At 43.2% G+C, this 123,232-nt stretch overlaps 5 protein-coding genes across 15 annotated transcripts; 4 read left to right on the top strand and 1 right to left on the bottom strand.

The window, feature by feature from the left end:
• The first annotated feature begins 1,634 nt into the window (after positions 1-1,634).
• LOC109902422 (calcium homeostasis endoplasmic reticulum protein) lies at positions 1,635-15,361 on the top strand. 4 transcript variants are annotated; one of them, XM_020498757.2, is made up of 18 exons: positions 1,635-1,815; positions 5,071-5,244; positions 5,513-5,551; positions 6,253-6,416; positions 6,673-6,810; positions 7,050-7,201; positions 7,394-7,505; positions 9,386-9,475; positions 9,705-9,900; positions 10,174-10,334; positions 12,110-12,566; positions 12,776-13,032; positions 13,155-13,288; positions 13,376-13,462; positions 13,679-13,816; positions 14,020-14,175; positions 14,402-14,682; positions 14,816-15,361. In XM_020498757.2, the coding sequence occupies exons 1-18, from the start codon at positions 1,791-1,793 to the stop codon at positions 14,851-14,853; spliced, it is 2,799 nt and encodes a 932-aa protein (XP_020354346.1). In that variant the 5' UTR covers positions 1,635-1,790; the 3' UTR covers positions 14,854-15,361. The 4 variants fall into 4 exon arrangements, with proteins under 4 accessions (XP_020354346.1, XP_020354348.1, XP_020354347.1 ...); XM_020498758.2 differs by having other exon boundaries at positions 1,662-1,815; positions 12,782-13,032; XM_020498759.2 differs by lacking the exon at positions 5,513-5,551 and having other exon boundaries at positions 1,636-1,815.
• An 8,592-nt stretch (positions 15,362-23,953) lies between these two features.
• LOC109902425 (calreticulin) lies at positions 23,954-28,499 on the top strand. The gene is made up of 9 exons (XM_020498765.2): positions 23,954-24,194; positions 24,953-25,054; positions 25,348-25,551; positions 25,782-25,876; positions 25,978-26,187; positions 26,702-26,815; positions 27,053-27,196; positions 27,278-27,370; positions 27,516-28,499. The coding sequence occupies exons 1-9, from the start codon at positions 23,969-23,971 to the stop codon at positions 27,711-27,713; spliced, it is 1,386 nt and encodes a 461-aa protein (XP_020354354.2). The 5' UTR covers positions 23,954-23,968; the 3' UTR covers positions 27,714-28,499.
• Positions 28,500-29,065: 566 nt separating this feature from the next.
• Positions 29,066-38,373, top strand: LOC109902423 (UV excision repair protein RAD23 homolog B-like). The gene is made up of 10 exons (XM_020498760.2): positions 29,066-29,361; positions 30,907-30,988; positions 31,113-31,192; positions 31,447-31,838; positions 31,929-31,975; positions 32,079-32,206; positions 32,525-32,702; positions 35,258-35,487; positions 35,699-35,845; positions 35,974-38,373. The coding sequence occupies exons 1-10, from the start codon at positions 29,293-29,295 to the stop codon at positions 36,085-36,087; spliced, it is 1,467 nt and encodes a 488-aa protein (XP_020354349.1). The 5' UTR covers positions 29,066-29,292; the 3' UTR covers positions 36,088-38,373.
• Positions 38,374-38,552: 179 nt separating this feature from the next.
• LOC109902421 (epidermal growth factor receptor substrate 15-like 1) lies at positions 38,553-74,052 on the top strand. Of its 8 annotated transcripts, XM_031786204.1 has the most exons (26): positions 38,553-38,600; positions 39,707-39,748; positions 39,930-40,019; positions 40,547-40,594; positions 40,712-40,807; positions 41,024-41,089; positions 41,275-41,460; positions 41,623-41,868; positions 41,983-42,140; positions 42,222-42,399; positions 42,943-43,005; positions 44,024-44,112; positions 46,334-46,406; positions 46,596-46,757; positions 48,393-48,590; positions 50,022-50,186; positions 52,300-52,405; positions 52,983-53,039; positions 53,663-53,820; positions 53,932-54,004; positions 55,455-55,591; positions 55,806-55,899; positions 61,270-61,290; positions 67,737-67,898; positions 69,907-69,923; positions 70,357-74,052. In XM_031786204.1, the coding sequence occupies exons 1-26, from the start codon at positions 38,574-38,576 to the stop codon at positions 70,501-70,503; spliced, it is 2,859 nt and encodes a 952-aa protein (XP_031642064.1). In that variant the 5' UTR covers positions 38,553-38,573; the 3' UTR covers positions 70,504-74,052. The 8 variants fall into 8 exon arrangements, with proteins under 8 accessions (XP_031642064.1, XP_031642063.1, XP_031642066.1 ...); XM_031786203.1 differs by lacking the exon at positions 69,907-69,923 and having other exon boundaries at positions 42,222-42,378; positions 67,737-67,945; XM_031786206.1 differs by lacking the exon at positions 61,270-61,290.
• Positions 74,053-82,311: 8,259 nt separating this feature from the next.
• klf2a (Kruppel-like factor 2a) lies at positions 82,312-84,896 on the bottom strand. Its single transcript, XM_020498767.2, has 3 exons — positions 84,527-84,896; positions 83,387-84,311; positions 82,312-83,260 (listed from the first exon to the last, which is right to left on the bottom strand). Exons 1-3 carry the CDS (start codon positions 84,602-84,604, stop codon positions 83,085-83,087), a joined length of 1,179 nt encoding a protein of 392 aa, XP_020354356.1. The 5' UTR covers positions 84,605-84,896; the 3' UTR covers positions 82,312-83,084.
• Positions 84,897-123,232: the final 38,336 nt, after the last annotated feature.

Genomic DNA, 123,232 nt, shown 5'->3' with positions numbered 1-123,232 from the left:
GGTAAAAACATATTGATGCAACGGCAGCTAAGATTGGGAGAAGTCTGTCCATAATAAGTGCTGCTCTGCCTTCTTAACAACACTATCAACAAGGCTCTACGGGCCCTAGTTTGTTGCAACTGGACTACTGTTCAGGCGTGTGGTCAGGTGCCACAAAGAGGGACTTAGGAAAATTACAATTGGCTCACAACAGGGCAGCATGGCTGGCCCTTAAATGTACACAGGGAGCTAACATATTACAAAAAATATATATATTTAACCTTTATTTAATTAGGCAAGTCAGTTAAGAACAAATTCTTATTTACAATGACAGCCTACACCGGCCAAACCCGGCCGAAGCAAGGCCAAGAAGTATTGACATGCTGAATGCACAGAACTGTCTGTTTAAACTACTATCCCACAGCTTGGACACCCATACATACCCCACAAGACATGACACCAGAGGTCTCATCACAATCCCCAAGACCAAAACAGACTATGGGAGGCGCACAGTACTACATAGAGCTATGACCACATGGAACTTTATTTCACATCAGGTAACTGAAGCAAGCATTAGAATCAGATTTTAAAAAACAGATTAAAACTAATATAACCGTGGGTACTGTAAAGAGACACACACACACACACAGGTACAGACACACTGGCAGCAGCTAATCGGGATCCTTAATAAATACAAATACAAATCCACAGGATAGTGTGGTAGACTAGTTCCAATCAAATCAAATTGTATTCGTCACATGCGCCGAATACAACACACGTAGACTTTACCGTGAAACGCTTGCTTATCAGCCCTTTCCCAATAATGCCGTTAAAAAGTAAAAAAATTTGAGGCTATACACAAGACTTACCGGTACCGAGTCAATGCACGAGATAGTTATATAATATGTACATGTAGGTAATATCTACAGTTTATGACTTGGGTGGCTGGAGTCTTTGACAATTTTATTGCCTTCCTCTGACACCGCCCGATATAGAGGTCCTGGATGGTAGGGAGCTCAGTCCCAGTGATGTATTGGGCCATACACACTACCCTCTGTAGTGCTTTATGGTCAGATGCCAAGCAGTTGCCATACCAAGTGGTGATGCAGTAGTTAAGGTGCTCTCAATGGTGCAGCTGTAGAACTTTTTGAGGATCTGAGGGCCCATGTCAAATATTTTAAGCCTCCTGAGGGGGAAGAGGTGTTGTCGCACTCTCTTCATGACTGTGTTGGTGTGTTTGGACAATGATAGGTCCTTAGTGATGTGGACACCGAGGAACTTGAAGCTCTTGACCCACTCCACTTCAGTCCCGTCAATGTGAAATGGTGGCGTGCTCGACCCTCTGTTTCCTGTAGTCCACAATAAGCTACTTTGTCTTGCTAACGTTGAGGGAGGGGTTGTTGTCCTGGCACCACACTGCTAGGTCTCTGACCTCCTCCCGATAGGCAATCTCATTATCATTAGGCTATGCAAGAAATGGTTCAATGTAAATAGGAGTCATCATATTTTGGGAGGGTGAAAAGTAGTGAATCATCATACCTAGTTTTAATGACGCTGAGGTTGGACCTGTGTACTCTTTCAGTCCTCCCAGTGCTTGTTAAGACACTGGGGGACGCTGTAGCATGGTAGCTGCTTTACTCTGGACAGTGGCGCCCTAAAGTCATCGAAGTACTTCCGGTACCAGAGTATCTAACATTTTGTAATGCTGCTGTATTTTTTAACCACACAGCTAGGTAGAATTTTCACAAATTAATTCCCTCCGTGGGTCTTTGAGGTTTTTCGGTCTCGCTGTTACTTGATTGAAGACAAACATGGATATTCCTACAGCTCCTGAGGGTTTGTATCTTTCATTTTGATGAGCTATTAATGCTAATGTTACCTTGCTAAATGAGTTAGCATGCAAAAGCCAGCTAGGCATATGATTGCCGTGACTGATTTAGAATGGTTTTTTTTAGTAGCTAGTTTATTTTATTAACTAATGAATGATTTTAAAATTAGCTCCCTAACCTTCATGGACAGTGTTTTTTTTTTAACTACATAGCTAGCTGGCGTTTATAGTATAGTCGCGCATGCGTCGATTTAGCCTGGAGAATCCGACATTGAATTGCATATAATACAGCGTTCAAACCAACTGGGAACTCGGAAACATGCGAGGTCAAATCAGGACGTCAGTGATTTTCAGGTCGGAGTTTCCAGTTGTTTTGAATGCGGCATTATTGCATTGGATTCAACGTTGTGCATGAATTAGCGTTTGTATCAGGAAATGTTCCTCTTACGAGATCTACAAGCCAGAATGTTGAATATAATAAAACATGTGGGCTCCCGAGTGGCGCAGCAGTCTAAGGCACTGCGTCTCAGTGCTAGAGGCGTCACTAGTTCGATTCCCGACTGTATCACAACCGGCCGTGGTTGGGAGTCCCATAGGGCAGAGCACAATTGGCCCAGCGTCATCCGGGTTTGGCCAGGTGTGCCTTTATTGTAAATAATAATCGTTCTTAACCGACTTGTTAAATAAAAAAATACACACTTTATTATTTTTTATTAACTTATTCAGGGCAGCCAAATTGAGACCAGGTTCTCATTCCCAATGGTGCCTTGTGGTACAAACGTTTTCTCAAACTGGGAGAAAAATGTACATTACAAATAAAATAAGAAAATGATTTAACACAACAGTTTCAACAAATAAACCACTACAATCAATCGAAGCAACTGCAATCCTCAATTAATTAATTCAACACCAGAGTCCTAAACTGTCCTAGCGGCACCAGGGAATCAAGATGCAAGGAATTTTGTAGGTTATTACAACAATTGGTGGCACTAAAAATGAAAGGAGGATTTACCTAAATTAGTCGAGACCAGAGTGACCAATCCTGTGAGTAGGTTTGGTAGCTCATTCTGTTCTACGTTAGCAACGAAGTTTGATAAGTTGGTAGCTTGTGTAGTAGAGCTTTGTAAACAAAACGGGAATAATGAAGTGATCTACTGGACTTTAATGGGGACCAGCCAACCTTGTGATACATGATGCAGTGATGAGTATTAAAACTTTCACCTGTGATAAAGCGTAGTGCGGCTTCCAAAGGTTTAAGAGTACTTGCTGCTGCAATCTGGTCAAAAGTGTCACCATATTCAAGAACTGGCAGGAAAGTTGGCTGTACAATCTGCTTCCTGCTATTTAGGGAGAGGCAAGATCTATTTCTAAAAAAGAATCCCACTTTATATCTTAGCTTTTTAACAAGCTTATCTATACAAGCTCACACATACATACATGCATGCATACATGCATACAGAAGAGTCAACAGATCATTCTCAAACCACTTGCGAGATGCAGGTTTATTTCAGTCAACCTTTACTGATTGTCTGGGTGGCTGGTCCTTTTGCATGTAGTAATCTGAGACGATATATCCACAGGAAAGTATAAATACATCAACTTTTCAAAGCGCTGGTAGTGCGTTCAGATTCCCATCACCTGAAACGTGTGCAGAACCATGTAAACTCGAGCTCGGCAAGTATGCGTGCGTCTCGTGCATGTATTTTCATCTTGTGCACATGCCTCAGGTGATCTACCAGAACGGTCTACCCGTGCTTTGAAAAGTTGATGTAATTATACTTTACTCTAGATGTACTGATGGGAGTCTATTAAGCTGGCCCTGTTATGCATAGTTTGCACCGAATTAAGCCATTTGTATTTAACTAGGCAAGTCAGTTAAGAACAAATTCTTATTTACGATGACGGCCTACCCCGGCCAAACCCTAACCCGGAGGACGCTGGGCCAATTGTGCGACACCCTATGGGACCCCCAATCATGGACGGTTGTGATACAGCCTGTAATCGAACCAGGGTCTGTAGTGACGCCTCTAGCACTGAGATGCAGTGCCTTAAGACCGACGGGCGCCACTCAGGAGCCCTGAAATTCATTACTAATTATTGACCTTAATTCATCCACCAAGTACAAGGGTGGAGCGGAAACTCGGCCATTTGTGGAATGAGTTCGACATGTGGGGTAGAGGAGTTTAATATATAAACAAATCACAACGCAATGGTGAGGTGAACAGTGTGATGGAATATTTTAAATAAAGGGTTCATTAATCATCGGCTTCCAAATAAACAAAGGGAGGGGGGGGTCCTGCGGGTGATTCAATTCATTTCCTGAACCGGGCTGCCTCCCGTGCATGAGTCGTCTGGCCCACTAAAGTGATTTGGGTTGGCACGTGGAGTAGGATTCAGTGTTTTCACATGCAAAAGTGATTGCTTTTGATAAAAACACTTTATATGCCTTGCCAATGCAAACCAGTTATATTTTTTGTTGACGTCAACAACCGAGCAGTGCAGATTTTTGTTTGATTTGAGCAAGGCGCTCCTCCCTCACCGGCTTCGCCCGGTCATGTGACTGGCCATAGGCTTATAGTGTCCCATAGGAAACAATGACCAACACTTTGGTTCCTACCCTGTCACAATAACTCCACCCTGACATTTTCATTCATTGTCATGTCAAACATTTTATTCAAAGTACCCAATATTATATTCCAATTATTTAATTAGACTAGTTTACCCAAGTGTTTTGATCTAAATCGCAAGTCAAAATGACCTTTTATTGTCCCCACCACATTACCTGTGTAATGGTCATGCTGTTTAATCATCATCTTGATATGCCACACCTGTCGGATGGATTATCTTGGCAAAAGAGAAATGCTCACTAACAGGAATGTAAACACATTTGTGCACAACATTTTTGAGAAATAAGCTTTTTGTGCATATGGAACAATTCTGTGATATTTTATTTCAGCTCAAGAAACATGGGACCAGCGTTTTTATATTTTCGTTCAGTGTAGTAAAATACAGCATACCGCCCAGCCCTAGCGTTGATGTTGTCCCTCATGTACGATTACTTTTCTGCCCACCTTTACACAGTTACCTTGCACAGTATGTAAAGAGGGGTGCCCCAGGTTTCAGGGTCTCATAATAACCTGATCAAGATTGCTTTGCTTTAAATTATGTGCCGAGTTAGCTAACTTAACAATAATATAACCCCTAAATGGATGTCAAGCTGTCAGAAATCATGTGACTCACCAAAAAAGTTTCTCTCTCCACAGATCAAGAGCTGAAAAATGTCATTGACAAACTGGCCCAGTTTGTGGCTCGAAATGGCCCCGAGTTTGAGAAGATGACAATGGAGAAACAGAAGGACAATCCCAAATTCTCTTTTCTGTTTGGTGGGGACTTCTTCACCTATTACCGGTGCAAGCTTGCTATGGAACACCACCAGCGTATGTAGTTCATATAGCTATCAATTCAACTTGTCTTGTCTTAGATCCCAATGCCAACAGTCTTTTTTTTTTTTATCCCATTTTGCAGCAGGTTTGGAACACAACCACCACGTGTAGATATTGTAGCCTAACTTGTGACATCTGCTCACAATTTTTTAGTCATTGCAGGAAGAAGACCAGACCTGAATTTATTTCTATATAATAGATAGGCTATACCTGTGGCTGTTTGTATGCCACTGTATTGTAATGTGTGCTTCTCCCCACGTAGATCCTACTACCCACGAGTGTGAGGAGTATAAATTGGAAGGTATTTACTGGGATGATAGAAGTCCCAACTTGCACATTTTACTCGACATTCATCTGGTGTTTTTGCATCACCGGTGCTTGAAGGCTTTGTTTTTGTATTGTTTATCATGTTTGTATTTTTCAATCATGATCATTTTAAAATGGAGGATACCCCGACTACTGGTGTAGATCGTATTCCTTCTATTTTCGTTATTGTCTAAAACATTCTCGTTTTAGATTTTTTTCAGCCACAGTTCAAGTTTGGACTTTGCAAGGCCTACGTATGTCAGTTTGCTAAGAGTTTTTGATTTTCTTGATGCTTGTTGATATCAGATGCAGATTTATGTTTTTGTTCGTTTGCGTGTGATTCTATGCTGCTGCAAAGTTTGACTTAAAAATCCACATGCTCTCCTATTACAAAATTAGGGTTTCAGAGATACTGCAAAATGCTTCATGGTTTTTCAATCTCAATTCCTTTGAAGTATAAAGCAATTGAGTACAAATGAAGATGAGGACATTCCTTTCATGAAGCTAGTTGCATGTAAAATGCCCTTGTTTTAGTACTAGCTTTTCTTTTGAGGAATTTTATTTCATTGTTTTTTTTTTAGGCCACCTTGTCAAGTACCTGTGCAAATGACAAAAAGCATCGAGGGTACAATGAAAATGTTTTCTTTATCATGCTTTTTATCCTTTAATCACTGACATTTTGGCCTTATTTTGCAGATCTTTATAATCCACCCGGTAAGGAAGTCCCAGATGTCCCTCCGCCAATCACGATCCTGGCTCCGCCCCCCATTGCCCCTGCCACGCCCTCTCTGGATGAACTCATCCAGCAGAGCCAATGGAATCTGCAGCAGCAAGAACAGCACCTGCTCACTCTCAGACAGGTACGGGTCACCGTACCCCAGGGTCGGTCAGTCTTGATTAGTTGAGTCAGATATGTTAGTGCTGGGCTGGTGCAAAAAACCTGCACACACTGGCCCTCCAATGTCACAGACTGACCATCGCTACCATATCCTATATTCTCTGGTCATAAAATGTGCGAGACAGAATACACAAAGTTTCAAAGCAAATACATTTTACAGCTGCTGTTTATTTCTCTAGATGTCCAGACTGAAATGGTTGTCATTTGTTTGATTCCAGGAGCAAGTGACGGCAGCCATAGCTCTGGCCATGGAGCAGCAGACCCAGAAACTGCTAGCGGAGACTCAGCAGGACATCTCTGAATTTGACAACCTGCTGCAGCCCATCATTGACACCTGCACTAAAGACGCCATCTCGGTACGTTCATGAATTTGTCATGACGTTCATGATGACATGAACAATAGATGAACAGGAGAATGCTCTGGTATATTTAGTCAGTTGTATGTTTCTCTCCGGTTCCTTCTGTAGAAAGGTTTGTGGTCATACACACACACACATCTTCATGAACAGGGCTAATAAAGAACACTAGTATAGAACAACAAGGCCCGCACAGTGTTAAAGTTCCCAATCCGAAACAGATCTTTATTTCCTCCCAGGCTGGTAAGAACTGGATGTTCAACAACGCCAAGGGCCCGCTGCACTGCGAGCTGATGTGCTCACACCTCCGGAACCGCATCACAGCCGACGCAGCCCACTTCGAACTCCGCCTTCACCTCATCTATCTCACCAATGATGTCCTCCATCACTGGTAGAAGCATGATGAAAATTAGGCTTTGTTTTTACTCTCAGAATGCCACACATACACAGACTGCGCTTCTTTCATATTGTATTTTAAACTCCTCAAACAAAACTAACTTGCTTGCTCTCGATAATGGAAGTAATTATGTCATGCATTGTATTCGTGGTTAGTTAAGTGAACCTTGTCTTGTTGTCCTACCAGTCAGAGGAAGCAGCAGAGGGACCTGCTGGCAGCGCTGCAGAAGGTGGTGGTGCCCATCTACTGCACCAGCTTCCTGGCTGTAGAGGAGGACAAGCAGCAGAAGGTTACGCGGGTAAGTGGACTGCCTGTTCAATGGAGACATTGTTCCATATAAACTCAGCAAAAGAAAGAAACGTCCCTTTTTCAGGACCCTGTCTTTCAAAGATAATTTGTAAAAATCCAAATAACTTCACAAATCTTCATTGTAAAGGGTTTAAACACTGTTTCCCATGCTTGTTCAATGAACCATAAACAATTAATGAACATGCACCTGTGGAACAGTCGTTAAGACACTAACAGCTTACAGACGGTAGGCAATTAAGGTCACAGTTATGAAAACTTAGGACACTAAAGAGGCCTTTCTACTGACTGAAAAACACAGAAAGAAAGATGCTCAGGGTCCCTGCTCATCTGCGTGAACGTGCTTTAGGCATGCTGCAAGGAGGCATGAGGACTGCAGATATGGCCAGGGCAATAAATTGCAATGTCCGTACTGTGAGATTCCTAAGACAGCGCTACAGGGAGACAGGACGGACAGCTGATTCTCCTTGCAGTGGCAGACCACATGTAACATCACCTGCACAGGATCGGTACATCCGAACATCACACCTGCGGGACAGGTACAGGATGGCAACAATTGCCCGAGTTACACCAGCAACGCACCAGGAACTCCATCAGAGCTCAGACTGTCCGCAATAAGCTGAGAGAGGCTGGACTGTTGTTGGCCTGTTGTAAGGCAGGTCCGCACCAGACATCACTGGCAACAACATCGCCTATGGGCACAAACCTACCGTCGCTGGACCAGACAGGACTGGCAAAAAGTGCTCTTCACTGACGAGTTGCGGTTTTGTCTCACCAGGGGTGACGGTCGGATTCGCGTTTATCGTCGAAGGAATGAGCGTTACACCGAGGCCTGTTCTCTGGAGTGGGATCGATTTGGAGGTGGAGAGTCCGTCATGGTCTGGGGCGGTGTGTCACAGCATCATCGGACTGAGCTTGTTGTCATTGCAGGCAATCTCAACGCTGTGCGTTACAGGGAAGAAATCCTCCTCCCTCATGTGGTACCTGACATGTCAGGATGAGGGCCGTTCCCCCCCGGAAATGTCCGGGAACTTGTAGGTGCCTTGGTGGAAGAGTGGGGTAACTTATTTTATTTATTTTATCCCCTTTTTCTCCCCAATTTCGTGGTATCCAATTGTTAGTAGTTACTGTCTTGTTTCATCGCTACAACTCCCATACGGGCTCGGGAGAGACGTAGGTCGATAGTCCGAAACACAACCCAACCAAGCCGCACTGCTTCTTAACACAGCGTGCATCCAACCCGGAAGCCAGCCGCACCAATGTGTCGGAGGAAACACCGTACACCTAGCGACCTGCTCAGCGTGCACTGCGCCTGGCCGCCACAGGAGTCGCTAGTGTGCGATGAGACAAGGATATCCCTACCGGCCAAACCCTCCTTAACCCGGATGACGCTGGGCCAATTGTGTGTCGCCCCATGCACCTCCCAGTCGCGGCCGGCCAAGACAGAGCCTGGGCTCGAACCGAGGGTCTCTGGTGGCACAGCTAGCACTGCGATGCAGTGCCTTAGACTACTGCTCCACCCGGGAGGCCTGTGGGGTAACTTCTTACAGCAAGAAATGGCAAATCTTGTGCAGTCCACGAGGAGGAGATGCACTGCAGTACTTAATGCAGCTGGTGGCCACACCAGATACTGACTTTTGATTTTGACCTCCCCTTTGTTCACGGACACATTCGATTTCTGTTAGTCAAATGTCTGTGGAACTTGTTCAGTTTGTCTCAGTTGTTGAATCCTGTGTTCATACAAATATTTACACATTTTAAAAGTTTGCTGAAAATTAACACAGTTGACAGTGAGAGACCGTTTCTTTTTTTTTGCTGAGTTTAGTTGTCTGTGGTCTGAATGACACCCTCTGTTTCTTGTTTCTCTCACAGCTCCTGCAGCTCTGGGAAAAGAATGGCTACTTCGACGAGGTGACGATCCAGCAATTACAGAGTCCAGCTGTGGGCCTGGGCCAGTATCAGGTGAGGACTGAGGCTAGTGGCATAGTAAAGTGAAATTCTGTCGGCTGACCATTAAAAGGATTGGACTTTGAGGTCAACCACATATACACGTCCTACCCCATACCCCTAGTTCCATCAAAATAGAATAACGTTTATTTTTTCGAAATTGAATTGATTTACCACGACTAGGCCAGTCATTACTCGAGTGTTCTCTGTATAACACTAGCGGTGGCCCTCCCCTCTCTCCCAGGCCTCTCTGATCACAGAGTACGCTGCGGTGGTGCAGCCCGTTCAGCTGGCCTTCCAGCAGCAGATCCAGACCCTGAAGACGCAGCACGAGGAGTTTGTGGCCAACCTGACGGTGCAGCAGACTGCAGCAGCCGCAGCAGCAGTGAGCCAGCTAGCTGCAGCAGAGCCCGATGTTAAGGCAGTCACCACTCAGCCTGGTGAGGGGAGAGAGAAACATACTCGCGCACACACCCGCATAAACACTTTCGTTTGCATGTTGACGAGGCTGTTGGTCTGTCAGCAAAACATCACTGTAGAGATGCAGGTGACTGGTTTGATTGGACTTTTTAGTCTGTCTCTCTTGCATACATACAAACACACACACACACACTAAGCAATTCATGTTATTTCGTTTACATGTTGATTATATATCTTTAGCCATATTTACCCTTTAACCAAATATCCTTCTCTCTGTCTTGTGGCGTCGACAGGAGAGGTGAAGGCATCCATGTCTGGCCCTCCTGGTGATTATGACGGAGCCCCGCCCAGAACAGACCCTGGTGCTAACAACACTGGCCACTCTGATAACTCCTCCTCCAAACCCTGGTTTGACCCACAACACATGCCTGGAGGCTGGAACCCCAATCAGCCTGTAAGCTGGTCCTACTGTGTTGTTTATATGCACTGTGTCACTCTTCCCTTTTTATAATGTACAACTCTCAAACTGATATAAGGAATAGTCAGATATACAGTGCCAGTCTAAAGTTTGGACACCTACTCATTCCAGGGTTTTTCTTTATTTTTACTATTTCCTACATTGTAGAATAATTGTAAAGACATAAAATCTATGAAATAACACATGGAATTAAACAAATCAAAATGTATTTTATATTTGAGTTTGTTCAAAGTAGCCACCCTTTTCCTTGATGACAACTTCGCACACTCTTTGCATTCTCTCATCCAGCTTTATGAGGTAGTCACCTGGAATGCATTTCAAGTAACAGGTGTGCCTTGTTAAAATTACTTTTGTGGAATTTCTTTCCTTAATGCGTTTGAGCCAATCAGTTGTGTTGTGACATGGTAAGGTGGTATACAGAAGAGCCCTATTTGCTAAAAGATAATTTCCATATTATGGCAAGAACCGCTCAAATGGAGAGAAACAACCGTCTATAATTACTTTAAGACATGGAGGTCAGTCAATATGGAGATTTTCAAGAACTTAAACTTAAAAGTTTCTTAAAGTGCAGTTGCAAGAACCATCAAGCGCTATGATGACACTGGCTCTCATGAAGACCGCCACAGGAAAGGAAGACCCAGAGTTACCTCTGCTGCAGAGGATAAGTCCATTAGTGTTAACTTCACCTCAGATTGCAGCCCAAATAAATGCTTGAAGTAAAGTTGAAGTAACAGACGCATCTCAACAACTGTTCAGAGGAGACTGCGTGAATCAGGCCTTCATGGTCAAATTTGCTGCAACAACAAAAAAACACCAATAAGAAGAAGAGACTTGCTTGGGCCAAGAGAAACGAGCAATGGACAGTAGACCGGTGGAAATCTGTATTTTGGTCGGATGAGTCCAAATTTGATTTTTGGTTCCAACCGCCGTGTCTTGGTGAGGCACAGAGTACGGTGAACGGATGATCTCTGCATGTGTGGTTCCCACTGTGAAGCATGGAAGAGGTGGTGTAATGGTATTGGGGGTGCTTTGCTGGTGACACTGTGATTTATTTAGAATTCAAGGCACACTTAACCAGCATGGCTACCACAGCATTCTGCAGCAATACGCCATCCCATCTGGTGTGTGCTTAGTGGGACTATCATTTGTTTTTCAACAGGACAATGACCCAACACACCTCCAGACTGTGTTAGGGATATTTTACCAAGAAGGGGGGTGATGGAGTGCTGCATCAGATGACTTGGCCTCCACAATTCCCCGACCTCAACCCAACTGAGATGGTTTGGGATGAGTTGGACCCGCAGAGTGAATTGAAATCGGCCAACAAGTGCTCAGCATATGTGGGAACTGTTTGAAGACTGGAAAAGCATTCCAGGTGAAGCTGGTTGAGAGAATGCAAAGAGTGTGCCAAGCTGTCATCAAGGAAAAGGGTGGCTACTTTAAAAAAATGTAAAACAAATCAAAATATATTTTATAACTTTTTGGTTACTACATGATTCCAAGTGTTATTTCATCATTTTGTTGTCTTCACTATAATTCTACAATGTAGCATCGTTAGGTGTCCAAACTTTTTACTGGTATTGTATTTACAGGTTTACTGTTTTCATAGTTGAACAGATAGATTGACTGTAGTTCCTATCGAATCAGTCCTATGCAAACAAACTGAGTTGATGGATGAGTGAGTGGTGAAGCTACGGTAACATAGAAGATGAGTGTCCGTTTAAACACCCGTTATTTTTGTCCCCCCTCAGCCTCCGTTTGACCCTACCCAGGCGCCCCCGCCTTGCCCGCCCTGGAACAGCCACGAAGGCATGTGGAACGAACAGAGGGGGGACCCCAGCTGGAGCGGAGGCCCTCCGAGGGGGGAGGGTGGTCCCTGGAGCGGAGGGGGAGGACAGAACGAGCCCCCTCCCAACTGGAGTGGTCAGTACGACCAGCCCCCCTGGAGCAACCAGGGACCTGACCAGCCCCCCTGGGGCCAGAGAGAGCCCCCATTCCCCCGCATGCAGAGGCCTCCCCACTTCAGAGGGCCCTTCCCGCCCCACCAGCAAGGGCCCCCTCCCTTCAACCAGCCGCCCCCGCCTCCCCACAACTTCGGCCGGTTTCCTCCACGCTTCATGCAGGATGACTTCCCACCCAGACACCACTTTGAGAGGCCACCCTACCCTCCACACCGCTTTGACTACCCACAGGGAGACTTTCCCGGAGGTAAGAATCCAGGACAGGTTCCACCATGGGAGCTCATTATTCACTGTTTAACTTTTCTATGACTATTGTATAAGTACCCTTCTGGCTGATTTTCCTGACCACCATCCATAGTTACAGTACACATATCGATTTACATGATCATTTGGGACTGACCGTTCTATCTAAAACATGTCATTTAACTGAGTCGCTCCCCTTGCCCCTGCGTGTTGACCAAGACATGGGCCCCCCGCCCCACCACCACCCCAGCCAGAGGATCCCTCCTCCGGGCATGGGGGGAGGAGAGCACCCTCCCTGGGGGGGTAACCAGCACCCTGACTTCGGCCCCCCGCCCCACGGCTTCAACGGACATTCCCCCCATATGAGGCAGCGGCTGTCCCCGGCTCACGTCAACCAGGACGACCCCAGCCTGGTCCCCAACGTCCCTTACTTCGACCTGCCCGCCGGACTCATGGCCCCTCTAGTCAAAGTGAGTAGCGCGGGATGAAGATGTCTATTGCTTTTCAAGGCTACATTTTCCACATCTCACTATGTATTTCTCGGGCCCCAGTGATTTAAACGGTTGTTTTCCACCTGTTTTATATGCGTAAGCTTGAAGACCATGAATACAAAGCCTTGGATCCCAAAGACATCCGCCTTCCTCCCCCCATGCCCCCAAGTGATCGCCTGCTCGCTGCTGTGGAGGCCTTCTACAGCCCTCCATCCCATGATAGACCCAGGAACAGGTCAAACACAAACATTTTCGCTTCATGTGCTTGAGTGATCAATGCCATGTGTGTGCTCTATTGATTGCAATGTCTTTTGTCGGTCAGTGAGGGCTGGGAACAGAACGGCCTGTATGAGTTCTTCAGAGCCAAGATGAGAGCCAGGAGGAAAAAGGGCCAGGAGAAACACAACAGGTGAGACCGTCTGCCTGCTAACCAGCCTTATGTCTCGCACGCACACATTTCACTTATCTGTAGGTACCACTTAACCTAAAATAAATGTGCCTTTGAAATCCACAGGCAAAATACAAATGCTTTGTTAGTCTGGCTCTCTGTTTCCCATCTGTAAGTACTATACTATATGAGCGATGAGTGCTCTAACGAAGTGTGTGTTCTCTCTGTCTCTACCAGTGCCCACGGGGGTAGTCGTTCACACAGCCGTTCTCGTAGTCGGGGCCGCTCCTCATCTCGTTCCAGCTCCAGCTCCTCCAAGTCCTCCCGCTCCTCCTCGCGGTCCCGCTCTCGCTCCTACTCCAGGTCACGCTCCAGGTACACGCAGATGGGATTCTTCCTGATTTAACAGGAATTGCAGATTTCGTCAGGAATACTATCAGATACGCCTGTACGATACAGTGGAGATGTATTGGTAGACCGTTTTCCTCATTTGGTTGGCGGTTAGGTGGTGTTAAGTAACACTGGAGTGAACGTCGTCAAGTTTGACGGATCATGTTGTTTATCTTTCCCCTCCACAGGAGCAGGAGCCGATCCAGGTCGTCCCGCAGTCGCTCTCGTTCCAGGTCTCGCTCCAGATCTCGCTCTCCTGACAAGAGACGGCTAGAGAAGCCCGGACATGCCTCTGCCCCCGCCCCCGCCATCGCCTCCCAGAAGTCCCGTAGCCCCTCCCCTCCGTAAGTCCCTCATCTCGGTGTGCAATGTATCCTGCTCTTAACACATCATATCGCCTCTGGCATAATGCTTACAAATCGGTGCATATCATAGGAATAGGGGCTTGGGGAGGGTTGAGACCATAACTATGCCATTGACATAATGGAGACAGTCACTCTCACATTGAACATTTAAAGCAGAGCATTGAAGGCTGTAGATTACTGAATGTATTGGTTGTGATCTCCACAGCACTAATTCTGGGCTTGGAGCAGCCCCTTCTATCCTGCCTCCAGACAGCAGGCTGGGAGAGGAGAACAAGGGCCATCAACTGCTCATGAAAATGGGCTGGAGTGGTTCAGGGGGGCTTGGCGCGAAGGAGCAGGGCATCCAGGACCCCATCAAGGGGGGAGAACTCCGGGACAAGTGGGACCAGTATAAAGGAGTGGGGGTGTCACTGGACGACCCTTATGAGAACTACCGCAGGAACAAGAGTTACAATTTTGTAGCTCGCATGAAAGCAAGGGAGGAAGGTAGGAATTTATCAAGTGATCTCTGTAGGTCTTTTTGAAAATATTGCAATGAAATTCTGACATTGTGGACAGGTGTATTTGTAGGTGATATGACGAACTAAAATGTATAATAACCAATGTGTGTTTATTTCAGTGAATCGGGAACCACAGGAGCCCCCTCCCGCTGAATGACGTGCATCGTAAAGCAAGCAACCCCTACCCAGAACACACCTCTTCATAATTAGTTGTTTGTACAGAATAATGGTTTTAACCGTATGTTTCCCTCTATCCGTTTGCAAAATACCAGAAGGTTTTGGTCTTTTTTTAGTTTTAATGTTGCTTTTCTTGTGGAACTTGTTCATGTATTCTTCTCATGTTCCAGGATCAAGTCATCAAGACTTGGAGATGGACAGAAATAGTATTGTGTTGCTCTTTTGAAACAAAAAGAAAATCATAAAACATAGGAGTGCACATGGAATCAATGGCATGTCAGCTATAATTGTGAATCAGTTTACCCTGTACTAACCACATTACCTGGCTACCTAAACTCCTTGCTGCAGACAAATGCTCCGCCCACGGTCGTTAGTTTCTTCTCTGCTTATGAAGTGTGTAGCTGAACGATAGAGCAGTGGAAGAATGAAGTTTAAGTCATCAGGCAACTAACCACATACTGTAGAGAAATAAAGCATTTTAAATACTTGTTTTGACATTCTGTTTGGATAAATGCACTCACAATTAGTTAACCTCATCCTAGATTAATAGAAATGTAAAAAGAATTGTCAGAGAAATTTCATAAAACCAATTAATTAAACCAAATTTCAAATGTCTATACATGTCCTCATTGATCTGTATAAAATTCTAAACAAGGTCAAATCATGACGTCATTGATCTTCAGGTCGTAGCTCTAGAAAGAGGCCGGATTTACTATTCCGAGTTGGATGACCTTTCAAAACGTATTTTCCCAGTCGGCGCTCGTTTATTCCCGACTTCCCAGCTGTCTAGAACTCACTGAAGTCGCAGTGCCGAGTTAAGTTGTTTTGAGCGCGGCATAAATCATGCTTCAGTGACAGCATGGCCAATGTTTAGAATTTTTAACTTGGAAAAGAGCCCCTTAATCACAGATTTGGGACCTCTCTGTCACTGATTCCTTCCAAACCAGTCATTGTTGAATTTGCGATTTCCAATTTGTGTAATGTTTATGTCCAATTGCCGATGAGCACCGATGTTTTATCTATACCTTCTCTTCATATGACAAGGATTAAAAATGATTTGCCAGTAGATTGTTGACTTGATTCATGATGACTGCTGGCCCAGATTACTAAACTTTGTTGACATGATCAGTCCAATCAAAGCTACTGTACATATAACGTGGTATGTCATTTTATCTGTGGCCAATGACCTTAAGCCTTTGTGGATGGGCTCTTCTAATGTAACTAAGGCAGCACCCAAAGGGCTAGAATTTTTGGGGTCTAGCCTTAGACTTGGTGGTGACATAGGGTCCCTATGAGTGTCAGAACACTGAGCCAATCACAGCGCAAGCTCTGTATTTTCTTCAGGCTTGACCCACCACCACAGAATGCACTGAGCTAGGCTGAAACACCTGCATTTTGGAGCTGCCTTACTCAAGAAAACAAGAGACCATGTTTGTATGCGTCTTTATTAACTCAATGATATATATATATTTTTTACATTGTTTGCAAACATATGTGAGACACTGTATTAATGCCAAAATAACATGCAAAATAGGGGTGCTCAAAATGGGGGTCGCCACTGATACGTCTATAGAAAGTATGACACATTTGAATAGATTGTCCTTTTTGATCTAGGTCATTTCCCAAGCCCCAACACATTAAATGTTTTTTAATAGAGAATGGTAAAGTATCCATATATTCTCAGTGTCAGATGTAGTGGAGCTCCATTTCCCGAAGAATCTCCTCCAAGGCCGCCTCCGTGGTCAGTTTGGGAGGCTTGTGACAGCCAATGAACTACAACAAATCAATCCCACTACAAATCTAGTCAATTCCGGAAAAGTGGAAAAACTCAGAAAATGTCAATTTTTGTCTTGGATCATGATGACAAATGCACAGAAGTGTGAACACAATTGGGTCCACAGCAAATATGGTCGACAGTCCCTCAGATAAGAGTGACAAGGAGCGGCGTTTGACTATCAATTATTCCTTCAGTACTACACGAGTGTGTAGCGATTAATTTATGATTGGGCATTAGAGTAGCCTACCTCCTTGGTGTCCAGTGTGGTGTATGTGTAGTCTGCAGGGAGTGGAGGTGGCGGCTGGTCTGGACAAAGTGTCTGGTGAGAGCCAGCTGCTGCCTCAGCATGTTGAGTGCAAACACAGCAGGGCTGTATGCACTGAGGGCCGGGGATGAGAGAGACAATAGAGGTGTGGTCAGTAGGACGAAGAGCTGAGCCTTTCCTATTTAGATAAGAGATTATGCTTCAGGCATTGTGTTAAACAATGGAGACAATGAGGTCACCAAAACCAATGATGTATACTGAAAACAAATATAAATGCAACGTGCAACAATTTCTAAGATTTTACTGAGTTACAGATCATATAAGGAAATCAGTCAATTGAAATAGATTAATTAGGCCCTAATCTATGGATTTCACACGACTGGGCAGGGGTACAGCCATAGGTTGGTCTGGGAGTGCATAGGCCAACCCACTGGGGAGCCAGGCCCAGCCAATCAGGATGAGTTTTTCCCCACAAAAGAGCTTTACTAAAGACAGAAATACGCCTCAGCCCCCACCACCCTTAGGTGATCCCGCAGGTGAAGAAGCCAGATGTGGAGTTTCTGACCTGACGTGGTTACATGTGGTCTGCAGTTGTGAGGCCAGTTGGATGTACTGCCAAATTCTCTAAAACGACATGGTTACACGTTGTTATGATAGAGAAATTAACATTAAATTCTCTGGCAACGGCTCTGGTGGACATTCCTGCAGTGAACATGCCAAATGCACACTCCCTCAAAACCTGACACATCTGTGGCATTGTGTTGTGACAAAACTGCACATTTTATACCTTTTATTGTCCCCAGCACAAGGTGCACCTGTGTAATGAGCAAGTTGTTTAATCAGCTTCTCATGCCACACCTGTCAGGTGGATGGATTATCTTGGTGAAGGAGAAACGCTCACTAACTTTTCCTCCACTTTTCAAAAACCTTTGACACCACAGGTAGTATACTAATGGGCCTGTAGTTACTCACGTCAGCAGGGTCGCCTGATTTAAAGATGGCCGTTATTATGGCCGACTTCCATACCCTTGGAAACACCCAGAGACCAATAGATGTGTTGGTGACCTTAGTAATGGGGCCAATGAGTGACTCTTTGTAGTTTTTAAGAAAGGTAGAGTCTAGCCCAAACACATCTTTGGCTTTAGAGTTCTTTAGTGAGCTAATCACCTTGTTCACCTTTGACTCAGAAACCTCCCTTATGATGAAGACAGGTTGAGCATCATTTACTAGCACTGATCCCAAGATACCAGTGGAGGGGTTCTGTGTCAGTACCCTGACAGAGTCAATAAAGTAGGAATTGAAGGCTATTGCTATTTCGACCGGGTTCCTGTGTTGGATTGTTATTCACCATGATTTCTAGTCTTTTTGCAGTGTTACTATGGTCTTTCCCAGTTAACTTTTTTAGATTCACCGAGATCAGTTTAGAATTTCCCTTTGCTTCACCAATTATGTCAATAAAAAAGTTTGCCTTGGCCTGTCTGATTTCTTTCAACAACTTATTTCTCAACATGGTAAACCTACATCTGTCATGCTCTAATTTGGATCTTAGGGCTATTTTTAGAGCATAATCTGGTTCTTTCATCAATTTCCTGATTTCTCCATTTAGCCAAGGAAGAGTTCTCTTTTGGCCAGGTTTGGATTTGATTTTCTTTAGGAAACCATTTATTGTAGTCTGGATTGTGGATAGAAAAACTTGACTATCAGCTTCCACGTCTGTATAGGACAAGAGATCATTCCAGTTAATTCCCCTAATTGAGTTTTCAAAATAGCTTAATTCACTCTTAGGTATTCTTAGTTGATCCGGCTTTCTAACAGTAGAGAGGTTAAACCTGCTCTTAGACAGCTTTCTGGCTATAAGTGTCAGATCATGATCAGATAGCCCAGTAACCATATTGAATGATTTATGTTTAGCTCACATAATATAACTTAAAAGTATACATTAAGGTGTCTGTAATAGTATACATGTGGCAAAAACAAATGTAGATATTAGATGCATTTCTATAGTTCCCTTTAAAAAAATTACAATGGTGGGGGAGTGCCAAGATGGTATAGGCACAGTGGCTTCAAAACAGCGCCACCTGTGAATCATCTAGTGTATATATAAATCACTGGGTGAAACACTGCATCAACTACTGTAGCATAAAATCCCAAAACTACTTTAGAAGTTTGAGGCTCAACTGAGGAATTTTATTATATGGGTTTATTGTTATTTTTTTATGAGCGAGAATTCTGCCTCTATCATCTGAACCGTGGCTGTAAAGACACACCCTCCACGGGCTCTGCACTGACTCGCCATGGGTTAGATCCACATAGGCCATCCCAACCGCCGGCCCTTGGGCTGCCATACCTACACAGACAGGGGAATGACAGACATGTATAAATTACACTGACTAAAATGCAAATGTTTTTCTTTGTTGCAAATGTTACTGTACTTAGTTAGTGGACAAACTGGTGGACCAGGTGAAGGCCAGTCCGTCTGGTTGGGTCTGCATCTCGGACAAGGTGAAGGCCAGTCCGTCTGGTTGGGTCTGCGTCTCGGACAAGGTGAAGGCCAGTCCGTCTGGTTGGGTCTGCGTCTCGGACAAGGTGAAGGCCAGTCCGTCTGGTTGGGTCTGCATCTCGGACAAGGTGAAGGCCAGTCACTCTGATTGGGTCTGCACTTGGGCCTCTCTCACACACCTCGGCGAGCGCCTCTTCAAAACTTGAGACGGCATGATAGTTTCAGCCACAGAGTGGGAGCGAGATGACCTGGAATAGAAAGCCCTGCTGCCACGGAATGAATCAGTGATTTTACTGTAGTCTGTGGTTGATGTGGGACTGATTGTCCTTCTCTGAGACACTGGAGTACTTGTCGCTCCAAGATGTGTCTGAGACGCTGTAGTCCATGACCTCGCTGACCTCCCAACGCATCTTTGTCCCAGTCTCTGTCTCCCAGGTGCTCGGAGATCTCGCTGACACTACTCCGGTCTGTTTCAGTCTTGATCTCACTCTTGTAGTCCTCCCTGGGCTCTTCTGATGGGATCCTCTCCTCACACCTCCAGTACCACTGGCTGTCATTATCACACACCTTTTTTTCTTTTTTTTTCTCCGACATTCCAAGCGTGACCGGTGCGAGGTCGTCCAGTGACATAATATTAATGTTGAATTCTGCAGAGAAAACATGACTTCATGAATCAACTGGACTGAGTAAATTATATCAAAAACACTCTCTCTGGTTAACTAGCACTCAAAACATTTTCTTGAAGAAAGTTTCTCATTTCGCATTGCTTTTCACTACAACTCTACAGACATTCGACAAATGACCTGGCTTACCATCAGAGACTCCACTTCTCTCACTGATGGCATCATCGGAGGGCAGGTCCTCAGAGAAGAGCTCAGCCAGAGCGTCCAGGGCCTCAGGGAAGAGCTCCACCAGGGAGCACATCTCACTGAGGGGTGACACTGAGGGGTGACACTGAGGACCGGGAGGGTTTGAGGTGCCTGGCCCGTGGGGATCCCTGACTGCCTGGGGAGGGGGTGTAGGGGGGATAGGGTGATGGAGTGAGGACTACTGAGGCACTGCGGATGGAGAGAAAAGGGCTGCGCTGGTCGAGCACTCGGCTGGAGAAGCGACTGGGTGATCCGCTGCACGGAGGAGAGGGTGGAGAGCGGGACTGGGCTCTGACTCAAGATGATCGGTCTGCCAGTGGAGGTGACGGGGAAACCTGGCTGCTTTGGATGAACAACTGTGGAATATAAGAAAAAGGACAGATGGGTGGTTAGATTACACATTGCTGGTACTAAATTGCTACTATTGTGAGCTACCTTTCTAGTTGTCATCTGTGAAGATTCTCTTGCTTCTTTGTGCAGGCTATACTCTGGCGACTCAAAAGAGCCCCCCAGGAGTTTCCTCATATCCTCCTCATCACTGTCCAGAGTCACACATCTACCGGCCACCATTATTGGAGTACCGGGTTTGGAACTACCCTATGGCGTGGCATCAAGATCCAGGCCTTTCTCCTTAGGCGCTACAGCAGGTGATACATGCACTCTCTTCTTCAGGAAGCGTTTCCCCTTCATGCTGAGGTCACTGCTGGACTGGGCAGGCAGGGGCTTCTCCTTCTCCTAGGGGGCTGTTGGTATACGCCTATCAGCCAACAGCGCTGGTCCGTCCCTGGCCTGTTGACGATTTCGGGTGCGGTTCTCTATGACAGCCAGTCGGCTCAGGGCTGCGCTCTGTGAGCTCCTCTGTGATGTGGACTCGACTGACTATGTCTGAGTCCAGCTCAGGGCTGGTAGCTGCAGCAGGTGGAGGGAGAACCTGCTCCCCCCACCCCCTCGAAAGCCCTCTGGTGGTGGGTCATCCCTCCCCAGCTTTTTGTTGATGACGTCATTGGGTTGGTCACTCACCGAGTCCTCTAAGGATAACAATAGGTCGCTCAGGTCCTGGAATGGGGTTTGTCTGGCTTGTGAAGTGTTTCTCCTATTGGCAATGACATCCACATATCCCTGGGGAGATAACAATAATGTCAAACCTTCTGTGTATACTTTCTGGCCACGATTCTTGGATTTTGGGGTAGGTAGCTAAATTACCAAGCATTGAGTGTATTAAGTGGTGGACATTTGGTTGTCCTTTTGGCCACATTTGAATCAAATAAAATCGTATTTGTCACATGCGCAGAATACAACAGCTGTAGATCTGACTTTTTTACAGAACTGAAAAAGCGTGTGCGAGCAAGGAGGCCTACAAACCTAACTCAGTTACACCAGCTCTGTTGGGAGGAATGGGACAAAATTCACCCAAATTATTGTGGGAAGCTTGTGGAAGGAAACCCAGAACGTTTGACCCAAGTTAAACAATTTAAAGGCAATGCTACCCAATACTAATTGAGTGTATGTAAACCTCTGACGCACTGGGAATGTGATGAAAGAAATAAAAGCTGAAAGAAATCATTCTCTCTACTATTATTCAGACATTTCACATTCTTAAAGTAAAGTGGTGATCCTTACTGACCTAAAACAGGGAATTCTTACTAGGATTAAATGTCAGGAATTGTGAAAAACGGAGTTTAAATTATTTGGCTAAGGTGTATGTAAACTTCCGACTTCAACTGTATATACGTATACCTGGTTCTACTAGCTAACTATTCAATAATACATTTTGTCTGCAAATCATTTTAGTTGTTGTTCGTCGTTTTGATCATATAATAAATGCATGAGTCGAGAGTTTTGGAAACAGCAAAGCTAAGCTTATCGTGGCAGTTAAAAAGAAATCCAGTAAATTAGCTACTTAGCCTACTAAGAAGCCTAAATGTACAGTACACTGGTCAGCTAGAGCGCTCTGCTTTGCAAAGTCATGTAGACTACAACACGTACACAATTGCGCACAGTTACAATGTATCCACCTGATTAGATGTATCCGTTTTGAGATTAACCTTGTAGCAATTACACTGTGTCCAACTTCACCGTAAACGGAGACCCTCATACCCATGGGACGAGTCGTGGTTTATCAGAGGGATAATTGGGCCCAAAATCTGTCTTCGCCAGCAGGTGGCGATTTTTGTATGGAGGTCAAAGAGTGTCGAATTTGGTTAATAAAACATGGAATGTATTATTTCCTAAGTGTGGCTTATTTGATCGAATATAAGTTTCGTAATGATTAGGTTGTTACGAGTGCACTGATATAAGTAGGACACATGACATCCAGGCAACTTTGAGAAATAACACTTTATATCGGAGTTGGGCCTGGTCGTCACTAGTTACCACAGCTATAAAGTCAGTTTCTATCGTTTCTCTTCTTAAAATGTGATTTTAAACCTAACCTTAACCTAACCACAGTGCTAAACTTATGCCTTAAAGTGCTAAACTTAACCTTAAATCAAAACCAAAAAGCACATTTTTGTTTTCATTAATTTTTACGATAGGCCAAGCCAATTTTGACTTTGTGGCTTGTGGAAACTGTTGTGCCTGTTGTTTACAAGCGTATCTTCCCTCTCCTTGGCTGGAATGGTGCCACCTGATATTGCCTCCTCCCGACTGCCTTCCGTTTTTAATACATTATTTCATATACATTTCATTGTTAGAGCGGCCCCTAGAGTATCTGGTTAAAATAATGGGTCATCTGTACGCGTCGACACATTCTACGGAAACCTGCATGGAAAACGTCATCTTTGAGAAAAGGCAGTTAATTTTTCTTAATTATTATTTATTTATTTATTAACAGTAACATGCAAAACATAAACATAACAGCCAGAGGGATTCCACAAAGAAATTAGAAAAATTAAAAATAAATACAACTAATCCATATTATATCAATTCAAATACAGACATACAGCGAATACATTTTTTTGACATTTTGTTTTGTATACGTTTTAAAGACTCTAAATCGTTTTCCAAATCAATTTTTGTTTAATTAATAAAAGAAAAGGGTATTTTTCTTCATAAATTGCGTGCGTTCTTTCTCCTCGCCTCGCCCATTAGAGGAGAAGGTTAGAGAGGCGGGACCTCTGACTTTTGGGTTTAAGAAGGGGGCGAGGAGAGAGGAATACGAGGAGGATGCAATTGAGATTATCCCTAATGGAGTCATGACGTCTGAGTTTTATGGATAGTGACCAAGAAAGCCTTTATTGTGTTACATGATTTCGTGGTGTGTGTCAACCTTGAGCAAGGGTGTATGACGTTCAATTTACTTTATTGCGGTGTGGAAAGTTGTGTTTTATTAGGATTTTAGGGAAACATTTGGACATAATGCACATTTGAATAATCACACTTGGTTCCAAAAATAAATTAATGTTCATCCACAATCTTACAAATTTCCACAACATAAAACACAATCATTGCTCCTCGCAAATTCAGAGAAATGATTTCAAATATGGCCCGCTCTTCGATGTGGAGGAGTTTTAGAATTAGCCTCTAACCGCTGGTCCAGGGTCAGCGGTTAGTTAAAGCTTTGGGATTGGGCAATCTGATGCCAGACCTGTGGTGAGGGACTACTTCGGCCTCGAACCGATGTGTAATCCGAGCATTTCCGAAAGATAAATCGTGGTCTCATTTCATTGGACAAGATCTCGTCCAATGAGCCACGGCCATCTGTGCAGGAATAGGGAGTTAGAAATGATCATATTACCTATTTCCTTCAGCGTTTATAACCGACTTTCAGTGAAAAGCAGCACACAGAGTTTACCTGTTCAGCGGGACGGTGAAATCATGAGGGTCGCAGTGGCAATATTAACAGTTTTTGCATCGGTAGCTGTCACCATTGACGCTACTGTATACTTCAAGGAACAATTTCAGGATGGAGGTAAACGTGCCTTTTGTTTTTCTGATCATTCCTAAAATGTTTCTATATGATAGATAATGGTTTGGGGATCAAGGGCCCATATGTACCTCTTTTCTAGGTCCATTTTTAATCAACCATTTATGTTCTTTATACCTGGAATAGTCAATATCCAGACTATGGACTCCATTATGTCATTTCTATTGTTGAAACAACTTTTCTGTAATGTGGAACATGAGCTCTACACCCTGTTCGCCATGTCCATTTTAAATGAGTGTATCTTTAAAGTGAATGGATATCATAAAATATCATTATGGTCAGCATTTTTACACTGATCACTGTGTAGAAAACACACACTTTTTATTTAGAAAAATACATTTTGTAATAGTATCATAGGGAAATAAATGTTTCCCCCCCCCCCCTCAAAATATATAATTCAGCAGTGCACTGATCTGATCATAAGAAGTTCTTTCACTTGGCTTCTTTGACAGCCTACAGTACTTATTCAATCGTGTGATCTTTATTTAACTAGGCAAGTCAGTTAAAAAACTATTCTTATTTACAATGACGGCCTACCCTGGCCAAACCCTCCCCTAACCCGGCTGGGCCAATTGTGCGCCACCCTATGGGTTTCCTGATCACGGCCAGTTGTGGTACAGCCCGGGAACAAACCAGGGCCTGTAGTGACTCCTCTAGCACTGAGATGCAGTGCCTTAGACCGCTGCGCCACTCGAGATACTTCCCTAGATCCGGACTAATGAGATTGTAAATGTTGTTTTCAGATGCATGGAAGAGTCGGTGGCTTGTATCAGAGCACAAGTCAGACTATGGCGAGTGGAAACTGACTGCTGGGAAGTTTTATGGTGACGCTGAGGCCGATAAAGGTGAGCTGAATGGGAATATATTGTAGTTTGATCACGGCAAGATGTTTCATTATGGAGATTTTGCCAGATCCTTCACTAAGTCTGAGTTTGCATATGCCAAATGGTTGCAAATGGCTCCTTAGATTGTGGATTGTTTCGAAATGCAAATATATAAAATGTATTCTCTGGTCTCCAACCCTAATCAAAATGTAATCCACATGACACAGTACAGTATCACTATGCATCACTCACCTCCTATACCTGGGTTCAATTATACCTACTGATGCTAATGTGTCTTCTTACCTGTCTTACAGGTCTCCAGACCAGCCAGGATGCCCGTTTCTATGCTCTCTCCAGCCGCTTTGAACCCTTCAGCAACGAGGGAAAGTCCCTGGTGGTCCAGTTCACTGTCAAACACGAGCAGAAGATTGACTGTGGGGGCGGATATGTCAAAATCTTCCCAGCAGACCTAGACCAGGCAGCTATGCACGGGGACTCGCAGTATTACATCATGTTTGGTGAGTGTGTGCAGAGCACCACTAAGTTTTTCTGACTGAGGAGTGACTTTTAGTCAGAGATGAATCCCTCTGTTATTTTCATGACCCTCGGTCATTTACATTTTTGTCATTTAGCAGAGACATTCATTCAGTGAGACATTTTTTAGAAATGCCTGGATTTTACTGGTAGATTCTGTATTTTATTGACCTAACAATCAATAGGTTAAATTCTTTAACCATCCATCCCACAGGGCCTGACATCTGTGGCTACAGCACCAAGAAGGTTCATGTCATCTTCAACTACAAAGGCAAGAACCACCTCATCAAGAAAGAAATCAAATGCAAGGTATGCCATTTTAAAATCCCTGAGCATTGCATTCCTTTACTGCATATTACCTGCCAGGTCTGACCTTTAACCTCTGCTGTTCTGCCCTTTTGTCTTTTCAGGATGACGAGCTGACACATCTGTACACTCTGATCCTGAACCCGGACCAGACATACGAGGTGAAGATCAACAATGAGAAGGTGGAGTCGGGCACTCTGGAGGATGACTGGGACATTTTGCCCCCAAAGACTGTCAAGGACCCCGAGGCCAAGAAGCCAGAGGACTGGGACGACAGGGCCAAAATCGACGACCCTACCGACACCAAGCCAGAGGTGAGCCTCTTTGAATGAAGAGATTTGATCGAACATAAGCCAGCATGGATATAAGTCCTATCAGAATCAGGTTTGAGAAATGTTATGCAAAGTCTACAGCAACATATAAGGAGAGGTACTGCTACTGGGAATGACAAAGTAATGAAGAGGTGGGTACCTTTTTTTTCCATTGGTGTCCAGGCAGTACTGTTTCGCTATTCAGTGCATTTAGTCAGAAAACACAGTTCCACCAATCCACTTTGTCAAATGAACAGATGATCCCAAAGTTCCCCCAATGCTAGTTACTCTTACATAAAGGCCACAAAATGGAATCAGCACAGTCTATAACGAGTTGATAGGTATCGCTTTTGCCACAGTATGGACCCATTGTGTTTAACAAATGGTCTTTCTTCCTGCATTTAACACAAGCTTTATTTGGTCCTGGTTTAGTTTCAGGAGTGATCTCTTTTGTCAAAGCACATTGTTTAGTTCTGTCACTGACCAAGTTGTAACTAATATTGAACTTTCTCACTAGGACTGGGAGAAGCCTGAGAACATCCCTGACCCTGACGCTAAGATCCCTGAGGACTGGGATGTGGACATGGATGGCGAGTGGGAGCCTCCTATGATCCCCAACCCAGAGTACCAGGTACAGACTGAGTTTGTACCAGTTGCTGATAACACTTAAATATAACTTTCATGAATAAGTTATAAATGCTTATAAAACTTTTATGTTAGTACATTCTAGAATACGCATGTATGCATAGCATATACTTATAACTTATTAATAAGAATTAAACTATTTATCAGTGTTTTCCATGATTTAAATCTGCATTATACAGCTAGTGCACCACAGGTAGTCTTATAACTGGCCTTATCTTTCCAGGGAGAGTGGAAGGCAAAGCAGATTGACAACCCTGAATACAAAGGTGCCTGGGTGCACCCTGAGATCGATAACCCTGAGTACACAGCCGATGCCGCCATCTACAAGTTTGGCAACATTGGAGTGTTGGGTCTGGACCTGTGGCAGGTATGTTAGACCTCAGACAGTGAATGTTGTTGTTGAAGGGTAATTATGAGCTTGATGTTAAAGTTGCCTCTTTTTTTATAGGTGAAGTCTGGCACCATCTTTGACAACTTCCTGATTGGTGATGATATAAAAGAGGCTGAGGAGTTTGGAAACGAGACATGGGGAGCTACAAAGGTAGGATTTTGTTATTATCATAATAAGTTTCTGTTTTTCATAACTTAGTATGAGTTCAGTTTGATATTAATTTTCAAATGTAAGACAAAAATATACCAGTCCCACAGCACTCTCTCTCAATGACCCATTTTCCTTTGCAAAACAGGCACCAGAAAAGAAAATGAAGGATGCACAGGAGGAGGAGGAGAGGAAAGCAAGAGAGGAGGAGGAGAAGAGCAAGAAGGACACTGCTGATGATGAGGGGGATGAAGATGAGGATGATGAGCCAGAGGATGATGACGATGACAGCCCAATGGAAGAGGAGGAAGGGGAAGATCCCAAGAAGGACAAGGACGAGTTGTAAATGAAACCGGATAGAGGACGTGTCTGTCCTGCCCGATCTCCTCGCCGATGGAGTGACTGCTGTGCATCATCACATTGAGTAATACCCTATGGACTTGGCACTCCTGTGAAAACCTATTTTTCAGGTGTAGGGGTGGGAAAGGGGCAGGCAATGTTTGCCTTTTTTTAAGAGGTTCACTTTTTTTTGGAAAGAGTTTAGGGTTGAAGAACTGGGTTTAAGTTTTTAGTTTCCGTCAGTTTAATTTAAGATATTTTCCCCTTTGTTCAGAATGTGGTCTATCATGTCCATGTGTCCTACAGTTGCTCTAGGTGCTGCTGCCACCGGCTCCCTTGCTTTTATCATCAGCTACCATCAGTTCATCCCTTCAGTGTCAAAGAAAATGATTATTTCCCCATATTTGTCATCAATCTTACCAGATGTTGTCTATGTTGGGAAACAAATCAGGGGCATATCAGTTGTCGTTTCTTTATACTTTTTCTCAAAATGATTTATTTTTATACAGTTGTATGCAGTACTGTACTATACATTATTATTATTATTAACATGTTTAATTTATTCCCACAATCATCCTCTGTATGTCCAACCATTCCCATGCTCTGTGTTGTACATGTTGTCCCACAGGCCTTGCTTTAGTTGTATGGCAGCTGCAGAGATGACTGTATGAGACTTAAGGATCTAAACTGTGACTGTCTTCTTTTTTTTTTTTTTTTTTCAAAACATGCGACTGTCCCCATGGCACACTGTCTTTTGAGTTTCAGTAAATAAATGAAGCTTTTTCTTTCAATAGTACTGTTAAGTATTTCTAGTAAAGTTAGCTTCTGATTTTGTGATATGGGTTGGTCTTAGCATTTCTAAAATGGGGTTGAAGACCTACCGTAGACACGCTGTCAAACAATATCAAAGTGGAGGTCTCTAAACGTGTCTTGCGATGCTGATCTGGACATTTACCTTGAAGGCTGAGAAACTACTAAGGCAAATCGAGTTGACACAGTAGAAAAACCTTTACATGAGTAGAGGCACTCTTGACCATGCTTGGGTGTGTTTTCCCATCCTGAGGACACTCCGAAGGCGATGGGCCTTTTCGCCTAAACTGTATTCTGGGACAATCCATACACGGATACTTCAATGCATGCAATTTTGACATTACTCAACATATATATATATATATATAACTCTTTGTTTCCATTATGAGTTTACAATTCCTTGACTGATACTTTTATGAATTAATATTTCTGTCAGTCATGTTTTAAATACTCTTTTAAATCCCCCAAAATAATTTACTAAATCATTTTGTTTTAAGAGGTGGGACTAGACGGCATTTGATATTGGGCAAACCATGACATGCACGTGCCATCGATGAATTTAGATCCACGAGGTACAGTATACCCCCTAGCCCCTAGCAGTCTGTCTTGTCTCAGGCCGCAAGTAGATGGCGTCTGACTACACTACAACACAACCAATACAGCGAGATAGCTGAGTCACAGAACTAGGTAGGCTACTGTGGAAAAAGCAACAGTACAGAAACGGGTGTGAACACGGTTATAGAAGCACCTGGCAATTATCCGGAATCGTCTTGAAGATGTTGTCCATAACGTTGAAGACTCTTCAGCAGCAAACGTTTAAAATCGAAATAGATCCAGAACTAACCGTGAGTACTGAGTAGTGGAAGTTAGTGACTCTGGTAAATACGCTTGAGGCCGGGGAAGAGGGGCTTGGAGCAACCAGGGCCTTGGCCAATGCGATCTAATCAGGAGAGGGGGGTGCTATTTTATATCATGTTTTCATTGTTCATGTCACATTGTAACTGTTGGGTGTTGGTGTCAAATCGCGATTTTCGTTGCGCTTGAGAGATTACTTGGCTGTATCCTCATGAATGACGATGCAAGATTTCACGAGCCTGGTATAGGTACCACGGAGGCGCACTCGTGTACCCCTTTTTCTGGACTGTAGGAATTGGGTGGAGGGGGGCGTTCTGTACATTTGTTATGACAAATGTGTGTATTTGTTTATACACTTTAGGCCTACATCGAATTTGTGTTTTGTATAAAAGAGGTTAAATTACCCCCCTCTAGCAATAACAGTAAATGAAAATGAGTAGACTAATAATAATATTAAAATAATGATAATAATTAATAATGAATAAAAATATGCATTTGATATCATCTACATTACAACTATTCATGTTGTCTATAGAAATAACGCCATACCCTATTAGTGGGCTATCGATTAATACAATTTATATTTAAAAAAAAAAAGAAGATAATTACACCATATTATGACTGATTGCTGTTTTCAATACTTTTCTAGTGTCAACACATAGTCTGCTTTGCATATTCATCTGCTCTATATTCCTGTCTTAATTTACCCTAGAGGTGATGTTTCCCCTTTAGAAGGCAACTACCAGAATACCTCACATAGCAGTAACCTCTAGGGTTCTACCTTAAGAGTTGCGTTCTACTATAGTACTGCTGTCAACGAGAATGCCTTTCCCTGTCAACTCACCTGGTAAAAAGGTGTAGCTACATACATCTGATTAGCAAGACCCTGATTTGTTTAATCGGGTGTGTTAGCAGTAGCACAGGTCTTGAACAAAAGCCTGCATACCCCGAGGGTCCACGGGACCAGAATTGAGCAACGCTGCATTAGTGTAACCTTTAGATGTAAATAGTAGTACTGAAAGTGCCCACTAAAGGCCTTAAGTATGACTCTGCACAAGCTATGGTATCTGTTTTATAAACTCTTTCTCTGGGCCTATAGTGCTGATTGACCGGTTACATTACTGGCAACAACACTGTGGCTAGCAACTCCACAGCTCCGTTTTAAAACGGGAACGTTTATTACTGTATCATTAACACGTGTAGTGAGTGTCAACTTTAAAAATACATTAATGGCTTATCACATAAGGGAATGTAGATCGATTGAAATGCATCTGTCTATAAGTGTATCTGTATACTTCCTCGAACGAACTCACAACAAGGTGAAGTAATGACTGAATGTGAATGACCATTTTTTCACTCCAATTCCCATAATCCTCAAGGATTCTGCTTTATGACTGAGATGAGACATATCATGTGTCACCATGTTATGTTCCGGAGAGATGATCAGAATGTCCTGCCCATAGAGATACAACTAAATGGGCTCTATCTCTAGTCCTGTTTAACAGCTTGTCATTATGTCATTCTGTTATTGGCAGGTAAAAGCCCTGAAGGAGAAGATTGAGGTTGAGAAAGGGAAGGTTGGCTATCCAGCCGCAGGGCAAAAGCTCATCTATGCAGGTAAGCCAGGCATCTTATCTCTAACTGCATTGTTGGAGTATTCTTGACGTATCAATCCGACACCTCTGGAATGTTGTAGCCTATATATTTATTTTAACAGGTTCTTCTTGTTGGGTTATTATAGGCAAAATCTTGAATGATGACATACCTTTAAAAGACTACAAAATTGATGAGAAAAACTTTGTGGTTGTCATGGTTACAAAGGTAAGATTTCAACACTGTTTTAATGAATTGGTTGGTAACCATTCATATGTGAGGATAATATGGAAATGATTCCTTTATAGTAAAACTTGAATAAAGGACAAACAGGACAGCCATTAATGTGATAATAAGACTGTCATTACAGCGTTAATGATAGTAGAAGCAGGAGTTTATCATTTGTATTATCTAAAGATGAGATAGTTGTTTGTCGTCACTGTGGTCATCTCTGGGCAGTCCTTTCTGTTGTCTCCCTACAGCCCAAACCTCCAGCTCCTCCACAGATTTCTCCTCTGGCAACCCCAGCCCCAGCCTCTAGCCCTGCTCCCGCCCCTGCGCCTCCTGTTGTTTCTGGGCTGTCCCTGTCAGACATTACCTGTTCTACTTCTCCTGCCCCCATGGAGAACTCAACCCTCTCCCCTACACCCACACCCGCCCCTGCCTCAAACCCCACAAAATCAGTGGAGCCCTCCACACCCCCATCCCCTGCACCAGCCCCTGCTTCTATTCCCCCTGAAGCTCTGGGGGCCAATGCAGCCCCAGCTCCTGCCGCAGCAGCATGCTCCGTCCCTGTCTCACCCTCAGAGGACAAGCCTCACGGGGAGCACCCCGAACTGCCCCTCGCCACTACGCCAGCCCTCTCCTCCTCTAGGTATTGACATATGATAACATATTTTGGATGGCTACCATATTTTTTGTTCATAACTGTGTCTGTTTTAATCAATGTTTTTTCTCTCAACAGCCTTGTTGATGACTTAAGTCTCTTGGAAGAAGCAGCATCGATACTGGGTAACGAAGAGTCTAGTCTAATCTTTCACATCACAACATCATGCTTCGTCTTCCAGTTGATTTATGACCCTGTATCCTATTCCCCTCTCTCGCTGCGAGCCAGTGACAGGACAAGCGTATGAGAATCTGGTGTCTGAAATCATGTCTATGGGATATGAAAGGGAGCAGGTTATTGCAGCGCTGCGAGCCAGTTACAACAACCCAGACAGAGCCGTGGAGTACCTGCTAATGGTGAATTTCTATCCTATCAGTGATTTAATGGTAAATTTGTGTATTATTACCTGTAAGCAGTGGAGACAATTCCAACGTTACATTTGAAAACTCAGTGCCAGACTCTGCCAGTACTGACAATCTGAAAGCAGTATGCACACATAATACAAAAGGATTTTCAGTCCCAAAGCTGTACACAGTTCACGGTATGTTTATCCATCTATGTGCCTTACAATGAGAAGCTCTTTGATCACTTGCAAAAGAGCAATATAAATGCACTTCATTAGTATTACTTCATTTTCCTGAGGGATCATAAATTCTTCTCTCCACATCCTCCAGGGGATTCCGTCTGAGGCTGATCTTCAGCCAGTGGAAGCGCTCCAACACAGAGTTCTGGCCAACCTCAATCCCACTGCCCCAGTTCCTGCCCCAGCCTCTGCTCCAGCCTCTGCTCCAGCCTCTGCTCCATCTTCTGATCCAGCCACAGATATAGCCCAGCCCCCACCAGCAGCCACCAGTGAGACCCCCCCACACACACACTCTTCTGTTGCTCTTTTACCAGGCCTATGTCGCTCTCATACCAACCAATCATTTCTCTGGACACACACTGCCAGGCCCGTGTCCTGGCTGTTCTGCCGCCTTAGGCGATACAAAAGAGGTGATGCCCTCCTTTCCCCGCAAAAATAGAATAGTGTAGCTTACGGTGTCGGCCCACAATGCAATTTTCTGAAAGCCCATCCATGTTGTACCGTTTGTAAAACAGGCAGTTGCATTTACTTTATTTAGCCTAGTCCTGATTCCTGATCAAGGCTTAATAAAAACCCATAATTTTGTCTATTTAACATCAGCATATCATCTACCCAAGTTTAGGGGGGAAGCTGTTGGCCGAGGTTGGAGTAGCCAGGAGGAAGGCATGGCCAGCCGTTGAGAAATGCTTGTTGAAGTTTTCGATAATCATGGATTTATCGGTGGTGACCGTGTTACCTAGCCTCAGTGCAGTGGGCAGCTGGGAGGAGGTGCTCTTGTTCTCCATGGACTTCACAGTGTCCCAGAACCTTTTTGGAGTTAGAGCTACAGGATGCAAATTTCTGCTTGAAGAAGCTGGCCTTTGCTTTCCTGACTGACTGCGTGTACTGGTTCCTGACTTCCTTGAACAGTTGCATATCGCGGGGACTATTCGATGCTATTGCAGTCCGCCACAGGATGTTTTTGTGCTGGTCGAGGGCAGTCAGGTCTGGAGTGAACCAAGGGCTATATCTGTTCTTAGTTCTGCATTTTTTGAACGGAGCATGCTTATCTAAAATGGTGAGGAAGTTACTTTTAAAGAATGACCAGGCATCCTCAACTGACGGGATGAGGTCAATATCCTTCCAGGATACCCGGGCCAGGTCGATTAGAAAGGCCTGCTCACAGAAGTGTTTCTATGGCAAGACCTGAAAATGGTTGTCTAGCAATGATCAACAACCAATTTGACAGAGCTTGAAGAATTTTGAAAATAATAATGGGCAAATGTTTCACAATCTAGGTGTGGAAAGCGCTTAGAGACTTACCTAGAAAAACTCACAGTTGTAACCGCTGCCAAAGGTAATTCTACAACGTATTGACTCAGAGGTGTGAATACTTATGCAAAGTTAGATATTTCTCTATTTCATTTTCAATGCATTTGCATAAATGTCTAAAAATATGTTTTTACTTTGTCATTATGGGGTATTATGCATAGATGGGTAAAACAAAAAGTATTCCATTTTGAATTCAGGCTGTAACACAATTTTGGGGGAAATAAGTCAAGGGGTATGAATACTTTCTGAAGGCACCATATATGCGTTTTCATTGTTTTTAGGCAGATTTATGTATGGTGTTATTTGTTGTTGGAGGTGTGTCTTGGTCAGTTTAGTTTGGAAAATGCAGCACTCGTCAATCTACCGCCCTAGGCTGTAGATTGGGGGGGGGGGGAAGCTGTTGGCCGAGGTTGGAGTAGCCAGGAGGAAGGCATGGCCAGCCGTTGAGAAATGCTTGTTGAAGTTTTCGATAATCATGGATTTATCGGTGGTGACCGTGTTACCTAGCCTCAGTGCAGTGGGCAGCTGGGAGGAGGTGCTCTTGTTCTCCATGGACTTCACAGTGTCCCAGAACCTTTTTGGAGTTAGAGCTACAGGATGCAAATTTCTGCTTGAAGAAGCTGGCCTTTGCTTTCCTGACTGACTGCGTGTACTGGTTCCTGACTTCCTTGAACAGTTGCATATCGCGGGGACTATTCGATGCTATTGCAGTCCGCCACAGGATGTTTTTGTGCTGGTCGAGGGCAGTCAGGTCTGGAGTGAACCAAGGGCTATATCTGTTCTTAGTTCTGCATTTTTTGAACGGAGCATGCTTATCTAAAATGGTGAGGAAGTTACTTTTAAAGAATGACCAGGCATCCTCAACTGACGGGATGAGGTCAATATCCTTCCAGGATACCCGGGCCAGGTCGATTAGAAAGGCCTGCTCACAGAAGTGTTTCTATGGCAAGACCTGAAAATGGTTGTCTAGCAATGATCAACAACCAATTTGACAGAGCTTGAAGAATTTTGAAAATAATAATGGGCAAATGTTTCACAATCTAGGTGTGGAAAGCGCTTAGAGACTTACCTAGAAAAACTCACAGTTGTAACCGCTGCCAAAGGTAATTCTACAACGTATTGACTCAGAGGTGTGAATACTTATGCAAAGTTAGATATTTCTCTATTTCATTTTCAATGCATTTGCATAAATGTCTAAAAATATGTTTTTACTTTGTCATTATGGGGTATTATGCATAGATGGGTAAAACAAAAAGTATTCCATTTTGAATTCAGGCTGTAACACAATTTTGGGGGAAATAAGTCAAGGGGTATGAATACTTTCTGAAGGCACCATATATGCGTTTTCATTGTTTTTAGGCAGATTTATGTATGGTGTTATGTGTTGTTGGAGGTGTGTCTTGGTCAGTTTAGTTTGGAAAATGCAGCACTCGTCAATCTACCGCCCTAGGCTGCTCATTACTCTGTTTCATACAAGTTTTTGAACTTTGTGCCCATTCTTGTTTTGGAACAGGCGCAGTGTCTTCAACCCAGCAGCCCCCCTCGTCTGGTGGGCTGACTGTTGGGCTACCTGGTGGGCTTACTGGTGGGCTTACTGGTGGAGGTACTGGGGGTGGGAACCCTCTGGAGTTCCTGAGGAACCAGCCACAATTCCAGCAGATGAGACAGATCATCCAGCAGAACCCAACTCTTCTTCCTGCCCTGCTCCAGCAGCTGGGCAGAGATAACCCCCAGTTGCTGCAGGTTAGTGGGGAGACCGGACATCCCAGGGTCTGCATGCTGTCTCTCTCCATCCACGTAGCCCTGCTTATCAGCTTGGCTTTCCAGACACAAGCTGGACTGATGGAAGGCTGGGGATATTCTGTGGTTTAGATTCTGTTTTGTTTTAGCCTACTAAAAAGGAAATCCTATTTCTATTCGTAAGGGTTAGTAGGGAGATGTTATTTCTTTGCAGCAAATTACCCAGCACCAGGAGAGGTTTGTTCAGATGCTGAATGAGCCTCAAGGAGGAGAGATGGTAGAGGAGGGAGCTGAGGCCCAGGGGGCGCCACAGACTAACTACATCCAGGTCACCCCACAAGAGAAGGAGGCCATCGAGAGGGTAGGAGTATTTATGGTTACTAATTATGATTTAACTCATTAAATATTACGTTATCTATTGGTATGCTCCCTGTGCGTTATTGGTTATGTGTTTCTGAGCTGACTGTTGCCAATGTGTTTTCGTTACAGTTGAAAGCCTTGGGATTTCCAGAGGGACTTGTCATTCAAGCATATTTTGCATGTGAGAAGAACGAGAATCTAGCTGCCAATTTTCTGCTCCAACAAACATTTGATGACGAGTGAACGTGCCTGCCTTGGCATGAAGGGGAAGAATGGAGGGCTAGAGAATGAGTAATAGTGCTCCAGAATGTGCTTTTGAAGGAAGGAGTGGAAAAAGTTACCCAAAGTGACTGGTCTTCCCGGATGCTTTTCATTGGACAAAGACGTGATGTGTTGTTACTGTCAGCTAGGCCTTCTCCATTCTGAGTGTTAGATCTCCATGGTCTCTCTCTCTCTCTCTCTCTCACTGCTGCTATACCTGCTCCTTGTGCCGTGTCCATCTATAGAGTTACAGTGGGCAGCTTGCCCTCACCATATATTGCTTTTCAACCCCTCGCAAATAAAACCCCAAGCATACATTAGCTGGTTGATTCATATTTGTTATGTAAACCTCATCTCCTGGGAAAATATACTTGAGTATCCTGTGATAAAATGACAAAACCAGCAAAATGGCCACGGAACTCAAATGTGTTGTTTGTTTTCTAGGCCGAGGCTGCGAATCCGACATTTCTCGACCCTCCGTTCTGACAGCTAAAGGACCCGAAGCTTCTGCGCATGTGTGTGATTCTCTACTCTACTCACAGTCTCTGCTCTTCTAATACAGAACCCCCCCCCCCCCTTCACCTTTCTCACTGTCCATCGTGAATGATAATTCTTTCATTTTTACCGGTGAAATGCCCATGCAGAATCTGCATACCAACCTTGTGATCTCAATCAGTTTCATGGGGATATGCATTTAGATCTTCTTATACTGTGTTGTTTAGAATTATGTACAGTGATTGAATTTTAGAGCAGACGGTACTTGGTTTCAATCAAAGCAAATATTATGCCTAGTAGAGCACACTTGTGTTTTGGCCACATGAGAGAAAAATCCGACCCTTCACACAATCATCTTAAAATCTCATACGGAAGTAGGTGTTTTTTGTTGTTGTCTTACAGTAACGTTATACTATGCTATTATATTTGGTCCTGTTATGTTGAACACTATCATTATGTGATGTTGCAGACATTGATTTAGCTTTGATCTAACTTTAGTAATAAAGCCCCGTTCGTTCACCAGAGCAGAGAGTAGCCTGTTCTCTATGAGTAGAGCGGAGACTGTACGTAAAGTAGAGAATTCCGCACATATACAGAAGCTTCGGGAACTTTAGCTGTTGGGAAGAGGGGTCCAGAATCCGCAGCCACTCCGTTGTTTTATTATTTGTCTCCACAACGCTTCTTATTTCTCTCAGCTGATCATTACTGTCCAACCTTTCCAATATGTTTGGGGATATTTTGCCAATGAAGTGTCCTATTAATGTTGGAGAGTTGCTTTGTCACTTTATTTGACTGTTACAAAGGGAACATTTCTTTGTAGAAGAGAAGGATGTTCTGTGATTGATGTGTCATTGTATTAAAATATTATAACACTGTAAAATGAGACATGGTAGATGGTAGGGAATACTGATTTTACAAAAGGAAGTTTTAGCCACATAGTTTTTTTTCTTATTTTTTTCGATATCATTGCTCAACAGTTGAAGGCTAGTTGAAGCTGAAAGTCAATTGAGCCATGTCCTTAATATTATTTTAGAATCACTTTAAGCATAGAAGAAGATTCTGCTCTCTCTGGACACTTTTTTGTGTGTGTTTTCATTGCCCCTGATCCTTAATGTATTATATCAAAAGAAATCACGCTGCAAGTTTATTAACCATGTAATTGCTCTCTCATGCCTCGTGGTTGGTCTCATTTTGTTGAAGAGTAATTGTTTGTTTGTGCAAAGTCATGTACAGCTTTCAAAGGTCTATCGTTTGTCGATATGTATTTTTCTTTTTGCATAGATGAGTGCTATAGGATTTACGTTGCCTATCAAAAGTAAACACCCATCTCATAAAAGGTGCTAGAGTGAAGGTAAGTTCTGGAAGTCCTATAAGCCAAAAGAAAACAAGTAAACATCCCACAAAACTGGCCTTGGCTTTTCATTTTTCTCTTGTGTGTAGATGGGAAAGATTGACCCAGCAGAATTTCTGACTGTACATGGAGTTGATTTATGCTTTTGCAAAAGGAAGCACTTTAATGTGAAGGCTGTTGCTCTGAGATATGTAAGGTTGGTTAATTGCATGAGTGTATAACAGAGGCTCTAGCTGAGCTATGGCATGCTGTGGAACCACAGGAGTGATGATTTCAGCATCTAAGTTTTAGTTTTTTAGTTTAGTTTTGTTTTCTTTGAAACTACAATAAAGCAAAAGGGTTTTAGACTTAAATGCACCACTTGAAGGTTTATTTAAGGTTATTATTTCAGCGTTATGTCAAATAAATAGCTTTTTACAGAGCTTTAAAATTGTGTCATTGATTACAAAAGGCCTTGTATCTGGAAACAATATGACAATTTCCACACATTGAATGAGACTGTCATGTCAATTAATTCACGTCGTTCATCAGGGCCTTGCACGTCGCAAGCGTGTCCACTAGGTGGTGGTGTTGTCTACGAGCTGGAGGGTGTACTGTGTGCGTTCCCGCAGCAACAGGGAAGATGGCTGCACTCGCATCTCTCACCCAGGTAATGTAACAGGAATTAAGTAAATATGCGGAGGACATTCAGTCAAGCTGTTGTGCATGCCGATGAATGAGCTGCAGTTTTTAGTGGTGTGCTTTTAATCTAATTTGAAAGGAAGAAGGGGGTGTTTAGCTAGCTTGCTACTAGAGTATTAGCTGGATGGGACAAGGCCTTATCAGTAACGATAAGCTGGCAGATAGTACCGTTGACTAGCCAGCTGGCTAGTGGGCTAGCTACCGCTAGCTTGCTTGCAAAATGAACAAGTTAGCTAGCTAGCTAATGATCGTTAGATGAAATATAATTAGAGGAATTTTTAATTAACATTTCAATTTTGACACAAGACAAAGCCGCAAGAGTTATGCAACCAGGAAAGACCAACGTATTGTAACGGTAGTGCTAAACAAAACTAGCTAGCTAAACGGTCTGACTACTAGGGCATCAGTGTAATAACACAGTCACACGAACAGTTCATGTAATACCATTGTAGCTATATAAGAATTTACTAAAAGGCGATAGGTGTATAACGTTAGTGAGCAGTGAAACCAGGTGGCTAGGGTATAACGTGGTTATGTGATGATGGATGATGACTGATCAGGTTGTGTGCTTACGGTGCTGGCTACATTGGCAGTTTTTTTGCTTCAGTAAGATGCCGCAATGTATTGTCCTAACTTGTAGATAGTTTTTCAGAACACAAGCTATGTGTTGTTTCAGCCAATTTTGGGAATCACAATCTCAAGAGTTTGCATCAGGAGTCACAGAGGACCAATTTTGGTTCAATCACATTAGCTACATGATGCTTCTAGTTTTTCATCTAATGACAAAGATAGGCTTTTTGCCAACTTACAAGTTACAATATGCTTTAAAGAGCTCCTCAAAAGGTACTCAAAAGATTTAAAGCCTATTAGATGACATTAATATTTGATGACATGGGACAGGAAATCCCTCTCTGGCTTTTGGTTGTGATAAACCCTTAAGTGGATTTTTAAAGGGGAAGTCCAGATGTCAGTAATAGGTTTTGTGGGGTGTGTCACGCTATTTGACTCAAGACAATGGTTACCAGCAGCTATTTGAAATGATATGACTAATCTGAAAAACCTTTTCCCAATCAGCTGTCAAGTGGGAACCCTGTGTACGAGAACTTTTATAGACAGGTAAAACACATGTTATAGTTTGGTTATTACAGAGGCTAGTCATATCAACATAGATTGAGGAGAATTGAACTTCTTTATTGTTCAATGGCTGCATTAGACAACACTAAACACATTCAACAGTACAGTGGAGGTGTAGATAGAAACATGTTAACAGTTTGATTTGCTGTGTGGTTTTTGCAAGGTGGACCCAGGAAACACGGGGAGAGTAGGGCCCACGGAAGCTGCGTTGTTCCTGAAGAAATCGGGTCTTCCTGATGTCACGTTGGGAAAGGTGGGTACTGTGTGGTGCTGCTGGCCACTCAACGCTTTGGGCAGCGGCATACCCAAGGGAACAGTCCCTGACACTTTAGACTGATAAACTGCTCTGAAAGCAGCCGACAGTGACCAGCAGGAAATCATGTTTATTAGAGTTGCCTATGTCATCGAGGAGTAATAAGACCATCGACATACATGCGCGCATGCTTCATTCAGTACCCCCAGAGGAATATTACTGGAATAGATGTCCACATCTTACGTCATTGCCTGGTCTGATCAGATCAATGTCTTTTATATATCAGAACCTTTGGGGAGTGCAGTTGTTTCAGCTCCGTTTGTATCCAGATGTTGTATTGTTACCTTTTGTTTGTCATTCTAGCTCTGCTTTGATCCACATTTATGCAGCTGGTTCACTGGGAATTTTATGCAGATTGCTTGTTATTTCCTTTGTACACTTTCCCTAATGATTATTGCACATTGAGGCTTTACCTGATGTTTTCTAAGTTAGGCCTAATCCTCTTGTTTGTGTTTATCTCCCCTCAGATCTGGGATTTGGCAGACCCAGATGGGAAAGGGTTCTTGGACAAACGGGTAGAAAATGAATCATTTCCTCTGTGTGCGACGCCTTTGATACTGGGACCCTTGAGGGGAATTGAGCTGCTATTTGTACACCCATAAACAATGCCGTTGTCCCGTCTTCTCTTATAGGGGTTCTATGTAGCTCTGCGGTTGGTGGCCTGTGCACAGAGCGGACAAGACGTCAGCCTCTCGAGTTTGAACCTCACTATCCCTCCCCCCAAATTTGTGAGTACAATCCTCACTACACACAGGTTTCATGATAGTTTTATGATGAGGGGATTTATGCTAGGAACACAAGCATTTAGCTACACCCTCAATAACATCTGCTGAACATGTGTATGAGGCCAATAGCATTTGATTGGATTTGATTGATATGTTTGGTTGGGAGATTGTGAAGTAAGTGTTAAAGTTGAAGGTTGTTTTTTGGTTGTTGGGGTACAGAAGGACACTAGCAGCCCATCTCTCAGCATATCATCCGTCTCTAGTGAACCCCACTGGGCTGTGAGGGTGAGTCATGTAGAAATCACCCTGGACCATGTGTTTGTTTGATGAGAGCATACTAAAATGAGTTTTTGTATATTAGAATTTTTTTATTTTATTGTGCAAAAACACAGAACAGAATTCAGAGAATCATGAGTTTACCTTTGCTTGTCAATGGCTTATTGTTATTTTTGGTTCATTTCCTATTCCAGCCTGAAGAAAAGGGTAAATTCGACGGCATATTTGAAAGTCTTGCACCAGTCAGTGGACTCCTCTCTGGTGACAAAGTAAAACCAGTTCTAACCAACTCAAAACTACCTCTGGACGTGTTAGGAAAGGTTTGGGATCTCAGTGACATTGATAAAGATGGACATCTGGATCGAGATGAATTTGCGGTGGTAAGGTTTACGCCAGTAAATCGTGGAATGATTGTGGAATGAATAGATCTGAATAAACAAATGTTTCACGGCTCATATTTGCCTTTGTATGAGATCGTAACGCCTCTTATCACCAGTAATAAGTGTAACTTCCATCCCCATCTTTTGCCTTCTGTTCTCCAGGCCATGCACCTGGTCTACCGGGCCTTGGAGAAGGAACCGGTCCCCTCTGTTCTCCCCTCCTCTCTCATCCCTCCAAACAAGAGAAAGAAGTCATTGGTGGGCTCCCTTCCTGGCATGGTGCCCATGTTGCCCGCCAGCCCCCCGCCCCCCAAGGACAGCCTGCGCTCCACCCCTTCCCACGGTAGCATGAACTCCCTCAACAGCGCCGGCAGTCTCTCCCCCAAATATTCTCTCAAATCTGCACAGGTAAACACACACATACATTGAGCAAGCTATCTTGATTGGCGACAAAGCAATCTCTTAACTTGTTAGTGTGTAATGTGTTTTAACATATGTCCTTTCCCTCCCCGTGAACGTCAGCACTCAGTGAACTGGGTAGTCCCGGTGACAGACAGAGGGCGCTATGACGACATCTTCCTGAAGACAGACTTGGATGTAGATGGCTTTGTCAGCGGCATGGAAGTCAAGGACATCTTCATGCACTCAGGGCTGCCCCAGAATCTACTGGCACACATATGGTAGGAGAGACTGACTGATGCCACCTGATTCCCTGACTGAAGTTGACTGTATTACTCATGTTGTTGTTATTGTGTGTCCAGGGCCCTGGCAGACACCAGGCAGATGGGGAAGCTGACGCGGGAGCAGTTTGCTCTGGCCATGCACTTCATCCAGCAGAAAGTCAGCAAAGGCATGGACCCTCCTCAGGCCCTGACCCCTGACATGATCCCCCCTTCAGAGAGGGGCACTCCCGTGCCAGTGTGTACCACTCCCTCCCATGTACGCATGCACGCACCATACACATGTACAAGAACACACACACACAGAGCTTTTATGTGAATTTTCAAGACTTTTTGGTGAGTAAACATTTAGTTCCTTTCCAAATCCTATTTCCCTTAACCTAATAAAAAAAAACAATCCCCTGACACTAACCTTAACCCTAAACCTAACCATTAAGCCTAACCTAACATTCGAACAAATACAGAACTCAGATTATTATTGTTTTTCTTCCTTGTCGGAACATTTTGGTCCTGATAATGTAGGAAAACACACACACACACACACTTTCTATTTTCGTGCGCAGACACACTTAAAGTGCTTGTATTTCCACTTTGTGACGGCGGTTATCAGGTTTACCTGTTCAATTGTTGGGAGCAAATATAGAGTACAACTTCCTTTCTGTTCATACACTTTGAGACAAATGACAGTTTAGAGAGATCTAATCGTGTGTTAATGTCTGGGATTGACACTTAGTGTGTCTCATGGCTAGGAATCATTATTGTGTTCAGTAGTAGCTCTTCATCCCCTTGTTTCTATCCACAGAGTATGTCTGGGTACATGACTCCCGTGGGCTCTGAGGTGGCCGCTCTGTCTGAGATGAGGCGGGTGAGTCCCATATTTAGCTTGTTGAAAATGCGTCGGAATTTCCAATGGTCCTGCTTACAGGTGCTTGGTTTGAAAGATGGAAGGGACAATACAGTTGTAGGATCTTCATTTGATCATCACCCTGTTGCAGGAGAACTTTCCTGCAATGCAGGACATTTAAAACGCAGTAAAAAGGCTTCTGAACTTTGTGATTTCCACTTTGGAATCTCGGCCTTAACGAGAAATGTATCGACCCCTACAAAAAGGTCCAATAATTATGATCCACATAATAATTCACAATTCCTGTTGCTGCAGGATGATTATCCTGCTGTAGCACACCGGCTCAAATTAAGATCCTACATCTGAGACACTCTGATAACAAAGTATTGTGCTGTGGAGAGAGTATCTTCTTGATGGACAATAACTATTAATTGATTGATTTGGTATGAAAGTATATTTACGTGGTTTGTATGTGGTTTGCAACCTGGAGCTCTGTGAAGTGCTGTGCTTTGTGTGTTTTGGAGGCCCCTGAACCTCGTTGATTGCTGCTGTCCTGCTCTAGTCTGGTGTTTAGACCCCACCAAGAGCTTACCGCACACTGTTTTCTTCTTTACCCAAACCTAAACGCTGCTGAATGCCGCTTTCTGGGTTATATCTCTGTATCAGCAAATAATGTTCAAGTTCTGGGTAGGTAACTGGCGAAAACCCCGACAAATGCTTTCGATGGCTCGCTAGACAGAATCTCAAAGAGATGCAAAGCATTTGTGAGAACTCAGTGACTGTGAACGGTGGTGTGACTTGACCTCCTGAGTTTTCTGACCATGGCGGCGGTGAACAACTCCCCTCAGGCCTTTTTCACCCTCGCCCTGTCACCTGTCCCTCTGTGGTGCTTCCTTCCCTGTTGTCTCCGTCTCTTTACCATGGTTTGGTCTGGATGGTTTGGTGTCGTGGCAACTCTGGCTCTCTCTCAGGCCAGCTGAAGAAAGGGGCTCACTTTCTTTCTCTTCTTCTCTTTCTCTTTCTGTCTGTTCATCCACAGGACAGCTCCAGTTCTGTGGGGTCAGGGTCAGAGTTCACTGGAATCAAGGAGCTGGACGACATCAGTCAAGAGATCGCTCAGCTGCAGAGGTGATTCACAACACTAATTGTCTTTCAAAGTGATCACAAGATAGTTTTGGTTTAACTTATTCACTGTTGTTTGTGCTACTGACAAAGATGTAGCAAATCCAGAATCTTAAAACACACAATATCACAGAGAGTCTTAAAGAATGTGGTTTTCCAGATGTCTAGTCATTTTTCTTTGTCAGATTTTTCTAGCTTATATCACCCTGTATGAGTTCCACCTTTCATTTCCTTGTTCGTCAATCATCACTCAACAACTTGATTAAGTCAGTGCAGTTTTAGCAATAGTTTAACCTATAAATGGAATAAACAGAGCAACTATACTCTATAAATAAATCGACTATCTACTAAACAGATTAAAGTAAGCATTCCATTTGAAACAGGCACAGTATAGATATTAGGTTCGTCATGATGCCAGTCATTTTACTAACGATACGATAGCAGGCCAAGTACTGTATCACGGTAGTATTGCGGTACCACGCTAGTGGCCTAGCGTCCGGTTCGCTCCCGGCCCCGTTTTCCAAACATTATGTGCATGTTCTATACAAAAAACCTGTCATGGATATTCACACTTCATAAAGGCCTGACTGTGATTTGGCTGGAGGACTGGGAGGAAGGGATATACATGCATAATGATCTGCATGTCATTGTGGCAGTAAGGGAAAAACACTGCATGAAACCTTTACTCTTCAGCTAACACTCCCTCCCTCCCTCACACACTCTCCCTCACACATTCTCCCTCACACATTCTCTCCCTCCCTCACATACTCTCTGTTTCCTTCACACACTCTCTGTCTCCCTCACACACACTCTGTCTCCCTCATACACTCTCTCCTTCTCTTACACACTCTCCCTCTCTCCCTCACACATTCTCTCCCTCACACTCTCTCCCTCCCTCCCTCACACACTCTCCCTCCCTCACACACTCTCTGTTTCCTTCACACACTCTCTGTCTCCCTCACACACACTCTGTCTCCCTCACACTCTCCCTCCCTCACGCACTCTCCCTCTCTCCCTCACACACTCTCTGTCTGTCTCTCCCTCACACACTCTCCCTCTTTCCCTCACACACTCTCTGTCTGTCTCTCCCTCACACACTCTCCCTCTCTCCCTCACACACTCTCTGTCTGTCTCTCCCTCACACATTCTCTGCCTGTGAAATGATATCAAAATGCTAGCCCTATCGCAGAGGATGTAAAAAAAGGTAGCTTTAGTAATATGAGTCATATTCTTTTTGAAGCGTTTGAGCTGCATCCCCGCTCGCCACCACGCCAAAATGATATTTAAAAAACTGATGGAGGAACAGATGTGCAGGGAGAGTGGATGCAGAGAAGCAGGTGAGTGATGGCTAGAAGGGGATGAGGCTGGCTGATTACAGTTGCCACACGTGACATGCACATGAATGTGAAGTAGACGTTATTGAACCTGCGCATACAAGAGACTAGTTGCTGTTGCTTGTGTAACAGTATAGCTTCCGTCCCTCTCCTCGCCCCAACCTGGCCTCGAACCAGGGACCCTCTGCACACATCAACAACTGACACCCACGAAGCATCGTTACCCATCGCTCCACAAAATCCGCGGCCCTTGGAGACTAAGGGGAACCACTACTTCAAGGTCTCAGAGCGAGTGACGTCACCGATTGAAACGCTATTAGCGCGTTTTAAACAGAATTTGTCAACCAAACAGACTTTATAAACATTTTATAACAGGCACAAGCGGGTTCTTTAGATCTGTATGGCTCATATGAAACGGGGTTCTAAAACGTTTTGCATAAGTATCGTGGCGTTATTGTACCGTGATATTACCGTGGTACCGGTATACCGTGCAACACTAGTAGATACTCCATGTGGAACACAGTAGAGTAGGTGATCAAATTGACATTTCAAAAGGAGAAGAATGGTAACAGCCGGGTGTGGATGAGTCCTTCCCTCTCAACCTCATCCCGCCTCATCCCCCACTCCAACCCTTTTTAAAAAATGTGTGTATTTGATCAATCTTTTGTTTTCACCACTTACTCTCCATGCTGCGTCAGCACTCTTGCTTTTACACACTGGAGTGCCCTCAGGTAACCCTCTCTTGGCTGTCCCAGTCCTTTTTCTTTTGTCGTCATTTTGTGTCTGGAGGGAGAGAGGGGTGAGGAAGAGGAGAGGGAGGTGGAGGAGGAGGGGGCTTTTTCTCCCCTGTGGCGCTGTGTGTTGATGGGGGGGTGTGTTTCCCTCTCTCTCAGGGAGAAGTATACCTTGGAGCAGGACATCAGAGATACAGAGGAGGCCATCAGACACAAGTCCTCGGAGGTGCAGGTGAGCAGGCGTACCATTTCCTCATGAAAAAAGGGAATTGGGGGGTTTTGACACACCATGTGTTTCTTAATGCCGTATACTGCTACTCCAAATGGAACGAGGTAGTGCAGCACCGTGTACAGAGTTCCCTTCTCTTTTCCCAGATTGTCATTGTTGTGCTGATTACATGTGTGTCTGCGTGTTCGTCAGGAGATGCAGAACGACCTGGACAGAGAGACGTGCAGCTTGCAGGAGCTGGAGGCCCAGAAGCAGGAGGCCCAGGAGCGGCTGGAGGAGATGGACCAGCAGAAGGCCAAGCTGGAGGACATGCTCAACGACGTCCGGATCAAGTGCAATGAGGAGTCCCAAATGGTGAGAGTAAGGGATAATGGGAAGCAGAGGAGTTTGACAGTGGTCTGGTAGTAATCATGGAAGCAATATAGCTATCGTGCTTGTAGAAAAATTCTAGAGTTCAAAAAAACACATGAATAGATTGCTTTTGATAAATAATGTTTTGTTGTTGGATTTAACTGCCGAAAAGGCTGTTATAGAGGCCATTTCCTTAGTAGGTGACATCAAGAGGTCAGCATGTGGGAGAAGTGTGTGCTCAGGATGATAGACGAGTTTCCCACTAGTAATTACCAGTTTGAGGGCCGTTCAAGAGGATTTCTCCCAGTCGTATGTGGTAAAATCCCACTTCCATGTCACCGCCTCCTTCAATACCAGATGCGCACTAGTGACTCTCATAAAGGGGGCACATCTCCCGCTCTGGGGTGATGTGATGGGATGTCACTGTTAATTAGTAAGCGCGACATTAGTAAGCGCGACATTCATTTGAAACTTGGCCTTTGGTTTGCTCATATAGAGCGGCTGCTACCTGTTTGCTGTTTGCTGAAAAGGGTGCAAGAGGGAAGTTCGTAAACATGGCTCGATGACTTTCATAAGGTGCTGCCTGAAACCAACTATCATCAACCACAGAAAATGGGCACATAGAAACCAAAGACTGTACAAAATATCAATGTAGCCTAGCTACCGCTCTTGTAATTTCTTTGGCCCGAATGCAGAGGGGAGACGTCGTCGTGTTAACTTAGCGTTTCCTGCTTGTTACGGCACACTGGGACGATGTCGATGTAAACGTGTCAACATATTTGAGATGTTGGCAGCTGCGTAGGCTATTGTCATTGAGCGTGGCATCATACCGTTAATGTTTTATCCACAACTCTCTGTCCATCGCCGTTGTTGGAACCTACAAGGAAGCCATAACGTTCCCAAACGGAAGATTTCAACTGTGATAGAGGATCCTCCAATTCTGGTTTATCGTCATCGTACAGAACTATTCTGAATAAACAATATAAACGCAGCATGTGAAGTGTTGTTCCCATTTATCATGAGCTGAAAGAAAAGATCCCAGAAAATGTTATTATGCACAAAAAGCTTATTTCTCTCAAACTTTGTGCACAAAGCCCTTTTATTGGGGGAAAAAACATTCTGGTTGGCTGGGCCAGGCTCCCCAGTGGGTTGGCCTATACCCTCCCAGACCCACCCATGGCTGTGCCCCTGCCCAGTCACGTGAAATCCATAGATCAGAGCCTAATTGATTTATTTCTATTGACTGATTTCATTATATGAACTGTAACTCAGTCAAATCTATGAAATGGTTGCGTGTTGCGGTTCTATTTTTGTTCAGTGGTAGTTCCCGGCTTCGACCTCACAAAAGAACAGTTCGAAGTGCCCCGATTAGAGTGGAATTTTGATTGCAATGTTCGCATCCATTTGTTTGAACGGAATAGCCAGAGAGAAAGAATATAGCTCAGATTTACTCAAGAGGCATAGCCTACAATGCAGTGTAGACATAGGCTGTAGGCCTGCTGTTTTATATGTTTATGGGCTGTACCGTTACAGCCCTACAGCCTACACTATCAATCTGGTAGGCATCGCATTCATCCTCCACTTTCTTCCACCCCCCCTCCCACTGTCTCTTGCTGTCAATCTCTTTCTCTACCCCAGATTTCATCCCTGCAGAATCAGATCCACTCCCAGGAGACTGACCTGCACAGCCAAGAAGAGGTGCTAAGTCGAGCCAAGGCAGACCTGAACCAGCTGCAGCTGGAGGAGAGCCAGCTGGAACAGAGCCTAACGGCTGGCAAGTTCCAACTGGAGACCATCATCAAGTCCCTCAAAGCCACCCAGGACGAGATCAACCAGGTGAGAGAGAACCAGGTAGAGGGAGAGGAGAGGCAACAGACATGCCCCCAGTCAGATATGCTGAAGTCCCAGACACCTGTTGCGGTTAGGGTTAGGTACAGCGACTCATCACATCTGATTCACGCTATAAGGCCAACCCGAGCTATCCTGGCGTTTGATATTTTATTGTCACATTGTCCATTCCAGCATGGTTCCAGCACAGCTATGGTGGATGCATAACCAAGCCAGCCCAATTCAGCACAGCGTGGCTCGGTTTTGTCCTATAGTGAGTGTGAATCAGGCTAATGTGTCTGGGATGTGACAGGACCTGTTGCAAGACACTTCCTAGTGTGACCACCAGGGGGAGTTTTTGTGTCACGAATTGACAAAAATGACCAGATTCAATATGTGCTTGGTCTTCTCTTCTGGGAGATATTCAGCACAGACTGGGAAATGAAGAAGTACTTAATACATTTTCAGTGAAATTCTAGTGAAGTTGTTTTTAAAGTGCATGTTGTCATCGTTAACCCCTCATCTGGAGATATCCGCCCTCCGTCAGATTTGGGTGTGGCAGTTTCAGTGTCAAATGTACTACCTCCGCTTTCTGCACCACACTAATCATCATATCTGGCATGACTTCCACAGCCCACACCTCCGATCTCACATCACACTCTCACATCACCCTGAGAAAGGATGCTGAGACATAGATGGCTGTGTTCTCTTTTATAGGGTGGGGGGGGGTAAGTGAGAGACGTTACGTTGAAGTAAGTGAGAGAAAATCCATTCCGATCTACTCTCATTATGAACAAATAGCAGGGCTTAGCTACTTCTATAACCTGCAGCGCCAAATCATGTTGACTAATATCCTCATTCATCACTCTTCTCTCATTGAATTCAAACCATACTGAGATTACAGTATTGTAGTCCAAGACCACCATCTGTGAGGAGCTATGGGGAATACCCGCAATCAGCTGTAGCCACTGCAACGTGAACGGAACCATGTGACGCCTGCGCTGAGACTCTCCTCCCAGGGTGCCCTGCACGAGGCCATATTGTGAGAGGGTTTCTCTTCACAAATGACTGGTCCCATTCAGGCCTTGTAAGAGCCGTGCGTTCTGTCTTAAGAAACACCGCGGTCAAAAGGCCATTGAGTGGTCGTAGAGCCACGCCGGTTGATCATTTCCTCGGCGATCACCTGCAATAATATGCACTCACTCTCCGTTCCTTAGAAAAGCTATTCGGCCACTATATTGAACGGAAAGAGATCCTTTTGGGAGGGTGGCTCATTTTGATGGAATCTCTCAAAGACACATTCAAATGAAAGTCATCACAACCTGATGTGCAAACACATGTGTTCACATATAACTGTTGTTCCCCTAACATCCCTAATATCCTCTGTGTTGAAAGAAACCCTACATTAACCTACTGTGCTGTGCTGCTCTGTTCCTCCAGGCTCGCAGTAAGCTGTCTCAGATCCAGGACAGCCAGCAGGAGATGACTAAGAGCATTGAGCAGTACAACAGTAACCTGAACGGGACCCACGGAGGCAGCATGACCAACCTGGCTGACATGAGCGAGGGATTCCACGACCGTGAGAATGGAGGTTTCGGAGCCATGGTGAGGAGACCACATTGCTCAGGAGGTTCAACTCTGGGCCCCGTATCTACGACCCAGAGTTTTTCCTAAGCATGTAGAGGTAATACACTGCGTGGCCAAAAGTATGTGGACACCTGCTCGTCTAACATCTCATTCCAAAATCATGGGCATTAATATGGAGTTTGTTCCCCCTTTGCTGCTATAACAGCCTCCACTCTTCTGAGAAGGCTTTCCACTAGATGTTGGAACATTGCTGCTGGGACTTCCATTCGGCCACAAGAGCATTACTGAGGTTGGGCACTGATGTTGGTCGATTAGGCCTGGCTCGCAGTCAGCGTTCCAATTCATCCCAAAGGAGTTAGATGGGGTTGAGGTCAGGGCCCAATGGCGGCAAGCTCCCCACCACGCTTGGCATTGCGCCTGATGATCTTAGGCTTGTGTGCGGCTGCTCGGCCATGGAAACCCATTTCATGAAGCTCCCGACGGACAGTCCTTGTGTTGACGTTGCTTCCAGAGGCAGTTTGGAACTCGGTAGTGTTGCAACCGAGCACAGAGGACGTTTACCCGTTGCTCGCTTCAGCACTCGGCAGTCCCGTTTTGTGAGCTTGTGTGGCCTACCATTTCCGCGGCTGAGCCGTTGTTGCTCCTAGACGTTTCCACTTCATAATAACAGCTCTTATAGTTGACCGGGGCAGCTCTAGCAGGGTCTACATTTTACGAACTGACTTGTTGTGAAGGTAGCATCCTATGACGGTGCCACGTTGAACATCACTGAGCTTTTCAGTACGGGCCATTCTACTGCCAATGTTTGTCTATGGAGATTGAATGCCTGTGTGCTCAATTTTATACACCTGTCAGTAATGAGTGTGGCTGAAATAGCCAAATCCAGTCATTTTGAAGGGGTGTCCACATACTTTTGCCCACGTGGTGTATATAAAAGTGGTCAATTGAGGTTGAATGCTTGGTGTCTAGTGGAGGCCTGGTTCAACCTAGAAAGGCAGTACTCTACTGAACACATCTGGTACATTTGGACTTGGATGGCAGCTAAGGTGTAGTTCATTTCAGCCACATCTGCAGATCATGGTAATGTGATGAGTCATTGTCGGCTGCTGGCCTGGGTGTGAAATTGACCTGTGTGTCACCGGAGATGATCAGATAAAGAGAAAAGATAAGTGGCATATGCTAAACCTTTGCCTGTAAAGAAAAGAGGTATCACTTCCCTAGTTTAGTGTCAGAAATGTTTCGTTCAAACGAGCGGCTCCGGGGCATGCAGCATCTTAAGTGGTTTATATTAATCCCATAGTTGGTTATATCTTGTTTAATGTGATTATCTCTGCTTAAATACTCTGTTATTTTACCTGGCAGCCCTCTCTGTTGTTCCGTCTTAAGCTTTATTACCTGTGCGTTTTGAAAGGGCTCGGACACTTAGCGCTTATTCTTGGCCCTAATTCTGGGCGGCGTTGGATGTCATGGCGGAGTGAACACAGGGATCACGGTCAGGCCTCTTATTGAAACGAGGAGAAGTCCTGCTAATGAAACATAACAAGTTAGCGTTTTCATAGCCAGGGCTCGCCTGGCACGTGAAGGCAGGTTTTCTAGAGAAACCAGAGACCCTGAAGAATGTGGGGCCTAACAGATGGTTGTTTCCTACCGACTCTGGGGGCTTTTTTCATTGGGACCAGCTGAGTGCAGTGGGGCGCAGCAGACACAGAATGGGCAAATTTGCAGAAGAATGAAAATTCCCTTTGTGTTATTAAAGTGAAACTCAAGCCCCGGGCGCTCTCTGGTCTGGTCAAGTCTGGAAGCAGCAACAGTGGAGGCTTTTCTTCAGGCTCACATTCCTCTCTCGTCGAGTTCTCTGTTAGTGTTGTTGAACTCACATTCCTCCACTTGAACCTGAGTGGGCCCTTATTGAAATATGAAGTATTTTGATTTGATAGCTGTCGTGTTTGACAGCTCGGCAAGACTTATCGGCCGATTGAATAAACAATCGAGTCGATTGGTTTGCGTTGGTTTTTCTCCTTAATGCCTGTCTGAGGGGAAAATGGTTGGAGATGGTGGCACAGTTGTAAGTGTAAATAAACCAAGGCTCTCCAGAACCAAACAGACAGATATGTTTTTCTCCCATTCTCAGGAGGACCCATTTAAGGTGAAGACATCTGGGTTCTGTAGCGTCCCTCAGGAGATGCACACAGACCCCTTCCACTCCGAAGACCCCTTCAAGACAGACCCGTTCAAAGGTGCCGATTCTCCTCTCCCTCTCCTCTCCCTCTCCTCTCCCTCTCCTCTCACTCTCCTCTCACTCTCCTCTCCCTCTCCTCTCCCTCTCTCCCTTTCCTCTCCCTCTTCTCTCCCTCTCCTCTCCCTCTCCTCTCCTCTCCCTCTCCTCTCACTCTCTCCCTTTCCTCTCCCTCTCCTCTCCCTCTCCTCTCACTCTCTCCCTTTCCTCTCCTTCTCTTTCAGCGACCTCTGCAATCGCTCATCTCTCCCCGTTATCCCTCTGTCCTCTCCTCCTCTCCTCAGATAGTCCTGCTTGAGTTTCCTCTCCTCCTCACTCAAATGTTCCCACAGGGCTCTCATCCTCCCTATCCCGACATGATTTGTAGTTTCACCAGAAGCAATGTGGACTCCTCTGCAGCTTGGCTAAGACGTTGTTTTTGCAGTTCTGCCTTTGTTTTCCTTAAGTGTGCTCTATAATTTGTTTTTTATCCTTCTGTGTTTAGATTCCCCCTTCCAACGTTTTAGCTGTTGTCCTCTGTGCCATAGCCTCTGATTGTCTTCTCCCCCTCATCCCTCATCTCAACTCCTCTCCTGTAGGTGACCCCTTCCAAAACGACCCTTTTGCAAAGCAGCCATCACTACCAGCGCCTGCAGGTATTTATTTATTCATAACCAGAAAGAGCCATACACAATTAAACGAATACATGGACTTCCATACAATGTCATCCTCCTGTTAAGTTGATGACATTCTGGAACTTTGAAAAAACAAGGTCCAACCGGGCTTGCTTCAACGTCCCACTTCTCTCTCTTTGTAATATACGACACACATTCCATAGAAAATATTTGCTGGCTGTTGAATGTTTATCTTAATGGTGATTGAGTTCTTGCATTTGTCTGGCGTAATGGAGAAATCCTACGTTCTCAATGTTGACAATAGCAAAGCCATGGACAGTTGAACACCCAGCGTTTTTAAAACTGATCAAAAGAATATGCATCGTTTCCGAACAGTTTCCTTACCAACAATAAATGGAACTGTCATAAGGGGAATGAACATTGAACATAGTGACTAACTGGGTGATATGATTCCTACTGAAGAGGTTAACCAAATTGCACTCACATTATCTCAGCTACTACATGGCTTACGGTCCAGATGCTCAAGTCCACAGTGAACCTAATTCACATCGCGTCCCTATGCGAAGGATAGGGTACTGTCAGACTAGCCTATGTGAAGGGAAGGTCAAGTCTGATCCACAGCCTGCTACACTGAGCTGTCCTAGATCTCTCTCACCATCCAGACCCCTTTGGGGGGGACCCATTCAAAGAGACGGACCCCTTCAAAGCTACGTCGGAAGACTTCTTCAGGAAGACCACCGTCAAGGCAGACCCCTTCAGCACCCACGACCCCTTCAGTAAAAGTGCCACGCTCCCCACCAAGGTACTGTGGCACTTTCTGACCCTTGGAATGCGTTTGTATATATTTATATTAAACTCAGTTTATATATGGGTGTATATGTATGTAACTGTTTCTTTCTGCTTGTTCTTGAAGACAAGTCACTTTACAACCAGCGCAGACCCTTTCATATCCATTAGCCCAAAACCCACCAGAGGCCCAGGACCAGGTACTTGCTCAGATGTCTTTCTCCTATTCTTCTACCCCCCCACCCCCCACCCCCCCCTCATCTCCCTTTTCTCAGGCATGACTTGTAAAAGTCTGATTTTTGTATTCAGAGAGAACAGGTTGTTTCAGTTGCACAATGCATTTGTTTTCTTTTCACACCTTTTTGCCCAAGCCTGCTGTTTTGACTATATCGGCCTATAGGCCTGTGGGCTGGTGAGCAGGTGTCAAATAGCTGTGAAAAGAGTTCCCATGTTTAACATCCATTTTCAATCATTGAATCCTTGTTTTATCTCCCATAATGCCAGGAAAGTGTGGTGGTTAACAAATATCAGTTTTCAAAGACATCAATGCCTAGGATAGAATGTTTATGAATAAGATGGGTCAAATAATGACCCTAAACGGTTTTAAGATTGGGAAACAGTTGAGGTTCTTGTGTGATGTTATATATATATATATTTTACGAAGGTTCCCATTCTAAGCAGCACATGGATCACTTAAAATTCACTTGAAACAGTCCCAGTAAAAACAGGAGATGCATTGTGGCTTGGGCCCAGAGGATGGCTTGTGGCATCTGAAATAGCCTAGAGAGGCCTTGGACAAGGCAATCTTTAACTGTGTAAGTTAGTAAGTACTGTAGCTTAGAGAGGCCTTGGACAGGGCAATATGCAACTGTGTAAGGGTGGAAATACTGTAGCCTAGAGAGGCTTTGGACAGGGCAACCTGCAACTGTAAGTGTGTACGTCCCACTCTCAATCAACTCTTCATTTCTACCGGGTAGCACAAGAAAGTCCTCTCTTTATTTTCCCTAGGAAATTGCTGTAGTCCATATAAACACATTACGCCATGCAGTGTTGAAGTCCCATAGCCATGCTAGAACACTGGGTTGACTGTGGCAGTTGGATGTTTGGGCTCCCGAGTGGCGCAGCGGTCTAAGGCACTGCATCTCAGTGCAAGAGGCGTCACTACAGTCACTGGTTCGATTCCAGGCTGTATCACATCCAGATGTGATTGGGAGTCCCATAGGGCAGCACACAATTGGCCCAGCGTTGGCCGGGGTAGAATTTGTTCTTAACTGACTTGCCTAGTTAAATAAAGTTTAAATGTAAAAATGTTGTAGGATCAGGTTTTCATGTTAGTTTGCTTATTACAATTATGAGCTGAGCGAAAAGGTGTCATGCCAACTACTTCTCTAAATTCTCTCTTTCTTTCACCAGCTCATTTTGTCTAGCCTATTTTCAAGCTTCTCCTTTTTCTTGACGGAAACTGTGCAGGGTTTATATACACTCAGGAGTCAAACAGTGAAACCTTGATGCAACAGTGTGCCAACCAGCAATGACTCTGGAAGCACAGCTCATATCAGTCATGTATCATGGAGAATCCTTTTGAATATTTGTGTATTTGTTCTCGATAACATACACATCCTTGAATGTTTCATGTTGACATTTTCTCAGATCTCTTTGGCACGCTCGACCCCTTTGGAAGCAGTAACAGCTCATTTGGCAGTAACAGTGGGTTCGCAGACTTCAGCCAAATGTCAAAGGTCAGAGACCCGATGGAAGGAAGAGGAGGCTTTCCAGAATACCAGCAGGTACTTCTACCAAGGACTATGAACTGTATAGCATCTATTTGTTCATTTCCTACCCAGGGGTGCACAAAGAACCGTTTGTGTATTTTTACTAATTTCCTGATTCATCGTCTTCAATGCACATACATCAGTCTTGTTATGAGTTGGCACTTGACAGTTGTGAAATGTCTGTCTGTCTCTCCCTCTCTCTCCCGCCGTCCTTTCCTCCCCCTCCCAGTCTGGGTTCGTAGACGACCCCTTCAGTAGGAAGCAGGACGGCCCAGCTCTGCCGCCCAAGAAGAGCATTCCACCCAGACCCAAACCACCCAGTGGTGAGTAAGGCCTGAGGGAAAACAGGGAGAAGTGGAGGGGGGAGTAAGTGGGAGAATAGAGATGGAGAGTGATTGTACAAGAAAGAGAGAGAGAGAGAGACGAAGAGAGTTGTTGTGCCACAGAGAGACAGAGAATGAGAAACAGAGAGAGGGAAAGGAGACTTTTTTTTTTAATGAGGGGGTGATAGTGGGTTAACCAAGGACATATAATGCCACCAACCTAGGTTTCACTATGAATAATACAACGCCCTGCACCACTGGGTGATTCAGCTACCACTTTCACTGTGCCATGTCATCATATAGATTAATTTACTATTTTACATGAATTATTGTAGCAGCATTACTCTTTGCAATATAGGTCCATTTCATTTTACAGATGTAGGATTTTAATTTGAGCCAGTTTGCTACATCAGAATAATAATCCTGCAGCAACAACAACAACAAAAATATTATGTGAATTATAATGAAAGGGAATGGAAACACTAGGCTTTAGAACACCAGCTAACTGTAACTCGCCATATTGGCATTGTTGCATCATCGGTGGGAGAGTTTTAGAATTTCTGAATTTACTGAGATGAATGCCTCTGCATACATTAATGAGCATACTTTGCAGATTTCAAACCATATACATGTATGAAAACATGGTACATATTTTGAAAGATAAGAAACGGCCCTTTCAAATGATATCTCATTCAATAGAATCACATCAATCAATCAAATCGTAATCAGAAAAAACAGCTGTGAATATGTGTATCATAAATGTGTTTTTTTTTGTCATGTGTATGCTAAGAATCAGGAAGCAAGTTCAGGGAGTAAATTTAATAAAAAAATAAACATGTAACAAAACAAGAAACACGAATAGTGTACAGACATGAAACATATAAACAGAAACAGAGTCAATAACGCCTGAGGAAAGAACCAAAGGGAGTGACAGATACAGGGGAGGTAATCAGGAAGGTGATGGAGTCCAGGTGAGTGTCATGAAGCACAGGTGTACGTAATGATGGTGGCAGGTGTGCGTAATGATGAGACAGCTGGCGACGTTGAGCACCGGAGTGGGGGGGAGGGGGTGTAAACGTGACATTTTTCTCAAACAACTGCCATTTACACAACTTCCTAATGAAGATAGAGAAAAACTTAGAGCATATTGAGTTTTCCTTATTTTATAAGGATTGATCATCTGAGATCAGAATGGTAAAACCTTTTACTGTGAATGAGTTACAGCCATTTTAGTCACCGGAAGTATTTTTCTAGAATTCTATGGAATGTTCTGTGATCAGACACGTTCTCATCTGGATAGTATATTAAACACATATATGCACAAAAACATATTACAAATAGCATTTAGTCTTACATTTGTTAAGGAAAGACATGCAGAAGTTATATAATATCAATAAATCAATAACTTTATTGAAAGAATAAGGTTAGGATAATACATTGTCTCATTCAAGCCTGAAAAAGGTGCAAGTTACATCATACTCTCACATTCCACTAGGCCTATAGCCTAATACACAAAGAGTCAGGATGGGAACCAATTAAAAGCATGCAAGGAAGGGGAAATGACCAGTGACACTCTTGATCTACTTGGTGAGGACTAAGAGACCCATTACTAGTACTTACAGTTGAAGTCAGAGGTTTACATACACCTTAGCCAAATACATTTAAACTCTGTTTAAACTCAATTCCTTACATTTAATCCTAGTAAAAATTCCCTGTCTTAGGTCAGTTAGGATCACCACTTTATTTTAAGAATGTGAAATGTCAGAATAATAGTAGAGAGAATGATTTATTTCAGCTTTTATTTCTTTCATCACATTCCCAGTAGGTCAGAAGTTTACAACACTCAATTAGTATTTGGTAGCATTGCCTTTAAATTGTTTAACTTGGATCAAATGTTTCGGGAAGCCTTCCACAAGCTTCCCACAATAAGTTGGATGAATTTTGGCCCATTCTTCCTGACAGAGCTGGTGTAACTGAGTCAGGTTTGTAGGCCTCCTTGCTCACACATTCTTTTTCAGTTCTGCCAATAAATGTTCTATAGGATTGAGGCCAGTGCTTTGTGATGGCCACTCCAATACCTTGACCTTGTTGTCCTTAAGCCACAACTTTGGAAGTATGCTTGGGGTCATTGTCCATTTGGAAGACCCATTTGCGACCAAGCTTTAACTCCGTGACTGATGTCTTGAGATGTTGCTTCAATATATCCACATAATTGTCCTTCCTTGTGATGCCATCTATTTTGTGACGTGCACTAGTCCCTCCTGCTGCAAAGCACCCCTACAACATGATGCTGCCACTCTCGTGCTTCACGGTTGGGATGGTGTTCTTCGGCTTGCAAGCCACCCCCTTTTTACTCCATACATAACAATGGTCATTATGGCCAAACAGTTCTATTTTTGTTTCATCAGATCAGAGGACATTTCTCCAAAAAGTATGATCTTTGTCCCCATGTGCAGTTGTGAACCATAGTCTGGCTTTTTAATGGCGGTTTTGGAGCAGTGGCTTCTTCCTTGCTGAGCGGCCTTTCAGGTTATGTGGATATAGGACTCGTTTTACTGTGGATATAGATAATTTTCCTCCAGAATCTTCACAAGGTCCTTTGCTGTTGTTCTGGGATTGATTTGCACTTTTCGCACCAAAGTATGTTCATCTCTAGGAGACAGAACGAGTCTCCTTCCTGAGCGGTATGACGGCTGTGGGGTCCCATGGTGTTTATACTTGCATACTACTGTTCGTACAGATGAAAGTGGTACCTTCAGGCGTTTGGAAATTGCTCCCAAGGATGAACCAGACTTGTGGAGATCTACAAAAAAAATTGAGGTCTTGGCTGATTTCTTTTGATTTTCCCATGATGTCAAGCAATGACGCACTGAGTTTTAAGGAAAACCTTGAAATACATCCACAGGTACACACCTCCAATTGACTCAAATGGTGTCAATTAGCCTATCAGAAGCTTCTTAAGCCATGACATAATTTTCTGTAATTTTCCAAGCTGTTTAAAGGCACAGTCAAGTTAATGTATGTAAACGTCTGACCCACTGGATTGGGGGGAATACTGTGAATTATAAGTGAAATCTGTCTGTAAACCATTTTTGGACAAATCCACCGTCGCTGGACCAGACAGGACTGGCAAAAAGTGCTCTTCACTGACTAGTCGCGGTTTTGTCCCACCAGGGGTGACGGTCGGATTCGCGTTTATCGTCGAAGGAATGAGCGTTACACCGAGGCCTGTACTCTGGAGCAGGATCGATTTGAAGGTGGAGGGTCCGTCATGGTCGGGGGCGGTGTGTCACAGCATCATCGGACTGAGCTTGTCGTCATTGCAGGCAATCTCCTCCCTCATGTGGTACCCTTCCTGCAGCCTCATCCTGACATGACCCTCCAGCATGACTATGCCACCAGCCATACTGCTCATCCTGTGCGTGATTTCCTGCAAGACAGGAATTTCAGTTTTCTGCCATGGCCAGCGAAGAGCCCAGACCTCAATCCAATTGAGCACGTTTGGGACCTGTTGGGTCTGAGGGTTAGGGCCTTTCCCCTCAGAAATGTCAGGGAATTTGCAGGTGCCTTGGTGGAAGTGTGGGGTAACATCTCACACGAAGAAATGGCAAATATGGTGCAGTCCACGAGGAGGAGATGCACTGCAGTAATTAATGCAGCTGGTGGCCACACCAGATACTGACTGTTACTTTTGATTTTGTCCCCCTCTTTGTTCAGGGACACATTATTCCATTTCTGTTAGTCACATGTCTGTAGAACTCGTTCAGTTGATGTCTCGGTTGTTGAATCTTGTTATGTTCACACAAATATTTACACATGTTAAGTTTGTTGGAAATAAACGCAGTTGACAATGAGAGGACACTTCTGTTTTTTGCTGAGTTTATGTGTCATGTGAGGATGATGGTGTGATTTCCCCGCACCCGTGTTTGCAGCCACCGTGGTAGCAGCTATTGACTGCCTGGTGCACAGGTGACAATCTTCTCAAAAAGGTCTGAGCACTGACAGTCCACCACAGTGTCCAGCAAACAGAGACAGAGAGAGGGAGAGTATTTAAAATATCTAATTTATAGGCCTATTAGTACATAACAGTAATACATAATTGACAGTTACCTTCCAATCAAAAAGCTTGGTTGAGAGGCAGCAGCATCACGTGGTGGCTCCAACTTCCTCTGGCTCCTCCATTTCAATGTCATCCTCTTTGTCCTTGTCTTCCCCAAGTAGCGATGAACCTTCTGCAAATAAAAAAGGGTGTCATGACTGGAAGGGAACTGTACAAGTTACCAATCGGCTTGCAAGGTGACAAAGTTATATTTTATTATCCAAAGGTTTCCACTCCCATTTGAGAAAATGTCAAATAACTGAAATAATATTATAATGTATACCTGTAAGTAGCAAAGAACCCGGATAATTTACCAAGCCCACTACCAGTCTGAGCTTTCAAAAGTTATTAAAGCTAGCTATGGGTTTAGGCTTCAGGCTTAGGTACATTCATTCTTGCAATCAACAGCCAGAAGGCTTTCTATTTTTAGGAATCAAAGGTTTCACAGATATAAAGACTCATAATATATCAAAGATACCTAGCTATGTAGTTAGCTAGCTAGCTAGCTAATAAATACTGTAGCTACCTAGCTATATGGGGATCCTAGCTCCTGCAGCAGCCCTCTCTTCTGCCTGGCTGGCTAGCTAATTCTAATCCCTAGCCAGTTTGTTTTAGCTAGGTCTAGCTCATACCAAATGATAAATGCTATTCTATTTTATTTTGTACAGTTATCAATGAAAACATTTACATCAAAAAGACAAGAGAAGAGCTAAATCAAGTAGGCTAGCTAGTTACCTTGCCTCGTTTTGGCCTCCCGGTGGCAGCATTCACTTTCAGTCTCCATGACAAAATTGAATTTGCTCACTTCTAGTAACAGTCGTTACTATGGCAATTCAAGATGGAGCTACCCATACCTCTAATAAACATTGTTCAGATCAAATTACTTTAAAATAGAGATGTTTCTATTTTACAAGCATGTTTGTTATTAGTGGATTGAATACATCACTTTGCTCAGCTTAACTTCCAGAAGTGTTTCCATTCCCATTTAATTTAGATTTTTGTAGGGGTTGATACATTTTCCGTTAGGGCAAATCAAGTCTGAAATTTCTAAGTGGGAATTACAAACGTTAGAATAATTTTTTTACTCAAATACACTACAAGTTTGTATTTCCTGTTGTGCAGGAAAATTCTCAGCAACAAATCAGTGATCAAATTATGATCCGACATCTGTGTTATAGAATTGTAATGGTTTACTATCCCTTTGTCTTTCCCCCTCTGTGGTCTTTGTCACCTCACTGTAAGTGTTCCCCTCTTTTGTTTTGTTCTTCTAGTAAAACACACAGAAGAACGTTGTGAGTATGGATGGCATGGCTTATCATCACATACAGTGCATTCGGAAAGTTTTCAGGCCCCTTGACTTTTTCCACATTTGTTTCGTTACAGTCTTATTCTAAAACGGATGAAATAGTTTTTTCCCCTCATCAGTCTACACTAGAGGTCGACCGATTATGATTTTTCAGCGCCGATACCGATTATTGGAGGGCAAAAAAAATTGGGTGACAATTAATCTGCCGATTTTTTTAAGATAATAATAATTTTGTAATAATGACAATTACAACAATACTGAAGGAACACTTTTCTATTACCTTAAATATAATACATCAATGAAATCAATTTAGCCTCAAATAAATAATGAAACATGTTCAATTTGGTTTATATAATGCAAAAGCAAAGTGTTGGAGAAGAAAGTAAAAGTGCAATATGTGCCATGTAAAAAAGCTAACGTTTAAGTTCTTTGCTCAGAACATGAGAACATATGAAAGCTGGTGGTTCCTTTTAACATGAGTCTTCAATATTCCCAAGTAAGAAGTTTTAGGTTGTAGTTATTATAGGAATTATAGGACTATTTCTCTCCATACCACTTGTATTTCATATACCTTTGACCATTGGATGTTCTTATAGGCACTTTAGTATTGCCAGTGTAACAGTATAGCTTCCGTCCCTCTCCTCGCCCCTACCTGGGCTCGAACCAGGAACACATCGACAACAGCCACCCTCGAAGCATCGTTACCCATCACTCCACAAAAGCCGCGGCCCTTGCAGAGCAAGGGGAACAACTACTCCAAGTCTCAGAGCGAGTGACGTCACCGATTGAAACGCTATTAGCGTGCACCCCGCTAACTAGCTAGCCATTTCACATCGGTTACGCCAGCCTAATTTCGGGAGTTGATAGGCTTGAAGTCATAAACAGCTCAATGCTTGAAGCATTGCGAAGAGCTGCTGGCAAATTCACTAAAGTGCTGTTTGAATGAATGCTTACGAGCCTGCTGCTGCCTACCATCGCTCAGTCAGACTGCTCTATCAAATATCAAATCATACTTAATTATAACATAATAACACACAGAAATACGAGCCTTTGGTCATTGATATGGTCGAATCCGGAAACTATCATTTCGAAAACAAAACGTTTATTCTTTCAGTGAAATACGGAACCGTTCCATATTTTATCTAATGGGTGGCATCCCTAAGTCTAAATATTGCTTTTACATTGTACAACCTTCAATGTTATGTAATAATTATGTACAATTCTGGCAAATTAATTACGGCCTTTGTTAGGAATAAATGGACTTCACATAGTTCGCAACGAGCCAGGCGGCCCAAGCTGCTGCATATACCCTGACTTCTTGCACGGAATGCAAGAGAAGTGACACAATTTCCCTAATTATAAGAAATTCATGTTAACAGGCAATATTAACTAAATATGCAGGTTTAAAAATATATACTTGTGTATTGATTTTAAAGAAAGGCATTGATGTTTATGGTTAGGTTTGGTGCAACGACAGTGCTAAATCATCACCCATTTGGCGAAGTAGGCTATGATTCGATGAGATATTAACAGGCACCGCATCGATTATATGCAACACAGGACACGCTAGATAAACTAGTAATATCAACCATGTGTAGTTAACTAGTGATTATGTTAAGATTGATTGTTTTTTATAAGATAAGTTTAATGCTAGCTAGCAACTTACCTTGGCTTCTTGCTGCCCTCGCGTAACAGGTAGTCAGCCTGCCATGCAGGCTCCTCGTGTAGTGCAATGTAAGGCAGGTGGTTAGAGCGTTAGACTAGTAACCGGAAGGTTGCAAAAACAAATCCCAAGCTGACAAGGTAAAAATCTGTCGCTCTGCCCCTGAACAAGGCAGTTAACTTCTTGGCGCACCCATCCCGTTAGCGGAATCATTTTCGTCAACATCCGCTGAATTTCAGAGCGCCAAATTCAAATTAAATTACTAACAATATTTAATTTTCATGAAATCACAAGTGCAATATAGCAAAACACAGCTAAGCTTGTTGTTAATCCACCTGGCGTGTCAGATTTCAAAAAAGCTTTACGGCGAAGGCAAACCAAGCGTTTATGTAAGGACATCTCTCTCATCAGACAAAACATTACAAACAGCTAGCAGCAAAGTAGATTGGTCACGAAAGTCAGAAAAGCAATAAAATAAATCGCTTACCTTCGATGATCTTCGGATGTTTGCACTCACGAGACTCCCAGTTACACAATAAATGTTCCTTTTGTTCCATAAAGGTTATTTTTATATCCAAAATACCTCCATTTGGTTGGCGCGTTATGTTCAGTAATCCACAGGCTCGAGCGGTCACGACGGGGCAGACGAAAATTCCAAATAGTATCCGTAAAGTTCGTAGAAACATGTCAAACGTTTTTTATAATCAATCCTGTTTGTTGTTTTTACAATAAATAATCGATAATATTTCAACCCGGACCGTAGCTTTTTCAATAGGAGACAGAGAGAAAATGTCTGCTCCAAGCTGTTGGCGCATGCAAAACTCTGCTGGCACCCAGCCATCCACCGACGCGATGTGATCGTTCTCACTAATTTTTTCAGAATATAAAGCTGAAACTATGTCTAAAGACTGTTCACACCATGTAGAAGCAATAGGGAAAGGAATCTGGTTGATATCCCTTTAAATGGAGGGAAGGCATGCAATGGAACAGGGAGGTTTCAAAATAAGAGGCACTTCCTAGTTGGATTTTCCTCATGTTTTCGCCTGCAATATCAGTTCTGTTATACTCACAGACAATATTTTGACAGTTTTGGAAACTTTAGAGTGTTTTCTATCATAATCTGACAATTATATGCATATTCTAGCTTCTGGGCCTGAGAAATAGGCAGTTTCATTTGGATACGTTTTTCATCCAAACATCAAAATACTGCCCCCTACACTCAACAGGTTAACCCACCGTTCCTAGGCCTTCATTGAAAATAACTCGTAACTGACTTGCTTAGTTAAATAAAGATGTAAAAAAAAAAATGGTGTCCAAAAATACCGATTTCCGATTGTTATGAAAACTTGAAATCGGCCCTAATTAATCAGCCATTCCGATTAACTGGTCGACCTCTAGTCTAAACACAGTACCCCATAATGACAATGCAAAAACAAGTATATGACGTTTACATAAGTATTCAGACCCTTTACTCAGTACTTTGTTGAAGCACCTTTGGCAGCGATTATAGCCTTGAGTCTTCTTGGGTATAACGCCCCAAGCTTGGCGCACCTGTTATTGGGGAGTTAATCCCATTATTCTCTGCAGATCCTCTCAAACTCTGTCAGGTTGGATGGGGAGCGTCGCTGCACAGCTATTTTCAGGTCTCTCCAGAGATGTTCGATCGGGTTCAAGTCCGGGCTCTGGCTGGCCCACTCAAGGACATTCCGAGACTATGTCCCGAAGCTACTCCCGTGTTGTCTTGGCTGTGTGCTTAGGGTCGTTGTCCTGTTGGAAGGTGGTCCTGTGCGCTCTGGATCAGGTTTTCCTCAAGGATCTCTTTGTACTTTCTGCTCCGTTCATCCTCAATCTTGACTAGTCTCCCAGTCCCTGCCGCTAAAAAACATCCCATCTTGGTTTCATCAGACCAGAGAATCTTGCTTTGCATGGTCTGAGAGTCCTTCAGGTGCTTTTTGGCAAACTCCAAGCGGGCTGTCATGTGCCTGTTACTGAGGAGTGGCTTCCGCCTGGCCGCTCTACCATGAAGGCCTGATTGGTGGAGTGCTGCGGAGATGGTCAATCCTGTCTCTGAGCTCTACGGACAATTCCTTCGACTTCATTGCTTGGTTTTTGCGCTGACATGCACTGTCAACTGTGGGACCTTATATAGACAGTTGTGTGCCTTTCCAAATCATGTTCAATCAATTGAATTTACCACAGGTGGACTCCAATCAAGTTTTAGAAACATCTCAAGGATGATTAATGGAAACAGGATACACCTGAGCTGAATTTCAAGTCTCATAGCAAAGGGTCTGAATAATTATGTAAATAAGGTATTTCAGTTTTTTATTTGTAATACATTTGCAAACATTTCTAAAAACCTGTTGTTGCCTTGTCATTATGGGTTATTGTGTCTAGATTGATGACGAAAACGTTGTATTTAATCCATGTTATAATAAGGCTGTAACGTAACAAAATGTGGGAAAAGATGTCTGAATATTGTATCTTCTGATTGTTAGAACATAGTTCACTAGAAGCTGTTGTAAGGGACCTGTATAATCTTTGAAGCCTCAACTCAGCTGGTGTTGCCTTCTTACCTCTGCATGATAAAAGTAGAATATGCTCGTCATAGATCAAACAGCAATGCTCGCTGCAGCTCAGAAACATTGTTTTTGACTGGCCTGAAAAACCCTTTTTTTTCTCCACCGTGAGCTCTACTAGGTTGTAAACAGGAAAAGCACTTCATGGGTACAGATACGTTCATCATCTCTGCCAAACAAGTGTCCTTTTCATTCTCCTTTTGAAGATTGAATCAACAGAACAGTTTTGCAGTTGCCTATGCGGTAACTCTGCTCCACATAGAAGCGACTCAATGTGCTTTTTAGCCATAAAGTTACTGAGTGAAAGTCTTATTTCACCATTTAAACCTCACAAAGGAAGTCGAATGGGCCACGCTAATCAAGATTTCACCACCTATTATTATTAAAGGTGCCCTGCTTTATGGTTAAACAATGTATGCAAGATGCAGTGTAATTTCACTGTAGCCTAGGTACACTGTACACATTATAGCATAGTAGTCGCAACTTTGATCCATTAGATCAAAAAATATATATATAATAATAATGAATTGTCGCTAATCATCCCCTATCTGTAAAATCCATGCCTGAGATTAGTGTTAGATGAGTAGGACTGTATGACTGTATGACTGTTGCTTGAGAGCTCAACCCTGATGCCAGGCTGCAGTGAGAACACAGAGCAACATGCCCCAGGAATACACAGATGATCTGTGGTTGGCCATGCTGACACCAGATCGCCCGATGTTCTCAGCTCCACCCTTCCCCACTTCCTCTGTTTCCACTGTGTGCACACACTCGGGTGAGCAGTGTGGCTTCTCTGGCGACCTCTTGCCCGACTCTGGTCACACTCTGTGCCCTGGCCAATGCCATATCTAAACTGCTTTCACACCTGGGTTTATGTATCCAAATTAGAGGGGTTGAGCAGAATTTGCAACAAGTGAAAGGTCACGACATAGAATGATAGTTTGATGTAGATATCTCTCGTTTTTCTAGGTAGTTTCTGAATTCATTACATAGCAATACTTTAAATTTGTGCTGCGAGATACAGTCAATCATGAATAGGACATACGATATATGTTGTGAGAATAATATAATAAACGTTATTTGTGGGGCTCTGAGATGTGCCTTGTGCATCACATTGATAGACAGCATTGATAATGTGCTGGTATTTTGGAGCAGGGTGGAGCTGACGGTTTGTGGTGAAGAGTATGTGCCATTTACTGAAAGAGAGAAACTGATTGCCTGGCTGTTCAGTGGGCCTGTGAACTGCTAACCTTGGCAGGCCTGGTATAAATAACAGCTCGATTGACAACGTGGTTAACACTTTCAGAAGCAACAACAACCAGTAAGTACTACATTCCCACGGCCCACAGACTCTGCCAGCAATGACTGGCCTACAGAGAAACAGCTTGGAAACATCTCTACCATGTTAACATGGGCTTATTTTAGAGTAGTCACGGTTCAGTTAAATAATCTAGGTATTTAAGCGATGTGGAAATTAAGATAGAGAATACAATGAGTTGGCATAACTAAGGCCAGGAGTTTTTCCTGACAAACACAGGTATAACTCTGGGCCATAGTTAGTTGTTCTTGGGCAGGTCATGTGGTCATTAAAAACTCCTGGACCTAGGCATGTTGTATCTAGGCCTGACAAAAACTCTAAAATCACCCACTGAGGAGAGATCTGATGAACTTGTGAACTGAATCCTGTGTTGGTTAAGTGGGCATGAACTCTACCCATCTGCTCACCATAAAAGAGAAAATAGCTCTCGCCATTTTTTTGATATGGGCTTTATGCAGTATATTGGCCCATGTCATTAAATGCGTGTTTAATTCATACCATGCTGGATGTTGTTTCAGCACACTTTTGTATCTGCATTGTTTGTGTGCTCTCTATTTTGTTTAAGTTGAGCTGTGTGTGGTTTTGGTGCACCACGAGTGTAGCTGAAACTGCTGTGGTTTTCAAAGCTTTTCATAATAGAATGCTCTATTTCTCGTGAGACGAGAAGTGGGTGGGGGGGGGGGGGGGGGGGGGGCAGCATTTGTGAGGGTTGGAAGGCTGTTGCGAGCAAACGTTGATAAGGAAAAACGTCAAATTTCCGTGGTGAAAGTGATCAAACCATCACCTAATAATTGTAGTTGACTTCATAACCACACACACTGTGGTCTCTTCTGCAGGGGAAATGACTGTCCTTACTGTCTTAATGTCCTTAGGTAAAAGCACCCCCGTCAACATGCCTGGAGGAGCGGGCGACTCGACCAAGCCCTGCGACCCCTTCCAGCCGTTTGGCAGTGACGGCATCGACCCCTTTCAGAGTAAAAAGGGGGTCGGAGACCCGTTTAGTGGCAAAGATCCTTTTGCTCCTTCTGCCTCAAGTAAAGCTTCTAAAGACTGTTCCTTGGGTTTTGCAGACTTCAGTTCTGTAAGTTGAGCTCAGTGATACTCTGTCTCTGTCCAGACCAGTCTTTATATACCTAGCCAATACCTCTGCTTAAGTTCCCACAATGTTAACTGAAGGATCTAGAGCGGAGGCCCTGGCTGTTTATCAACTCATCTTTCTGTGTCCTGGCCTCCCTTCACTGTGCAGACATCTATGTTAATCAATGACCCACCATCACTCCACACAAAGACCAGAGCCAGGCATCTTCCCGCTCAGACCCATGGCAAATTAACCTCCATGTAGGCTAACTGTTGACTATGGCATAATCACTCGCAATAACTGCTGTTCATGATCATCTAATCATCACTTTAATTAATTGTGTGATCCAACCCTACCTCATATCTAAGATGATGACTGAACTCCCCCACATTTTTGCCGTCTAGCTGTTTTCTGAGTGTAAGCCTGTCAAAGGTTCCACAAGACTCACTTATCTATACTGTGCTATGATTTTGGTTGGGGGGGTTCTCAACCTATGCTTTGTAGTTGGTTGCACACCACCTACAATGCATTCGCTATTGTGCAGTAAAGTGCAGAGCTGCATTGCAGAAGTGGTCCCCGGTGCTCGTGCAGGAAAGGGTGTCGGCCCTTTTTGTGGTTTAATGTGTACGCCGCGATTGGAACATAAAAAAAATCTATATCTATATTTTGCCATGTGGTTTGTTGTTGTGTAGAATGCTAGAGGCTTCCCAAAACAAGCACAAATGAGAAGTAATTATTTCCATCACCTCTTTAGCAGTCCAATAAGTGGATTCTGGCAGTGTGAAGTATTATTCAACTAGCCAGTCGGCGCTTTAAGGTTAGGGTTGAATAATCCAGCCAGTGCGGTGCTATGGCCTGGGCTGTCTGTCTAAACCAACCAATGGGTGTCTCACACAGTGTAGCCATAATCCAGGATGTATTCAGGATCTTCTTATCTGAATATTGACCTTTTCCATCTCAGCTCCCGGCATCAGTCAGTCAGACAGTCAGACAGTCAGTCACTCAGTCTGTGCGTACCCAAGGCCAGGCTAGGCCGTAAAGGGGAGCCCATCCTGTGTGGTTTAGTGACTGACAGCTCCAAGCCACTGGTCTGGCTGTGGGATCTGTTGACATGGGAAGCAGTAGTATCACTACTCAGCTCTCAGTCCTGAGTTCTTACCCTTCAGGTCTATGTTGTGTTTCAGTCATGTATGTCCTACTAGTGTTTAGATACAGTATTAGTGTGTATCAGTGTTTTGTCTTTTCTTTAGGCTTAGTTTGCTCAATCTGTTTAGTGTTGGTCTGCCGCATGACATCGGTAGCATAGATCCTGCTTTACCATCTCTGACTTGTAACAAACTACTCCCAAAGTTGCCAAATCTATTTTAACAGAGTCAACTGCCCATACTTTATTTAAACTAAAGAGGTATTATGTTCCACATTGAAGATATTATCTAGAAAAATACCAGATGAACTTGGACCCTGAATTGAATTATAAATATTTAAAGGAAACAAATATAGCTATTAAATGCCTCAATGGACTCTGTTCCATATTTATTTTGGTCAGCATGATTCCAAGAATTGAATGGCCTCATTTGATCCTGACATTTGAATCAGATCTAAGGATGGCAAAGCAGTATCTTAGAATGTGTGTGCGTTCTGATATGCATGGGAGAGTTCCTAGCTATACTTGACTTAGGTTAGATCTCATACTATCACTTTAACAGAGAATCAAAAATGGTAATTTCTGTCCTTCCCATTTTCTCTCTACATGTCGTCTTTGCATGTTGTTCAAATATGCTTTTAGTTGCTCATTCATTTTCATTTGGGAAACGAACTGAAACAGTCCTCCATGTCGCCTTCTCATAGTTAGTTGTATCTTGTGGTGATGCTGTTTCGTAATGTGCTCAGTGTAAAATGGATGGTGTGATACACGATTAGTGAATTGTTTGTTTGGTGTTTTGTAATTCATTTTTCTCTCGCAGGGCCAGAAAAAGTTAAGGTAAGAATGTTTAATAACGCGGTCAAATAGAAAAGTGCTTTGTTTTTGTACTTCGCTCACGTACTTTAGGCTCGGAGCACCAACCACTCAGGTTTAACAATAAAGAAGCACCTTTCCTTCAACAGCAGAACATACATAAATTGAACATTAAAGTACCGATAGGGATAGGGTCAGTTAGATTGTCTGTGTAGTGGGTATATTTTGTGTGTGTGTTGATGCTTTTGTGTATGTGCATGATTTAGTTATAATAGTAAACTACAGTCATCTATGTCCTCTTACGGTAGCCAGGCAGAAATGGAAGTTTACTCTTAATGTACAGGATACGGTTCATTGAAATCTAATACTCTGACAAAACACCTCCTAATGTGTGTTTTGGACATGGTTTGACGGATGAATCCTTTATTAAATGCCTCTTCTCCTCTTCTCTCTGTAGTTTGGAAATGAGGCCCAGCAACTGGAGTGGGCGAAGCGAGAGAGTGAGCGAGCGGAGCGGGAGCGGCTGAAGAGGCTCCGGCAGCAGGAGCAAGAGGACTTAGAGCTGGCTATCGCTCTCAGCAAGGCCGAGATGTCCCACGGGTGACCTGGACTGGACACACACAGACACACATACATAGAGATATGCACAAATAGACAAACGCACACATAGACAAACTCTTACTAGCGTTACTAGTTCAGACACTCACACACACACACACACGCATAACACATTCGTATACAACTCGTACCCCATACACTGTGAATCACACATAGCTGGCCATTTCCCTCAGGGCCGATGTGCCCAAGACATGACCGCTTCCTCAACCACACACACAGACATACGCATGCAGACACAGACCACCGCTACAACACACATACACACGCCACCTGATACGCACACACAGATACACACACATCGCCACACATTCCCCAGACCGACAAACTCTCAAAGCAAAACAATAGCAAAACAGAACTTTTGGGGTCGGCCTGGACCCTATGTGGAAATGGAACTGGATTTTACCTTACGGTGGGAGGTTGGAGTGGAGGGTGGGAGCCAGCAATCACAAACTCTCTTACTGTTTTTAATTGATAGGTGTGGAGGGGAACGGATGATGGCCCATGGTTTGTGAAGGAGGTGATGCGCTGTTTAAATGCACTATTGAGTCTGGCTTAACATGTAAATATGAGCAGAATATGTGTCTGTCTGGTGAGGGAGCATGGATCCCCTCACTTGACCGACTAGAGCCCTGACAGATGTGAAGAAGGGAATAGCTAAAGGTTATGGCGGGATGCTTTTGAAGATCGAGACATTATTTTAGTATTGGTTTATTATGTGAATGTGGTGAGCCATGGGAGGAGTGCTGGAGGCTTCCCTGACTGGTTACTGCAAGTGTTGTGTGAGAGAGAGGTCTGCTTGGACCAGAACAAATTGTACAGATATATTTTCTTTCTCGCCGAGTGTGAGATAGTATATGCATTGTTTTTTACAATATTTCAGTGCTTCTTCAGCGAACATAGGCAGAAGGAATGGATACTTAGTTGTGCCTCTTCTGACAGTTTAAGTAAGTTCAAAAGGCTGTGATTTACACCAAACAACCACAAAAAAAGACTAGATGAGGGAAATTCTTTAAAGTTTTACTATGTTTTATTATAGAGGGTTTAATTGCAGATTTGTACGATTTTTATTTAATTTAATTATGTGGTAAGTGTTATTTTATTATTTGATGTAGTATTTGTTAAAGGACTGAAACAATATTGTTAATTACAATTCTAGTTGTAAGAACTGCAAAAATTGATAAACCTGCAAGCACACGCTGCAGAGAGGTCAAAGAAAGTAATGAATGGCCTGTGGTTTTCTTCGGGCTAACCATCAATGATATGCAAATTCATTAGGTCACGTAAGTTTCACAGCTATAACGTGAATATTCAACGGTTTGCGGTACAGTGTGTCATAGTTTGTTACAACTTTTATTTTATTTTAGCCACATTGTCTTTTACTTGATTTTCTTGCTGATGGTACCGCCTAGCACATTAAACCTGTGGTTCTTACTTCACTCAAAGGGCAATTCCACCACTTTTCAATTTCATTTTCATTATCAACAGCGCAATACCAGGGTTTACATATGTAAAAACGGCACTACAGATGAAATAAGTCACGATGAACTTCGCAGGGTGGTGAAAGTGCACGCCACGGTGATCTCGGTGCTCCTTTCCAATAAATATCGAGGGTCTTATTCTGGTGACATGATGATCGATGCTTGTCTGCCGTTTGACAAGTAAAAATATTCTAGCTGTTGTCCATAATAATGTCATCATGTCAACTAGCCTACCCACACTGTATCTGCGAGCTGTTGGCTAGAGGTCTCGTGCCAAGACCAGAGTGGGAAAATGTGCTATCGGACGCAACAGTTTTTGTGACAAAACTATCGGAAGAGTTGAAAATGCGATGGAAACACATTCAACTTTAGATTTTCATTCAGTACACTTAAAACGAAAAAGGACATTTTATGTGCATTGCATACTGACTTTTGTCCACAACAAGTCCGTTTGGTGGAAACACACCCCTAGTGGGAAAATGCGCATATTTTCTTTATGCAGATTTTTGAGTATTCGCATTCAAATCTGTCGCCAATTGAATGGAAACCTAACTACAGAGAAGCATTTTTTAGGACCTTTCTTCTTATCTTTTTAACCACAGATCATAGAAACGCGTCCTTTTCACATATGTAGACAATGGTATGGTGCTGGTCATAATGAATATGAGGTTGAAAAGTGGCAGAATTGCCCTTTAAGCTTTGAATTGAACTGAATAGAGATGATGATAATAGTAGCTCATATGAAAATGACAGTTGCACTCATTTCCCCTTTGTTTTATGTTCTCCTGTTGTATTGAACTATATGTGTCCTACTGTACATGTGTCCATTACCTTTAATAAGCTTCCATGTATTGCCATTGTTGTCCCCTACTATTGGAGTAGTCTGAGTAAAAAGACCTATCCTGAGCCATATGTTGTGAAAATATATTATTAAAGCTACGTTCTCCTTTGGGTTGGGGAAGGACATGATTTAAGTTACAATTCTGCGGTATGGACCATTAACACTGCCACTCGGTGGAAATTGCAACCATCTCTCCCTGATATTTATTTGTTTATGTTTACATATCAATCTTCTTTGCTGTAGTGGTTACAACAGTGTAATCATTTTCTATGAGAAGAACCTGTTCTGGTACAGATCTGACCTTTAATCGGGCTGCTGTTTATAGCTGAGGTAACCTGTGGTCGTCTGCATTCAGCCCTGTGGTGTTTTAATCACAGGTCAGACGCCGAAGCTTGGAATGCCAACACTCCCGCCCTTACCCAGAATGCTCTGTGTCAGAACCCCTGTAATGTGTCCTCGGGTTAGGGGAAATCCACAGTGAGTGTGCTTGGTTGGCCTTAGACCAGGCCACAGCTCTCTGTTCATTGGTCACTTCATGCCCCTTTTTATACCTTGAACATCCATCCATCCTTTCTTACTCCATTCTTTGAAGTTATCATTGATCTGTCACTATTGAATTGGTGAAAGAAATGTATCCCAATCACCCATCTAATCATGTCAGATTAGGGAGGCAGGATGGAAGGATGCATTTTGAGACTATTGAAACAGGGCCCAAGTGTTCTCTCATCCACTACCTAGTGTTCTCTACGTACTTACCACTCATGCTGTATTTTGTCTTTGATACCACCATTGTGCAATAGATTTTATTTCTTATTTTCTCGTTGTTCGGGTGTTCGAGTTTGATCATGTGTATAGGGATACATGCAGAGGCCTGTATATCTATTGTACAAGCCAAACAGATTGTAGAGGGCTTTTCTTTTGGTTTTCTGACAACTGATCTGACTTCTAAAGCTTGGTGCATTCCTTTTCCATTTGGCCTGCCTTTGACTGTCCCTCTATAGATGAAAATAAGAAATAATCCAGCTGTCTTTCTGCATTGTATAAGATGTACACAAACTGTATATTATGTCCGTTATATTTGTTTCATGAGAAGTGGAAAAATGTGTGTAACTTGAAACAGGATATATGCAAAAATACAAACGCTTGGATTTATTTGAAATGCTAATCCCCTGTACATGGTCATTGTTTACTAGAATAAACATTTCAGTTAAATTGATAGGTCTCTGGTTTTTTTTTTCTTCTCTTAATTCCATTGATTTGACTTTTGTACTTATATTAGGACATCGCATTTAATTTCACATGTTTTATAGATTATATCATATGATTCATAGTCTTAATACAAATGCACAAACCCCTGTCTGTCTAGGCTGTGTTTAAAATCTCCTTTGTGTTCATTTGAACCGGTATACATAGCATACAGGCAGTGGAAATTGTGTTTTTTCTTTAGTATGAATCTTAAGAATTCCATCAGTGCTGCAGGTGTAGTGATTCCTATGTTGTTGAATCTTTGTTGGTCCATGGTGTGTAATGAGGAGCAAAGAGATGCTGCACTTGACACATTTATGAAATAGCTTATTCCAGTTACTTATAAAACATACAACCATTAAGAAAATGACTGTAAAAACGATTAAATCCCCGTGGATTGATGAGGAATTGAAAAATTGTATGGTTGAGAGGGATGAGGGAATAGGAATGGCAAATAAGTCTGGCTGCACAACCGATTGGCAAACGTATTGTAAATTGAGAATTCATGTGACTGAACTGAATAAAAAGAAGAAGAAACTACACTATGAAACAAAGATAAATGACATAAAGAATAATAGTAAAAAGCTTTGTAGCATCTTAAATTACATTTTGGTAAAAAAGGCAAACTCAGGTCCATCACTCATTGAATCAGATGGCTCATTCATCACAAGACCAACTGATATTGCCAACTACTACTATGATTTTTTCATTGGTAAGATTAGCAAACTTAAGCATGACATGCCAGCAACAAACGCCGACACTACACATCCAAGTCTATCTGACCAAATTATGAAAGACAAGCATTGTCATTTCGAAATCCGTAAAGTGAGTGTGGAAGAGGTGAACAAATTATTGTTGTCTATCAACAATGACAAGCCACCGGGGTCTGACAACTTGGATGGAAAATTAATGAGGATAATATCGGTGTCACGGCTTTCTTCCTGGGAAGGAGAGGCGGACCAAAATGCAGCGTGGTTATAGTTCATGGTTCTTTAATAAGAAAACTCAAACATGAACAAACTACAAAACAATAAACGTGAAAACCGTAACAGTCCTAACTGGTGCATAAAACACAAAGACAGGAAACAATCACCCACAAAATACCCAAAGAATATGGCTGCCTAAATATGGTTCCCAATCAGAAACAACAATAAACACCTGCCTCTGATTGAGAACCAATCTAGGCAACCATAGACTTACCTAGGCACCTAAACTGAACACAACCCCATTAATCTACAAAAACCCATAGACAAGTCAAAACACATAAATCACCCATATCACACCCTGGCCTAACCAAAATAATAAAGAAAACAAAGATAACTAATGCCAGGGCGTGACAGTACTCCCCCAAAGGTGGGTACTCCTGGCCGTACACCTAAACCCATAGGGGAGGGTTTGGGTGGGCGTCTGTCCACGGTGGCGGCTTTGGCACGGGACGTGGACCCCACTCCACCATAGTCTTTGTCCGCTTTTTTAGCGTCCTTTGAGTGGCGACCCTCGCCGCCGACCTTGGCCTAGTAACCCAAACAAAGGGCCCACTTGGACTGAGGGGTGCCTCATTACTGAGGAAGCTCAGGACCGAGGGGTAGCTCAGGACTGAGGGGTAGCTCAGGACTAAGAGGTAGCTCAGGCAGGTTGACGGCTCTGGCAGATCCTGGCTGAATGGCGGCTCTGGCGGATCCTGGCTGACCGGCGGCTCTGGCGGATCCTGGCTGACCGGCGGCTCTGACGGATCCTGGCTGACCGGCGGCTCTGGCGGATCCTGGCTGACGGGAGACTCTGGTGGCTCATGACAGACGGGAGACTCTGGCGGCTCATGACAGACGGGAGACTCCATGTGTAACTCTGTGTTGTTGTATGTGTCAAACTGCTTTGCTTTATCTTGGCCAGGTCACAATTGTAAATGAGAACTTGTTCTCAACTTGCCTAACTGGTTAAATAAAGGTGAAATTAAAAATGTCCAAATATTCAATTTAAGTGTACTAGAAAGTGTGTGCCCCCAGGCTTGGAGGAAAGCAAAAGTCATTCCGCTACCTAAGAATAATTTAAAAAACTTTACTGTCTCAAATAGCTGACCAATCAGCTTGTTACCAAGCCTTAGTAAACTTTTGGAAAAAAAGGTGTTTGACCAGATACAATACTATTTTACTGTAAACAAATTGACAACAAACTTTCAGCACGCTTATAGGGAAAGACATTCAACAAGCACAGCACATACACAAATGACTGATGATTGGCTGAGAGAAATTGATCATAAAAATATTCTACGGGCTGTTTTGTTAGACTTCAGTGCAGTTTTTGACATTATCAATCATAGTCTGCTGCTGGAAAAATGTATGTGTTATGGCTTTACACCCCCTGCTAAATTATGGATAAAGAGTTACCTGTCTAACAGAACACAGAGGGTGTTCTTTAATGGAGGCCTCTCCAAAATAATTCAGGTACAATCAGGAATTCCCCATGGCAGCTGTCTAGGCCCCTTGCTTTTTTCAATCTTTACTAAGGACATACCACTGGCTTTGAGTAAATGTATGCGGATGACTCAGCACTATACATGCCAGCTACTACAGTGACTGAAATTACCCTTAACACTTAACAAAAATCTGCAGTTAGTTTCAGAGTAGATGGCAAGGAATAAGTTAGTCAGGTGCCACAAAAATGGACTTAGGAAAATTGCAATTGGCTCAGAACAGGGCAGCACGGCTGGCCCTTGGATGTACACAGAGAGCTAACATTAATAATTTGCATGTCAATCTCTCCTGGCTCAAAGTGGAGGAGAGATAGACTTCATCACTACTTGTATTTATGAGAGGTATTGACATGTTGAATCGACCGAGGTGTTTGTTTGAACTACTGGCACACAGCTCGGACACTGATGAATACCCCACAAGACATGCCACCAGAGGTCTCGTCACAGTCCCCAAGTCCAGAACAGACTATGGGAGGTGCACAGTACTACATAGAGCCATGACTACATGGGACTAATTTCACATCAAGTAACTGATGCAAGGAGTAAAGTTTAATTTAAATAACAGATAAGAATACACCTTATGGAACAGTGGGGACACAAACATAGTAACAGACACATAAACACACATACATAATGTTGTTTTATTTCTTTACTTACCTACACACACACACACACACACACATACTTTTTTTCCTCCGCACTATTGGTTAGAGCCTGTAAGTAAGCATTTCACTGTAAGGTCTACCTACACCTGTTGTATTCGGCGCACATGACAAATAAACGTTGATTTGATTTGATGATACATACGCACTATATATAGACGTACACATCGATTTTGTACTGTAGATCTGTGGTAGTAGTAGAGTAGGGGCACACAGTGTGTTGTGAAATCTGTGGATGTATTGTAATGTTTTAAAATGGTATAAACTGCCTTAATTTTGCTGGACCCCAAGAAGAGTAGCTGTTGCCAAGGCAGCATAATAAATAATAAATAATAATAGCCTTAAATATGACTCCAATGGTTGCTGTTTCATGTCAACCGCAGTCTGCTATAATCTAGTACCAGTATGTACAGTAAATCTACATAAACAAACGAAAGGTTCATAGACTTTATTTACCCCCCCCAGGTGTGTTGGTTCATACTTCCTGACCTTTTGAATTAAGACTCCCTCAAACTACTAAATACTACATCTGAAGCTCCAGACAAGATGCTCATTGATGGTCCCCCAAACGCCAGACCTGCCAAAAAGCAACACCAGGCAGTAAAATGGGCAGTGAATTACAGTCGTCTATATTTCAAGGATACAGCTGCAAGTGTGAAAATAATTCTCAGTCGACAGACTACATTTTTGGACATATTACTTGAAACCTAAGCAAGTCCTGTGTTCGGAATGTTAACTGTGTCCGTATGAAATAACAGGAAATTCCTAGGTACGTTTTTATTTACCTTATGTTAATGGTAGTGTGGAAATGAAATTGCCATTGCTTTTAAGGAGGAAAATGGGTCATGGAGACTTATTGAAGATATGATCGCCTCACAAATTGTCCCTTCGGTGTTTGTATCCATATTTGTGCGTTCTTTTTCGGGTATTTACTAGTGTTGACATTTACTTTTACCAAGAGAGTGACTGAACTGACATGTTTTCTTAGCAAGCACTTGACATTTTATGAGCAGAAAGGTTGCACATGTAGTCATGTTGTCACTAGCAGCATATTTCAACACAAGTGTTTTCACCAGGCAAATAGTGGCACCACACCCCCCTTTTTAAAGAGATTTCTGGGAAATAATAGGATATTCCTTCCCAGCTGTGGAGGAGCTTGGGGTGCTAGTTTAATGCCTCATGATGTTGGAGAATGTTTACACTCCACATGTGCACACACACACACACACACACACACACCCCCTTAGGGGAGTTGGGGGTCCTTAGCTGTCAGAGGTATCTGTAAGGGGACCTTCACCCTGCTGGGGCTGATACACGGATACCCCAACTCTCTGACAGCTAGCTAGCTGGTGGCCATAGTGTTTCTCGGCCTCAGCTCCAAGAACTCGGAATGGCTAGGAAAACAATTAAGAGAACCACCCCTCCTGTAACCAATCTGCTATAGTTAATACATAATTAGCCCTGGTCCTCAGGAGCAGGAGCAGCAGTTCCAGTCCCCTTAGCCCAGTCTATTTAATCAGCTGTTGTGAGGGAGAGAGTGGGGCTTGCTGCTCCAGAGCAGGGCTGCCCCAGGGATGTTGTGGAAAAAAACAAACTCAATAGGACTGACTGTCAGGGGAGGAATGCTGGCTAAAACAGTCCAGATTGACCCTCTGAGTACTCTCTCACTCCATGTAATTCATAGTCCGACGCTTATCTTTGAGAAATCTATCTTTTGGTCTATGCACTGAAGCAATACTAGGCCGACATGCAGCTGGCGAGGGGAGATGTTTACCATTTAACTAAGCTGATGTTGGTATGTATGTTTTTATGTAATGTGTCCTTAATTTATGCATTTCTATCAAATGAACCGAGACATTAACATATATCAATGAATATAAACATACTGTATACATCAAGTGCCTTGCAAACGGAATTGTATATTTCCGACCTCAAGCGCATAATGATCCTCAGGAAAGGTGACCCATCATGTCATGTGTCTGTTGGGAAAAGACCCAACTCCTTCACTCTACATGTAGTATCACTCTACAAAGGCCTGTCTCTAGCCAGTGCCAAAGTTAATCCATGTTGTTCCTCCATAGACCGGATGAGTGTCTTCCACCGAGGAGCTTCCAAACAGCTCCAGTAGGTGGTGTACTCATCCCATGACATTCCCACTTTTCCCCACGTGGTAAATGGCCCTTGGCTGCCGTGAAGTCTAGGAATCCACTGAGATAAACTCTTTCCTGGTATGATTGATGTTGTACATTTGACTCAGACAGGATGTCAATATGAGATGTCGGGTCTTCACATTGACTATGGAGGCCAGGACTATCGTGTTCCTCTGAGTCTTGGTGAATATACTGTCTATCGTCATTACTGGATGACTCACTCACTCACCCTTCATTTTCAGCACTCAATGCTCTTTCCCCCTTTCCGAGCTTTAATATAAAACTCAAACATATGTCTATAGCTTGTGCTGTAGAGCTTTAGAAAGCTGCCTTCTCCATGTCCTCTCTATGGACTTACTACTTTGTTGACCTTTTTTTATGGAACCATCCCCTGAAGAATTGTATACAATTATGCTGTTGCTTGTGAAGATACTCTGTGTAAAGCAGCATATATGCATGATAAACTGCAGCTAAATGCAGCCAACCATGTTTATGGATAGTTTCTCTGACCTGGCAGAAATTCTGAAAGTGCTCACTTCAGACTAAAGTATACCTAATATAAAACTACTTTAAATAGGCCTACATACAGGTAACTGCCAAAATAATGGAAACACGTGTGATACTAAGTATATTGAAATCAGGTGCTTCCACACAGGTGTGGTTCCTGATATAATTAAGCAATTAACATCCCATCATGCTTAGGGTTGTGTATAACAATGCTGGGCAGGCCATTATTTTGGCCACCATGGCTATGCCCCCCATCCACAGGGCACAAGTGGTCACTGAATGGTTTGATGAGAATGAAATGATGTAAACCATATGCCATGGCCGTCTCAGTCACCAGTTCTCAACCCAATTGAACACTTATGGGATATTCTGAAGCGGTGCCTGAGACAGAGTTTTTCCACCACCAATGATGGAATTTCTTGTGGAAGAATGGCATCGCATCCCTCCAATAGAGTTCCAGATATTTGTAGAATCTATGCCAAGGTGCATTGAAGCTGTTCTGGCTCGTGGGGTCCCAAGATACTTTATGTTGGTGTTTCCTTTATTTTGGCAGTTACCTGTACATCTGCACATAAGGATGGTAACATTAGGAGATCCTAAAACTATGACAATCACCTACATTGACCTTTTAGAACAGTACTTATCACTAGAGGAACAGCTCTGATACACCAACCCTAAATTCAACAACAAAGTAGGAATAACAGCATTCGTGCCTCTTGGCTCTGTAAATGTTCTTTGATTTTGATCTCTAGCATGCAGTTTCAGGTGTGCCATGGCAAAGAGCCAGTGAACACTGTGTGTTATGAATGGTTTCGTACTAAGAGATACAGATACATTTTCGGCTGAATCTGGAGCAGAGTAACTTGAGTGTTATTGTGGCGAAAGGAGTTTCAAAAGCAAGGCATGCACTTTGAAAAACACCATCCGTTAGATCAGATTCAGAGATAATTCTGAATGACAATGATGTGCTGTATATGTGATGTGGAATAGATGTAAACATATTGTAATGAAGGAAATTCATTTTTGTAAGCCTGTAATTTGAGCCATCTAAAGGGGAAACCAGATAGCAATGAAAGCCTGTGGAATACACACTCTTTTCTTGTTTGTTTATAGATAGACAGCTTGCATGGATGACCGAATGCATTAACCATATGGATACATGACCTCTGTCCCCTAACTCACACTTCAATCTTCCCACACTCGCTTCTAGATGTTATTATTACACTGAGCAAAAAGTGAAATGAGAATGTTTGATTTTTCACTTGAGTAAATTGGCTAATCATAGTGGCACTCCTACTTCCTCTTTTCTCTAAACTGGCACAGGCACCCAGAAGATGATTCGGTCCCTAAAAAGTTGTAACACTTGAAGAAAAAGTTGTCTCTTGTGCTTCCCCATCGAGCCAATGTAGAGACATTGTTGTGAGCTTGTCAGTTCACAAAGGTTGCCAATTTCTCTTCTCTCTCTCTCTCGCTTTCTCTCTCTCTCTCTCTCTCTCTCTCTCTCTCTCTCTCTCTCTCTCGCTCTGCCTGTTTTTATACATAGCCAAAGTACATAATTAGGCCCATAACACAGTAAAGAAGCATTTATTCTGAAGGCACCTAACTACACCTGACTTATTGTGCAGGAATGTTGTCATGTGACCCAAATACACAGGCTGAAGGCCCCTGATTAAGAGATGGATCATGGGTAAAATGTTGTTGTACTCTGGGCCACTTCATGTGATTTTAACTCCTTGCTCCTTCCAGAGTGGAGGTGCTTTGTTTTTTTGGACAGCATACCAACTTAAAAATGCACTTTGAAGAATGTGCAACCATGTTTAAGTGATAGCTGCTCATTACTGTTTCATGCTTTATCAACATTGATATAAGACAACGGAGCCTAACTCAGAGGCTACTTGAAGTGAAAGGTTTGATTCTATGGAATATTTAAGGAACAAGTACTCAAATCCAGGCTAACAGATGCATAACCTTCGTGTCACTCTCTTCTAAGCCCCACTGAACTTTCCACCCCGTCCCATTGGTTCTTCTCATTGAGGCAGGGACTAGGGTTCCTTTCTCTTTCAGTGCGGCGTGCCCCTGTGCCCAGACCCAGAGAGGGGACATCTATATTAAGTCTCTGTAATTATGTAAATGTAATGTTTGTATTTATAGGCTGTATGAGCCACAAGACTCTGGCAGTGGCCCTGTGACAGATGGAAAACATTGCACTCACATTTATATTGTAAACTGCTCAGGCCTGAACTGGCCTATAGGATAGCTGGCAAGTCATTCACACAGGGACAACTATAGCTTATGGTTGATGTAAAGATACAGGAAGTATGGTTGACTGGTGTGATGTTACAGTATGGTGTGATGATGATACACAGATGTCAGGGCTGTTCTGTTTTCCTTTGTCAGGATAATAGACAGCAAGCCACAAGTATTTCACTCAAAGTCAAGAATAATGTTGTTCAATTAGTTTAATATGTACATTAGAATAAACTATTTACATTATATAAAAATGTATTTACATGGCATTAATACATTTACTCAGAATACCAAACAGAACAGTTTTAAGTCACAAGACGTTTAGCCCTTTGTCATGTTGAGATGGACAACTATTTCCATAGTTTTAAAGACCCTGACATCAAATGTTATTCAACAGATAAATGCACACACAGAACATTCAATTCTAGCCTCTGAAGACTGGAAGGCAGTTTTAGATCAAAACATTGTCTTAAAGCTTATTTCATGTTCTGTTTACAGTTATAACACTCACATAAACGTTGTTTTTTTTTGCCATGAGAAAATATGGCACTCGTAGGATGCATATAGATAATCGAAGGCACTATCGTGACTATCAAAACACATCATGTTAAACAATGTAATTGTCAGATTCCAGTTGCGTCAGAGGTGTATAGGGCCAGCCTCATATGTTGACTTGAATTCACAAATGCAAACATCGTGTAATGCATGTTTAAAGCCTTTTATAGAAATATTATTCGATAAAAAATAACAAAGTAGTACCAGCTACATATTTCAAAAATAGTATTTGTATATAGAATTCGTTAATTGGTCAAGTCGGACCACGTTTTATGTTCTCATGCTGTTTTCCTATTACCCCCCCCCCCCCCCAAATTTAAATAAACTAAAATACGAAATACATATTTTGGAGACATCTTTCTTGATGTTGTTCTTGGTTAATTTGGCATAGTCCTCAATCGTATGTGGTTTCTCACATGTGTCGCTTCATGTGCAGCGCGAGGTGGTCGGACCTGGAGAAGGCGCGCTCACACAGGTGGCACTGGAACGGCCTGTGGCCAGTGTGCTTACGGAAATGGCGTGTCAGCTCGTCGGAGCGGGCGAACTTCCAGCCACAACCCTCCCAACTGCAATGGTATGGTTTTTCACCTGTTGAATTACACAATGGAAAATACCATAAGTATACTGACATACAACGCAGTTCTTTGCAACACATAGAGCCAAGTAGTTCAAGTTTGCAATAAGCATAAAGAGAAAATGAGGAATATTCCTTACCGGTGTGCGTTCTGTGGTGCGCTTTCAAGTGCGAGCTCTTGGTGTAGGTTTTCCCGCATCCAGCGAAAGTGCATGTGTGAGACGCTGTGCGCTTCCTTGGCCAGGAGCGCCGACCCCTCTTTGGCTTTGAGTCCATCATCTCCAGCGGGGAGGACGGTGGAGTGAGTAGCACTCTCTGGTTGGTGGGCTGCATACCCATTCCGTCTTCATACATCCCGAACTGGTGTGCGCTCTGGTACGGGAGCTGCATCTGTTGGGACGGGTGAGAGTGAGGGTATCCCGCTGCGGAGCGGTAGCTCTGGGGGAAAGTCATGGAGTGGCACATCTGGGGCTGACACTCGGAGCTCATCAGGTCGTCTGGGCTGAGAGGCGGTGTCATGTTCCCCGCAGCCTGTGGAGAGTTGGCTAGTCTCGGCTGCTCGAAGGACATCATGCACGAAACGTTCCCCTCCTGCTTGATCTTTGGGCAGCTCTGTGGCACCATGCCCATAAGCGGTCCGTAACTGTCCATGGACGGCTCGACCTTGATGTTGTCTACAAAGTCCTGATTTGGGAAGGCAGAGGAACTGACTAGAAATCTCCCATGGATGCTGTTGCCGGAAAGCTGGTGGCAGAAGCTGCTGTCAAGCTCAGTGCGCAGGAGCTCAGCCATCAGGCTGTTGTAAGGTGGAGGTGGGCTGCTCATCTCGGGCAGCGGGTAGGTAGACTGCATCCCGGAGTGATACATGTTGTTCTGCTCTCCTAGCCTGTACTCCGTCCCGGAGGATGGAGTGTTGCTGTCTGTGCCCGTGGAGTTAGAGAGAATAAACTCCAGATCCAGGAATTTATCGAGCTCTTCTTCGTCTTTTCTGCCCATGCAGTTGTCCATGCTCTCCACCACAGCACAGCTGGAATGCACAGGCCTGTCCATCTCTCCCTTCCACCTCTGAAATAATAAAGGATACCATTAGTGAAATTATAATATAACAAAATAAAACTCTATAGATTTCGGCCAACTGTTTAATTGCTAAACTTCACCAACAAATATGTGTTGTTTCTACATCTGGACTGAAATGCTATTTCTTTATTGTTACATAAATTGACCAACAACATGTAAAACAACCAACAAACATCTCTAAATTGATCATCCAATATACTTACATTTTCCCAGCATTTTTCCTTTTGGTTCGCAAATGTAGCGATGGATGGTAAAATGGTCCCGGTTAAGGCCATTTCCATACGTTGTAATTTTCTTGAATAAAAAACGTTATTTCTGTCTAAGAATATTAGCAAACGCGATGTAGACTGGAGTCCACACGAGAAACTATTTGTAGTAGTATAAACCACTACTTCTCACTTCAAGTACTGTTTCAGAGTCATGTGAAAGTTTGATTGGTAGGAGTTCCTATACCTTATAAATATTGTAGCTGAAAAGCTGGACCAATTGTACGAAGCGGCGGAAACACGCACTACACGTCCCTAAATTTAGCCCTATATAAAGCCAGTGAGCCCAGTGAGCGCTTGTAGTCTCTTTGCTTTTCCTCTTGCGCTCGTGCGAGCTTTAAAGACACCTCTATACAAGCCCCTCCTGCACAGAAACGAGTTTAACAAGTATAACCGTAATGCTGCGCCTGGCAAAGTCCGCCCCCTTGAAAAAAGAAGAGTAAGCAATTAACACCTTACGAATAGGGTAACGATACCGAAAGATACGCACGGTACGAGAGTCAAAGTTACGCATTTTGGATGAAATATTACGCATTGTATTTCAATATAGGCTAATATTAGTACATACCAATGCATTACATACCTTCTGCTTCAACCCGATAAAATCCTCATACACAAAAACCAAAACATACGTTTTTATCTCCAAACACATATGAAAGACATGTCCAAGGCGCATGCAGGGTAGTTCTCCGAGCAGCATAGAGCATAACGCACTCCGTGATGAAAGAGATATACTGCAGGATAGGTTATGGAGACGTTGGAAACAGTGCGTTGTCCTCTCAATTGTAGACCAATGGAGTGTGATTACAGGATAGGCTATATGGAGAGTTGTTATATGATTACACTTCGTGTAAAACATCTCAAAATACATATATATATATATATAAATATATATAAAGATAACCACATATTCAATTTTATCATAGACCTTCATACACCTTTCATTTGGCAGATCAGTTGGCTCTCCCATCACCTGACCAACTCATCTCTCTCCTCCTCAGCTCATTTGCGTATCATCAGTTTGTGAGAAACCCAGTCACTCAGCGCAGCAGGCTTTAAACAACGCTGCAGCCACCAGGCGCCAAGTATGCCTACATCTGAATATTTTCACTCTTTCAAACTCTCCCGTAAACACGCGCCAAAAAAAGCGTTTAGCCTCTAGGAAGCCCCATTCAGGTGCAAATAATGAGGCTGAATGAGCGGCTGCTGAGCCTGCTTTGTCCAGCGAGGTATTCACGCTGGTATCGGGTCACTTGCGCCAGTTTCACAAACAGCCTTCAAGTTAAGGATAAGGCAAACTGCAAATATCATCCTCAAATGGCATGCACTGAGTAGGATGTGGACATTCATTTTGTTATCCAAATGTCCTAGTCCTCACTGCTTGTCAATTGATACTGCCAATGTTGTTACATTCATAATAGTGCACTGCTAGTTGCAGGTGCACCCGAAGGATACCTTTCTTTTCTCACAATGGAACTGAAGTGTTTTGTTTCTTATTTCTGTGAAGTGTCAACTGTGTGCTTGTGTCAAAACCATTCTCACTTTCTATCTGTTTGTGTGTTTACATAGTAGTTGGGGAAGGGCAGTACATGAATAGGCTTACCTTATTATCCACCTTACATAATTCATATCCCTCTGGGTCTTAACCATAAAGGCCATGTAATGATTCATCTGAGCTTCCCTAGTCAGCCAACCAAATATGGTCATTCCGATGCCATGAAGTCTACAAGCAGTAACCACTGCCATTAATGTTTTATTTGCCTGTTTATCTGTTGAACCTCAATTAAATTGCCAAAGCACTGGTACTAATTTTGGTTCCTTTGTGCCAGTACAACTTGGCTAACCGGTTGGCATTTCACAGTTGGGCTCTGGCAAATGTCTGACTATATTTGTATTTATTTGAGAGAGTTCACAACTAACCAGTTACCCAAACATGCACGTTACTGCTGCTGTTCCTCCGTTGAAATAACCCTAAATACAGCCGACCATGGATGAAAATCCTCATAGAGACTGTCAACAAATGAGAAAAGTGATTAAAAGCCATATGGATATGATCTGATTGTCGGATACAACTGTATCCCACAGCATGAAAGCAGCAGCAGTTACACAGGTAATTATACTGCGAACAACCACCATGGACATAAAGAAACATGGGTGTGGCTTTAATCTGCACTTTACAACCTGTTCTTTCCTCAGGCCATCGTACCTTCTGTGTATTAATTATAGGTTGGAAATCTGGGATGATGTGGTTTACACACGCTGCTCGTACATGTGTGACATGCCAACATAATTAGAAAATATTTTGCGCCTACTGTGACTTTCTATCATGTCAGGTGTCGCAACAATGCTCTAAAATAGACTGGATTAAACTAGAATTGGTGTGTTTCCTTTATTTGTACCTGCCTAACATTGTATGATCAGGAAGAACTCAAGGCCCCTGTCTGGACCCAATTCATAGTCGTGGCTGATTATTGAGCTTCGGCGAGATTCTAGAAACATTGTTCTGCTCATCTTAACATTTGTAGAACATTTTTTTTAAAGGCTCTCGGTGGGTCACAGCACAGAAAGGTATCGGAGCCCGTGTCTTACAGGAACTCTAGGCCTAATGGATGAACATCGTCCCCAGTGGACCTGCAGCTATTTACACATCTACCTCCCCTCTCTACACTTTCAGCCCCCCCCCCCCCCCCCCGCATTAGTAAGAGTGCATTGAAGAATATCCTTATCCTATTTCCCCTTGTTTGATGATTCAGAGCGGTTATGCAAGGGAAGCGGTTTGTTCGATGGCCAGACATTGTTTCCAGTGTATGAGAGGGTTGGTGAAAACTGCACGTCTCCCGGGTCACCTCAACCTTGTGATTGGTTTAGTGGTTAGATTGATGTGAAACATCAGTGATGTGAAGTCATATTAGTGACTCGCAAAGTCCAGGCATCTCTATGACAATAGAATATTGCAGTAAATAGGCTACTCGGAATGTTGCCCTTTTTTTTATGTCTATCCATGAAAGCTACTATAGGAGCTCAGAGATGGATATTTTCCATTTTGTTGATAGCTAACAGGTACAGGTACCAGCTTTTCCCAACGGTTTCCACTGTAGTTTCCTTTAGCTTCCTTAGAATGATGTCCAGTCAGACCATTTTATCTCTGAACACCTGTTTAGGTTATAAGGAATTTCAGTGTTGCAGATCACAGAGCCAATCCCGATAGGCTGCAGTCCACTCGTATGACTACAGGGGAACGGTGTGATTCAGCAGCACTTACATAGTAGTATCAGACAGCAGGTATGAACTATTCACTGGCCCTGTGGGTCAACCCCTGATAGATGACCTAAACAGAGGCCACAACTGTTGCTGATTAGGTGGTTAGGTGGAATTCAATACTCAGTGGTTATGTGTGAGTAGTGCTATATTAACGCAGGCTCATAACTTTCAGAGGGAAGGCTCCTTGAGTGGTTCTAAATATTTAATTCAAGTGCCATCCTAAGTTAATGTATCTGTAGTCATGGAGGATACATTTAGCTAGCTAATTATTTGCTTCGCTTTGGCACAACTGAACAGAACTTAACATACTCTGCTGAGTACTTTTATGTACCGCCACTACCCAGGCAATAAAAAGTACATTCCCATGTACAGTAATTCACTTCCCAGACGCTGCCTTTTTGTATTAGTTATTAATGGATAGCATGTTGAACACTATTTCCCAGTTGGTCGCCATATGAATGTGAGGTTATAGCATGTGCTTTACAACTCTGGCATGGAGGCAGTTTCCTGGCACGATCAATGTGGAAGACATATATCTTCCTAAATAGTGAGTCCCATCTCCTCTGTCCTCCGTGTTTTGTTTCCAAACGATGTGGTTCATTAAAGTGAAATAGTGTATAACCACCTGCATCTGTCCACATAGCCCTCACTGATGATCGTGTACATACTTTCGGGTACTTTAGTGTCCCAAGGCAGCAGCACCACTCATCCCTTCATGGCCAACAATTTTGACTGAGTGTGTTTTTGCGTGATGTCACTTTGTGTCAGTGTTGATATCCATGTTTTAATAAAGGGTTGCCACCTAAGGCTAGATAGTTTACACATGTGATAATCAGTGTCCATGCCATAGTTTTGACAAGGATTTACAACTCTGGAGTTGTAGCCCTCAGGTCTACTATCTTAGCTGCTGTACATCTTCAGCTTTTATTTGTAGGCTACAAAGTAAAAGAGATCAATGTGAAAGCATTTTTCTAAGAGGCTTATCTGAATCATGTTATCTTTGTCCTTATTTCTTATTTGAAACAGCTCTGAATTTCTCCCTGTCTGAGAGTTATGAATGCCTGGTTTGGATAAAGTGGGCCTCCATATTGCATATTTTATGTCTTTGTTAAACTTCTTGGAAACACCTGCTCCCCTTCTCCTCTTCCCTCCGCACGGCAGGAAGGCTGTCCCGTTTTCCGTGTGTGCTTTCGGGAGAGGGAGACGGAGAGCGCTGGACAGAGAAAGAGCGCCAGAGAGCCCCTGCCGGTGCCGAAGAGAGCGAGTGAGAGTTCTGAGAGTGTGTGGGCTCCTGCTCGCCTCTTATATAGGCGGGTTATTTTTAAACACACACCCCTTGCTTATTACAGCGTTTCCTCTCCGGGCCACGCAGGAAGCCCGCTTGGCTCCATATCCTGCTCACACGCGGGCCGATTCAAAGGGAATCAGGGAACGATAGCGCTGTGACGGCCAGGCTCCGAGGGGAAAAAAAGAAAAAAGGGGGGGAGGGATTCATTTTCTTCTCCAAAATTCTGGCACATGTACAGAGTCTGAGAGAGTGGGTCTCAGCGGCCGGCTGGGGCCTCTTCCAGGCCTTGTTAAAGATCACCTCTCTCGGAGTATCTCAGTCTGAAACAGTGGCACTGATAAGTGCGAGACTGGCTGCTCCTGTTTACATTTTTATGTCCCTGGGGGAATCCGTCATGCTCTGGGGTTCCGACCTGCCAGCAGAGAGACAGAGAGAGAAACATTCCTCTTCTGTGACTGAGGCAGGCTGGAGACCGTGTGCCTGTGTCAAAACACAGAATAGCATAATGGGAGGGAGAGAAGGAGAGGGGAGAGAGAATTCCATGCATACTAGTGCTTTACACTGGATGGGTGGGTTCATTACCGTTATACAGTGCTGTATTCATGGTTTTATAGAATATGTATGGTCCATTCTGAGAACAGGTTGGAAATGAATCAGCCAATGTCTTTTCTACTCTATTATTGCCACCACAGGCAACTATTCTCTGTTAGCCTGAGTTGAGTGAGTGGTTTCATATGTGAAATTGGTCAAAAACAACATATGGTCTGTTCGAAAAGTCCCTCATGTAATCTTTTATAGTGTTTAACTCTGGGATGTTTTTAAGGATGTTCATGTCTGTTAGCAATTTGACGGTATTAAGTTTTTAAAGGGGATATATATATATTTTTTTTACTGGATTAAGCCACTCATCGTAGTGAGTAGGTGTGAGGACATTTATAAAAGGCTCAGATAATTTGACAGTGTACTGGAGGAGGGTTTACATAGTCAACAGGAGGCCATTTAACAACACGTCCGAATGAGCAGAAACGTGTATCTGGTTGGAACTTGAGTGAAACACTGGGGCATTTTTATAAACATTACCCGCTGGGCACAGACACCTATTCCACGTTGATTCAACGTCATTTCATTGAAATGATGTGGAAACAACGTTGATTCAACCAGTGTTTGCCCAGTAGGTACAGTGGAGGTCTGTTTTTGCTGCACACTAAAGAGATCTCCTCCTCTTAATAAACAGGACGTGCCAGAACAACACGAAAGGCCTTATTCCATGATTGGCATGTTTTACGGAGTCCATATGGGTCTAATTGATTTGGTTATTCACTGGGGAGAATAAGGCAATTCATTAGCTGTTAACACTTCAAATCATACAGGTCTTGTTGCGCCACAGATACATACCGTAATCCTGGCTGTTGGAAATGTTTTTATTCTCGTGTGGTGAAAACGGGCCTTCTATTGAAGTGATGAAAACAGACAGACTTACTCTTTTTCAGTTTTCCTTATGTTTGCTCTCAGAGTTGCGTGTCAACAATGTACAAGTTCTGTATGAACTTTTTCAGGCCCAGTTCAAGACATCTTGCCGTCATGCCTGGGGGCCGTGTTGCTGATGTGTTTGGCTGAGTCAGTCAGTTTCTCTGTGTGACCTCCTCCCATAGTGATGATCACGCCATGCTATGGTGTTACTGCAAACACATGAAATTGGGGATCCTCTTATGATCCTTTCCATGATGCTGAGTTCAAGGCCGGAGAGAGAACTGAGATCCAGTCAAAAGGCAATAACTTCATCACTTTGTTTTGGACAGCCATTGTAGCAATACTGTGTTGTGGACCTGGGTATTTATTGTACAAAGAGGAGCAAGGAATCTGAAAGCAAAAGGGTTTCAACCATTAGAATAGGAAATCATAAGCCTAGGTTGAGATGTTTTGGAGTTGAACCTGGCAGTGTTCGTGTAATTTCAACGTTCTAGATTCCCCTCCGTTCTAAGTCTCAAAACCACAGGATTGCTGGAGGATCTGCCAAAAACAGTCTTTCCTTTTTATTTAGGAGCGGGAATTACAGAGCGACTTGTTACAATGCAGAGTTGAGTTTCTAAAGCAGAGGCAGGCCACAGGGTTTTTATACACAACTCAGACCGCAAACTCGCACACACTCGAACATGTCGCCTTAAACTGTGCCAGCTGTATAAATATTATAGCCTGGTCTCAAACACAGGTTATTTTTTTATTCCCACTTTGAACTCACCATTGTACGATTACTGCTTTGTAATGCACTATGGCATTTCTGTACCTAAAAAACTGATGTTACCAATCCACAAATTTAAGGAGACATTCCTTGGCACAGAGGAGGAGGAATTTTTCGACACTCCTTGATTCTTTTAGTGGGATACTCCTCCAAATGCTACTTGAGAGATCCTTTGATATTACAATATTTTCCTACTTTGTCATCCCTATCATCGTCAAGGTATTCATACGTGTCAAAACGCCACAAGTCAAGAGCAAGTCATAACAAGGATGTTCATTGTGGTTTACTGTACTTAATATATATATATATATATTTCTTTTTTCAAATAGATCTTTATTTCACAATGTATTAATTATACCTCGAGTATATTAAGTCTCTTTTTTTTTATCGTTATCTCCACATGTTGGCCAACATTAAACTCTGTCAAAGATGTATCACTGTAGTCAGCACTAAGCAGGTTTCACTAGAAGGGTATTGTTTCCTGTTGCCATGGAAAGCACTCACACATTTACATTTCGTTGCACCATCCATGTCATAAAGCTCAATTGAGTAATATCTGTGAACCGTGTCACTTCAAAATGGTATGCTTTAATACCTTATATCATAGCTTGTGTCCACTCCATTTAAACTCCAGCCAATACATTTTTTCCCCCTCAGTTTATGTCATTTAAGGCCGAAGTGAGGTATCATAACGGATTCAAATGCCCAAATTTGAATCTGAGGATTTATGACGGCTGAATTGAATTGGAACCTTGGTGACATAGAGACAGAATCAGGGAATCGGATGAGAAACCATAAGTACAAGCCAATGGAACAACCCTTACCACCTGACCCCATCAAATGAGTTATTCCATGTCTTTCAGGTGGGTATCTGGGAGTATACTCTGCTTGGAGGGCATCATGGGAAAAATCTACGCTCATGGTGTTCCTCATCCTTACTGGGATCAGATAGGTGTGCTTTTTCCAGAGTTAAGTATTTTTAAAGGCCAGACACACTTCTGTTGGACACATGTGGATGAGCCATAGAGCCTCCCAACTCTTTGTGTGGCACCCCCATGTTATTCTTTCCTTCACAAACACAGCTACTGTACCTTGTGAAGAGGAAACTGTTGTTAAAGCCTGGAGATCTCTGGTGATGCCTCTGGTATTGGTATGCATCGCCTCCAGATGAAGGTTTATAAACCAAAACGTATTGACTTTTAATAGCAATTTAGTACTCAAAGAAATGTTACTTCTATTTTCCTCCAAGAATGGTTGAATAACTCTTCTAAAGTACATTCAGTTTGTTCTCCAATGTGTGCAGCATGGTGATTGTTGTTTAAGAGACACTTTTCAGTTCGACGTACCAGAGGTAGGCCTATCACACTTTGACTCTTGTTTTAACTCCACTTTTAATGGTGTTAAGCAGGGCTGTCAAACTCATTCCATGGAGGGTCTAGTGTCTGTGGATTTTTGTTTTTTCCTTTCAATTAAGACCTAGACAACCAGGTGAGGGGAGTTCTTTACTAATTAGTGACCTTAATTGTTCAACACCAAAGGAGGAGTGAAAACCTGCAGACACTCGGCCCTCTGTGGAATATGTTTGACACGTGGTGTTAAGAATGAACAAGAATTTCAGGAAAGAGGACCAGACTTGAACGCAACACTTTAACTAGTTCCCTTGAACGCAGCTCCCTACCAACTCAACAAGCACCAGCTGCTACTAATTGCCAATCAGCTTCTACTCCTGTTGCAACACTTTTAACTAGTTGCCTTGAACGCAGCTCCTCAACAAGCGTCAGCTGTAACTCATCGCTAATGAGCCTCCACACCTGTTCCCACTCTCCTTAATCACCACTGCCATCCTACTAAAATCTTACCAACTCCTCCTCCTCTTGTGCTGCATGACGCTGTGTGTTACTAGACTTATCACGGTTTGCGGCCTTCGCCAACTTCTATCTATACTTAGCTACAACAAGTTAGGTCACTTCTAATATACACTTACTGGACAGTTTATTAGGTACATTTCCCCCTGTTCGAGAGAATGGAGCACTCCTAGACAGTGAGTCATGTGGCCATGGATTGCTATATAAAGCAGGTAGACAGGCATCCAGTTACTGTTGAACGTTAACATGGGCTAAATGAGTGACCTAAGTGACGTTGAGCGTGGTGTGGTCATTGTTGCCAGGTGCGCCGGATCCAGTCCCGGGCTTTTCACACACGACGACGTCTAGGGTTTACCGAGAATGTTGTGACAAACAAAAAACATCCAGTCATCCCTGTGGGCGAAAACAGCTCTTTGATGAGAGGTCAAAGGAGAACGGCAAGAATCATGCCAGCTAACAGCTGGGCCACAAACAGACAAATAACTGCGCAGAACGGCATCTCAGAACGTACAACTCGTCAATCCTTGTCACAGATGAGCTATTGCAGCAGACGACCACACCGGGTTGCACTCCAACTAAAAACAAGAAGAAGAGGCTCCACTGGGCACTCGATCACCAACACTGGACAATTGAGGAGTGGAAAAATAATTGACTGATTTCCTTATATGAACTGTAACTCAGTAAAATCTTGAAATTGTTTAATGTTGTGTTTTATTTTAGATCAGTGTAGGTCTTAAACGATATCACCATCGATAAGAGACATTACTGTGCAGCCGTATTCATCGACCTGGCTAAGGCTTTCGACTCTATCAATCACAACATTCTTATTGGCAGACTCAACAGCCGTGGATTCTCAAATGATTGCCTCACTTGGTTCACCAACTACTTCTCCGATAGAGTTCAGTATGTCAAATCGGAGGGCCTGTTGTCCGGACCTCTGTCAGTCTCTATGGGGGTGCCACAGGGTTCAATTCTCAAGCCGACTCTCTTCTCTGTATACATCCAAGATGTCGCTCTCGCTGCTGGTGATTCTTTGTTCCACCTCTACGCAGATGACACCATTCTGTATACCTCTGGCCCTTCTTTGGACACTGTGTTAACTAACCTCCAGATGAGCTTCAATGCCATTACAACTCTCCTTCCGTGGCCTCCAACTGCTCTTAAATGCAAGTAAAACTAAATGCATGCTTTTCAACGGCCGCTGCCCGCTCCTGCCCGCCCGTCCAGCATCACTACTCTGGACGGTTCTGACTTAGAATATGTGGACAACTACAAATACCTAGGTGTCTGGTTAGACTATAAACTCTCCTTCCAGACTCACATCAAACATCTCCAATCCAAAATTTAATCTAGAATCGGCTTCCTATTTCGCAACAAAGCATCCTGCACTCATGCTGCCAAACATACCCTCGTAAAACTGACCATCCTACCGATCCTCAACTTCGGCGATGTCATTTACAAAATAGCCTCCAACACTCTACTCAACAAATTGGATGCAGTCTATCATAGTGCCACCTGTTTTGTCACCAAAGCCCCATATACTACCCACCACTGTGACCTGTACGCTCTCGTTGGCTGGCCCTCGCTTCCTACTCATCGCCAAACCCACTGGCTCCAGGTCATCTGCAAGTCTCTGCTAGGTAAAACCCCGCTATATCTCAGCTCACTGGTCACCATAGCAGCACCCACCCGTAGCAGGTGCTCCAGCAGGTATATCTCACTGGTCACCCCCAAAGCCATTTCTTCCTTTGGCCGCCTCTCCTTCCAGTTCTTTGCTGACAAAGACTGGAACGAACTGCAAAAATCTCTGAAGCTGGAGACTCTTACCTGCCTCACTACCTTTAGGCACCAGCTGTCAGAGCAGCTCACAGATCACTGCACCTGTACATAGCTCATCTGTAAATATCCCATCCAATCTACCTCATCCCCATACTGTATTTATTAGTTTATTTATTTATCTTTCTCCTTTGCTCCCCAGTATCTCTACTTGCACATTCATCTTCTGCACATCCTACCATTCCAGTGTTTAATTGCTATATTGTAATTACTTCGCCACCATGGTCTATTTATTGCCTTATCTCTCTTATCCTACCTCATTTGCACATGTTGTATATAGATTTTTCTACTGTATTATTGATTGTATGTTTGTTTATTCCATGTGTAACTCGGTGTTGTTGTATGTGTCGAACTGCTTTGCTTTATCTTGGCCAGGTCGCAGTTGCAAATGAGAACTTGTTCTCAACTGGCCTACCTGGTTAAATAAAGGTGGAATAAATACATAAAAATAAAGTTGCAAAGTAGTTAAAAAGTAGTAAGTAGTCCTTGATGTGATTCAAAAATGAAAATGGTTTCTAGTCCCACCTATCCTCCCTGACCAACCTCCCATTTTTGGCCTAAGTAACCTTCTGTCTTATGTAACCATACCAAACGTAACATGTCATACTAATAGGAATGTAACAGATTAAAATGGATGATGTTATGTCTAATATTTGAAGCCAGGTTGTAGCCAACTATCCATGTAAATGTCTTTTTCATGAGCATACTACACGCTTAGATAAAAAGGCTTCCAAAAGGGTTCTTCGGCTGTCCCCATAGGAGATCCCTTTTCGGTTCCAGAAAGAACCCTTTTGAGTTTCATGTAGAACTCTCTGTGGAAAGGGTTCTATATGGAACCCAAAAGGGTTCTACCTGAAACTAAAAGGGTTCTACCTGGAACCAAAAGGGTTCTACCTGGAACCAAAAGGGTTGTCCTATGGGGACAGTCGAAGAACCCTTTTCGGATCTAGATAGCACCTCAAAAGGCAAACAGAGTCTGTGGAGACATGCTGTGTCATCCAAAACAGTTGAACGGTGCAACAAAAAAAAGGGACTAATCTTGTTTGGCGTTCCGTTGGAACCAACTAAGAAAATGAAACTGTGACAGAGGCTCGCTTGTTAAACCTGTGCCTTTCACTGTGAGTGGTGATTCCAGATGCCTCTGCGGTTGAGCTCTGCTCGGTCAGACCAAGCAACCTCTGGTATCATCGTTTCACACTTCTTCACGGCACACAACATTGTTTCGAACAGCGATTTGAGCGACCTGGTTTGCAGTGTAGCTGCAGATACAGGATGTGTGGTCTGTCAAACCACAAAAGGGTTTCACAACTAGGCCCCTTTTCTTGGTGGGCAGGCTTTCTGGCTTTCTGACACACGCCCAACGCTTCACACTCCGTGCACATAGATGTTTACCAGATAATTCACAAATGTGCACTGTTAAGAAGGAAACCACCATGAACACCTTTACATTTTTGCATCATTTGAATGTTCTTTAAAGCAGAATTTTCAGTACACCACTGGTTGAGTTGGTGCACATGGTGTATTCTATTCCCACAAACCCACACTCACCACCATTGAGAGAGCATTGTATGCTATGCTAGTGGTTTTGAGACAAAACGTAGAAGAAATTATGCTATCTAGAACCTAAAAGGGTTCTTTCGCTGTCCCCATAGGATAACCCTTTGAATAATACTATACTATAATACTAATACTAATACTACTATATTCCAGGTAGAACCCTTTCCACAGAGGGTTCTACATGGAACCCAAAAGAGTTCCAACTGGAACCAAAAAGGGTTCTCCTGTGGAGACATCCAAAAACCTGTTTTGGAACCCTTTTTTATAAGAGTGTATAGGACCTAGGTGAGAATGCAAAGACCATCTTGGTACTGCATGCAATTTACTGCTTGGTGGGTATCCTAGTCCATAGCCACAGGTCAGGAAACGTCCAATGTCGTGGTAATGTAACAATGTAAATGGAGATTTTTCCAGGGTGGTCTCACAGTCCAAACACAGGGAGCATATGGGATAAAAACAGACTGAGCTGCAGGTGGGTGGCTTTAGGGCTTCAAACACACACATAATGGCATGTTATTGTTTTTGAGCCATGGAACATTTGGACCTGGTATAATAGTGGGTAGGAGCAGTGCTACATGACAACCTGGGAACTGTAAAGCACCAGTTAGTCTGTCTGTGTTTGTCTCTTTTGGTAAGAAAAAGGAAAGCATCTCTTTTTGTGGGGCAGGATGCTTGGTTGTCTTTCTCCTAAAATATTCTCTTCTTCTTTCTCTGGTCAATAGGTTTATCCAACATGCCCCCCCAAAAAATCAGTGTGGTAAAGAACCGAGAATGAGCTGGAAAGTTGAAATATTGAGTATGGACGTTATATTTCGTATTGATTTTAAATACATTTGTGGGTGAGAACCAGATTTAGACATGCTTTGGTGTTGATAGAACAGATGTATGCTGGTACTTGCAGATCTGGAGCTATTAGTGTTTGATGTGTCAATCTATAGATCATGCTTAAAAACACTGCCTAGTCATATTTGGAAATCGAGATTTCACACACTTGATGTGAAGAGCCCTCCAAATTTCCCCTGAATTCAGATCTCGTCTAGTCTGTTTCAACTGAAACCGTGGCTCAGCAAAGAGGATACGGAGGTTGCAGACAAGTCAAAGTATAGAGGGTGGAAGGTCCAAATAACATGCCTGCCAATGGTGGACGTAGAAATTAGGAATGCAAAATGAATGCTCAGGACATGCCACACGTTTGCGCATGCACGCACGCACGCACGCACGCACGCACGCACGCACGCACACACACACACACACACACACACACACACACACACACACACACACACACACACACACACACACACACACACACACAAACTGGTGTCACTACAGTAGCAGCGCTGTTTAAAGTGGTGGGTGTTCCTCGGAGCAATTCATTAGGCGTCCATGTTGCCTTCATGCCGCCAGTAGACAGCTAGTTTTATTAGTGGGGGTAATTACGCAGTCTCTAGATGGGGGGGGGGGGGGGGGGGGGGGCAGCTTCTGCAGTCGAACCTCAGCCTCACATTACTGCTCACATCAACGTCATCATTTGATGACTTCAAACAGCCAAACATACTCTTTTCCCTGCTTCTGGGGGCTTTCATAGCTCTGGCCTCCTCTTTCATCTAGAACGCATCAGTATTTTCCTGTTGCAGAGCCCGTCCCAGATCAGTGATTAGGGGATAATTTACTGTCTGGATGACGGGACAGGGGACAGTACTGTACACAGAGGAGGAGAGGAGAGACGTTGTCTTAATGGTGTTACTGTAACTTCACTAAGATCTACTCAATCAACCTGTCTGGTGAAGTGGTAGTTGCAGGTCTGGCGGCCACCGTGATGTGTGTGTTTTGGTCGTGAAGTTAAAAAGTCAAAACACACCAGAGATGAAAGTTAGTAGCCTACACCCGTCCTGTCATGCTTACTGGTGTAACTGACGTTTGTTATGACTATAAAGCCCCCAAATTGGTCTGTAATGTCAGGGCCTTATAAGGTGAATGAGATGAAATCAAAACGAGGCAGGAGACATGTTAAACAGTTGGCCTTGCTCGCTGACTCATGACACACTCAGTTTTATCCTGTATGCGAGAGAACAAGAATCCAGTTCCAATACTTTCTTGATTCTTATTACATTTTGATCACTTATTAGGGGGTCAAATCAAAGTTGATTCTTATCTAATGTGATATTTTTTGGAGTTATGAAATAGCCACTAAAGTTCCTCTTGTTGGCGTGGGAAATTCAGCAAACCTACACATTTTCTTGTGCACGGTGCACCTCTTCCATAAACTAGCTTCAAGGAGTGTGGCTTTGAACACCATAGGAGGTTATGAAACCATCAATGTTTCCTTTCTGAAATATTCACAGATAGGAGATTATTTTCCTTCTTTGATAGAAAGCAGAGAGGCCTTTTTTCTTCCCTGCATGCTTAATCTGCCTCACCTTGGCAAACAAGCAATGACTTAACTCCTCTTGAAGGAGTGTTGAATCGCCACAGTTCTCTCTCAGGCACAGAGGGCCATTGCTGTATGTTTGTGCATTTTTTGGCTTAGTCGCTAAGCTAGTGTCTGGCTGTGTGTTATCTTGGATCAGTGTTGTGCAGCCTGTCCCGTCTTGTTCCAGCATTGATCTAAAATGGTTAAAGGTATTTGGCCCCATCTCTCGCTGTTTATATGGTATCAAATGTCCTTCCCTGTTAGGATCTTAACCTCTGACATCATCAATCCACAGTCTTGTATTCATTATGCTGTGATGTTAGCGTTCAAGTACCTCTGTGATATAACCATGGTATGTTAACCATGATATAATCACGGGACGCTCTCCTTGTGTGTGTGCAGGGGAACGTTTTTCTCATTTCGAAAGCTGGGAGCTTGGCAACAGCATGCACCGCTATAGGACATAGTTCACAGGTCTCATCGGTCTTTTGTAGCCATCGATCACATGGTCTTGGTTGGTTAACCTTTGCTGTGAGGATCTGGAAAGTGACACTATCACAGCTACAAGACCGTAATGGCTTCTGCTGTCCAACTCCCTCAAGCCTTCATAGATTCTGTTCCACTAGTCGTGTCAGTCTTTAGATGCTTGTCACAATGTAGTGGAGTCACAACTGGCCTGCCCATTTCCACCAAGTCTGACTGGGACTGACTGTAACGGCTATTGCTAATATGCCTACTGAAAACAATGGACATTTTAAAACTTGTAGTGTATTTGAGGTTTATGAAGGCTTCTGAAGTTTGAAGCTAGTTTCCACTTTGACATTTCGGACTTGATTTTCCCCTACAAAAATGTCAATGAATTATAATCCACGTAATAATTCATATTTCCTGTTGCTGCAGGATTATTTGATTCTGTAGCAAACTGGTATAAATGAAGATCCTACTTCTGTATAATACGTGATAGACAGTTACCAAAAATCCCTGTACAATCAGTAGTCATAATCACACCTTAAGTCCCAACTGTAGTTATTGTTGAAACGCCTTTTAACCTCTTTCAAAATGAGTTAACAAGCTCCAGATTTGTCAGTGAAACGGTTTCAAAAGTGCAACCAAGCAAATTGTCACACCCAGTGTTTGGCTGTCTGAGATTTATTTTGAGTGCCTAGGATTTGATTTGTACCTTATTCCATGCAAGTCAGAGTATTGGTGCTGTTTTTGTACAACAGTAAAGTAGCTTGAGTTTAGAGTCAAAGTCAGGTCTGATAAGACACTACTAAGACTTGTAGTAATCCAACTGGTTGCACATCTCAACATTTGTTTTCTTTCAAAGGTGAAAAGTAAAAAAAATTAGTCTATGGTGTTTTCCTCTTGTACTACACAACCACTTCCTTCTCAACGATTCTTCTGTACATTAATCGTGTTTGACTGCAGGAGCACAACTGTTTTTACTGTTCTCTTCTCAATATTGTTACACCCAGCCCCTCAACAACACCCCAAAAAAACCTCACCCTTTAACCCAGAATGAGTAATCGAAGTCCCCTTGCATGATACAATTGTGATGTGTTGTCTCATTCAGCTAACTTAAGATGATTTATTTTATTGTTTTATTTAACCAGGCAAGTTAGTTCAAAACAAATTCTTATTTACGATGACGGCCTAAGAACAGTGGGTTAACTGCCGTGTTCATGGGCAGAACGACAGATTTTTGCCTTGTCAGCTCAGGGATTTGATCGAGCAATCTTTCGGTTACTGGCCCAACGCTCTAACCACTAACCACCTGCCGCCCCTATGAATGGATAAGAACGTCTGCTAAATTACTCAAATGTAATGATGTCTCTTTTGCAGACAAAACCAGGAGGTCCCAGCATATATAACATGCTTGTGGTCCAGCAGAACGAGGGATTCAAGTCCATCTGTTTGTTAAAATGGAACAAATAAAACATTATCCATCACATTCCTAGTTCTCTGTTTTTGTCTTCTGGCCTTTTGTTTTCCTATGATGCTAGGATGTGTAGACCAATGAATGGACTCTGTGACTTAGTGAAGTGTTGTAATGCCCTAGAGCCAGAGCTGTGGCCAGGCTGCTGTCCACAGTCATGCAGAAAAACAAGCATGTTTGACAGAGGTTCCTTTTTAGGACTGTTCTACCAGCCTTCTTTGCCACTAATTCATTGTTATTCCTCCTCTCACTGGCTCCTGTTTAGCCATACCACCCATCCATTCACTGCACTGCTTTAACTTATCAACTCCACACAGTCAGCACAATGGAATCTCTAGGTGCCGTTGAAGAGAGAATCAAAAAGAGAGAGAAGAGGGGAAAAGCAACGTGACTTTGAGGTTGTGCATAGACCCAGTCTTACTCATGGTGTGAGTAAACAGACAGCAGGAACGCTGCTTTGTGGGCTACACTGAGAGAAAGAGAGAGCAGCCACACAGAAAACAGTTGAGCTGAGTTGTAAAGCCTGTTCAAATGAGTCAAATGTCTCTCTGGTTTAGAAGAAGTGGAACATATTTTATTGCAAAGTGCTGATTAGTGGTTTGGGACTAGCCAGTAGCACCTGTTGTTTTGTTTGGAGCTGGTCTCCCAAGAGGAAGTGTGAGGGATCCAAACCCCCCTTCTGCTAAAGCCCCAGTCTTTACAGGCAGCCATTACCCAGTGTACTCCACCACAGACAGGGCCCAGGGACAGGGCCAACTGTAGTCACCCTGTGGATGCCAGCTATCTGGAATGGAACCTGCTGGGATAGGAGTGGGGCTGTTGTGTTGGAGACCTGCAGTGGGCTTGCGGTCAAGTCCATTTTTTCAGGTGAATTGAAATCATTCAAATTAGTTAAATTATTGAAGAGTGCCATTTAATTTGATCAGGATTAGTTCTTTCTTGAATTGGAATTTTGATACAGCTCAACTGTTTTCTGCAACCCTGTTGCGCAGTTATGCTCGGCGTCCCCGCCAGGAACTATTTTGTTTGTTTTTGAAAATGTCGTACTTACCCTAACCTGCTACAACACATTTTTCACACTTTCATCTCAGCTTGGTAGAACTGTTGGACAACACCAGTTATCTCCTGAACAAGTATTTTTTGGGGGCGATATGTGCACCAAAAGACTATTCTATAAAGATCCTTCCAGAGGCTGGAATAACACAGGCTAGCCGTAGTCATCTCTGCTCCTCTCAGCTTGTTTCTCTAGTTATCAACCGTTCTGTAACAAGGAAAGTCATTTAAAAACATGTTCACATTCACAGTAACAGCCTGGCCAAAACAGCTGAAGAATTCTAATCGAAGAGTAGCTTGGTAACAGCATGGGAAAGGATAACAAGTAGAAAGACAACCTGTAGTCACTGAGGCAGTGTTTACTGTTGTGTGGAACAGCTGGTGGTTATGCAAGCACTGAGAAGTGGAGGCTTCCACAGGCTGGTACAGAGAGAGGATCTGCACCGTGGCTGTATGGGCGCAGTGCGCAGAGCCTTCTCCCTCCCCGAGGCTTCACATATGGTTGGTTAGAGGACTGACTGTGTTTTCAACTGGCACTCAACCATATTCTGAAAGTTTAAAGGGTCAGGTAAGAGTTGTTTTGCTTGGTTCAAGTCAAACAAGGCCTTGATGTGCCAAAAGGGAGCAACAGGTGCGCTTCTCTGGGTTGTACGCCTTGGTTGGGTGCTCTGCCTTCAGTATTTCCCAGTATCTGTGGCTAACCTTACAGAGACCTCCTGGTAGGGACTTCAGTGTTCCCCTATACTTTCCCCCTAGGTGGGGCATATACTATAGGCCCGAAAACAACTTCCTGGGTTTCACAATAAGGTTTTCAACTGAAACCACTAGTAATCTGGTCAGGGGCAACTGAACTAGGTGGGACTGGGGGTTGGTAGTGGGGCATGGCATCCTGCCCAAGTCATGGTTGGAGAAACACTGCATGTATACAGGTGTTTTTAGTCATTTACAAATGTATATGGAAGTATGTATATGTGAGTGTGTTTTGGATGTGTAAACACATGTGTATGTTTGTGACTGTATTGTACACGTGTTTACAGTACGAGAGTGAAAGCATCTGGCTGTATAGCATTTAAACACAACTGAATCCGGGGCTCATTGGCCTAGCAAGCAAAGCCTGGCATCCCACAGAGAGCTAAGAGGGGAGAAGGGAGTAGAGGGTTGGGGAGAGAAGAGCAGCAGGAGTAGAATGGGGATTGCTCCATCCTGGCTGTCAGCTGTTGGTTCCACATCTGCAACTCATTAGGGCCCCTCGCATGATGAAACTAGTGAGGGCCTGCCATTGCCCCCCCCCCCCCCCCTTCCTCAGAGCCAATCGTCAGCCAGGAGCCTGGAGGAGACCCCCCCCCCCCCCCCACACACACACACACTTTACTCACTTGCTAACAGCTGTGTGGGTTTCCCCCTCTGTAACCATGACGACCCATATCCTCACAAAACAAACCCCCACTTGCGCCTCCCTTACTCATCTGGCCCTCCTCACTCTCACCATTCTTTTTCTTGCTCTTTCCTCCCAGAATGTTACATCATTCTTTATCTGTGTGAGCATCTCTTGACGTCCCAGTGAAGTCACTCCACATAGTTAACAGACAGATGGCGGTGAGCTCCACATGACCACCTCCATGTAACACTGCTCACTTCTACCACATCATATACGTAGTAACATGTGTATTAGCTCATTTGATAGAGTTTGTGAACCATGAGCTGCCCAGACATATCAAGCACAACATGTCTCTGGTAGGAATGTAGACTTCTTTCATTTGGTTATTTACCAAAGTCAACTGAACTGATGTTGGTTGGAAGATCCATTCATACAAAATGCCTTTACCCATTAGTACCTCACAAATCACAGTCATTTGTTTTGAGATGAGATACTACAGTACAAATCAGTGTTTGGAACTGAAGGTAGATGTGTGATGTTTTTGCTGCAGGGGTGCTGTTTCTTAGAAATCTGTTGATCCTCACCATGCAGCCGGAGTACAGAGAAGCTGAGAGTTGGGTGTGTGCAGGGTGTGTTGATGGGCCCATCTGCACAGTATTCTGTACACCACACTGGTAGGCCACACCTACCACAACCCAGAACAACAGGGTGACCTAGCCTGCCTGCCTTCAAAGTGAAGCTCCACTGTGGTTTGTAAAGTTGAAGAAATGGGGACGTGAATCTGTGCACTTGCGGTTATACAAACCTGTGCCAAAGCACTTTTGTTTGTGTAGTGTGTTCATTACCAAAGATGAGAAAAACAGCAAATATTATAAGGAACCCCTGTTGTGACATGCTGAACTATATTTTTTGTTGGTCTTCATGAGTAATGATTTATCAATACTATCAGTTCCCTTTCTGAGGAACATTGGGGCTTGGCTGCAACACAGTTTTGCCCTCCAGTTAAACTTTAGGATGAGTAACTGGACTTCCCCATTAAAATGTATGCCATGTTGTGTGTCTCTACGATGCCTAATGCAGACGGATGTCTCTGGTAACAGGTTGGCTGACAGTGAAGATGACACTTGGTGATGGACAGAGAGTGATTTTGATGGTCAAATGTAAGGGTCATCCAGTTTAAGGCCTGCCCAATCACAGTTATTGCACAGCCTGTGGCTTGTCTGCTGTCAGTGCTTCAGAGTGAGATCTAATATTGGAGTGATAGACAAAGTGTTACCTTTCCTGGAACATACACTGAGTGGAAAAACATTGCTCTTTCCATGACATACAGTGCACTCGGAAAGAATTCAGACCCCTTGACTTTTCCCCCATTTTGTTACATTACAGCCTTATTCTAAAAACATATTAAATCGTTTTTTCCCCCCTCACCAATCTACACACAATACCCCATAAAAAAAACAGAAATACCTTATTTACAAACGTAATCAGATCCTTTGCTATGAGACTCGAAATTGAGCTCAGGTGCATCCTGTTTCCATTGATCATCCTTGAGATGTTTCTACAACGTTTCCACCTGTGGTAAATTCAATTGATTGGACATGATTTGGAAAGGCACACACCTGTTTATATAAAGTCCCACAGTTGACAGTGCATGTCAGAGCAAAAACCAAGCCATGAGGTTGAAGGAATTGTCTGTAGAGCTCCGAGACAGGATTGTGTCGAGTCACAGATCTGGGGAAGGGTACCAAGTAACTACTGCAGCATTGAAGGTCCCCAAGAACACAGAGGCCTCCATCATTCTTAAATTGAAGAAGTTTAGAACCACCAAGGCTCTTCCTAGAGCTGGTTGCCCGGCCAAACTGAGCAATCGGCAGAGAAGGGCCTTGGTCAGGGAGGTGACCAAGAACCCAATGGTCACTCTGACAGAGCTCCAGAGTTCCTCTGTGGAGATGGGAGAACCTTCCAGAAGGACAACCATCTCATCAGCACTCCACCAATCAGGTCTTTATGATAGAGTGGCCAGATGGAAGCCACTTCACAGTAAAAGGCACATGACAGCCCGCTTGGAGTTTGCCAAAAGGCACCTAAAGTACTCTCAGACCATGAGAAACAAGATTCTCTGGTCTGATGAAATCAAGATCGAACTCTTTGGCCTGAATGCCAGAGTCACGTCTGGAGGAAACCTGGCACCAATCCTATGGTGAAGCATGGTGGTGGCAGTATTATGCTGTGGGGATGTTTTTCAGTGGCAGGGACTGGGGACTAGTCAGGATCGAAGGAAAGATGAACAGCACCAAGTACAGAAAGATCCTTGATGAAAACCTCCTCCGGAGTGCTCAGGACCTCTGACAGGGGTGAAGGTTCATCTTCCAACATGACAACAACCCTAAGCACACAGCCAAGACAATGCAGAAGTGGCTTGTCCTTGAATGGCCCAGCCACAGGCCAGACTTGAACCCGATCTAACATCTCTGGAGAGACCTGAAAATAGCTGTGCAGCGACGCTCCCCATCCAACCTGACAGAGCTTGAGAGGATCTGCAGAGAAGAATGGGAGAAATTCCCCAAATACAGGTGTACCAAGCTTGTAGCGTCATACCCAAGAAGACTCAAGGCTGTAATCGCTGCCAAAGGTGCTTCAACAAAGTACTGAGGAAAGATCAGAATACTTATGTAAATGTTATATATAAACATTTCTAAAACCTGTTTTTGCTTTGTTATTATGGGGTATTGTGGGTAGATTGATGAGCAAAAAACCCCAATGTAAATCAATTTTATAATAAGGCTGTAACGTAACAAAACTTGAAAAAGTCATGGGGTCTGAATACTTTCCCGAATGAACTGTATACTGACCAGGTGAATCCAGGGGGAAGCTATGATCCCTTATTGATGTCACCTGTTAAATCCACTTCAATCAGTGTAGATAAAGGGCAGAAGGCAGGGTAAAGAAGGATTGTCAAGCCTTGAGACAGTTTGGATTGGATTATGGATGGATTGTGTATGTGTGCCATTCAGAAGGTGAATCGGCAAGGCAAAATATTTAAGTGCCTTTGGAACGGGGTATGGCAGTAGGTGCCAGGCGCACCGGTTTGTGTCAAGAACTGCAACGCTGCTGTGTTTTTCAAGCTCAACAGTTTCCTGTGTGTATCAAGAATGGTCCACCAACCAAAGGACATCCAGCCAACTTGACACAACTGTGGGAAGCATCGGAGTCAACATGGGCCAGCATCCCTGTGGAATACTTTCGACACCTTGCAGAGTCCATGCCCCAATGAATTGATGCTGTTCTGAATGCAAAAGGAGGCCTTCTCAATATTAGGAAGGTGTTCCTAATGTTTTGGACACTTAGTACGTTCTTAAACTTTCTTGTGTGTAAGTATCAAAGAGAAAAACCTGACCTTGTAATATCAAGGATTGCTTTGGTCCTAGTCTGTGACTTTTCACAACCTCTGTAAGGACCAATTTGTATGTAAGTGTTGACCACAATGAGTGTGTGCACATGTTATACAGGCATGTAAATGGGCTCATGTGCCCATTTAATTTAGCATATCCTCATTATATAAATTATAATTATAACCTCAGTTGATGACCCCTCCGGCTCATCTCTCTCACCTGTTGCCTCTGCCAGAAAACATCCAAACATGCCACATAAAGCTGCTGGGAACACATTGTCTGCCTCAATGACGTAGCCTGAATGGGGCCTCGTTCTCTTGTTAGATGCTCAATAACGGAGCCTGAATAGGGCCTTGCTCTCTTGTTAGATGCTGTCAGTTTCACTAAAGCACATTCATCACCTTAACCTTGAGGCCTAGTCAGAGATCTGCTGGGGCAATGGCCACACCACCAGAGAGTGTGGAGGGAATCGCGTGCCAGAAGAGTTGGCAGCGCTCCAGACATCGCGCATGGACTACTGCCAAACACTGAGACAAGGGAAATGCTGTGGACAGACACACACACACACACACACACACACACGCACACACACACACACGCACAGGAAAGTGTGCACTCATACACACATACGCAGTGAAGCACAACCTGGGTCAATGTTTTACATTTGACATGTTTTACACACTTTGTTCAGGGACAGGGGTCGGCAAAGATTCGTCAGTGCAGTAAAAATTCCTGGGTCCAGTTGTAGGTCAATATAGTGGGATGCAAAGTCCCAGTAGCCCGCGCTGCTTTCCACTCAACCAAGGCAACCGCCACATCCCTTAGGAGGGTTGTTCCAACTATTCTGACAACCCCAGACTGACAGGCGTCAAACCTGGACTTCATATTGTATTCTCTTGTACCTCCATATCATCCTGACTGTACTTAAAGCATATACCTGTGTTTTATCCTCTGTACTGGCATATCAGGATTTTTAAACCTGGAACATAATTTTGTACCCAGATGGTCTCTTCTCCATATGAGGTATGCTTTGAGTAAAAATTGTATTTCAGAGGATGCTACTGTGTGTGCGTGTGTGTTATTGTGTGGGCTAATGTCATGTGTGTTTGTGCTCTTGGGTACATCTATAAATATGGGTATCTTTAGCTTTCCTCTGAATAAAAAATGGAGCTACGGTCTCTTATGCTTTCATATTTGTTTACTTTCTTAATTTTGGAAGTCCGCTTGTAAAAATACTGTATAAATAGTAAAGGAACCAAGTGTATTTCAGGTCCACCCACAGACAACTAATATATATTTTAGGGCACACATATTTTTGGTTCTTGAGAGACTCATCTAAAAATCTTTGGGAATTCGACCCTGGAGTCATTATTGAGAAGGTTCACATCCTATTCGTATTAGTACACCTATTCAATAGCATCATTGAGACTACAGAGAAACTTGATATCTCTTTTGGAAGTATTTCCTGTCCAATATCACATATGAGAGAAAAGTAAATCATTTCCACGTTAGTCTTTTAAAAAACAGAGCCCAATCTTGTAGCAAATCGGAAAAAGCCTGCAATGGTCCCCACCCACTATCACTCATTCCATGAAGACGAAAAAACCCAAACATATCAAAACAAGACAAAACAAAACACTGAGCCTCTAATGCACCCAATAAATCAAGGCAATTCTGATTAAACAAATGAAGCCAGGGCCTAACCACAATCTGAGCGTGTATGTGTTTAGATTGTGTTTATCTGGTCATTACTGTAAGTACTGGGTATGCTTTGGGCCTGGATGCCTACTTCAGTGTGTTTTACAGACCGGGAGGCTGCGAACTGAGCAGGACGCAGCAGGGAAGGCAGCCACTTCTTGATTACGGAACGCTCAGTGATTGTTATTATGAACAGTGCTTTTCTTGGAATGTTCGCGCACGTTGTGATTGTTTCGTGTCCGTCGTCTTCCGAGTCCCTTAGTCTCTTGGCAGCGTCTCTTGCTAATTGGGGGAACTTCGTCAGAGCCCCCCTTTATACCCTCTGGCACTTTTGTAATCTGTCACTCGCATTTTTTTGGCAGCGTCGGGGTGCTTTTCCACTCAAGGTTTGGATGGTGAGGCTGGCAAAACAGAATAATAAAACAGCGCTTGGATTTCCCCCTTTGATAAAGAGTTTTTGCTGTTGCCATGGGGTGTAGTTACAGTGGGATGAAGTGATTTCTAAGTAGTTTGGCAGCTTACTGATCATAGTTCTGCTTGTGTTGAAAGACTTGTGTATACAAATCTTACTCTGACGCCTGCAGCTTTTAACAGGCTCGGAGACAGCGTGCGTTTGATTTATCCGATCCTTCTTCGGTTTTCATTGTGGTCTCCAAATTAAATGTGGATTACCACCATACATACCCTCTCTGAAATGACAGTATACAGCAATAAGTTGTTATAGTCAGTGATAGTGTAGTTACAGTCCTATTGTTGCTCTGGGTAATATAAGGCCTAGCATAGATTTGACTATAGTTGTTAAATACCATAATCGTTACTGACTTTTGAATGTTATCATGTGAAGACTTCAATTGACCTTGATAATTGCCAGCTGTTAAGCAGATCATGCTACCACCATGTTCAGAGAGGGTCACAAGGTCCATCTCTTTGGGCTTTAAGGAAGAGCCTTGTAATGTATTGGAATTATGACCAGATAATGCCACTCACCAGTCAAATACCAGTGGTATGCACATCTGCTTGCATTGTATGAAGTTATAGAGTCCGATTGGAATGCAGAAAGCTATTTTGTGGATTTCTGTGAAATTAAACCATACTATAGTGATGCCTAACATATCTTGGCTTTTGGAACTATTTTTGAGAAACATTGTATTAGAGTGACTAAGCTACCAGCAGACTCTTTCGTTTCCTTAAACACAGGCAATGGAGAAACAGTACATTAGCCGAGAGATTTGCAGAGGGACAACTTGGAATGACTGTATACAATGAGTATGCTCTCTCCTTTTATACCCCTTAAAATAGCTGCTCTCCCATTGGCTGAAAGAAGGTTCTCACTGAATCACACGGGGCCCAATTAGAGAGTAGCACTTCCTGTTCTGTGAAAGATGTTTCCTGTTGATAGTTAAGTGCCAGGGGACCACACATTGGTGAGCTGGCAGTGTTTTCGTGACCTTTGTGAGCCCTACGGAAACGTTGACGGCGATAGCACTGTGCGGTGTGTATCGACACATGGCCTGTGGGGCCGCATGAGAATCTGTGTTTTGGTCCTGAAAGTAAACACGTTGTAGCAATGTGCCCTCAGCCCAAGCCCACGTGTCGAGCACTGCACTCTAATAGCACAGACACAAGGCCCATATCTTTCGCTATTGTTGGACGTTCTTGGTGGCTCTTCCAAGCAGGTCTCCACAGTTCTGATTGTGTTCAGCTAAAACAGTGCAGGCCAACAACCTAGAGAGGAGATGTGGAGACTTCCATCTTGCCCCTAAAAAATAATCGGCTTCCTCGAAGACCCCAGCCGGCACTCAGCCTATGAGCAACTATAACTCTTCCAGGTCAGATTTATTGGCTACAGAGATGCAGAATCTTCATTCCATGCACATTGCCACCCTGTCCACTAGCAGCTGTTGTCTATGTTTAGAATAATTTTATCTGTGTGCACTGTGTTCAGGAAGTGAAAGAAAAACATTACTGTAATGTTTTATAAATGATTGTCCAGCTTACCATATTGTTCCATGGTGTCATGAACATTACCAAGTACCAGGATATTTTAGCCAAAATACCTGGTTTCCTCTGCCATGAGGCTGAAACTTGCCCTTTCAGCAAGACAATAACTCCAAGCACACATCAAAATCCACTAAGAAATTACTAGTTGCCTACAAAATCATCATTTTGCAATGGCCATCTCAGTCTCTGGACTTGAACCCCATTGAAAACCTGTGGTTTGAATTGACGAGGGCAGTCGATAAGAGCTGACAAAGGACATCAAGGATCTGGAAGGATTCTGTATGGAGGAATGGTCTAAGATCTCTCCCAATGTGTTCTCCAACTCATAAAACAGCTCAGTGTTGTTATCATCGTAAGGGGAGGGTGCTAGAGTATTGAAAACCGGGGATCCAATAATTTTGACCCCTATCTTTTTCGAGATTTATTTGTATTACTTAAAATAGCATAATATAAGGTAAAACAATATATATATATAGCATAAAATGCAGTGCAGTATTTTATATTATTATAGCGCTGTTATTTATATTTACTAAGTTTGTCATTAATGATGTGTTTAGCTATCGTCTGGGAGTGTATGCTGTGGTTGGATCATATTTGATCTGTTCGTCCACATAGAGTCAACCTTTATGGGTAGTGAGTTGTTGTTGTGTGGTAGAACTGAGGTGGTTGTTACAGGAACCAAGACCACAGAACAATCTGTGAAATGATCAGCTGTGTGTGTGTGTGTGTGTGTGTGTGTGTGTGTGTGTGTGTGTGTGTGTGTGTGTGTGTGTGTGTGTGTGTGTGTGTGTGTGTGTGTGGGTGTGTGTGTGTGTGTGTGTGTGTGTGTGTGTGCGTGTGGGTGTGTGCGTGTGGGTGTGCGTGCTCGAAACGTGTTGGCTTACAGTCTCCAATGAAACACAAGAGTTCAGAACCCCTTATACACCTCCTCTGTGTACCTTTTGACTTGTGCACCTTTCTGCTATACATACTCAGGGTCTGTCCATAAAACTGGAATGTGTTAGAAGCCTAGAAGAATCGCTGCGATTTATCCTGTAACCCAAAGTTGACAGGAAGCCCTGGAATCAGGAAACGGTTGAATTCTGTTTCCTGTGTGTGGCTCAAGCCACTCAAACAAACCGGTGAGCAATGCAGCAGGTCTCCCAACACAGGATCCCCTGTGTTCAGCATCTCAGTCAGCCTAACATGGCTCCTCTGGCCCTGGTTCTTCTTGATAGCAGAAAGAGACTACTGTAGTGTGAAGGCTGCCATTGTATTTCAGGAAATGATTTGCTATGAGCCCTTTAAAGGTACAATACTTAGAAAATGTATACTGTTCTTCACTATGGTGGGTTGCATTCTGTGGATGATTTTTTAAAACCTTTATTTAAATAGGCAAGTGAGTTAAGAACAAATTCTTATTTACAATGACGGCCTACCCCGGCCAAACCCGGACGATACTGGACCAATTGTGCGCCACCCTATGGGACTCCCAATCACGGCCGGATGTGATACAGCCTGGATTCAAACCAGGGGCTGTAGTGATGCCTCTTGCGCTGAGATGCAGTGCCTTAGACCACTGCGCCACTGATGATAACTGATTAAAATGTGTCTGAATTAAAATGATTGATCTCATGTTAATGTGGACTAAGTATCCCATTGGTATTATTCATATAATTATTCATATTAAATTGTTAACTGTTAGTAATAAATGGGTCACTAATACTTCATAGTTCATACCCACGACTTGCAAGCTTATATTTTTAAGATATTACCAAATTAATTAATTGATCATGTTTATGGATAATATGGCATCTATCAGGTGTTTTTCCGGTGAGTTCCGACTCTTACGGAGACGGGATTGTAAAGACACATGGGCTGCGTTTAGACAGGCAGCCCAATTCTAATCTTTTTTTCACTTTTGACCAATCAGATCAGCTCTGAAAAAGATACGATGAGAAAAGATTTGATGTGATTGGTCAATTAGTGGAGAAAAATACAACCATGGCCTCTGGTTAGTGACTAGCCTCAGATAGACTGATGTGTATTTACACTAATGTGACAGGGTTACTCACACTCTCACCCTGCTCAGAGTGAACCCTGTTTGGCCTCTCATGTTGGATCATCATCAAGAGTCATTCATAGTTTACCACTGGTCTGATCCCACATCCCACACTACTGCTGTTTCTCAATGTAATTCAGTTCAAAAAGCTTTGTTGCTCATCAAATTGACATGATATGGAAAAGGCTATTTGACAAATGGCTCATAGCACACAACACATTCAAAACAACAACAACTTGACTTTGAGACATGTAGCACACCTTGAACTTGTATCTCGACCTCACTGACCCTGCTCCCTATTGCAGCCTATGGCTGTGACTTACTATGGCAACTACTGTATTAATTACAAGGCTGAGTCCCATGATAGTAAGTCCTCACACATAGTCAAAACCATTATTATCACTGCATGCACACAGAAGTTGCAGTATTTCACCTGATGACCTACAGCAGGGGTGTCAAACTCATTCCATGAAGACCTAGACAACCAGGTGAGGGGAGTTCCTTACATCAATCAAGTCCAAGGGAGGCCCTTGTTGGAATGAGTTTGACATGTGACCTAAAGGGTATGATGTCAGGGAATGATAAACACAACAGTTGGCTTGAGCTCGAAAACATCAGTAACTGATATTAATGATAGAAACATGCAGGGGTTACAATGCTTTGTCCTGCCTCAGGTTTTCTGTATTGCTTGCTGTTTGGGAGTTTTAGGCTGTGTTTCTGTGTTGCTTGCTGTTTGAGGTTTTAGGCTTGGTTTCTGTATTGCTTGCTGTTTGGGGTTTTAGGCTGGGTTTCTGTATATCACTTTGTGACATTTGCTGATATAAAAAGGGCTTTATAAATACATTTGATTTGGTTTGATTATGTTGCCAATACCAACATTTGCACAGTATCACATGGACAATCCCTCTACTTGGATGGTTTCCTTGTAAAACATACACTCTTGGAAAAAAGGTTTCTGAACGGGATCTTCGGCTGTCTCGATAAAATAACCCTTTTGGGTTCCATGTAGAACCAATAAGGCTTCTACCTGCAACCAAAAAGGGTTATTTAAAGGGTTCTGCTATGGGGACAACCGAAGAACCCTTTTAGGTTCTAGATAGCACCTTTTTTCCCCGAAGAGTGTAGTAACATAGTGAAAGGGTAACTCTTGTAGAATATGGTTACTATAGCATAACGTAAACGATTCCTGTTATAGTCCTGTTATATTTGATCATATAGCCACTTGTGCTAAGAATCGGTTGATTCAATTTAGTCTGGTGTTTTATCCATTATATACTGTTACACTTTTGGCTCATTTTTCAACTACACTGCAGTTATGTAGTATAAAGCTAGTGTGTATGGTATTGAGCTCAGTCCACTGTTCTTTACTCCAAAGTGTGTCAAAGGAGTGCAGTAAGTGTGCGGATAATTACAACTTGTTTTTTACTTTGGATTTTCTAAGTTACTGCCCATAAAGCCCAAGTTGTAAAATACCAGCTAATTCACATTTTTCCTTAATATTTGTGGTTTTGCCTCTTCCGCCGACATTCCACAGTCCTGTGCTGTTAGTTTCTCAGGTGGCTTCAAGTTCCCCACTTTATAAGTAGAAACCACAGAAGACACCTCATTCCTGGCTGAATATGAGTCCTTGTTCTGTGTTTTGCTTCTGCCACCAACCATAGACTGTTTTTCTCTCTGGACCTGTTTTTTTTATGCACCTTTGATGGCAGACAGACGTGTAGTTTGCATTCACACAGCCCTTGTGGAAAAAACCATGACAGCTCACATGCTTATAGGAGTGCCTTTTTTGGACTGAAATTACTATGACAACTACAAAGGAGCTGTGAGGCCTCAAGGCCTACATTGAAGAAGTGCTCAAGCTAAGCATGTATTCTCTATTTCAAACATGTATACACTGAGAATACCAAACATTAGGAATACCTTCCTAATATTGAGAAGCCTCAATGATATTGAGATGCCTCAGAATTGCCTCAATTAATCGGGAATAGACTCTACAAGGTGTCGAAAGCGTGTTGACTCCAATGCTTCCCACAGTTGTGTCAAGTTGGCTGTGTGGTGGACCATTCTTGAAAGACACTGGAAACTGTTGAGTGTGAAAAATCCACCAGTACCTGGCACTTACTACCATACCCCGTTCAAAGGCAGTTGTATCTTTTGACTTGCCCATTCACCTTCTGAATGGCACACATACACAATTCATGTCTCAATTGTCTCAAGGCTTAAAAATCCTTCTTTAACCTGTCTCCTCCCCTTCCTCTACACTGATTGAAGTGGATTTAACAAGTGACATCAATAAGTGATCATAACTTTCACCTGGATTCACCTGGTCAGTCTTTGTCATGGAAAGAGCAGGTGTCCTTTAATGTTTGTGTACACTCAGTGTATTTTCAATGCCGGATGCAAATTAATTATACTTAATCCATATTTTGTCGTTTTCCCTCCACATGTTCTCATACATTATGGAGTGTCCAAAATCGAATCAGGTTTCCCTTGCTGAACTGCATTCTTCTCTAGGGGTTCTGACTCATTGTGTTGTCTGAGTTCTAAAAGTGGGCCACGGATGAATGAAGCGCATTACTTTAGCGGACGGTTCACACAGGCTGGTCATAGTGTGTGGAGGTGACGTCTTCCCAATTGTTTTTTCTTCTTCTTCAGAATAGCAATGAGCTCAGGCCGAAGTAACGCTCTCCGCTCGCTGTGGGGGCAGATTTATTTAAAAAAAGCCTTGCTTGAAATACAATGACACTTCCGTCTAGGTTTGTTCTCAGGAATGTAGCCTATAGAGGGACCTTTTCCTTTGACTTTTTTTTTCAGGGCTTTAACAATAGTTGATTGCTCCAGCACCAGCTCCGTCCACAACCTTGGCTCGGTTCCTAGGCATTGTGTGTATGTCTTCTCATAGTGTGTGTCGTGTGTGTGTGTGTGTGTGTTTGTGTGTGTGTGTGCAGATCAATGATCAAAGACACTGAGGTAATATTCTACACACTGCTGTGTGTTTGATATGTTTACTCAGCATCACAATGAAGTGTGCATTGAAAACACACGTTATGACGCTAAAAATAACAATGTAGGGCCAGTTCTTCTGGTCTAAATACACATTGAAAACATGCTGAAAGGCAGCTAATGGCCAAGGTAAATAACATCTGCACATCTCTCTTGTCCTGCAAGAAATCCATCAAAGGCCTTTATCTATCGGGGCATTGATGTCAACAGCCACTTTACTGTTCGATTTTCCAAACCTGTGTGGCTCTCACTGGCTTTTCACGCTTATGTTTGCCTTTCTCCAAGAAATACGCTTTCACTACACAGAACAAAAATATGAACGTAACAGACAACAATTTCAAAGATTTTACTGAGTTACAGTTCATAATGTAGCAGACTCAAGGGTGTGGGGTTTCCACGTCACCATGTTCAATGCTACCAAGTTCAATGCTATGCTATTTCACAGTGAACAAATTGACAACAGAATTTCAACATGCTTATAGGGAAGGACACTCAACAAGCACGGCACTTACACAAATGACTGATGATTGGCTGATAGAAATTGATGCAAAAACTATTGTGGGGGCTGTCTTGTTTGACTTCAGTGCAGCTTTTGACATTATCGATCATGGTCTGCTGCTGTAAAGACTTGTGTTATGGCTTTAACCCCCCTGCTATAATGTGGATAAAGAGTTACTTGTCTAACAGAACATAGAGGGTGTTCTTTAATGGAAGCATCTCAAATATAATCCAGTTAGAATCAGGAATTCCCCAGGGTAGCTGTTTAGGCCCCTTGCTCTTTCAATTTTTACTAACGACATGCCACTGACTTTGAGTAAAACCAGAGTGTCTATGTATGCAGATGACTCAACAATATACAAGTCAGCTACTACAGCGACTGAAATGACAGCAACACTCAGAGCTGCAGTTAGTTTCAGAGTGGGTGGCAAGGAATAAGTTAGCCCTAAATATTTCTAAAACTAAAAGCATTGTATTTGGGAAAAACACTCACTAAACCCTAAACCTCAAATACATCTTGTAATAAATAATGTGGAAATTGAGCAAGTTGAGATGACTAAACTGCTTGGAGTAACCCCAGATTGTAAACTGTCATGGTCAAAACATATTGATGCAGTAGTAGCTAAGATGATGAGAAGTCTGTCTATAATAAAGCAATGATCTGCCTTCTTAACACTATCAAAAAGGCAGGTCCTACAGGCCCTAGTTTTATCGCGTCATGTGGTCAGGTGCCATAAAAAAGGACTTAAGAAAATGGCAATTGGCTCAGAACAGGGCAGCACAGCTGGTCATTGGATGTACACAGAGAGCTAATATTAATAAATGCATGTCAATCTCTCCAGGCTGAAAGTGGAGGAGAGATTGACTTCATCGCTACTTTTTTATGATAGGTATTGACATGTTGAATGCACCGAGCTGTCTGCCTAAACTACTGGCACACAGCTCGTACACCACATCATGTAACTCATGCAAGCAGTAAAATTTGAAGTTAAAAAACTGATTAAAAAAACACCTTATGGAACAGCGGGAACTGTGAAGCAACACAAACATTGGCACAGACACATGCATACACAGACACATGATAACATAGGCACTATACATAGAGTTGAATTTAGAAGTTTACATACACTTTAGCCAAATACATTTAAACTTAGTTTTTCACAACTCCTGACATTTGATATTAGTACAAATGCCCTGTCTTAGGTCAGTTAGGATCACCACTTTATTTTAAGAATGTGAAATGTCAGAATAATTGTAGAGAGAATGATTTATTTCAGCTTTCATTTCTTTTATTACATACACTCAATTAGTATTTGGTAGAATTGCCTTTAAATTGTTTAAATTGGGTCAAATGTTTCGGGTAGCCTTCCACAAGCCTCCCAATAAGTTGGGTGAATTTTGGCCCATTCCTCCTGACAGAGCTTGTGTAACTGAGTCAGGTTTGTAGGCCTCCTTGCTTGCACATGCGTTTTCAGTTCTGCCCACAAATGTGGATTGAGGTCAGGGCTTTGTGGCAACTCCAATACCTTGATTTTGTTGTCCTTAAGCTATTTTGCCACAACTTTGGAAGTATGCTTGGGGTCATTGTCCATTAGGAAGACCCATTTGCGACCAAGCTTTAACTTCCTGATTGATGTCTTGAGATGTTGCTTCAATATATCCACATCATTTTCCTACCTCATGATGTCATCTATTTTGGGAAGTGCAGCAGTCCCTCCTGCAGCAAAGCACCCCCACAACATGATGCTGCCACCCAGGTGCTTCACGGTTGGAATGGTGTTCTTCGGCTTGCAAGCCTCCCCCTTTTTCCTCCATACATAACAATGGTCATTATGGCCAAACAGTTCTATTTTTGTTTCATCAGACCAGATGTGCAGTTGCAGACTGTAGTCTGGCTTTTTTATGGCGGTTTTGGAGCAGTGGCTTCTTCCTTGCTGAGCGGCCTTTCAGGTTATGTCGATATAGGACTCGTTTTACTGTGGATATAGATACTTTGTACCTGTTTCCTCCAGCATCTTCACAAGGTCCTTTACTGTTGTTCTGGGATTGATTTGCACTTTTCGCACCAAATTACGCGTCTCCTTCCTGAACGGTATGACGGCTGTGTGGTCCCATGGTGTTTATACTTGCGTACTATTGTTTGTACAGATGAACGTGGTACCTTCAGGCGTTTGGAAATTGCTCCCAATGATGAACCAGACCTGTGGATGTCTACAATTTTTTCTGATTTCTTTTGATTTTCCCATGATGTCAAGCAAAGAGGTACTGAGTTTGAAGGTTGGCCTTGAAATACATCCACAGGTATACCTCCAATTGACTCAAATGATGTCAATTAGCCTAACAGAAGCTTCTAAAGCCATGACTTCATTTTCTGGACTTTTCCAAGCTGTATGAAGGCACAGTCAACTTAGTGTATGTAAACTTCTGACCCACTGGAATTGTGATACAGTGAATTATAAGTGAAATAATCTGCCTGTAAACAATTGTTGGAAATATTACTTGTGTCGTGCACAAAGTGGATGTCCCAACTGACTTGCCAAAACTATAGTTTGTTAACAATACATTTGTGGAGTGGTTGAAAAACTAGTTTTAATGACTCCAACCTAAGTTTATGTAAACTTCCGACTTCAACTGTACACATGGATTTAATACTGTAGATATGTGGTAGTGGTGGAGTAAGGGCCTGACGGCACACAGTGTTTTGGAGAATCTGTGAATGTACTGTCATGTTTTTAAAATTGTATCAACTGCCTTAATTTTGCTGGACCCCAGGAAGAATAGCTGCTTGTCAGCAGCTAATGGGGATCCATAAATACAAAAATAATAACAAGACATGCATCAATTACACAACTAGAATGCAAATGGTGAGTTTATTAGGGATTTTTGTACACTGGGGGAATTCACCAATTACTTCACAGTCCACAAGCCGTTCTCGTTGTCTGCTCCGTTCTCCAGGGGTGATCCTAAAACTAGGGTCCTCAGCCAATCCGGTTCAGTACACAAGGGGGGTAATCCGACAGTCCAGGTCACAATGGGTAATCTCACAGATATTTTTCTCTCTTCTTCCCCTCTTCATAATGCACGTTTTTCTCTCCTTTCTCTGCCCCTTTTTGTAGGTCACTTCCTCTTTTATCCCCAAGCACTCCCTGGCTTAATGACCCACAGCCTCGCCTCGTTGGGGCAGGAAATACATATAAGGCTTGGGGGTCGAGCCAGCAGGCTGCAAGATATCTCCCCTTCAATAACCACTCCCCCTACCTCTCCCTGCCATTTGCCACAATATTTGGAAATCAGTGAATTTAAATAAATGCATTAGGCTCTGATCTATGTATATCAGATAACTGGGTATACAGATATGCATCTGTTGATCACATATCCCTTAAAAAAAATGTAGGGCGTGGATCAGAAATCCAGTCAATATCTGGTGTGACCATTTGCCTCATGCAGTGCAACACATCTCCTTTGCATAGAGTTGATCAGGCTGATGATTGTGGCCTGTGGAATGTTGTCCCACTCCTCTTCAATGCCTGTGTGAAGCTGCTGGATATTGGTGGGAACTGAAACACTCTGTCATACACGTCGATCCAGAGCATCCCAAACATGCTCAATGGGTGACATGTCTGGTAAGTATGTAGGCCATGGAAGAACTGGGACATTTTCAGCTTCCAGGAATTGTGTACAGATCCTTGCGATATGCAGCCCTGCAGTCTCATGCTGTATTGTGAGGTGATGTTGGCAATTAAATGGCACAACAATGGGCCTCAGGATATCGTTATTGTATCCTAATTGTCATCGCTAAAATGAAATTGCACGCTGTCTGCCATCACTGTAGGTACAGTTGAAACCGCAATTCAGCCATGAAGAGGACACTTCTACAGCGTGCCAGTGGCCAACGAAGGTGCTCATTTGAAACTGCACATTTAGAGTGGCCTTTTATTGTCCACAGCACAAGGTGCATCTGTATAATGATCGTGCTGTTTAATCAGCTTCTTGGTATGCCACACCTGTCAGGTGGATGGATTATCTTGGTAAAGGAGAAATTCTAACTAACAGGGATGTACAGTAAACAAGTTTGTGCACAAAATTTGAAAGAAATAAGCTTTTTGTGTATATGGAACATTATCTGGGATCTTTTATTTCAGCTCATGAAACATGGGACCAACACATGTTGCGTTTATATTTTGTTCAGTATAAATCTAGTTGATTGATGGGTTTGTAGAGTTGTGCAACGCCACTCAGGTCCTATTGGGAGAAGAATTACTGTACGGTCCACGTGGCCTGTCAATATTGACACGCTGTGGCTGAAGAAACTAGAGTAGAGAAGATAAGGATGTTAATCTTGGCTATGCTAACAGAACAAAGCCTTTTGTGTGTGCAGAAAAAAAGGCCTTACAGCTGGTTCAAACACCTTTACCTGAACAGGACCTCTTCTACCTGAACTTGGCCATTGTACTGCACAAAGGTGGAGGGATATCAGTTAGACCCCAGTTAGTGCTGTGGGTGTGTATATCTAAACTCAGCTAAAAAAGAAACGTCCCTTTTTCAGGACCATGTCTTTCAAAGATAATTCTTAAAAATCCAAATAATTTCACAGATCTTCATTGTAAAGGGTTTAAACACTGTTTTCCATGCTTGTTCAATGAACCATAAACAATGAATGAACATGCACCTGTGGAACGGTCATTAAGACACTAACAGCTTACAGACGGTAGGCAATTAGGGTCACAGTTATGAAAACTTAGGACACTAAAGAGGCCTTTCTACTGACTCTTAAAAACACCAAAAGAAAGATGCCCAGGGTCCCTGCTCATCTGTGTGAATGTGCCTTAGGCATGCTGCAAGGAGGCATGAGGACTGCAGTTGTGGTCAGGGCAACAAATTGCAATGTCTGAATTGTGAGACGCCTAAGACAGCGCTACAAGAACTGGCAAATCTGGTGCAGTCAATGAGGAGGAGATGCACTGCAGTACTTAATGCAGCTGGTGGCCACACCAGATACTGATTGTTACTTTTGATTTGACCCCCACCTTTGTTCAGGGACACATTATTCCATATTCTGTTAGTCACATGTCTGTGGAACTTGTTCAGTTTATGTCTCAGTTGTTGAATCTTGTTATGTTCATAGAAATATTTACACGTGTTAAGTTTGCTGAAAATAAATGCAGTTGACAGTGAGAGGAAGTTTCTTTTTATATACTGTACATAGAGAAATACAGTACATCTGAATGGTACGAATGAAATATATGTTAACAACTGTGGTCCAGTCCAGTGGCATTTTGTCATTATGTAATAATCTAAGGGTCAGGCAGTAGCGCTATATGTTCAGGGCTATATCTTTGCTGAGTACTTTTCACAGTAGCTGGACAAAGATCCAATACAAAGAGGAAGGGAGAATGTCCACTCTCCGTTATCCTCCTCCACAATAGGCCTATGTTTTATGAACATAATCAGAACCATCTTACACCTAGCATTCACACATCTCCAGAAGATGCATTGCATGCGCGCCGCAAACGTTGTAACCATAAAACCAGAACGGTGAATCATTCTAATAAGATTGCTAGTTTTTCGTTTCATTTTATTATAACCAATCTGTTTCAAAAATCAACAACAACAACAAATAAGTAGTCATAAAATGGCCAGGATAAAAAAGACCGTTACTGCTGTTGAACCAGTCTTATAGTAGGCCCTAAGGGAGGTCTTGGGTTTTGAGCGTATGAAATGGGAAAACAAGCAGTTGTTACAGGTTACAGAACTTCTAAATATGAGGTTCACTGGTATTCACCGAGGTTCTCATCTCTCATGATGGACATGCAGCCTACATCATGGAGGGGTTTTTACGCACAACCAAAACGGGACCTGTATGGCTAAATGAATGTGGGCCTGCCTACAATGCATAGATTAAAAAGGGAATGTCGGCTCACTGTTTTACTCCTCTTAAACTTGATATTTTAATAAAGCTTTGATGATAAACATTTATTTCCAAGCGGTCTCAGTCTTGACTACATCACGATTGCATTGGGAAGGACAAAAAAAAGCCTTAATAAAACAAAATGGGAAAAACGTATATATATATTTTTTTTTTTTTCTTCTAAATACGAAGTATACGGGCACCTAAAGCACATTAGGCTATTCTTGTTCCATCCCTGAAATTAGCAGTTTGGATCATGTTTTTAATTACACAACTCAAATATTTCCACCCCTCCCATCTGAGTGCAAGCGAGCTGATATTAGACAGGTAAATGGCTGAACCTGGCGTTAGTGCTTGAAAATGCCAGTGCTCCAGCTTTTACATGATGAAATTGCTAACTAATGTGCGCTTGGCACTAGCGCGGCCTTAAAGCCAGCCGAAAACAAAGCCCCCGATCTGACACTAATATGATAACAACATTCCACCAACCCGGCTCATTTAAGCACAACACCAGTTCACTGACTCACATGAACAGTATTCACTGAGCTGTACCATTTAAGCCAGGGCCATCCCTATCAGTCAGCCTATGAGCACATATTACTTGTCAGTTTCCTGTGCTCAGCTGTGATGTTATGTTACTGCTTGGCACCTGTCCTGTAGAGTGAATAAGACTGCTGTGGCCTGCATGGTCTGTTTCCCATGTGAAATGGCTCTGGAGAACCGCTCCATCACTAGGCCTGGGGCTGGGGATGTCATGCCAGGTTACAGGCTAAGGGCTGAAGCACTGAGCCCATTCCAGAGCAGCCGAGCAGAACCGCTTCCAGACTTCAGGTTGAATTAACGCACAGATACTGTGCAGGGAGCCTGGCAGCTCTGATAAGACAGTTGTAGGTAGGTAACTCCCACTCCTTCCAACTTAAACCTTTTCTTTTAATAGACCTCTGCTACTACTTGATTCTCTCTCTTCACTTCTTTCTCCAGTGGTCCTCTCGTTTGGGTGCTTGGCGAGACTATTGACTGTAGAGCTTTGACTATGGTAAACCAGGGTTGGTTTTGGACCGTTAAATTCTAGACTTAGGACTGCACATCTGAATTGGCAAGATGTATGTTGAACACTTACAGAATGCTGGAGTGTTGGAGAGATGAGATCAGACTGAGGCCATCCCTGAGATATAGTCCTCCTTACCAGAGACATTGACAAACTGTTCTCTGACTGAGCTAAGGGAGTCATTCAAGGGTCAACAAACGCTAGAATAAAGAGAGGATTCAGATG

This window comes from Oncorhynchus kisutch, linkage group LG13, assembly GCF_002021735.2.
Source record: "Oncorhynchus kisutch isolate 150728-3 linkage group LG13, Okis_V2, whole genome shotgun sequence".
NCBI classification, from domain to species: Eukaryota; Metazoa; Chordata; class Actinopteri; order Salmoniformes; family Salmonidae; genus Oncorhynchus; species Oncorhynchus kisutch.
Note: the sequence above shows the minus strand (reverse complement) of the source record. Positions and strands in the feature narration are given on the sequence as shown.

Excerpts from the sequence above, each read along its gene's own strand:
- LOC109902423 (XM_020498760.2), top strand. The coding sequence starts at position 29,293 with ATGTTGTCCATAACGTTGAAGACTCTTCAGCAGCAAACGTTTAAAATC. Across the intron at positions 31,839-31,928 it reads CCAGCCCTCTCCTCCTCTAG|CCTTGTTGATGACTTAAGTC; the intron begins GTATTGACATAT and ends TTCTCTCAACAG. Across the intron at positions 31,976-32,078 it reads AGAAGCAGCATCGATACTGG|TGACAGGACAAGCGTATGAG; the intron begins GTAACGAAGAGT and ends GCTGCGAGCCAG.
- LOC109902421 (XM_031786201.1), top strand. The coding sequence starts at position 38,574 with ATGGCTGCACTCGCATCTCTCACCCAG. Across the intron at positions 41,869-41,982 it reads ATTCTCTCAAATCTGCACAG|CACTCAGTGAACTGGGTAGT; the intron begins GTAAACACACAC and ends CGTGAACGTCAG. Across the intron at positions 43,006-44,023 it reads CTCTGTCTGAGATGAGGCGG|GACAGCTCCAGTTCTGTGGG; the intron begins GTGAGTCCCATA and ends GTTCATCCACAG.
- LOC109902422 (XM_020498757.2), top strand. The coding sequence starts at position 1,791 with ATGGATATTCCTACAGCTCCTGAGG. Across the intron at positions 6,417-6,672 it reads ACCTGCTCACTCTCAGACAG|GAGCAAGTGACGGCAGCCAT; the intron begins GTACGGGTCACC and ends GTTTGATTCCAG. Across the intron at positions 9,901-10,173 it reads GGCAGTCACCACTCAGCCTG|GAGAGGTGAAGGCATCCATG; the intron begins GTGAGGGGAGAG and ends TGGCGTCGACAG.
- klf2a (XM_020498767.2), bottom strand. The coding sequence starts at position 84,604 with ATGGAAATGGCCTTAACCGGGACCATTTTACCATCCATCGCTACATTT. Across the intron at positions 84,312-84,526 it reads AGGAAAAATGCTGGGAAAAT|AGGTGGAAGGGAGAGATGGA; the intron begins GTAAGTATATTG and ends TTATTATTTCAG. Across the intron at positions 83,261-83,386 it reads GCACCACAGAACGCACACCG|GTGAAAAACCATACCATTGC; the intron begins GTAAGGAATATT and ends GTAATTCAACAG.
- LOC109902425 (XM_020498765.2), top strand. The coding sequence starts at position 23,969 with ATGAGCCACGGCCATCTGTGCAGGAATAGGGAGTTAGAAATGATCATA. Across the intron at positions 24,195-24,952 it reads GGAACAATTTCAGGATGGAG|ATGCATGGAAGAGTCGGTGG; the intron begins GTAAACGTGCCT and ends TGTTGTTTTCAG. Across the intron at positions 27,197-27,277 it reads TGGGTCTGGACCTGTGGCAG|GTGAAGTCTGGCACCATCTT; the intron begins GTATGTTAGACC and ends CTTTTTTTATAG.